Here is a 143071-nt window from a genome sequence, read left to right as displayed (position 1 = left end):
TCCCTAGTGTGCATTTGAAAGGTGCAGCAGCACACATACCTGTAACTCCAGAGAAGCAGGGACAGTTGGGGACACAACACACAGGGGAATCCCTAGGACTCACTTGCCAGAGAGCCTCGCCTGATCAGCAAGCTCCAGGCTCAGTGAGAGGCCTTGGATCAAAGACTAAGGTGGAGAGTGATGGAGGAAGACTCCCGACATCGGTCTGTGACCCTTGACCTGACACACACTCACTACACAAAAATTGCCAAGGTACAAACAGGTATTTACCTCTACCTTTCATTTAATGTGGAGTGGTAGCTTCCCCAGAATGGGAGAAAAATGTAAATATGAATTTTTTGGTTTTCCAAGCAATGGTGTGTTTAGAAACCTTCTAACAAAAGGGATAGCAAGGGCCTGGGAATAGAGTGGGGCTGTGCAGCTCCGGGAAGAGGGAAGAGGGTAGAGACGGTCAGTGTTCCCTTACTGGGCACTGAGTTACCGAATTATTCCCCACTAGGTAGGTTTCTTTAGGACTTTTCTCTAACTTTCTTAAGTGGAAGAGGTCAAGCAGTTTGGTGTCTGCCTCTCCTTAGTCACCTCCCTTTTCAGTGTGGCACATGGTGCCGTGGCTGAGTCACTGACCCACTTTTCTGGCTGGAAGACGATTTTTAAAGGCAGATAAAGACAGGATGAAGGGGGTGGTTTTTGTTATTCGTTTTTTTGTTTTGTTTTGTTTTTAGCGTTACCCTAAAGCTTAGCAGTTCTAGAGTGTGGCCATTGGGGGGAAAATGCTAAATACCATTTAGATGTCATTAAAGGAATTTCTGAGACCCCCATCCATTACCACACAGCGACATTTATATAATTCAGGGATATTTAATGACTAAGGGATATTTATTTGCTAAGAGCCTCAGTTATGGGCTGGAGATAGAGTTCAGTGATAGAACACTTGCATAGCACACGCCAGGCTCTAGGCTCTATTCCCATCACCTCAGGTCACCTGGATATGTTAATGAGAAATATTAATAAAGCCTCTCAATCTGCAGACATTAGAAATCATAACACGTGGGTCTAGAAAGCATGAACCCAAAAAATTGGAGAAAAGACCAGGCCTGGTTATTCGCCCGGAATTCTCCACTGTGCAAGAAGCAAGTGTCACGAGACACAAGCCCCATGTGCTCCTGCCATGTAGTGGTTGGTGTCCTGTGTCTCTCAGGTGGAATGGGTGGGTGATGGTGTGCCCAGTGGATCACTCCTCACCCAAGGGCTGCCTCTGTACTCATCGTTTCTCGGTGCTGGATATGGTGAACCATTGCACTGTGACTCAACCTTGTTCTTGGCCTGTGCCGCACGGCCAACCCCAATGACTGGAGACAGAGCAGGCCTGGCAGTGGGCCCTGTTTGAGTCTTTTTGACTCTCCGCATCCAGCACAGGCCAGGTGCTTGTTCTAGGTTGTGTTCTCTGCATTTTCATAGTTTATACTGTGGTGCTTTGTGTTCAAAGGATCTGTCTCACACAGACACACATGCACAGGCCATCTACTTTATCCTTTAGCTGTGGACCTCCACTTCTATCCAGGTTCTTCCCGTCTTTTTCCTTGCCTGTCCTGGAACTTTCTGTGTAGATCAGGCTGGTCTTGCACTCAGAGATCTGCCTGCCTCTGCCTCCCCAGTGCTGGGCAGTCTTATTACAGGCTGAGTTGAGGCCTGAGACAGTTACCCACAAATGCTGTAAAGCAAAGAAGCAGGACTAACAGACAGAACAGAGTCAAATTATTTCAGCAGCCTAGAATGGACAGGATGAGTCACCCAACACGAGCTATAGGAGAAACAGGATGTAGATTTTTCCTACATGGGAAGACGTCTCCAGGGCTGGGCTTGTAGCATGGCAGTACAGCACCTAGCTCAAATGCGCAAGGCCTGAGATTCAATTCTTAGCCCTACAAAACAAAAGTACAATAAGGAAAAAAAAGAATTACGATAAGGAGAGGGGAATTCCTTCAAGCTTGCTGAGTCAGAGCCCTGTGAAGTAACAGGTTGTGTCTTTGTTGACACATCCAAACATTTGTCCCCTGTCTCTGCAAATGCACTCAGAGGGACAATAGAAAACACAGTCTATAGCCTTATTACCCTGAACCAGCCCAGTCTCATCCAGGAAGCTAAGCAGGGTTCTGCCTGTTCAGGGCTTGAATGGGAAAACATTCTGTAGGGACTTAGCAGTTAAAAGATAGCTTAGCAGTTAAGCTCACTTGCTTAATTGCTCTTCTAGGGCACTCCAGTTTGGTTCTCAACACCCTCATTGGGGTGCTCACCACCACCTGTAACTCCAACTCCAAGAGATCCAATACCCTCTTCTGAGCTCAGACACTCACATGCACGTGGCTCTCTCTCTCTCCCTCCCTCCCTCTCTCTCTCTCTCTCTCTCTCTCTCTCTCTCTCTCTCTCTCTCTCTCTCACACACACACACACACACACACACACACACACACACACCACAAATATATATATTCATCCTAACAAGGTGTGGGCAGTGAGCATTGCAGTCATAAAGAGTGTGAAAACATATTAAGAAAAGCGTTGGTCAGTTATCCAGAAATGGGCTCAGTCTATATTCTAGGGTACCAAAAGACATCAAGAACAGGCTAAGGGCAAAAAAGGAAAGTCTTTTGTTTTGAAGTTTTTTCGTTGTTTTTTGTTTGTTTGTTTGGTTTGGTTTTGGTCTCCAGGACCATGAAGAGTACTGACCTCAGACCACAAGCACCTTCCCAGTCTTGGCTGCCATTGTTTTGGGTTGGGCCTCAGGAACACGGTCCCATAGGAGTGGCCTCCATGCCTAGCTTGTCTCCCAGATTCATTGTCAGATGTGAGCGGTCACTGGGGATGCCACCCACCCCAATTGTTTTATCTCTCCTCTTCGTGTCACTTGGCCTTAGCATTTCAAGACCCTACATTATCTTTGAGATGACTAAAATGTTGTGCCTTGAAAATAAAAGGAACCTCACCAACATGTGAGGAGCCAGAGAAAAAGTACAATAAACTAAAGTGTTTCTGCTATGAACTGCTACAGAAATCCCTCTGTCTCCTGCCCAGAGTCCCCCAGAATAATAGAAAATGGGGTTGGAGAGGTAGCTTAGTTGGTAAAGGGCTGCTATGCAAGCAAGAAAACCTAAATTTAATCCCCAGAACCCACATAAAAAGCTAGACGTGAGGCCAGGCGTGGGGGGAATATGACTTTAATCCTAGCACCTGGAAGGCAGAAGAAGATGGATCTATGTTAGTTCAAGGCCAGCCTGGTCTGGCTACATGGAAAGACTGTCTCAAGAAAGAAAAAAAGAAATCCAGATGTGGTGGTGCAAGTTTGTGATCTCGGAGCTCGTGAGGTGAGGCAGGAGGATCTCTAGGGTTCACTGGCCAGCCAGCCAGGCCAGATAGGTGATCGCCAGCTTCACTGAGAAGTGGACAGCACCTGAAGCACATCTGACAGTACCCTCTGTCCTGCACACACACATTCATATACATACGATGGAGGTTTACATGGAGTTTACAGCCGTGTGCAGCCTTGACTTTCTAAAGGTAAGAAACATACACCTCAGAGCACCAAAAATTCTCAGGAATGTCCAAAATGCAGCTCTCGGAATGGCCTATAGGTGACAGCAACGGCGTCTGTGCAGAAAGAGTAGCCACTGTGCCAATATTCTGAGAGGGTCCTTGCGGAAGCCTTCCTAGCAGCCAGTAGTGCAGGGCCCATGATCCAAGCCCTGTGCCGGGACAAGGAGGGTGGGCAGGAGCCAACGAGGGCCACTTCAGAGGAGGCAAAGGCAGCTATGGAGGAAGGGATTAGATGAAGGGGCTCTTTCTTGAGAAGTCATAAGATAGCCTTTAAAGCTAAGTACAGAGATACATACTCTAATCCCCGCACTAGGGATGCAGAGGCAGGAGGATTGCAAATCCAAGGCCAGCCAGAGCTCTACCTCAGGAACGTGTTAGAATTAAGAACAGCAGGAATCTGTGATTGACATGTCTAGTTTTCTACTGTACCATAGCTGTATAATGGTTTATTTATTAGCTTCAAGGGAGGAAACATTCCAAAATAAAAACCGCTCACTTCTTTGTGAGTTCCTGTGGCTGCCCAAACACATTAACTTCTGAACAATTGAGCCCTCATCCATTGATACCTTTCTGCCACACAGGCATTTTGCTGGTATAAACAAAGAAAGTGTTTAGTGTCTTATTAGAGATTAGGAATGTGGGTTAGGTGCTTATACACACACAACACCCTGGCCCCATCTCCAGCACTGTTTAAACAGGGCTCGGTCATTCATACCTGTAATCTCATCACACAGGTGGCAGAGGCAGGAGAATCAGAATTTCAGGGTCATTCTTGACCACATTGGAGGTTTAAGGTCAGAGTGAGTTAGAGACTCCTGTCACACACACACACACACACACACACACACACACACACACACACACAGAGAGAGAGAGAGAGAGAGAGAGAGAGAGAGAGAGAGAGAGAGTTAGATTTAAAAAAAAAAGCTGGAAGCTATTAAAGTCAATTTTGAAAACTAGAAAACCACAGATGGAAGTTTCTGGCAGTCCCAGCTGGCAGGAAGGGACAGGAGTCATTGATGTTATGTAGTTACCAATGATCTGAGCTGTATCCTATCAACCAGTTGGGCCATAAAATTTCAAATGAGGACTATTTGCCACTGATGGGAGGTTACTGGGCCCCAGAATACCAGCAAGAATAAAAAAAGGAGTAAATCTGGATTATGAACCACAGTTTTAGAAAGGTAAAGTAGGATGTTATGAGAAAAACATTTGGGATACATCTGGCCTTACTCTTTGCCTGTCCCCTGCAGAGGGAGCTAGTGTGGATTCTAGAAAGGCTGAATTCAGGAAGTGATGGGGATAGCTGAGGAGGCACAGGTGACTGTGGAAGGTGACAGAGCAGCCCCTGAGAGATCCCCAAGGGCTGCTGGTGAGGGGCAGAGCTCACTCCCAGTTCAGCCAAGTATCCCCAGCATATCCACCCACGTATGAAGAATAAGGAGACTTTGAATGAGAGTATGGGATGGGCAGGATGTCCCAGAGAGTAAGGGTACCAGTTGTCAGTCTGACAATCTAAACCCCACTCCTGGTGCCCACATGGTGGGAGGACCTACTGTCTCCTTCAGGCTGTCTTCTCACCTGCATACGTGTGCCACTGAGTGCACACACACACACACACACACACACACACACACACACACACACACACACACACACACACTGCAAATAAATAAATGACAAAGTATAAGGGTGGAAGGAAGGAAGGAAGGAAGGAAGGAAGGAAGGAAGGAAGGAAGGAAGGAAGGAAGGCTACATGGAAGAGAGCAGGAGCCTGGTAAGGAGGGAATGAAGTTGACAATAACGTGTAACACTAAAAATAGAAGAGGGAGACGCCCCAAGACCTGTAACCTGGAAGTGAACAAACACCTTTCATTCTACAGCTTTGTTGGGTTACCAGGGACAGGAAACTCTAAAACAAGAACAGGAATGCCAGTGCTAGAAAGCCAGTAAGCTGCCTTGCAAATAGAAGAGGAGGTAGCTGGGAGTGGGGCTTGTCCTTTTTAGGGGCCAAAGAGGCAAAGCTTGAGGACAGATGGACTAAAGAGACAATTGGGCCACTATTAACCCACTGTCAGGAGACTGCTTCAGGACTCTGAAAGCCAGCTGTGTGACTTGAAACTGTTTCCATGACTTGGTACAAACAGGCAAAAATATGTGGCCACTTCCTCCTCGGTTTTCTTCAGTAGATTCTAGACTGGATGCTTTCTTGGTGTTCTTTTTGCACCTTTGCTGGACCAACATTCTGCAAGTAAAGCACCTCCCTCACTTCAGGGGCCCAAGGCCATCCATGGCTATGCGACTGGCTTCATTTAGCAAATATAGGAGACCTGGGCTTTGATAAACCACATGTCCTAGTTAACATTAACTTGTCAGCACAGCCTATTATCACCCATAAAAAGAGACTCAATTGAATAATTGTCTTTAGCAGGTTGGTCTGTGAGGGATTGGCTTAAGCACCCAACCCACTGGGAATGGGCAGAACCATTCCCTAGGCAGACAAATGGTCCTGAGCTGTATAAGGACGCTAACTTTGTCATGAGCCTGAACAAGCCAGAGAGCAAACCAGAAAGCAGGGTTCCTCCATGGTTTCTGCCTTTAAGTTCCTGCTCTGACTTTCCTCAATGATAGATCACAGCCTGGAAGTGTAAGCCGAAAAAACCCTTTCCTCCTCTAAGCAGATTTTGGTCAGAGACTTTCTCGCCGTGACAGAATGAAACTAGAACATTGTCACTGAGTCGAGAGAAACTCTTACCTGGAGGTCTTGCTAGCTACCCCTGTGGTAGCAGAAACCAAGCAAAGGGAAACAGTCTCTGCCTTTGAGGAATTTTAAAGTCACTCGTAGGAGAAAAGATTCAACATACTAACAGTAATAACAGCCAGGAGAGGACATTAGCAAGAACAAGAAGGTGTGTGGGAAGGAGTATACAGGTTACTGAAGTCATTAGGGTCAAAGCCCAGGGCTTGGCAGCCATAGCCAGACAGGGTAATCCAGTTTCTCGTCGGGACAATTAAAGAGACACGTGACAACAAAAGGCAGAGAAGGGACATGTATTGTATGTGGCCACATTGGGAAGAGGGACGAGTAAAGGGGTCCCGGGCAAACCCCCACTTCCTGCAGACCAACTTTAGTCCTGACATGAGGTCCAGGGTAAAACACAGGGCAAGAGGCATGGGTGGCTAGGCAGTCCTCGTCAAGGCGTGGTCAATTCTATCATAATTGTCTTGGCTCTAGTCTGTTCTATGAGGGGGTCTGACAAGTTGTCAAAACTGGAAAGGCTCTTCCTGGGAAGTAAATCTGCATTTGGATGACAGTGATAGGGGCTTCAGACTTTGTCTTCCCCCAGTGTGAGACCCCTATGGAGATTTTAACTACTTGAGGTCCAATGCTCTGATAGTCTGAGAGCCTAAGGAAGGGACACCACTGGGACTGGGGTAGCTCCTCTCCAGCCTGGATGGTCACATGCCTACCGAGCAGACTCAGCTCTGTGGTTGTCAACCGTGGGTGAGAGGGCATGCTGTAAGTGAAGAGCCTGAACTAGAAAATGGAACAGTCAGATTGGAAGGAAGAGAGATGGAGCAGGGAATACAGGCAGCCCAAAGAGTGGTGTTTCTGTCAACAGTGGATCTCATGTTTGACGATGATCTCCTAAGGTTATTGTCTTGTGACATCTCAACCACCATGGTTTGTGTAGGTACAAGCATGCACCCTCTGAGATCTCACAATAGTCTAACTGCCCAGCAACACATTTCTCAGCGTTTACATCAATAAATGACTGGTTACTTACTACCTTCCTGGAGAGAAGTAATTGAGTGAGGCATTGTATGTCCCTGAAGTGAACTATGTGGAGGCTTAGTAAGAAATAAAATTCAAGGACTAGAGAGATAGCTCAGTGGTTAAGAGAACTTCTGCTCTTCCAAAGGACCTGAGTTCAATTCCCAGCACCCACATGGAGGCTCAACACTGCCAATATTGGAATTCCAGTTCCAGGGGTTCCTAGGCCTCTGGATTTCTGGCCTCATAGGGCATTGTATACATGAATGCATCCCCCTACATAGATAATACATATACACATAACTAAAAATAATCAAAGTAAATCTTTAAAAAATTAAAATAAAACACAATTCAAAAACTGGGCTGGGGAGATTGCTCAGTTGGGTAGTGTTTCCTATACAAGCATGGGACCTAAATTTGAGTCCTTGGCACCCATGAAAAAATGCATGCATGGCTGCATGTGTCTGTAAGTCAGCATGGCTGCATGTGTCTGTAAGTCACATTTCAAGAACAGAGCCAGGTGGATCTTTTGAGCATCCTGGCCAGCCAGGCTAACCAATAGGTGAAACGTGAGAAATCAGCCTTTGCACTCGGTGTATACTCACCCTGCCCCCATATCACACACAGACTCACAAGGAAACACAGGTCCAATTACCATTGAATGTTGACTTCCAGCCTTAAGAAATAACCAGGTGGGAGTTCTAGAGTCTACAGAGGTCAAAGGAGAAGAAAAGCAAGTCTGCAAGAGTGTGGCAAGTGTCTTGGAAATTCCTGGGTGGGCACCAGGCTGAACTGTCCAGTGCTTTGGTTTCCCAGTTCTTTTCAATCTCTTCAGTGCAAAGCTCTGCCCAGGGAGCTGTGAGTTTCTTGTGAGTCTCCCCATTTCATGAAGAAGGCTGACCATCAGTGCTTCCCGCTGCAACTGTACCAATAGGGCTGAGGAACATTCCAGATCACCGACCCTCATCCTGTGGCAAGACTGAAATGGTCAGAGCTGAGCCAATGACTTCCATTTATCTCAGAGATTTGGCTTAATGTCTTGTTTTCTTCGCACAAGGGTGCTGGTTGGCCCAGGGAAAGAATGAGAAGAGACTTGGAACACGAGGGGGCATTCAGAGGAAGAGAGATAGGAAGAAAGAACAGGGAAAAGATGTGGAAGTTGGGTTGGGCGGGAGAGAAGCAAGCCATGTTCCTGGCTGGGAAGAGAACAGGTGGAGCCATGGGCTGACAGAGGGGAGAGTTCTGGGGCGGGGATGACAACGACAACGACAAGAAGGGCTCTGCAGAGCTCCTGGAACAGAAGCTGATGGCGAGCTCAGAGAAGAAGTCCACAGGTCCACACTTGTCAAAACTCCTAGGTGGCCATACAAGCCGCGTTCTTCATTGACCAGTTCAGGGTACTAATCCCTATGGACCACGGTCAGGCCTAAGAGCTGAGCAGAAAGGAGCCCCAGGTTTCCTTAGCATACATGGTATCTGCTTTAGTCTTTCCCAGTCATGAGCAACAGGTTAAAACCCCCAGGACTTAGGACCAACACCTTCTGGGAGTGAAGACGTTCTGGACAGATCCTACAAGTCTCCCTTTAGCTGTCAGACTGGAACTTTCCAGGAATCCCATGCTGAGAGAAGGGAAAAGCTGAAGTCTGGTATTGGTCACTCTGTCTCCTGGGAATAGATTTCACACAGTGCTGGCATCTTGTCAGACCATCTTGCAGAACAGACTGGAGACTTCTGACAGCAGGAGCATACCTTGACCTCTTGCCCTCCACCTAAAGGTAAATCTCCAGGCGGGACTCTGAGATGGACTTGAGGAAGCACTGGATCTTTGTTCCTCATCTTGGTCTGCCCACATTGAATCAGTCTCCTCTTTCTGCCTTTTGCTGCTTTTGTTCATTTTGTGGGCTTGCTGAGGACCCATAGCCAAGCCAAGCTGTTGCTGGGGCCTAAGCTCTGACCCTGAAAGTGACGGGAATAATTCGAACATCAAGTAAACAATTACCCTCTCCTCGGAGAGACTGACCACCAAGCCACCTTGTGGTCTGACGCTAGAGTTGGTTCTCCACGGAAGAGCAGTCAGTCTCCCGCTGAAGATTCAACCAGCCACAGGTCGGAATGGTTTCAGAAATACATTGTGTCTGCTCTTAGCATGTAGACTTCTTGTTATTTTTTCCTTGTGATGGTTATTGTTGACTGTCTACTTGACAGGATATAGAATCGCCTAGAATATGAACCTCTGGGCACGTTTGTGAGGAAGTTTGAAGGTTGAGTTAGTTGAGGTTGGAAAACACACACTGAATATGGGCAACACCATCCCACCGGCTGGAGTCCTGGGATGAATAAAAAGGAGAAAAAGAGTTGAGAACGGCCCTCTCTCTGTTTGCTTTTATATTATACAGCCATCTCATGCTCCGGCTGCCATAAACTTTGTCATCTTTAAGGGCCCAAAGACAAACTGAAGTTCTCTCTGGAACCGATGAATTTATTGGGCTCACTTACAGAGTGTGGGTGAGAGGAGCTCACTGACAGGAGCATGGCCAGCCCCGGTGCAGCTCCAGTGGAAAATCTTCACCCATGGCACAGAGATGGTGCCCATCTCAACTTCCTGCAGCCTAGATTATGTATGTCAGCACCGTCTGAGACCGGTGGTTATGGGCAATTAGGGCAGAAGTGCATACACACAGCTGCAGGGAGTGGCTAGAGTCTCAGGAGAAGGTCCAATGACCTTCCCTACCCTCACCTTCTATGCTGGCATGCCAACAGTCAACAGACCAGATTGTGATGGACTCTTGCCAGCAGGCACAGCTGAAGTGATAGACGATGGCTATTTTGCTTGAAGGACCATGTGCTACAAACACATACCTTCCCCACCATGCTGGTCTGTACCCTTAAATTGTGAGCTAGGGAGACCCTTCCTTCCTGAAGTTGCTTTGGTCATGTTTTATCTTACAATGAGACAAAAACTGATACATTCCTTAAGCAATACAGCATTTAGCTTCTACAGCATCTTCATTACACAACTGCCATAGGAAGTCTAAAAACCACTGGTGACATATAAAAGTGACATGCAAATCCTGTGCTGTTTATATAAAGATGTGAGCATCTATGGATTTGAATTCCCTCGTGTGTCTTGGAACTGTCTCCATGGATACCAAGGAGCACCTGGAAAGGTCCTCACACTGTATCTCCCCATGAAAGAATGTCATTATCCTCCAGATACCCCAGCATTAACACACAGGCCACATCTGGTTCGTGAAGGTTGGGGGATGCTGACAAAGATATTCTTAGCCATCTACAAAGAAGAAGAAATATCACAAATTAGATTTGGCTTCTTTGATTTGGAGCTACTTTTATGTTTCTATGCCTCCTGTGGCATCCAAGATCACCTCTCCCTCACCCCAGAACAAAACTGAGACCATTATTTGTATAACTGAGGTGAAAGCAGTGAGTCTTTGGGGACTACAAATTAGTATGTTGTTAGAGAAATCAAGATAATTATCTGTGTTCCCCACTGCACTTGCCATGAACATGCAAAGTGGGACTAAACCTTGGGAAACGCACAGAAATCTCATCCTCTCCAGGAGGATGAAGTGTCTTAAGGCTTACTCTTGGCAGCGTGCGATGGTATAGACTGAGAAAAGTGCCATTCTTCCTGTTCATTGGGTTTGAAAGTAAATCAGCCTCAGGCCAGACTGTTCCACAAGGAAGCAAAGTATAATAGCTGGTTAAAGCAACAATCCAGCTGGGGGAGTGAGTGTCTAGGTGAGAGAGTGCTTGCTTAGCCATACAGTAGGCCCCAGCTTCCTCAAAATACAAGAGATGAAAAAGAAAAAGGAAACCAAAAGCAATGGACTGTAGCTAAGCAATGGACTGTAGCTAAGCAGGAGTGGCTGGGGTTACTCTGCTCATTGATCTTGTCAAGTTCTCTCTCACCAGAGTGGCCCCTGATTCCTCTCCAAGGTCATCCATCAGGCCGTTTCCTTTTTTTAAGGGTTTATTTTTATTAGTGTGTGTGTGTTTATGCATGTGTTTGCACACATGTCCGCAGTGCCCGAGGAGGCTATCCCCTTGTTTTGGAGTTGCCGGTGGATGGGAGCCCCTTGATATGGCACTGGGAGCTGAACTTGGATCGTTTGTAAGAACAGCAAATGCTCTTGACAACCACAGAGCCATCTTCCCAGCCAGCTGGTGTCCTTGACAGTCGAATCCCAAAGAGATATGTGGTGTCAGAGGAGGAAAGCAAGGCAATGTACCCATGTGCAGCGTGTGAGTGTGAGTGTGAGTTGAGTGAGTGTGTATGTGTGTGAGTGCATGAATGTGAGTATGTGTGTGTGAGTGAATGTAAGTGTGTGTGTGTGGGGGTGCATGAATGTAAGTGTGAGTGTGTGTGTGAGTGCATGAATGTAAGTGTGAGTGTGTGTGAGTATGAATGTAAGTGTGAGTGTGTATGTGAGTGCATGAATGTAAGTGTGAGTGTGTGTGAGTGTGAATGTGTGAGTGTGTGTGTGAGTGCATGAATGTAAGTGTGAGTGAGTGTGAATGTGTGAGTGTGTGTGTGAGTGCATGAATGTAAGTGTGAGTGAGTGTGAATGTGTGAGTGTGTGTGTGAGTGCATGAATGAGTGTGTGAGTGCATGAATGTAAGTGTGAGTATGTGAGTGTGAGTGCATGAATGAGTGTGAGTGCATGAATGTGAGTGTATGTGTGTGAGTGCATGAATGTAAGTGTGAGTATGTGTGAGTGCATGAATGTAAGTGTGAGTATGTGTGATAAGAATGACCACAGGCCTGTGAGATCTTCATCCGTAAGCTTCTATTCCCTCTGTAAAATCTGCTTCTTATTGGTGTCAGGCAAGTGGAGCTTGAGAAAGACACACATTCACCCCATGCTCTTAGGAGTCCTGGGGCCTGGAAGGTGGCTGGATTCTGGGATGCAGAGGAAGAGAATTAGAGGCAAGGATCAGTGCTCATTCTGAGATCACTGTGTTGAGTTTGAACTGCTGCTCCTCCAGCCTGAACCTCCCAAGTACTGAGACTGTAAGCGTGTTCCTCCATGCCTGGTTTACATGGTGCTGGAGATGGAACTCAGGACATCATGCATGCGAGGTCAGCACTCTACTGCCTGAGCTACAGCTCCAGACCCCTACTTTATGCTTTTCAAATGCTTATTTTAGCATCTCAGTTTTGGGTGCTTAGATGTTTTGGTATTTCAAAGACGAGCATCCATCTCTAGTTCTTCTACCTCCTGTCTCCTGGCAGAGCTGCACTGGAGTTTTGGAGCTTTGATTCCTCTGACTCTGGCACTAACTATACTTTGTAAGTAAGGTAGTTTGGACTTCAGAAGGTGCCGGAGTCCTGCCTGCTGTCTATAGGTGTGTAGGAAATCACACACCTGCTGGGGGGTTTCTTCTGTCACTACTGAAGTCATCTGTCTTAGTTACTGTTCTATTGCTGTGAAGAGACCAAAGTTTGGCCAAAGCAACTCTATACAGGAAAGAATTTAACAGGGGGCTGGCTTACAGTAACAGAGGGTTAGTCTATTATCATCATGGAAGGAAGCAGACAAGTATGGCACTGGTATAGTTTCTGAGAGCTTTGTATACCGATCCACAGGCAGCAGACTGAGAGAAACACTGGCCTTTTGAAATCTCAAAGCCCATCCCCAGTGACACACCTGCTCCAACAAGGCCACACCTTTTAATTCTTCCCAAACAGTTCCATTAACTGGGGACTTAGTATTCAAATATATGAGTCTACAGGAGCCATTCTTATTCAAACCATCACATCAGCTATGCACTAGGAAACTAAGTCGGACTGGGGTGTGGTCATCAGGGAACACTTATTCAAGGTACCCGATGGCCCCTCATAGAACAGAAGGCCAAAAAATAGGAGACCCCCTTGAGGAGTTAAAAATCCTCTTAAGGTTGTTCAAGTCACCTTGGGGAAAGTAATCCATCACCTACTACATTCTGGGGAGGTCTCTGAATTGAACCGACTCCAGCTGACCTCGGAGCAGAGAACTTGTTAATCTGACAACTGATCCAGCATCATTCCAGCAACCTTCACTGTATTTGCAGGATCCTAAAGCCACCGTCTGCTTTCATGATCTCTGTCTACCTCAGGCTTCTGATGTAATCAAAGTTATTAGTTGAAACAGTGCAGTCATGTTTGCTTTATTGAAACAGGGTCCCCTGAAGCCCTGGCTGGCCTCCAGTTTACCAGGTAACCAAGGATGACCTTGAATTTTTTCTTAAGTCTTACTTTCTAAAGATTTTGTCTTAGTTATATGTGTGTGCCTGTGATATGTGTGTTTATGAAGATTCCCCAGCAGGTCATCGGATTCCCTAGAACTGGAGTTACAGGTAGTTCTAAGATACCTAAACCAGTGCTAAGAACCCAACTTGGACATTTGGCAAAAAGTCAACCACAGAACCAGCTCTCCATCCAGCCCCTGACCTTAAACTTCAGATCCTCCTGTTTCTTTCCTCTAGTAGCACAGGCAGGTGCTCCTACATCTGCCGTTATGCTAGGGATGTAACCCCCAACCTTAGACATACTAAGGAAGTCGTCTGCCAACTCAACCGCATCCCCAGTCCCAGGTCACTCACTTGCAAGCCCCCTAATGCCTTGTACCACTCTTTACAAATTAATACTTATTAAGACGTGAGGCAATGTGTGTTCACTTGTTACACATTCTTCTACAACGAGAGCAGCCCCTGCACGCTGAATCTTCAATGGTAACACAATCGCTAAGAGCATCTGCCTGGCTGTTAACTTCAAATAAACCTCATGGGCAGCAATCTGTTCTCCACACACAGTCCTCAGCCACCCTTCCCGTCCCGGAGACGAGATGGCATCGAGCCAACCGCTGCTGGTTTGCTAACATTATTTTAAACCCAATTTACTTATCTATTTGCTGTAAATAGTCTGCTATTGAAGCACGTGACTTACTTCCACAAATCTCACTAAAATTCCAATTCTATTAAATAAAGACTAAGATCTGAACCAGGAAGAGACATACAGAGTAAAATTCAGAGGATGTCTACTTTGTGAAGTTTTGTGGTATTCTTTCCAATTGAGAAATTCCTGAAATTCCAGGGGGCCATGTTAAAAACATCTTCCACAACCACTGCCTCCCCCAGACTTACACTGGCAGGGCACTCATAGGACACTAATGCAAGGCGAGTCACTCCCAAGCAGCTGTGCACCTGGCTCCTGGGTCTAAGAACCCTCTTCTCTTCCTCCTCTTCTCCCTTCCGTCCACCTCTCTACTGTCCATGGTTACAGATACTCACACGGATTGGGAAATGGCTCGTGAGACCACCTGCCGTGAGATGCTGTCCACTTCCTTACTCCTTCTGTGTCTTGGTTTCTTCATTTGTAAAACAGGAAATCTCTCAGATGCTCTTCATTGCACTTGATTATTCTGAGGGTAGGAACCAAAGAATTGTGGAAAGTGTAGGAATACCAGTAATATCAGATTAGAACCCATCTGAGTAACCTCATTTTAAAAGCTGAAATGTTAGGACTGGAAAGATGGCTCAGTGGTTAAGAACACTAGCTGCTCTTGCAGAGGACCCAGGGTTTGGTTCCCAGCACCCACACGGCTCTGATAAATATCTACAGCTCTAGTTTCAGGAGATTCAATACATTCTTCTGGCTTCTGTGGGCTCTGTACACACATGGTATACATAAATACATGCAGGCAAACACTCATACATATAAAATAAAATAAATAAAAGTTGAAATGCCAAACAAATGGTATGAAGTAGTTGATCTTGACTTTTAAACACCCGGTTACAGTGGAGATGCCCTAGAATTAAGAAGCGGCTTAGGGGTCAAGTGGGCTAGTTTGAGGGTCTGAGTCTGAATCCCAAGAACCCAGGTAAATCTATCCTTGTGCCATGGGTGCCTATAATTGCAGCATTCCTATAAGGAGATGGTAGATAAAACCAGAGAAACCCCAGGAGCTCTCTGGCTAGCTAGCTAACAGTGGCTAACACCATGAGTTCCAGCCTGCAGCAAGAGGGAAGGAGAGGACCCTCACTAGAAGCTGCCCTCTGACCTCCACACACTCACTGTGGCACATTCATAACACACACACACACACACACACACACATACACACACACACTTTAAAAAAGAAGAGTGGAGCCTGGTGGTGGTGGCACACACCTTTAATCCCAACATTCAGGAGGCAGAGGCAGGTAGATCTCTGTGAGTGCAAGGCCAGCCTGGTCTGAAAAACCAGAAGAAGAAGAAGAAGAAGGAGAAGGAGGAGGAGGAGAGGAGGAGGAGGAGGAGGAGGAGGAGGAGGAGGAGGAGGAGGAGAAGAAGAAGAAGAAGAAGAAGAAGAAGAAGAAGAAGAAGAAGAAGAAGAAGAAGAAGAAGAAGAAGAAGAAAAGAAAAGAAGAATGGAGACATGCCAGAGACAGCAGGATGTGGCTATCTGGCTTTGTTTTCTGCCTATGGAAAAACCACAGCCTGGGCAGCTTAAACAGCAGATTTCTAGTTTCTTACAGTTTGGAGGTGGGAAATTCAGGTTTGAGTTGAACTGTGAGCAGGCATCTTCTCCTTGTGTCCACATACGACCTACCCTCTGTCTGTCTGTCTGTCTGTCTGTCTGTCTGTCTGTCTGTCTGTCTGTCTCCCCTCTCTCTGTATGTCTCATAATCTCCCATTCTTGTAATGGTACCAGTAATGTTGGATTAGAGCCCACCCTAGTGACCTCATTTTAACTGAATCATTTCTTTAAAGACTCTGCCTCCAAATATAGTCACACTCTCAAGTCTAGGAATGAGGATTTCAAGTTAGCAACTAGCGGTGTATGATTCAGTTCTATCAGTGCCTTATCTGGCTGTGCCTAGTGAGTATTTGGCAGACTGTATACAAACCTAGCATTCCTCCTATGTGGTCCAGCTCATACCCACAAGTCCATTCAGTTGCTAGGGATCCCAATTTTTTCTAACAATTGGTGTGATTTTGAATAGTTGACACCCATTATAGGCAACATTAGACTAAAACTTGACTCAAGTAGACAAAGAGGTGTCCACAATATATTTTTTTAATTTTTGGAGACAGGGTTTCTCTGTGTAACAGTCCTAGTTAGCTGTCCTGGAACTCACCGAGATCTACCTGCCTCTACCACCCAAGTGCTGGGATAAAAGGTGTACCCCCCCCATCGCCCAGCTCCACAGTGTTTTTAAGGTCATGGAATATGGAAGAAATATGATATAGAAATATAGAGAAACACTAACCTTCCTACAATGACCAATAGTCAACAATGTGTGTGTAAATTTCCACACTAAAGCTTATATATGTAGACCTCTTCTGAAACACATGTATACACCTTCCCACTCCTGCCACACTAGCCCACTTTTATGAACTAATTTCAGTGCAAAGTATGCATAATCAACACATTTTATGTGCAAGTGTGTAATAAGAAGTTTGCCTCCCATTTACTGGTAATAGCAGGAAGTACCAATGTATTCTGTCTCTGTCTGTCTGTCTGTCTGTCTGTCTGTCTGTCTCTCTCTCTCTCTCTCTCTCTGTGTGTGTGTGTGTGTGTGTGTGTGTGTGTGTGTGTGTGTGTGCATGTGTGTGCACTTGTATGTGTCTTCTTTCTTCCTTTTCAGATTGTATCATTTGGCCAATGTCTTGGCTAATTGTTTTGTGTCAACTTGAGTAGGCTGAGGGTTGACCAGATATCTATCTGATAAAGCATTATTTCCGAGTATGACTGAGAATGCTCTGAATCTGCAGATTCAGCCAGCCCTTCAGAGTTAATTGCATTAATGGAGGTTGGAATATCTGCCCACTCTGGCTGGTACCATCTGTCTGCCAAATGGCTTTGCCTTAGTTATTTTTCTTGTTGATGTGATAAAATCCTCTGACAAGGGTGCTGGAGAAGTGGCTCAGAGGTTGAGAGCACTAACTGCTCTTCTAGAGGACTGTGGTTTAATTCCCAGCACCTACATGGCAGCTCACAACTATCTGTAACGCTACGATCTGACTCCCCCACACAAACACTCGGGCACAACACCAATGTACATAAAATAAAAATAATGAACTATTTTTTAGAAAGAAATCTTCTGACAAAAGCAACTTAAGAGAGAAAGAGTTTTTTCTGGTGGGAAGTCAAGGTGGCATGAGCCTGAAGTATTTGCTCATGTTGCACCCACATCCTCAAAGCTGAGTGTGAGGAAGGCATAAAGGTTTCCAACTCCACTTACAGAGTCCAAGATCCCAGCCAAGGAATGGTGCCACCCACAATGGGCAGGTCTTTTTATCTTAATGTAATCAAGGCAGCTGCCTGCTCAGAGGCCTGTCTCCCAGGTGGTTCTACATTCTGTCAAGCTGGCAACTGATCCAAGCCATCACAGGCTTTGTGCACACACTGATCTCACTGCTTTCCTCTCCCTGCTATTCACCTGCCACACAAGGCTGCCTCTGACTGTGCTATATCCTAATGACAATGAAGGGCTACTGAAGAAGAGATGAATGGGCTACTGGAGAGATGAATGGGCTTAGAACTGTGTTTTCCCTTTGGTTTCCACATATAGGAGAGAATTCGTGATATTTGTCTGGGTTTGACTTGTTTCACTCAGCAAGATGATCTCTAATTCCAGTCATTTTCCTTCAAATGACATAGTTTCCTCTTGACAGCTAAATAAAACTCCATTGTGTATATACGTCACAATTTCTTTATCCATTCATCTGCTGCTGTACCCTAGGCTTGTCCTATTTCCTGGCTGTTGTGAATAAAGCAGCTATAATCAGGAATGTGCAATGTAATGTCTTAGTCAATGTTCTATTGCTGTGAAGAGACACTATGACCATGGCAACTCTATAAAGGAAAGCATTTAATTGGGGCGGGCTTACAGTTTCAGAGGGTCAGTCCATTATCAGCATGGTAGTAAGCATGGCTGCATGCAGGCAGACATAGTGCTGGGGAAGAATCCAAGAGTTCTACATCTGGATCCACCAGCAACAGGAAGAGAGGGAGCCTGGGACAGGCTTGTGCTTTTGAAATCCCAACGCCCATCCCCAGTGACACATTTTCTCCAACAAGCCATACCTACCCCAACAAGGCTGTATCTCCTAACGGCACATTCAATTCTATGGGCCTATGGAAGCCGTTTATTTGTTTATTTATTCATTCATTCATTTATTTATTCATTATTTATTTATTTATTTGTTTGTTTTTCGAGACAGGGTTTCTCTTTGAGACAGTCCTGGCTGTCCTGGAACTTGCTCTACAAACCAGGCTGACATCCAACTCACACAGAGACTGACCCGCCTCTGCTTCTGCCTTCCCAGTGCTGGGATTAAAGGCATGAGCCAACACTGCTCAGTGGTGCCATTCTTTTTAAAGAACCAAAGGAAGTCTCCATGGTTTGTTGAGTCCTTCAAGTGTATATTCAGGAGTGTTATATAGTCAGGTGGTGTCAAGTTCTAGTTTCAATTTTCTGAGGAGCCTCTACTTTGATTTTAATAGTGGTTGTACCACTTTACACTTCCACCTGCAGGAGATAGATAAGGGTTCTGGTTTCCCCATATCCTCACCAGCTACTGTTGCCATTTTTGTTTTGTTTTTGTATTTTCACGACACAGTGTCACTATGTAGCTCTAGCTGTCCTGGAACTCACTCTGTAGACCAATCTGGCCTCAAACTCACAGAGATCTGCCTGTCTCTGCTTCCCGAGTGCTGGGATTAAAGGCGTGCGCCACTATGCCTAGCTTTCTTTTTTGTTAATTTTTAAATGACTTTAAAATTTAATTATGAGTATATGCATATGTGTAGGCATGTACATGAGAGTGCATGCCCATGGAGGCCAACAAAGGTGTTGGGCCCACTGACCTGGAGTCACAAACTGTTGTGAGTGCTGCTGGGAAGCAAACATGGGTCCTCTGGAAGATCAATATGAGCTCTTAACCTGTGAGCCCTCTCTCAAGCTCTGTCTTCCCTCCCCCACTCCAAGGAGGTCCCTTGTAGCCTAGGCTGACCTTCAACTTGCTATGTAGCTGAGGGTGACTTTGAACTCATCATCATTCTGTCTCCACTTTTGAAGTACAGAGTGTGTGTGTGCGTTTGCGTGTGCGTGTGCGTGCGTGCGTGCGTGCGTGCGTGTGTGTGTGTGTGTGTGTGTGTGTGTGTGTGTCTCCACATCCATTTTATGCAGTATTAGAGCTCAAACCCAGAGCTGCAAGGAATGCTAGGCAAGCACCCTACCAGTGGGGCCAGAGACTCAGACCCCGTTTCTTTGAAAAGATCTCATGTTTTGTGGTGAAAGTTGCACTCAGATCTTCTCTCTGTGACCTGCTCTTGAAGGGGCAGGAGAACTGGTTGACCATGGCATGACATGTACACAAATAACGGGAGCAGCCCAGTGTCCTCTCTGCCCCGTGCTTCCCTGACGGCATGTGTACCGTGACACGGGCTGACCTGGTATCTGTGGCGGTGTTTTGTGACTTCAGCTTTGACAGTCGGTCATTAGTTACCATTCACACTGGTGGTCTGCAGAGTTCAGCAACGAATAACTGGTGCATGCCTAGCCCAAGTCTGGAGCTTGCTTAGCACATCTTCACCCTCATTCCTTCCTGATTCCCATGGCTCTGACCCACAGCTGTGTCAGGCTGGGTACCAATGTGTACATCTCCTTTATATCAAGTTTCTCAATCTCTTGAGTTCCCAATTGGTTTGCTTCTTGAGTCCCACCACACGGATGTGTCTGTGAACACAGATGGAACTCTCTTGTGGTCACCTGACCGACCTTGGCAGAGCAGGGCTGCTTGCTGCTTCTCACAGCCTTCCCTGTGCAGGAGCCACTCTGGAAAGGAAGAGCACCAGGCGGGCTGTGTCTGCCCTTGGAAATGTAGAAGCAGCAGCTGCCCCCTGTTATTAAAGACACAGCAATCAAGAAAAAGAAAATGCAATTATTGTGACGGGGTTTGTGCTGTATTATTCTGCTTGCTGATGATAAATGAGGTTTTGGACGGGTGCTTCTGCTTAATAATTCAGAGAGGATTAATCCAGAACAGCCCAAAGAGCTCCGGTTATTTGAAACAGCTTCTCATCTAGCATTACTCACTGTTTGCCCAAACAGACACTTTGGGTTCTTGGGGCCCTGAGGAAGAATCAAGCCAGTGGTTTCTGCTCACCAAACAATCCCACGCACACAGTGCAAATGTTCTCATGCTGCCCATGCTGGGACATGCAAAAGACCAGAAGTGCTGCTTGGAAAAATGGAGATGGCAAGCAGTTAAGGACAAAAAGCATCTTCTAAACAAACCTTCAAATGATCTTGTAAGTTACTGTGGAACACCTGATGGGGGCATCTGCATTGCTTTTAAAAATAGCTCATTGGATGTATGAGTTCTGTGTTTGAATGTGGGTTTGTTTGCATGTCTCCAGGTCTCCATGTGTTAAAATCTATTCCCCAAGACAAGAAGTTATGAGGATGAAAGCAATCCCACCATGTTTTTACAGGAGGACCCTTTTGAGGTAATATAGGATTGCATAAGGTCATCAGGTGGAGCCCTGTAATTGAATCTAAGTGGCTTTATAAGAGGGAGGAAAACCAGAGGAACCTTATGTGCATGCGTGCATGTGTGTAGAGTATGTGTAGAGTGTATAGATGCCCACTCCCTAACTTTACAAAATGAACCACTTTGGGTTTCAACCAACAAGATGGTTGAGTTGAGAAAAAAATTAATTTATTAAACTTAATTTTAACTAATTTCTTTTTAAGGCAGGGACTCATATAGTCCAGGAGGGCCTGAAAATCACTTTCTGGTAGAAGGTACCTTGAATGCCTGTTTCTCCTAAATCCTTAGTGCTGGGCTGACAGACATGTGCTCCACCATGCCTGGTTTATACAGTAAAGGAAGCCAAAGCAGGGGGAGTTCTGTGTGCTAGGCAACACTGGACCCACTGAGCCTCATCCTAGCTGTCTCTTTTCTTCTGAATGTTGACTGGGTACTACTTTGTCTTAAGCATACCCGAAAGTAGCTACATGCCTTTAATCCTAGCAATCAGGAGGCAGAGGCAGGCAGATCTCTGTAAGTTTGAGGCCAGTCTGGTCTACAAAGCGAGTTCTAGGACAAGCAGGGCTACACAGAGAAACCCTGCCTTAAAAAAAATAAAACCTCAATAAATATATAGATAAACAATCAAACAAACAAGCAAAAAAGAATACCCAAATGGCAGTTGTCTACCATGACAGGCACTATGCATCAGCTTCCAAGCAGCAGCCATTCAACCGTGGGACATGGGACAACTGTACAGGAAAGCAGGGGTTCTTGCCGCTCCCTGCTGTAGCTGGATGGAAACTCAAGTCTAGAAGAAGCTCCTGGTCTCCAGACTTCAGCCTAGTTTAATGGGTGTTCTAATTTACAGACAGCTAGGCAAGTGACTTCAGGGGATGGCATATGCACTTTGTTTCCACAGCCAAGAGACAGCGATGTTGATGATGGAAAGAAGGGCTGATTTGTTTCCCCCGAATCATTGATAAATTCTACTGCTTAGAATAAAACCAGGAGTTGCAGACAAAACCCTGCACAGAATCTACTGATCCCATAAAGGGGCTTGTAGTTGGTGCTGAGGTGGAGAGTAAACATGTCCTATTGGCCTTAGTTCAAGATAGGAATGTTTGTGTGCTGTGAAATTAAATGATTAATTAATGAGTTGAAGGTATTGTGGTTTGCAAGAAACAGACTTCATTTTGATTGGCAGCTTCATACTTGCCAGAAGCCAAAGGCCAATAGTATTTAGGGCTCAGATTCCTGACTTGCTTCCTAAATGACTTTAGGGCTGTCTTTCCAGAGGGGGTTGTTGTGTTAGAGTAGCAATAAAGTCCCACTAGGGAAAAAACTCATGGTCAAGAGAACAGAACCTCTGGCCTGGGTGGAGTCCTAACTTTCCAGTTGGGTGTGGTCAGCCTCTCTATTAACCAGTCTTAGGAAGGGGGCCTCACCTTAGGCCATACTAAAGAGTGAGGCAGAATAGTTCATCCTTTAATGAGATACTGAACTCTTTCTCCTCTGAATCCCTGAGTTTAGCAAAGTTGCTACCTGGGCTGAAGCCAGACAGCATGGTAAGTCTGCCTTCTTTTCTAAACAAGTCGGCAACTTCTCATTTTCTCCTTTCTAGTCTTTTGTAGCATGCTTTCCTGGACACTTCTGGCTTCCTCAACACTTTGGGCTTAGATTTTCTCTAAATCCCCCTTCCTAGTCAAGTGGCTGCTTGTCTGTTAATCCTATTGGTCGAGAATAAGACCACTGCCACAGTGTAAAGCCAATTTTGAAGCAAGCTTTAATTAAATACTGGCCAAGTGGATGGGCTCTGGCCAGGTCCATACCCAGGTTCCTGGAAATGGCTCAGAATCAAGTATGGCAAAAGCTTAAGAGGGAAAACCCATAACTCATTGCATTTCCCATTAGATCCAATCAAGGGCAAGCATACATCCTGACCTATTTCCTGCCTATGTACCTTCTGCCAACAAGTGATCAAGCACATTTGGTGCAGATGGGTCAAACAAACTTGTTTAGGGAAGTGAAAACATGTGATTTGTTGTCTCTCATGAACAGTAGCTTCCAACATTTCAGGAACTATCTGTCCTTGGGCAAGGGGCCTTGCAGACCAGAGATATTTTTGTTTCATCTCTTAGGGATAGAAAAAAATGTAAAGATATAATTGCAAAAACAGTATATACACATACTGTCCTAGTTAGCTTTAATTGTCAAAATGACACAGATCCAATTAGGGAACTGCCTAGACCAGATTGGCCCATGGGCACATCCATGGGGGATCACCTTGATTGTTAACTGATGTAGGAGGGCCCGGCCCACTGCGGGCAGCATCATTTGTTGGGCTGTGTAAGGAAGTTAGCTGAACATGAGCCATGGAGGGGTGCTGCTTACTAGCTTGTTCTTCATGACTTGCTTAGCCTGCTTTCTTATGGAATCCAGGACCACCATCCCAGAGATGGACCACCCACAATGGGCTGGGCCCTCCTTCATCAGTCACTAATTAAGAAAATGACCTACAGACTCGCCTACAGCCCATCTTAGGGAGGCATTTTCCCAACTGAGGCTCCTTCCTCTCTGATGGCTCTAGCTTGTGTCAGGTTGGCATAAAACTAGCCAGGACAGATCTAAAATGCCTGAAGGGAACAGGAAAACTCACCTGTACCCCTGACTCGACTTCCTTTTTTTGTTTGTTTTTTGTTTCTGGTTTTTCGAGACAGGGTTTCTCTGTATAGCTTTGGAGCCTATCCTGGCACTAGCTCTGGAGACCAGGCTGGCCTGGAACTCATAGAGATCCGCTTGCCTCTGCCTCTGCCTCTGCCTCCCGAGTGCTGGGATTAAAGGCGTGTGCCACCAACGCCCGGCCCTGACTCGAGTTTCTACGTGGCTTGATGTAAAGTCTTGTAGCCCCTGGATTCATTCCTTCTCAGTAGAAAAACTGTGTTTGTCTCCTGTTTGGTGCTTGAGAAGAATGGTTCGCATCAAATCAAACCTACAGCCTCTCAACGAGACAGGAAAACGGGCTACCCGAAGACTCTAGAGAGGAAATCCGACAGGATGGGAGTGGAGAGGACCCCACTCTCAGAGAAGTGCTCGCCATGAGTGAGTTCCCAGCTTTTCCCCCTTTCCAGATTCCCACTTGCTGTGGTTTGCACCCTATGCAGTGGTCAACACTCAAGCTACAGTCATGCTAGTTCAGGGATTGGAAGAAGAAATTTGATGACTACCGAATCTGGGAAATACGGGAGGGGGCGGAGTCTCGGAAAAGAGAGGCATAGAACAGGTGCTGCAGTGGCGAGGGGAGGTCTGGCAAAATCGCTGGCCAGCCTCCGGGCTCCCTTCCTGCGTGGAAGACTCAGTGAGACTTCAGAACTGCCCACTGTGCTCACGAAGAAGGTTACTCTCTGCCAAAGTAGCTGCTCAGGGAAACATGATTTCTCTGTAACATAGCATTGCGATGCCTGGAATGGAATCTAAATTATTAAGTGAACGTTTCCAGGCACACCTTTAGTGCTTGCACTTAGGAGGCAGAGGCAGGTGGATCTCTGTGAGCTCCTGGCTAGCCCATGAGCTTCTGGATGGTTCTCCGATGTCTACCTCCTATCACAAGGGTAGGCATGCTGCGATTGTAGGTGTGCATCGGCGAATCCCACCTTTTGTTTTTACAGAGGTTCCAAGGATACAAATGGGGTGATAGGATTTTAAGGGGCTGCAAGGCACATGGGAGCCCCCTTCTCTCTGGCCTGCCTGCCTTGCTGCTCCTGGCACGCTCTGGCTTGTGTTTGGCTGGTGTTTTTCTAATAAAGGGTATCTTTATCTCAAGCACCTTTTATTTCTTAATACTTAGATATTTGAGATGGGGGTCTCATGCAGCCTAGGGTGGACTCAAACTCAGTGTGAAGCTCAAGCGAACCTTAAGCTCCCTGGCTTGAGCTCCTGGTCCTGCTGAGTTTGCTGAGTTTGCTGAGTGCTGAATCACAGGTGTGCCTGGTAAGCAGGCTCTACTCTGCATGGATGGAAGCACTGCGGTAAAAGTGTCTCCACTATGAGAATACCATACCTAACGTGATGAAGACGGAACACGCATAAGCAGGTGTCCTAGGGCAAAGAGAGGCAGTAGCAGGGAGGTGGGGGATTATGAAGGAACTTTGCCTGATTTGCAATGGGCTCTGTAGCTTACAACAATGTGACTGTTGACAAAATGCTTCTTATGGTTAGGTGTGAGCATGTGAGACAGGGCACATGTGAGCCCACATGGTTCAGGCTGCTACAGACTTGGGGGTGGGAGCTAGTCAGGACACAGGGATAGGTCAGCAGGACCAGCTGCAGGTAACGGGGAGAGTCAGTCCTCTGTTGTGTAGTCTCTGTTGGTGTACATCTTGGCAGGCTGAGAATGATGGGGCTGGAGTTCTAGGCCAGCCTGACCTGTCATAAGACTTTATATAAATAATTTCTCATACAGAGTTACGACTCTCCCAAGGGCATGGAGTGAAATCCTCTGCCTTGCTATGTGAATATGAAGTAATTAAACCTGGGAGGCTCATCTGGGTGGAGCCTGACTATAACATTGCTTATTATTAAACTTGGGGGTTACAACCAGTGCCCCAAAGTTAGGTCTAGCTGCTTGTCTTCAAAAGAGACAAATAAGAGTGGAAAGTGGGGAGCTAGTAAGTGGTGGCACACACCTTTAATCCCAGCACTTGGGAGGCAGAGGCAGGAGGTTCTCTGTGAGTTCAAGGCTAGCCTGGTTTACAGAGAGGGTTCCAGGACAGCCACGGCTACACAAAGAAACCCTGTCTCAAAAAATCAAAACAAAAGAGAGAGAGAGAGAGAGAGAGAGAGAGAGAGAGAGAGAGAGAGAGAGAGAGGTGGTGGAAGAAAGGAGTTTCATTCAGAAGGGGAGCTAGGAGCAAAAAGAGCCTGGGAAGCCTCTGAAACATCAGGATGGACAAGGCTATGGATATCTAAACAGTCCTGTGAAGGTGTGGCCCTGCCATATTATCTGGGCTCCAGTCTCATCACTTAAAGGCGTCTAACCATTGTGGAGACTCTGTGAGATCTCTTTCCAGGAGTCAAGTTTCCTCCCTAGGTCAGTGCCCTTTCCTTCTCCCAGCATGAAACTCCTTGGGGAGAAATTCCCATTCTTTGGGTTCCGTTGTTTCAATAATTTCAAAGTCAGATTGAAAGACAAGAATCCTGGTCTCTGCCAGGCCTGCTCCAACAGGACTGCTGCCTTCTAAGCAGAGGAAGGGACACCAGGGACAGGCACATACAGTGGAGGAGTCATGTGCAAACGTAGTGGGAAGGTGACCATCTGCCATCCAAGAAGATAAGCCCTAGAAGAAAAGGACTCTGCCAACACTTTGACCTTGGATTGCAACCTCCACATCTATGAGGAAAGAAAATCTGTTGTTTAAGCCACCTGGTTTGTGGCAGCCAGAGCTGACTGGACACCCTGTCCTACCCCCTTTATAGCACAGGACAACAAAGGACTTAGAGGACAGAATACCGTTCTCCCCACCAGACAAGTGCGTAAGGCACAAGGGACAATGGATTCCAGGGCTACAGCAGGACAGGGGTCCAACCATAGATCTCTGGTTCTCTAGCCACAGAGAAGGACTCTTTCTATAGCTTTTAGGAGAAGCAGGGGAATGAATGACCTGGAAGGCATATTAAAATAAAAGGGTAAAGAGCAATAGGGTTGGTTTCTAGACAGAGCTTTGTGGCCAAATCCCACCCTTCATCTGTTCGGGTAAGTGGGGGAGATGACCATATTGTTCTCGAAATGTCCAGGTACCTGTTACCTTTCACTGAATCCCATCTCAATAGACACATCAGAAGCCGAAAATACCATCCTTCAAAACTCACTCACCACTTTTCAGGTGCTAAACATTCCAGCTTATCGACATGCTGCCCTGTTCGGTCTTACTTGGGTTGTCATGATCCCAGGCTGGAGTTGGGCCGTGGGGGTGGGTTGGGGTATGCTGCTGCCAGTCTTTGAAATGAGCCAAATTCAAAGTTGCTTGTTTATTTGTGCATGTGTGATTGCATGTGGAGGAGGCCAGAGGACCTTACTTGGCGTGCTATTTCACCTGGCTGACTATTTGTGCCCTTTGAAATGTTCTTTGTAATAACCTGTAGTGGATTTAAAGCCCTTTCCTTGGTTCAGTGAGCAACTCTGATAGAAGACTGTCCCTGGAGGAAGGATGATGGGAGCTTATGCAGAACTGGTTGGTCAGAAATGCGGTGGGGTGGGGGGCTTGGGAGCTCCAGCTGGAGGCCAACCTGGGCAGTATAGGATGACCTCATGTAAAAAGCCAACTAAATAAACAAATAGGGGCTGGGCGGCTTTCCCAACACAATGGAGTCTTGTAATTTTATGTTGCCTCTACATCTGTTTTAAAGATTAATTTAACTCTTTTGTTCCTGAGACAGGGCCCAATCACCCTTGATGCAGTTGGTTTCCAGTTCTGCCCCCCTTGCTCCACTCAGTTCTTAATTTGGTCCATTCAGATGTCAGATGTCTGTCTTACCTCCATATGGGACAATCCATGGCACTGTCCTCATCCTATGTTGATTGCCAGGTGTGCAGAGAAGAACCCTCTGACCACAGCAGGACTCAAACAGGGGCTTGCTTTAATTAGAACCCACCATGTCACCTGGCTCTCATCCTTAGTCAATCTCTTTCTCTCTCCCTCCTTCTCCCTCCCACTGGTTGGCCTCCTATCTGCCTAGAGACCTCCAAACAAATTTGGATAAACCATAAACTGTAACACTAACAATTTCAACACTTAGCGAAAGGAACATTGCTATCAGGAAAAGGATACAACTTAACTTATAAGAACAACTTCCTAAGTGGCACTTAACAAAACTCACAGTGGAGGCTGTCCCAAGGTCATGATCATAGCAGAGGCAAATACTTGCAATGCCACTGGCTCTTTTCCTTCTGGATACAAGCCCAGCAGGTGGAACATTGAGGGTGGCAAACATAATGTATTATATCAGAATTTCTATGGCCAGAGTATAATCTACTGGTCTGGAAGGACTGGGAGTACTCTAAAGTGACATGCTATTTCTCCCTTTAGCTTTAGACTGTTAAATGAGTCTCTCCTGGGAATCCCCCCTCCCACACACACACACTCATGCTGGGAGAAGGAAAAGACTGAAGCTAGGTATTTCTCACAGACAATGCTTGGTCAGTGATGGGAGGGACCACACATTAACCTGGACTGCCTGGCTATGCATGATTTTGTCTCTCTACTTACACTTAACTGAAGAAGGACTTGAAGCATCATTGGATCTGTTTGTCTCTCTTCCTAGTATGAACGTATTTGAATCAATCTCCCATTTCTGCTTTTCGCTATTCATTCTAGGGGTTTTAATTGGCTTACTGAGTACTTGTGGTGGTGGAGCCTGGTTTGTTGGGACTCTGAGGGTATAAGCGCCAACCCTTAAACTCTAGTAACAGTGGTATAATTTGAAGGCTTTCCCTGAGTGGAGAGCTGAAAAAAAAGCCAGATAGCAGGAACTTCTCAAACAAGGCGCTTTAACAAGTATCTTTACAGGACTGACCTGAGGTCTCAGGAGGAGCCCTAAGCTGGGAACTGCACCTGGGCCTGAGCTCTGGCTGAGCTTTCCTTGGGGTGGGCTCTTGTTGGAACACTGGCCTCCAGGAAGTTCCCATAGGTGGTTAAGAGGGCCCATTTAATGCTTTCTCTTTCACTTACAAGAGGTTTATCAGACACATCTAATGCCAAGCAGAGGTCCCATATTGAGCTGCCCCCTGTGTCAATCCAACCTAAGGGAATGGGACAATTTTGCTCACCCTTCTGCTCACTTAACACAATGACCTTGTGATGGGAGTCATTAGTATTGGAGCCTGAGGTCCTGGCGGTGCTGATAAACTAGATTCAGCCACCTGTCTTTAATAGGCCAATTAGAGATTAGCTCAATGTGTCCACATTGGGAGGAGGAACAAAGGGGTCCTATGATGTCCTTGTCCCCCAGTCCATCTGGAAGGTTGTGAAATGAGGTTTAGGTTTAAATAGAGGGCAAGGAGTATATCTAGCTAGGTAGTCCTGGTCAAGGCGAGGTTCTACCCATCACTGAGCCATCATTATGCCCAGTCTCTCCTGCAAGGTGGCCGGACAAATTGTCAGAACTGTGTGACACTTCTGTCTGGAGAGAAGTTCCTCCTCTGACCGGTCTCAAGGTTCCAAACTGCCCCGTCCCCACTTGCGATTCCGGAAGGAAATTCCATTTATTTGTGGATTTTTAACAGTCTGACATCCAAAGGGATGGGTATAAGGGTGTGTCTTTAGAGTATCTTTCTTCCCGCAGGGATGGTCAGTCACAACCCTAGACTGTGGCCCAAGGAGTACAGGGAGGTAAGCTCTTCTGGTACTTCAGAATGTGTCCTTTTTGCGTTTCCATAGCTTTAAAGATGCCTCTTCTCTGCGGTGGCAAGACACTAATGTTACCCTGGCAATGCAGACCTAGCTCTCGGAACCACCAGGGCAAAGAGGGCCTGGGCGGGGCCAGACGGCGGGGGGCGGGGCCCGAGCGCCAGACGCCCGTCGTGCGCGTGCGCGTTTTCAAGCGGGGGGCGGAGCATGGCCGCGGGCGCCGGCTGTAAACAGACAATATGGCGGCGGCGGCGGCGGTTCCGGGCGCTTTGGGCGCCCTGCGAACGGGTCGCGTCCGCCTGGTGGCCGCGTGCTGTGCGCGGCTCGGCCCAGTGGCCTGGGCTGGGGGTCCCGCCCCGAGGAGGGGCTACAGCTCTGAGGTGAAGACGGAGGACGAGCTGCGCGTGCGGTACCTGGAGGAGGAGAACCGAGGTGAGCCGAGGGCAGCGCGGGCGAGGCCGCGGAGGTGGGCCCGGCTGTCACGGCGGCCGGAGGCTACGGTGGCCCTCCGGGCCCAGCGCGCGCGGTGATGCTGTTGGCGCCCGGGGTCTCTCCAGCCAAGGTCAAGGCCGCGGGGTTTAGTACTGGGCCAGGCTTGCTTCTTGCTGTGTAATAGCTCCCTGCCACCTCGGGCGTCGGTGCGAGAGTTGCAGGAGCTGCGGCGGGGATGTCTTTTTATTATGCGAGAGAATCTTAAATTAGAAGCATTTTTTTTTTTTGCACATTTTATCTCGGAGAGTTAGTTTTGGGGGACTGTTGCACTCCACTTAAAGAATTTTGGGCACTTTTATTTATTTATTTTTTTCCTTGCTGAGCTCCGTGGGGGTAAATTACGGATGTTCATCTTGTCCTTGGGCTCCGTATTCTGCAGAGGGCGGGGAGCCGCGAAAAGGTAAGATGTAGAGGATGCTGAGGAAGTTGCTTTTAGTTGCAGTGTTGGCTTCACTATAGGGGTGGAGAAAGTGGGATATTGCCTGGGAAGGGAGAGAGGACCACTCATTGCATTTTGACATCGACTTAGAGATTGCCATTCTGTTAAGTAGAAGTGGAAAGTGAGTCAGGATGGCTGTCTTTTAAGAAGCTCTCCTGTCTGTGGAAGGTCAGATGATGCTTGCTGAGAGCCCTGCAGGCTGCGGGGTTTATGTCTCACCGTGTAACCTAGGCTGCCCTGAAACTGAAGATCCTCAGACTCAACAGCTCTGGGATCCCAGGGTTGAGCCACTGAGCTCACTCCACGGCATTCTCTAGGCAGGCAGTGGAAACTGGCGGTTCTGGAGCAGACTTTCCTGCTCTCCAACCACCGAATGTGTCAAGCAGAATGATGAGATGAGGTAGTTACTGTGCCCGATGAGTAGGTAGCCTGTGCGAGGCGCTCAGCAGTATGGGGGGGATCATTTAGTTCCTTGTTCATTTAAGCCGTCTGAGACAATGGAATGGTCAGAATGATGGAGATGCTTATTTGGGAAGCCGCAGAGACACGTCTGGTATGACAGAGTAGCAGGAAGCCCAGCTGGGAGCTTATATAGAATCATTAAAGCCTCCATTGCCAGTCCTTTGGGTAAGCTGAGTTGTGCTGGTTTTTCAGTTAAGTTGTATGCTGCCATGGTGGGTTACTTACGAAAGGGTTGGGAATATGGCTAGCTGTATGTACCAAATTCTGTGTGCTTTTGTGAGTGCATATTCAACGCAAATCCACACGGACTATCTGGGAAGTCTTTTAAGTTAGGATGTGTTCGGACTGCAGGGGAAGATAGCACATGAAGATGATTTGATAAATGGAAATATTTTCCATCTGTCTGAAATGTAAATATCGGAAGTTAGGAGATCCTGGCCTTAAGACTGACCCAGCATGCTTTGAGGCTTAGCAGAAATGACAGTGCAGGCTTTTTGCTTTGTTTTTACCACTGAGCTAACTGTAAGGAATGCAAAGGAAACTGTTAGGGCCAGTACCACAGGATGGAGTCTCTGAAGGATTGGTGACATAGGTTTGAGAGGGACACTGAGGCAGATTGTTAGTGTTTTAGAGTTACTAGAGTTTTGCCATGAACAGACGAACAACAAACAGCTTGGCAGGGACTCAGGAGAGTTCAGGTCCTGGCACCAGAGATACACAGTGTTGAGGAGGCTCTGAAGAGTGGAATCTGGACTTCTGAGCAGGAGTGCTGGTCTCCTGCAGATCTTAGAGGATGATGTGGTTTCATGGCAGGATCTTGTACCCAGGCTAGAAGATTCCCAGACAGGAGGTACGGGAAAGGGTGCGCTCAAACTGTGGCCACCAATACCCTCTTTGATGTAAACTCACTCCTTCTCCAGGTGAGCAACCCAGTGCTCTCAGTAGGGTGTCTGGTGGTATCCACGAGAGGGAAGGGGCTGCTGCAGTTACTGTGGCCTGAGAGATTCTAACATCACATCCTTAAGATCTCCTGGTGGTTTTGTCAGCCTTTCAGGAATATGAGAACCCTCTGGAACCAGAGAAGTACCAAGCTTCGTCCATTCGTAAGGTTTGGGCCAGTGGCAGAGCTAGGTATGTGCAGAATACTGCAGACTTGCAGCTGTCGTCAGGGCTCTGTTTGTGATTTGCAATGGGGGTCCTCAGAGAGTCACATCTATCTCCCTGGTGTTCATTCCACTCAGTTTTAGAGTAGCCTAGTGATCTTGGCTTGCAGTCCCATCCCGTCCTGCGCCCCCCCCCCCCACGTCTTCAGTCACCCTCTTTCCCAGCTTACTCTTCACACTGGTTTGCTGGGGATCTTCTGCTTGCGGCCTTCTCCCCCTTTGGGCCACCTCAGCTCTAACCCTGTGGCTGCTCCTGACCCTGCAGTTCTGCAGCCCTTTCTGCATAGACTTCTCCCTGCACCTAGGAACTTTCTTTTCTGTGGTGTGGTAAGCTTGGGCTATACTGTGCTCCATTCTAAAGATGTCTTTGTAGAACTGTTGGGACAGTTACCAGCAAATAGCACCAACACGCAAGTGAACAGAGAAATCATTCTTGATGTACCCTCTTCATCCTTTACTCTAGATGCCCAGATTTGATGAGAGATTTCTTTGAAACCTTCCATGGTCTTTATTTATGCCACTTTTGTCCATGATAGGCTGGTAGACACAGCAGAAGTCTGCTAGCACATCTTTCTTCATGTTCTAAAAGATATATTTCCATGTATTTTATGAATGTGTGGATTTTCTCTATAGTAAAGTTACAGAGTTTTGAATTACCGAGGTATGACTGATGGTCCATAATGTCCAACATGTACAGTGCATCTTCACAGCTGTGCTCTCAACACAATCCAAATGTAGACCAATTTTACCTTTGTTTTTAAAAAAGATTTGTTTGTGTGTGCATGCCTGCCCATTTGTGCTCACTGGAGCTGGAGTTACAGTGGTTTTGAGTCACTGATGTAGGTTCTGGGAACTGAACTCAGGTCCTCCTGTAAGAGCAGCAAGTGCTCTTGACCACTAAACCATCATTCCAGCTTCAATTTTAGATCATTTTCAAAAAATCAAACTCAGTAACCCCTCTAGTCATTGACAGGACACTCTCAAGACCCCCGCCCCCAGGAAATAAAAAGGAGACCATCTTTTTTTTTTTCTCTCTATAAGTGTGTCTACACTACTGGCTCCATTTCTGCTTCTTCTCTTGTCATGAAGGGAATTGTTTTGTTACTTTTATTTTCCAACTACTCATTGCTGATGTGTAGGAATCCTCTGGAGGGTTTTTTTTTTTTTTTCCATAGACATTATATTGTGTGCTTTGATAGCTTCTTTGTTCTAACACTTTCTGTATTTCCCATATATGACACATCTTTTGAAAACAGTGGCTTTGCTTTGTTCTGAACGTCTTCCTTTCTTTTTCTTGCTAATTCATATAGCTGGGTTTACTTCATCCACTGCTCTTGGTCAGTGGAGAACAGCATCCAGACTTTGCTCACTCAGTCTGAATCAGTTGAGGAAGCCTCTTGCATTTGTAGAGGGAATTTTTATCTTGTTGGATTTTGTCAGGCACTTTTTCTGGAGTAATCTTGGTTTTTCTTGCTTAGCTTGCTGGTGTGCTGAGTTACTTTAAAGGCTTTTCACTAATGACCCACACCTCTACCCTGGAGTAAATCCCATGTGGTTGTGGTAAGTAGTTCTTTTGTTGGATTTGATATGCTTGTATTTTATTTGCATCTATACTTAGGAGAAATATTGGTCTTTAGTTTTCTGTTTCTGTAATCTTTATCTGGTTTAATGCTAACCTTGTAGACGAGGTAGGACATAGTCTGTTTCTATTTTTCACAGAGCCTGTTGAGAATTGCTCAAGTTTCTTGAATAGAGAATCTTGAAATTTGCAGGAAAATGGATGGAACTCGAAGAAACCATTCTGAGCGAGGTAACCCAATCACAAAAAGACAGACATGATATGTACTCACTCACATGTGGACCTGCTTTATGATACACAGTAGTGACCATGCTTTATCAGAGCTGTTTTTAACGATGTTGCTCAGAATGGTTTCCTCCCAGATGATGACTGAGAAACTAATTTAAATGGTCCCAAGTACAAGAGTAACAGAACTGTGCTGTCGTCTGGGATTTTGTTTTTTACTTTTTGTTGTTGTTGTTGTTGTTTGTTTTTTGTTTTTGTTTGTTTTTTGTTTTTTTAAAAATGGAGTGTGCTGGATGTGTCTACAATTTTGTTCAAAGGACTACAGAACCTGGAAAAGCTGTTGCTGCTATTGATGCATAACATATTGCCATTATTGCTCTTTTTATATAAATATAAATATAAATATATACATATATATAAGCTAAAAATAAATAAAAAAATTTCAGTTGGCAAAAAAAAAAAACCAACAAAAAACAAAACACCCTTTTGGGTCCAGGGGGATGACTCTGGTGTTAAAGTGCTTACCATGCACGTGTGAAGACTGGAGTTTGGACCTTCAGAGCCACCCAGATGCCAGGTGGGCTTGGTGTGGTCAGTATTGTGATCCCAGTGTGTGCAGGTAGAGAGCTCAACTAGACAAAGCTGGCTGACTATGGGTTCAGTGGAGAGAGTGCCCCAATGTAGAGGATACCTGATGTCAGCCTTGGGTGCACACACAGACACACACACATACATGTGCTCACATACAGGTGTACACAGACACACATACACACACACACACACACACACACACACACACACACACCTTGTTTTGTTGAACTTTCTGTGCTGATTTTGTTTTCCCACTGTCGTTGATCTGCCATTGTTTCTGTTGGTTTTCATTTCTCCCTTCCTTTACATTTAATTTGTTGTCCTTGTTCCATTTTCTTTTCTTTCTTTTTAAAACATTTCTCTATTTTTTTTTTTAAATTCATGTACATTGGTGTTTTGTCTCTGTGAGTGTGTTGGATCCCCTGAAACTGTAGTTACAGACATTTGTTAGCTGCCATGTGGGTGCTGGGAATTGAACCTGAGCAGCCACTGCCCTTAACCTCTGAGCCATCTCTCCAGCCCCCATCTCTCCCTCCCTTCTCCTCCCCTCCCCTCCCCTCTCCTCCCCTCCCCTCTCCTCTCCTCCCCCTCCCCTCTCCCCCTCTCCCCTTCCCTCCCCCCTCCCCTTCTCTCCTCCCCTCCTCTCCTCCCTTCCTCTCCTCCCCCTTCCTCTCTCCCTCTCCTTTCCCCCTCCCCCTCTCCCTCTTTTTCTCCCTCTCCCCTCCCCTCCCCTTTCTCTTCTTTTCTCATAGCTTTGCTGAATAGTCCACACTGGCCTAGAATTGTGATCTTGCCTCAGCCTCCTGAGTACTGGGATTACAGGCGTGCATTACTGTGGGTTAAGGTGTTTTCACCCTCAGAGCAGTCTGTCTCACTGATGTTTCCTTGAGCTTGAGAAGAGTGTAAACTCTGCTGTGGCTGGGTAAAGCTTCTGCATTTGGTGAGTGGCAGGGTGAAGCTTTTGCAGTCAGCGAGCACAGCTGCAGCTGGACCTGTGTGGGGAGAAGTGAGTTACAGTCTGCACTTGTATGGGGTACGGGTTTATCTCTTCCCAAAGCTCTGTTGCTCCTCTGCGGGAACAAGCGCATTAAGGAGTATGATGTCCCGGAGGAGCAGGACCCCTGCATTAGGGAATGCCCCTTTCTTTCAGGAGGCTAGACCTTGCTTTGAAGTCAGCTCTCTGAAATTAATATACGAGCTCCAGCTTTCTTTGATTAGTGCCAGCATGGTTTACCTTAAAAACAATAACATGTGTCTGTAGGGCCAGCCACTGAGTCTTGCTTAGTATGCACTCTGATGAGTTTGTTTATCTATTTATTTTTAGGTGCTGGGCCAGATGCAGGGCTGAATTCATGCAGGGCAGGCTTTCCACCGGCTGAGCCCTTTCTTTCTGCAACCCCTGATGATCTCTGTAGGCCTTTCAAGCCTGAAGTTGCTATTGAGATGATTGGACTACTGTGTGTCAGTCTGTGCTTTCTGTTGTCTAGTTTCTTCACTAGAAGACAACTTAGGTGCTAAGTGTGTGCCTGTTTTGGCCTCAAGTAAAACACAAACAAATTAAATCTAACATTACAGAACAAGAACTATATACCACAACCGCGTGGGGTTTACCTGTGGATGCAAGTGTGAGCCATTATTGAAAAGCATTTTAAGTGATTCATCACACCAGCAAGCTCAGTAAGAATAACCACAATTATCCCAACACACTCAAAGCTGGGAATTTGACAAAATTCATCATGGTAAAAACTCGCTGTACAAATTGAAGGATGCTCCACTACCTATAAAGTGCAAAGCCTGGGCACCAGCAGCATCAGACCAAAGAATGGGGTGTAGAAGTCACCAGTCCTTCAGCTGCACCCCTTGGTCTTCTATACTTAGGTATAAAGGTGTGTCCTTTGCTTTTCCCATGAACACCTAGCCATACTTGCATGTCTGTGTACCTCTGCCCCACTGACTTACGCTGTTGTGTTCATGTTGCTCTTTGATACTACTTTGATGAGTAAAATGGTTTTTGTCTGTGCAGTGACATCCAAGCCAGTGCCTCACTGTACACGGCAGGCAGGCCCTCTGCCCTAACTCCTGTTTCACTGTTTGATGGCTACCCTTCCTCTTCCTCAGTCTGGTTGCTTTTTACTATTTTCTTGGTTCTTGCTACATTGCTGCTTTTCAGGAGGACCACTGTGCTCAGAATCAGCTGAGAGGGAACTGTTACAACTTACAGCTTACTGTATAAGGACATGTTTAATTTGGTTATTGTAACTCTTCTGGTTTTCAGAGTTGTAGGCAGTGTCTGCTGGTAGGATTTTCCCAGATCTTGCTAAGAGTATCAGTTGGTCATCCTTCCAGCCTCTCCTTTTTGGCGGTTTCTAAAAATGTGATGTCTTCTCCCAAACAGCTCTAACAACACCTCCTCTCTGCTCCCTTCCTACTAGGTTGTTTCTTACGACTGACTATTTGATTCCATCTTTTAAAGAATGGTTTTTATGGTAGTGATGTTTTTCATGTGTTTTTTTTAATTGTTTCTCTCTTATGCATTGTTAAGTTCTCTTAAATTGCCTGTTAGAAAAGTTGATACAGAGCTGGAGAGATGGCTCAGAGGTTAAGCGCCCTTCCTGCTCTCGCAAGGAGCAGGTTCTATTCCCAGCACCCACATGGAGGCTCACAATATTCCAGAGCTCCAGTTTTGGGGACATCCATGACACCAGGCATCCAAGTGCACAAATATACAAGCAGGGAAAACACCCATACACCTAAATAAGCAAATTTCAAATTGTTGCCTTTCCCGTGCACATCTCATAATGTTCACAATCACAGGAAATTGTGTGTTGGACTTGTGGATTGTGACTTCCTTTGGAGCATTTTCCAGGCTGTTGATTTTATTGTGGGTGTCAAACAGGTTCTGTTGGTAATTTTCAGTGGTTTAATTAACAAATTTTTTTTAGTAATAATGATTAAGTTGGAAAAAAATTTTTAAGTAAAAATATACATCTTTGTGATGAAAGCTTAAAAAATCATTGTAGAAGCATGCCACATTTTCAGGCACTGTCATCAAAATGTCTTTAACCCTGTCTTGAGCTCTGCTGTGACTCACAGCCTTTCTGGTTATGCTTTCTGAATTACTGTTCTTATTCTGAGACAAAATGGAACATCAAGCCCCCTTTTGTTTCACACCAAAGAAGTCCCATACTGTTTCTAAAGATTTAAAGTAGGGGGCTAGGAGGTAGCTCAGCTGGTGGAGTGTTTGCCTGGCATCCAGGGAGCCCTGGGTTCAGTCCTCATTGATTCAGAGCAGGGAATGGCGATGAGGCTGTTACCCCTACCCCACTCCCCAACTACATAGTGAGTTCAAGGCCAGTCTGAGCTACACGAGATCCAAGTTGTTTACTTATGGAGAGCTGTGTAGTTAGCTAATTCTGTCACCATGAGTTTTGTGGTGTATGATAAACTGAATAAACCTGGATGCCTTCAGTTTACCAATGGTGTAGTTAACAATGATGTAGCTTCCCGATGTCTTTTTCCATGAGTTAATCCTTTCTAGAGTGGTACCCACAGATATCTATCTGCCGGTGGATTTTGCTGATCTCTTAGGCAGTCTCCGTCCAGTTGACAGTTTAACCATCAGTGCATGGTCTACACTGAGCTCCTGTGCCGTTGTCCAAGTGAAACCCATTTGTCAGTTGTTCTGTCTCAGCACTGACTCCTCTGAAGGGTTATGCTCTGGGTTTCTGCCGAGACACCGAGGTTCTCTATGGTCTCGTCGGCCCTTAGTTCCCTGAGAGATTTAAAGACTGCTTGTTTTGCAGTTTCTTTAGTTTTTTAGTTCTTAGGACTGAGTGATGATTTCCAGTGCTGGGCTACAAAGTGGAGTTCTTGTTCTGTGGCTTGATGCTGTTACCAAATGGAGTTCTTTTCTAAATTTATTTTTAGATTATTCATTGTTAATGTATAAGATACAAGTGTTGCTGAATTCATTAATTAGCTCTGTAGTTTTTTTTGTGGGTTTTGTGGGATTTCCTTCATATATAATCATGCCTCTTGTGAGTGGGCAAAGTTTCTCTCTCTCTCTCTCTCTCTCTCTCTCTCTCTCTCTCTCTCTCTGTGTGTGTGTGTGTGTGTGTGTGTGTCTGTCTCTGTCTCTGTCTCTGTCTCTTTCTCTTTCCTCTCTCCTCCCCGCCCCCCACCCCAAGTTGCCTTGAGCTGAAGACAGGCTTTTTAACTTGGCATGCAAGGACATTCTCTGACCTGTACTGACTATTTTAGTTGACTGCTCCTCTCTCCCTGGCCATGCTCTCTCTGGCTGCTTTGTCCTTTCTCCTGGGCATCCTCTGCTCGGAATTCAGCCCTTGTGTTACTTTTTCTGTATGACAAAATATCTGAGAGTAATAGAGTGGAAACTAGGAAGGAGTTATTTTGGGCTGGTGGTTTCAGAAGGTTCATGCCTTGGTGTTTAGGGCCCATCATGCATTTGGGCAGAACACCATGATGGCAGGAATATATGGTGGAGGAAACTCTTCACTTCATGGAGGACGGTGAGCAGAGGGAAGGAGGGAGGGAAGATAGGAAGGGACCAGGGCAAGATACAGCTCCCACAGACACCACCATTTCCTCCAGCCAGGCCCACCTCCTACCTTTTGCTACTTTCCCGTAATGCTATCATGTAACGTGAATGTTTCTGCCTGGTCCCATCATCCTTCTCTGCCCCAAAGCAGCACACAGATGCTATATAGTTATAAAGCTGTTGGCCTTTGGCTAAGGTTTCTTATTCTTAATCATTCACCCATTTCTATAAATCTAAGTATCTCCATATGGTCTTATCTTTCTGGAGAAAGGTCCAGGGACCTCTTACTCCTCTGGTGTCCTACGTCTCAACTGTTCAGCATCTCCCCAGAGAAGAAGAGAGGAGAGCAATTTCCTGTTTGTCCCTGCTTATAGTCTCTTTCTGCCCAGTACATCACTTCCTGCCTGTCTGTACAGACCTCTACATCTCTATGGTCAGCTAGGCAGGTTCTGCCCGGCTAGGTCACTTCCTGGGATCACATGACGACTCCTCTCTACCTATAATTCCCAGAATCCTTCTTGTCTCCTAGTCTACCTATCATCCTGCCTGGCCAATCAGTGTTTTATTAATCAACCAATACGACAAACATATACAGAGAAGAACATTCCCCATCCACCATCATCATACTAAGACTCCATCACGGGATTATTAATTCCATGCAGCTGGTAGACCTAGAGGTGTGCTTTACTAGTTATAGGCATGTCTCAGTCCAGTCAAGCCTTCTTCCTGATGATTTCCAGTTTCCTTCCTGTGCATCCTGAGCTCTGACTCACCTCAGCAGTGTCTGGGGGAGCCTTTCCTTGGCTGTCTTTTGCCCCAGGCCATGTCAGTCTGATCAGAGTCGCCATGCACCATTCATGTTGGTGTGTGTTTAATGGGACAGCTGAGTACTATAATGTGTACTCAGTACATCTGGCCTGAGTGCCTGGAGTGTCTTCAGATGGGAACTGAGGCTTGAATGGATGTGGTGCAGTCATTTGGGTGTGGCGCTAGGTAGCCACCTGCTCGTTAATGGCTTGCTCAGATTTAACCTCTCGGCTACCTGTGGGGTTGCTGTAGGATTAGTGAGCTAGTGTACCCAGCCCTGTGGGCCCTGGGTGGCAGTCTTCAGTCAGTGCAGGTGTAGGCCTCTGAGCCTGTCACAGCCTCTGTCCCCTGCAAACTCTTCTCCCTGATAGTGTTTGGATGTGTGTAGTTTGCTTGATTTAAGTCAGGAACAGATAAGGCCCATACTCCGAGCTGGAGAAGGCATTTGAGACCCACAGTGAACGTCTGTGCTTAGGGGAAAGGTTTCGTGCAGGTTGTATAGAACTTCGGATCCACAGTTAAGGCCATTGAACTCAGGCGTTTGTAGCAAATGAAGGATTTGGCTCACGTGGTGAATTTTGTGCATGGGACTGGCTCTAGAAAGTTGGTCTGACAGTTGCTGCTGGGACGGAGAGCCTGGGCTCAGATGAGAGTTTGAGGAAACAGGGAGTGAGCAGGGAGAGCTTTTGTTTTAGGGGAAGGATAATGAACATTTTATTTTTTTGGGGGGGGGTTGAGTCCAGATTGCTTGTAGATGTGACTGGCAGTGTCGTTAAGTGTGCAGAGCAGAGGTCAGGAGGAAGCCTGGCATAGAAGTGCTAAGACTCTTCCAGCAGCAAGGAGCAGTGAGCCAGCTGCCTGTGGCTAGAGCAGCAGCAGGAAGAAGGTCAGAGGCCTGCATGCTCCAAGGCTGTTACTTGTGTATACCACTTACTGGATGATGATGAATGAAGTCGTGATTACCGGTCTCTACTGTACCCTCCTAGTCTTACTAGTGATTCAAACCTGTAAACCTGCAGATTCTTACTGTGTTGCTTTCAGGGAGAAAAGTTGAAGGGCCCATGACTCTCACTTTAAAATGAGCCGAGAATATTAAGCACCAATTGATTTGATACGTCTTTAGCTTCCATATTAAGAAAAAAAATGTACTTGCTTTGAAAAGAAAGCTATAACTGTAAAAATAAAGACCCAGCTTTGCAAGAAGCCTTGGTTAAGATGGCAGGTTGGTCATGTGCCAGGTTAGTCAGCTATACCCTACAGGCTCTCAGTGAACCTCACTAACCCAAGTGTGTGTACTTTTCTCCCCTCCTTAACTAGGAATTGTGGTGCTTGGAATAAACAGAGCTTATGGGAAAAATTCAATCAGTAAAAATCTTCTCAAAATGGTGAGTGTGAGATTAAGCTGTTTGCTTCTAATATTAAGATGCATTGCTGACACAATTTTGAAAATGATTTTTTTCCCCTTTTTCTTCTTCCCCCCTTCCTACTTTGGTTTAGTTTTCAAAAGCCGTGGATGCATTAAAATCAGATAAGAAAGTTCGGACCATTATAATCAGGAGTGAAGTCCCTGGGATATTCTGTGCTGGTAGGTAAAATAATCTTTTGTTGTTGTTGTTTTAGATTTCTTTTCTTTATGTGTATGTGTGGATCCATATGCTATGTGTGTGGGCACATGTGGAGGCTAGAAAGAGAAGCCTGGATCTGTTGGGGCTGGAGCTACAGGCATTTGATAGAAACTAAACTCCTTTGAAAGAGCAGCATGAGAGCTTAAGCACTGAGCCATCTTTCCAGCCTCCTGTAAGGGAATCTTACTGTCAAACTGTGGGCTGGTCGCACACTTCCTCTGCAGTGGTCCATTCTCCTTTAAGATGTTCTCTGGTTTGAACTATTGCCAAACATTCCTCTTTGTCTCCTTTTTACAGTTTCATAAGAAAAGAATATCCTTAGTCTGCTAGCATTGGAAAGACACTTTTGCAACATGTGGATTGTTTTAGAAGTTGAAAAAAAAATGCTTGGAGCCATTAAGATAATTATTTGTGGTAAATGAACAATCCTTGTGAAACTTAAGTGGGAGAAACCAGGTCTTAGGTCACAGTGTTCTGCTCTGCACATTTGAGTGTTCAGAAACACTTGGATGGCAGCATGTGCCTCATCACGGATTCCTGGGTGCAGACCTGAGCTCTGAAGGTTGATGTGTACAGTGTCTCCCACCCTGTGAGTGTGCCCGTGGCTCACAGTGTTTTCACATTAGTGGCACGGTTGTTCTGTCTGTCAGTGCCGTGTTTCCGTTTCCCCAGAATTGAAGATTACTATCTTGCAGCTCACTTGTTTAGTGCTTCTGAGGCACAGTGTGGAATGACTCTATTTCCCCTAGTAAACACCTGAGGCGATCATGACCAATAAGCAAGTGATAAAACTAATGTTTTCAGTAAAATATGAACGGGTGATTCCCCTAATCATTCAAGGGAACCACCTATTTCAGAGTTTCATTCATCGCACGGGTGTTTGTTTAGTAAGAAGTAACTGCTGTGCCTGGGCCAGCTCTGGGAACACGGGATAGTTACCGTTCTTTTGGAGTCGTGGTGACTGTGGCTCATGCCCTTCAGGGTACTCATCTTTACAAGCCTGGCTTCACCCCAAACTACTGTGGAATTTTATGGGATTTGGGCACATCCAGTGCAGATGAGTTATATTATGACTTCAGTAAGGTTTTACTACTTCCTTAAAATGCAGCATACCTAACACGGTAATGTTTTACTGAGTAACTCACAACGGTGGCTCCTGCCCTTCCATGTGGTGAATGGTGTTCCCATTTCAGGCTTCTGTTCTCTGTCTGCCTGGGAAGGTCGATGGGATGGCTGCCTCTAGGATCTTTCCCTGTGATCCCTGTTCTCCAGAATTCCGGTCTCTGTTCTCACAGACAACTGCGTAATGTCTACATGCAGCACCCCCTTCCATGTACTTTAAATCATTTCTGGATCCCAATGTAACAGCTGGGAAAATAGTGGCAATGTGTCATTTAGGGAATGTACACAATGAATTCAGGTGACATTTTCTCCACAAATGTTTCTGTCTTCTCGCTTAGTTGAATCGAGGTTGTGGAATTTGTGAATGCAGGAGACTTGCAGTGCGCAGGCCATGTCTGGTTCCTAGGAACTTAGACCCAGAGCGTTTGTTAGAATTCTTAGCCTGTGTCCTTCAGGACTAGCTGCAGTCTGGGGTGGAGGACTATGAGGGGCTGGCTCTGAGGCCTGCTGGGGCTGCAGGGCAGCTGGTTGGGAGTGTGGAGTGCCCTAGGGCTTTTAAGGCTCACTGTCATGAATTCTAGACTGGGGACAGTGACATTGCAAAGGTAGAGCACGTCAGGTAAGTGTGCCACACACTGGTACTGTCTACTGGGCCTCACAGGCCTCCTGATTGCCCCATGGTGATTATTCTAGCCATCCTTGGCTTCCCCTTTGTCTGGCATCTCTGAGCGATGCGATGCTGTCTGGATGAGATTTCGGTGTTCCGGTACAGTCTGCTATTTGTCCATTTCAGGCTATGCAAATGCAGTACCATGCACTGTTTGTCATGTTACGTCAGCCTGATTACTTTATTCAGCGTTAATCTACTATCTGGTTTATGTATGTTAAACGTTTTGCACAGAGTATTCACATTTTAATTCATAAATGGTTTTTGTTTAGTTTTGGCTTTTGTATTTCCTTCTGTGTTCTGTCAGATACTCAGTGTTTGTACTACAGACATTTTTGGGGCATTTTGTTTATTGTCCTAATCCACAGCTTTTCTCCAAAGGGCATCCTTTCCATAAACATATTTGAGATAGTCAGATGGCTCTGTTCGTGTGTGTTTGTGTGAAATACAATTCTGGGTCACAAAAGAAACCTAATTGAGTATTGTAAAGTCTTAATTTTGGTCAGCTGTGTTTGCTAGTTATTCAACATGCACCTTGTACCCCACCAAAGCCTTAGTTACCTATTCTGGAGTACTGGAGGCAATAAAACCCGGGATGTCTGCCCATCCAGATACCCTTTGAGAGCTCTTCATCCCCCCCCCCATGGTGTGGCAGGGGGCACTCATTCTCCCTGTCCACCTATTCTTTGCTGGTGTCTTGTTCATTTCTGAAGACGTAAAGCATCTGGAGTGGTCTTGCCTCTGGTTTCTGGAGCACAGGAAACTGTTGTCTTTGAAAATCCTGTTTTGTGGTCCCAGGACATAATTTGAAATGGGACTCAACATGTATTTGCCCCAGTCCATCCCTCCGACTGCATTCATTCACTGTGTTTTTAGGGGCTGTTGGCTTGTGCCTCAGACCATCTCCTGTTTACTGACAGTGTTTCCAGCTGTAGACATTGTTTGTTTTTCCCTCCTTTTGCCCTAAAATGCTGTGAAAGCAGGTAGTAGTTGTTGAATGCATTATGGAAAGGGCTCCTGCACAGCATTAGTGCTTGGGCAGGGTGGTCTTGACTTCCTTCCCCTTTAAACCTCTCCTGTAGAGTTGAAACTGTATTTTATTTACATTTCAAATCAAATTTTGAAAAAGCATACAAAGAGAAGTCTTGCTGCCTCGCCCTACATTCCATCCCTCCTCAAATAGGCATTTTACCATCTTTAATTCTTCTGTTGTATTACCTCACTAAGCGCACAAACGTCCGAGTGTCAGCATGCCAATTAGAAATGTTAAGTGCTGATGCTTAGGGTGAAGACTCTGCCACAGTGTGGGATGCTAATAGCAGAGAGGGTGCATGCAGATGTCCCCAGCGCTACTCCAGCTGCGTGGACTGGGGGAAATACTTTATCTTGAAACTTCGTGAAATGGCAAGTTCATGTCATGGTATTAAGCATATCTTTGAAGTAAAGTTACTCTAAATAAAATACAGAGTGTATAGTATGTTTTTCTGTTTTGATAACTGAAATTGTGGTGGTAACGGAGTTCCTGAATTATTGCTAAAACTGTTGAAGTGAAAGGTAGGGACAGAAGCAAGACTTTACGGAAAGTCAGATAAGCCATGTGAAGGGAAGGGCCTGCCTAAGAGTGGTGGCTGGTGACGAGTTCTCTTGACACTCCTGTGCTTCAGGTGGAGCTCAGAACTTCTCCTATGCTCAGGAGTCTGTAGCCCAGTGCTGTCCTTTCTGAGACCTTGATGGTTTTCTTTGGCTTGACTTCTTACCTAAGACCTCAGTGGAGCAAAGCCCTCTAAGCTCTCTGGAGTCTGAGTGCTTACCTGCTGTCTCAGTGGCTCTGCAGACCAGGCCTAGTGTGTGCTCCCTTGTAGGTTAGAGCCGAGCTTCTGGGCTCATGGCTGGCCTCTTTGGAATATCACTGGAAGATTTGAGTGTGTGTGTGTGTGTGTGTGTGTGTGTGTGTGTGTGTGTGTGTGTGAGAGAGAGAGAGAGAGAGAGAGAGAGAGAGAGAGAGAGAGAGAGAGAGTGTGTGTGTGTGTCGGGGATCAGCCCAGCAAGGACTTGTCTCCTGTGCTTTACAGGATCTGTATATTTGATTTTAAAGTTCATCTCCACCCCCCCTTAAACATGTATGCATGCTCTAATGTCTGTTATTTGAAGATGTTTAAGATCTGTTCAGTTTGTAGGAATATCACCTTTAATGAAATTATGGAAAAGTTCTTAAGGCCAGTCTGCAGGACACATAGAAGCTTCCAGAAGCTAGTCCCTGTTTGTCTTTGTGCCTCTGTCCTAACACCAACTAGTAAATGCCCAGATCTGTTTTTACCATAATGTTCAAAACGTAGCCAACCCTCGCCTTTGCCCCGTTGCAGTTTCTGAACAGGTGACACTCAGTTCTTGGTAGCGATTCCTCTGTGCAAGAGTCTAAATTGAGTGTTTCACTGAATGACACCAGTGTGGGTATTTTCCCCCAAAAGCCAGGGCTGTTTTGCTTCTGCTTTTGAATTCTAGTAAATTGTGTTATGACTAAGGACTCCTCACTAACACCGTCAGCACACGTTGTTAAATGCTGTGTGTTCAGATGTCATGACGGGAATAGAATGTGGGAGTCTGACTGATGAAGAAATCTATTTAAACAGTTGCTTCAGTCTTTGGCTGTTGCCCCGATTGTTATATAGTCAGGTCTGTAGGAGTGAAGGGGCACAGGGTTACTCTGCTGTTTTCTGTTACATGCAGGGTTTTACGTAAAACATTGCTGAACATTTCATTGAGGGTATGAATTATGTGTAATGACATTTACCACTTTTAAGTGTGTAATTGGTGCTTTAGCCATGAGGATACTCATGCTGTACTGAGTGTGTTCATTTGCATAGCTGTCTTCCCTATGTGACCCCCTTAAAAGGCTACTTTGTCTCCCCAGACAAAGGTGTTTGGAACACTGCAGGGGAGGTTGTGGGTTATTTGTGTCTGGCCTGTTTGCCTATGTGTTTCCGTGATTTATATTTTCCTGTTGAGCGTTGCTTCCTGAGCTGCTGGCTTTCTGCTCAGCACATGGTAGTTGCCTGAGGTTTTTACTTTTTAGTTTTCTGTGGACCACATTTTCACCAGTCACTGTTAAGTCACTGTAATGAAATAACGGAGATGATGAACTCTGAAGGAGGAAAGGGTAATTTCGGTTCAGAGTTTTGGAGTTTTCAGTTCTATGCTTCCGGGGCCTTTGGTTGGGCCTGTGGCAGCTCAGGGCATCATGACTGGGATGATGTGAAACATTTTGGAGAGATGTTCACATTTAAACTGCAGTGGTTTCTGGGACATTCAGACAAGTCTTTGTCAGTGTATGGTTTACCTCTGTTGGGTAAGCACTCACTCAGGAGTGGAGTTACCAGGTCTTTTGTAACTGTGCCAACCAAGCACAAGGTTCTGAGTTAGAGGCCAGATCACAAACAAAACAGGACCCCCCAAACTAAGAAGGGGTGTGTGTGTGTGTGTGTGTGTGTGTGTGTGTGTGTGTGTGTGTGTGTAAGAGAGAAAGAGAGACTGTGTCTGAAGTCTTCTCCTGCCCTGGGTCCTGCTGTGTATCCTACCACACATGTCTCTAAGAAGTCTGAGCATCTTGTCGTGTGCCTGTTTTTTGGCACAATGCCAATTCAGATATTTTCTGTGTTTGTCCCTCCCTTCTCCATCACTGCTTCCTCCTCTTTCTCATTCATCGTCTTCTACCCTGCCTCTCCCCACCTCCCTTCCTCTTCCTCATTCATCTTAATAGATGCGGTCTCCCTGTGTAGCTCAGGCTAGCATTGACCTCGTGATTCTCCTGCCTCAGCTTCCCCAGTGCTTGGATTGTGTAGGTATGTGCCACCATCCTTGGCTTCCATATTTTATAGAATGCCTCCTTACTGAGTAGAAGTTCCTTATTTATATTTGAAATAACTGTCTGTTCTTACCTAGCATACTTTACAAATGTTTTCCCCCACTCAGTGGCTTGCCTTTTCTTTTTTCTTTGCACTTTGTTTTCAGCTGAAGGCTGACATCCAGCATTGTTTAGTGATTTGCGCCTTTCTGGTGGCTGCTCTAGAGTTCCAGCTCCTTCCTCCTGATTCCTAGTGCTTTCTTTCCTTTAGGCCTAGGATGGATTCTGAGTTAGGTTTGTGTCTATATAGTGAAGTGTAGGGGTTGAAGTGTTAGGGTACAATAAAATTGTATGTAGTTTCACTTTGGTTCTGTGTAGAGCTCCTTGAGACCATGAAAATGTCTGTGTTTGGTCAAGAGGTAGCCTCTAAATGGATTAGAGGGCTTCATTGGTACCTATGCCTGTATATCCTAGCAAGTGGATAGGAGCCAGAAGTTGTGTTTAGTCATTGTGGGTGCCTGTGAAAGGGTCCTGCTTCAAGAGACTCCTCTATGTGGTGAGGGCTCAGCAGGGATGGATCTGCCCCCCTCGCTTCTGTGGCCTATGTTGATCTAATTCTGAAGGACACCTTATTTGTAATAGAGTTGGATATTGCTTGAGTTCCTTGGGCTGTTTTAGTGAATGAGTTTGGGCTGGGCTTTGAGGGAGACCCCATATTTGCATGCTGGTTGGTCAGAAAGTCTGAATTGCCCTTAAGATTTGTCTTGTGATTGGTATTTGAGTGAAGACAGTCTTGGGTTGATGCCTGTGTGTGCTAGCTTTGGGAGCTTGGATCAGAGTTTAATTGTTGGGTACTGGCTTGGCCAGAGAACTAGAGTATTGGTGTGGATCCCTTTGAGATGGCCTGGGGAACTAGTCTTCAGGCAGGCCTGTGCGGGATTATCTTGATGAGGTTAATTGAGGGCTCCTGCATTCATCCCTGTTCTGCTCCCAGCTGCCTCTAGCTGCTCTCAGTACTTCCCTGCTTTTGGAGCTTGTGCCCTCAGACTGAACCAGAAAAACCCTTTCTCCCTTAGATTGCTTTATCGAGTTATTTTGTCACAGCGACAGGAAAAGAAGCCAAGATGCCCCTTCTGCATCTGGAGTCAGAATTTAGTCTTGCTCACAGGAGCCAGAGTGTCACTTACCAAGGAAGGTCAAGTTGTTCAGGGTAGTGGGTCAGATGGGAGTGGGGGGAGAGTGTAGAGCCTCCACAGCTCCTTTGTCCCTGTCACTCTCCTGAGAAACCAGATGTCCTGACTAACAAGCCCTGGACTTAGTGGTGTTAGTGGGAATCTTAAGTCCTGGCCCACTGGTTGGGTGCTCACTTCACCCCATCACCCCTGCCCATCCTGAGGGGTGGGGTGGGGCCGAAAGCTCTTACCATCTAATCACTGCTTTAGTTTTCTGGTGACAAGTCTAATACTGAAGCTGTGCCCTGTCCCAGGAGAGTCACGTGATCGACATGCCCACCAGCTTGGTTGGGAAGGACTGCTTTGAATAACCAATGGCACCATGACTCCAGAGTTCAAAGTTTGGGGCTCTGTACCAGAAACTTGGAGTCAGGAACAGACATAGCCTTTATCATCCTACAGGTTGCTGCTTATTTATCTTTATTTGACTTACTTATTGCATACTCATGTCCAATTCTTCTAGCAGCTATTTGTTGAAACGGCTTTTTCTCCCCATTGAATTGTTGAGAGACTTCACTAAAAACATCAGATGCTATGTATTCGAGTCTTATCCATATCTCTTTGCTGCTCCATTAATGAGCTGTCTCAGTTACTGGGTTAGGATGTGGACATTGTATTAGTTTATTTTGTTGCTGTTACCAAACACCTGAGAGTGTATCATTTGAAAGGAAAAGAAGTTCACTTAGTTTTGAAAGCTGAAAATCAAAGTTCTGGCAGAACCATCAGGTGTGGTCTCTTGGTGAAGGTTTCCTTGCTGCAGTACTTTCTGGTGGATGATGTTATAGTAGCCCTGTCACTCGTATACTATATACGAGTGACAGGAAACCAGAGAGCTAGTAAGAGCCAGCAGGCTTGCTGTTTTATCCCATCTACTCTCTTGGAGACTAACTGGCTCTGTGAGAACTGTTTGTCTTTGGAGGTAGCACTCCTGCACCCCAGTGATCTGTGCCTTCTGGGCTCCTCTCACAAATGCCCAATACCACTTCTAACCATTCTAAACCATTATGTGGGGGACCCAGCTCCCCAAATATGAGCCCTGGGAGGAGGGTCAAAATTCCAAACCATGGTGGCCATTTGGTTGAATTTATTTTTACACATTGTGTGTGTTTGATGCTATCGTAGGCGGAGTTACTTTTTAATTTCATTTGGTTAGCTCCAGCCTGCTTACAGTTGATGATGTCAAAAAGATTTTTCTTGACCTGTTTCCTAGAGATTAAAGACAAAAACAAAATAAAAAAACCCTCATGGGCATGAATTGAATTTTGCCTGACTCTAGATGGTTGTGTTTTTGTTCATCCTGCTGGTGAAGTTACATTAGTGATTGAGCCCTGAATAAGGCCTCTTGGTCATGGTGCATTTGGGCAGCATGTAGAGTCATGATTCGCTAAAGTGAACGAGGAAGTCTGAAGTTAGCTCGCGTCCTCTCCTGTCCCGTTCCGACTGCCGGCGACGGCCGGGTATGGGCATCAGGACAGCTTCTCTCTTGAATGCCAGGGTAAAGCCAGGCTCAGAATGCTGCTTCTGGCTTTCTGGAATCTTTAGTACTTCTTAGCTGGTTGCTAAATTTACCGAAGAAGCTGCCTGGCCTCAGGTTTCCTTAGTGGGAAGATTTTAACTGTGAATTTGATGTCATTAGCAGACGTAGCGCAGTTCCAGTTACCTGTTTCTTTTGGGAGAACTTCATTGGTTTGTGTTTTTTTTTTTTGTTTTGTTTTGTTTTTCTTTTTTCTTAAGTACATTGTTGTCAGAGTTTTCAAATTTATTAGCGTCAAGCTGTTCCCTGTCCTCCTTGTGCTTTTAATGTCTGTGGAATCTGTAGTTCCTCCCTGTATTTTAGTGTGAGACAGGACCTGTAGCACAGTCCGGCCTTGACCTCACAGTTGTCCTGTGGCTCCTTTCTTAGCTGTAGGGCTGCAGGCATCACCACTGTGCTCCACCCTTTTCTCTTTCTGCTTGTTGGTTTTTTTGTTTGTTTGTTTGTTTGTTTGTTTTTTTTTTTTTTTTTTTTTTTTTTTTTTTTTTTTGCAACAGGGTCTTCTTCACCTGCAGATCTGTATGGCCTTCAACTTTGCATCCTTTTGCCTAAGCCTCCCGAGTGCTGAGATTACAGACATGTCCAGTGTTTTTTTCAATCTTGATAAATTTTGTCTTTTTTCCTCAAAATATTGGCAAATAGTTATTTCACCTATCCTTTTAAAAGCTAGTTTCGTTGATTTGTCTTTTTCTTTTCTGTTCTGTTGGCTTATTTCTCTGTGTGCTTTGGACTTAATCTTTCATTTCTCTTAAGATCTGGCATTTGAGGCCTCCTTTTATCGTGTGACCTTTCACTGTTAATGTGCCTTTCCTCTCTTCCTTTGAACACGCCAGGATTCCATTAACTCAGGACTCCTGTTGGTTCCAAGGAAGTAATTGATTGGCTGTCATTAACTTCTAACTCTGTTTCCATTTTCAGCAGATCTACTGAATCACTGTCCCAGATTTTGTACATACCGTTTTCTTAGCACATAGGAAATACCCATTAGTAATGACGTTGCTGGTTCATCTTGCCTTCCACACCTGTCCACTCAGCACTTTCCCCCACACAGCCCAAGTGATCTAAGCACTCTGCTCCTGCCCAGCAGCGCTGTCTGGGTGCAGGCTGAGGCCCTGACCTGCCCGTGCCCGACCTCTCCTCTTACATGCAAAGGGACCCCGCAGATGTAAATTGCAAATCTTTGTGATGGGAGACTTAACTGCTTCATCCCCTGGGTCCATGTAAGATCCAGTGTCCCCCAAAGATGGAGGCAGGGGAACTTCAACAACAAGAAATGATACTGGGAGCCTGAAGTCACAGTCACACAAGGAGGGGGCTCAAGCCCACAGAAAGCCTGTCTGGAGAAACTGGGAGGGGCGGACACTTAGCCTACCTACCCTGGTGTCTCCAGAATCGCAGGCCTGCCAGCCCACCTAAAGATACTGGGGGATGCCCCACCTAGAGATAATGGTGGATGCACCTCATCTGTGGTCACTTTCCTAGCAACAGCAGGGCAGCTCAGTGTTAGGTTTCACCTGCTCTGGCCACATACTCTTCTGCGTGGATTCCTGCCTTTCTCCTTCTCTGTCACCACCACCCCACAGCTCTTTTTCTCTGCCAGGCAAAGCTCATTTTCTTCCCTAACTCAGTGTACTGAGTGATTGGAAAGTGTTGGCCTGGGATCTTATAGCCTTAGCGAGGTTTCCTAACCACCTATTTTCTTTCCTTAAAAGTTTATTGATGCCATAGAATTGGCGGTGAAGTTAAGAGCACTTGCTGTAGGTGCAGAGCACCTGAGCTTGGTTCCCAGCACCCACATCAGCCTGTAGCCCCAGTGTGTGCACGCACTTCATGTGAGTTTACCTACACACACACACACACACACACACACACACACACGAAACAGTAAAAGTAAGTCCACCATGCTGTTTGAGGCAGGGTCTCTCACCGAAGCTGGACTCACTGATTCAGCTAAGGTGTTTGGGCACTGAGCTTCAGGGGCCCTTTGGTGCCCTCCCATTTTGGAAGTGTGCTTCCAACTCAGATCCTCCTGCTTGAGGGACCTTTCCACTCCACACCCTTCTGACCAGATCGTTAGGAGCTTGTTTGTAAGGTGTTGATGGTAGTGCGGAGAGTTCACCACCCTGGAATATACAGTCCTAAAAAGGCTGTTTTGAAAAGTATGCAAGTTATTTCCCCTTCAGTGTGGTTGTGTTGCAGTCTAAATTTAGGTTTCCTCATTTCATTTTCTTTTGAATATATAAATATTAACAAGGTTTCAGAAGTTAGATCTGCAAAGGTAGCATCTTAGAAATGTCTGTATTCTCACTGCTGCACCTTTCTTTTTCTTTTTTTTTTTATGTTTTAATTTTTTCCGAGAGACAGGGTTTCACTGTGTAGTTCTAGCTGTCCTGCAACTCACTCTGAAGACCAGGCTGGCCTCGAACTCAGAGGTCCTCCTGCTTCTGCCTCTGGAGTGCTGGGATTAAAGGCGTGCGCCACCAACGCCAGCCCTGCATGCTTACTTTTGCCAGTTAATAGTACATTCTAGACATCACTCCATGTTAGTTCCCAGAGCTGTGAAGATGACCCCTGTGAGAATGGGTGAGTGGGACTCTTTCCAGGAACCCTGGTCAGTGTGCATGTGTCGGGGTAATTCATCTTGTGAAGAAAGAAGCCCTGAAGTAGACAGAGGTTTGGGTGTCTGGTCAAAGCAGAAATCGAGAGCAGGGGCACACCCAGGAAACCTGAAGTGCTGTCCATCTGAGCCTTGAATCCGGTGAGTCCTGCACCACAGCTGCCCTTTGCTCCATCTGGGGCCTGCCTCAGGATTTTGTTAGGCAGTTTTGTTAAAGATGGAAACTCTCTGTTTAATTAGAGGCCAAGGAGTCTCTGTCCTGGAGGGGATCTAGGCAGCTCATTTGCATGTGTTGCTGGAGACCTGGTAGGCCACCAGGTCCTGCACCAGCTTGCGCCTTAGCTTCACCTGCTGCTCTCTCTCACTTCAGACTGTCTAGAAATTTCCTGTAATGACCGGTTTAGCTCTTGGGGCCCCTACTGGTCAAGGTCACCCCCCCAGATATTACAGTAGTTTATGTAGCAAAAAGTTCCATAGAAATGCATATGATGTGCTATGTGCTATCTCATAGTAAAACAGGCCCTTTGGGGGGTGGGGGCGGCCTGGACCTCTCTGCTGAAAAGCCAACCATTCCTAGGGTTCCAACACTTGCTTTTGCCTCCTGTGGCCACTGTCCCTGTGTTTTCTGTTGCCCATTAGTGCCATCTCCACACACCCACTGTTTACAAGGTTCATAAAGGGACCAGAGCCCCTCAGTGTTCTCGGACATTGTATACCAACATTTAATTTCAGTGGTAACTTCTTGTCTATAAATCCCTTCACCTTGGGAGGATGGACCTTGTTCATGACAGCTCCTGGGCAGACTTGGCATGGCTGTGAAGGAGGGGCAGCTATGAGCATAGGCTCTGTGGCTTAAGGTGACTTCCACAGAGTGGAGATAGCATTTCAACCAAGTTATCAATGTATAACTGGCTGACATCTGGTGGGTGATGAGCTCGCAACATCCTGCAACAGATAAAAACTCATAAATGACCCAGAAGTGTGGCCATCGGATGGATTCCCAGAAGCTAGTGACTCTGAGTTTGTCTGAAGGGCCTTCATGGCCACCGGAAGCTTCAGCAGCTCCAGGCCTCCCCCATGTGTGGCTTTGTTGATAGAGGATTTTTGCCCTAATACAGGGTAGAGCCTTCAGATGGCTGAATTAGCTAACCAGGGCCTACCCAGAGGGGCCTTGGGTTTGGGGGCTCTTCATATTCACATTCGGTAAAAGAACAGAGTTAAGCAAATGGGGGAGAAGGAGGAGAGGAGACGGGAAGGCAGTTGCTCACCTAAACTGTCTACTTGAGGGCCCAGTTTGAAGGCTGGGGCATGGCAGGCTTGGTGGAGCGCCTGTCTGCCATGTGCAAAGCTTTGCTTTCTTCCCATGGTGAATTCTCATAAGCCCAGCACTTGGTGGAGACAGGAGGTCACAAGTTCAAGATCATCCTTGGGGCTCAGCAAGTCTGAGATCAGCCTGTGCTTCATGAAACTCAAAGGGAAGCCTGGGCTGGGGTTGAAGCTCATGTAACATTGGGAAGGGGCCTGGCGATTCTTGTAAGTTTCCACTTTCTGAGTTTTGTAAATTTTATTTACTTCCTGAGTCTGAAGAGCCTTCTCCCCAGGAGGGGCTGCTTCAGCTCTGTTGCCAAGCAACAGGAAGGCATGGCTCCTGTGCATTCTTTCCCAAACTTCCCCAGCTTCTCAGTAGGTTACAGGGTTGAGCAGTAGGCTCTTTCTGAGTTGCCCTTCTTGTACAAAGGAAGTCAGTCCCAGTCTGCACTGTATTTTCCAGGGAGAGGAAAGAGCCTTTGAGTTACTGAGGGAGGCCTATACAAGTGCGACACTGAACACTCCCCTGGGGTCCTTATTCTGGTGATTTCCAGTCCTCCACTTTCAGCATCACTTACAGGCTGTTGAGTGTTGACATGGACTGTCAGATATTTCTTGATGGCTGTGTGATTATTTTCCCAAGCAGTCAGCTGAATGATCCTGCTGTAATAAAACTCCTTCCTGCGTACTGTGGAATATTTTTCTCAGCATGAGTCAAATTGAAAGTAAACCCTGCCCCGTTCTAGCAAGAAGTGGTTTCCATACAAAGAAAATGAAGTCTTGAGATGGTGGGAAGATGAGATAGTGAGAAGATGGGAGATGGTTCCCAACAAGATATACTTGAAAGCACATGATTTTACATTTAGTCTCTCAGTTACTAGGATTCTAGTTCATATACGATGTGCTCAGCTGTATTAATAGTATTGGTGATGGAATTCAATCAAGAAGAACTCTCATTTAAAGCTACAGGGAAATTAACAACACTTTAGTACACGCTTACTGGCAAAAAATATGATGGAGTTATGAGTAAAGATTTCCAAGCATGAAGCCCAGTTGTGTCAGCGTAGTTTTAAACTGCTGTGGTGTGACTGTGCTCTGTGGGGAATTCAGGCAGGTGGGGGTGCCACTGTGCTGGTGGTGGTGGCCTTTCTAGATTATTGTCTCAGGACAGGGGGTGCTTCTCTTCCAGAATGGGTTCATTCTGTAGTGCCGAGGGCATCTTTGCTGAGGGCGGGCTCTGCGCAGAGGGGCCCTGCCTCACCCTTGCACTTCCTGCGGGGACAGTGGGCACCGTGCTGCAGTCGTCTCTGTCACCGTTTCTCCCTTTCCCTCTGTTTCTTCATACAGGTAATTGATTGTACTATCAGTTGTGCTATTGACAGAGGGCTATTGAAAGTTGTCTGTGATGGAGCTTTGTCACTTTCTTCCTGACTGTTTCCCTGATATATTTTGGGGACTTTCTTGCTATGTGAGTCAACAACTTAGAGGGAGTGTGTGTGTGTGTGTGTGTGTGTGTGAGTGTATGTGTGTGTATGAGTGTGTGTGTGTGTGAGTATGAGTGTGTGTGTGAGTATGAGTGTGTGAGTATGAGTGTGTGTGTATGAGTGTGTGTGTGAGTGTGTGTATGTGTGTATGAGTGTGTGTATGAGTGTGTGTATGAGTGTGAGTGTGTGTGTGTGTGTGTGTGTGTGTGTGTGTGTGTGTGTGTGTGTGTGTGTGTGAAAACCGGCATGCATGTACCATACATGCCTGTGGAGGTTAGAGAACACTTGCAGAAGTTGGTTGTCTTCTTCCATTTGGGATCTAGGATTGAACTTGGGTCATCAGTCTTGCCTGGCAAGCACTTTACCCACAAAGTAGTAGATTATCTTACTTGTCACAGAACAGTGACCTTTGGCTTAGTGTGCTTTTTACCCTTTATTTTAGCTGTTCTTTGTTCCTATATTTTTTAAGCAATATAAAAAGTAAGATTGGGCATACTTGGGAACTAGAGATGAAGTTTGCTGTTGATGAAGACTTTGTGACATTGCTGACATGGCAACACAAGCAAGTTTCAGGACTTAGTTGTGAAGGCAGTGATTAGTATTTGAATCACTCACGAAAGATCATCACTCACATATGCAAAAGCAAGAGCATTTATTTCTTGAGAGAAAATTCCTGCATTCAGGAATGAGCTATACAACAAAATGGGAATGACCCTGAGAAGCTTGCAGGCTCCTTTTATACACAGCTAGGGGAATTCCAGGGACAGCTAGGTCATCTCCAGCAAACATGATTTGATAAGCAAGGAACAGTTACATTAATTTAAATTTGATTGGCTATGGCAGTTTTGGACATATCAGGTCAAGCCTGGACAAGTCCAGACATGTCTTTTTTGGGGGGGAGTTGCTGGCTCCAGTCCATGGTCCCTCCAAGAAATGCCAGCTCGGCCACAGGAAACACAGGAAACTGAAACCAAAGCCTAGTCTGCTGGCCTGTCACTCCAAGGTGGGTCATGGCGCCTGTCAAGCCATGCATGGGACAGCTCCTCAGCCATTCCAGGGCCAGGATAGGGTAGGCCACAGGGCTTGGGAGTGGCCAGTGAGGAGGCTGTGGTCCTGGTCTCACTGGAAAATGGCCAAGTGACAAACCAGAAGCAGAGCTGGGGGCCTGTGCCAAAGGCTGCGCCATGGCAAGAGGGAGCTGCTGGCTAGGGCCAGGCCCCAGGTTTGTGACTATCACTGCAGCTTAGTGCTGGCTCCGACAGGACCATTTGGGAACCCCTCCTGCTGTGGGTAAATGCTGTAAAGGGCCCCTGCAGGCAGGACTCAGTGAATGAGGTGAACTCCTTTCGGGGTGTCTTTAGGAAAGGAATAAAGTCAGGGCTATCACTACAAGCTGGGGGCCAGCCTGGTCTACACTCTAAGACCCTGTCTCTAAAAAGAAGCCCTGCCCGTGAGCAGCTTCCACTTGGATGAGTTCACAGCAATAGGTTCTCAGCAAGGTCCATAGGTGGAAGGAGTCTACCTTGCTGAAGGTTCAGGTGGTTATGAGCAGTCATCACCTAAGACAGGCATATGGAGATGCCCTGGGGTCCTGGAATCCTGGTTAGGAGCAGCAGTAGAATAAAGGACAGACACACTAGGGTAAAGCTAATGTCTGGTGGGGTTGCAGGAAAAGGGTTAGCTAGTATAGTTAGATAGGTCTCTGAAGATGAGTAGTCTCAGGCTGTAAGCACCCAGGAGGAAGAAGCTGCAATTGCTAGTCTTTGCTGCATTGGCCATTTGCTTTCATTCCTCATGAGTCTTGTAACAGAATGGCCAATTTCCCTTGGGTCCAAGGCGTTGGAGTCCAACATGGCCACATCCATTTCAACAGTGCACATTCACTGAGAACATCACTCACTTAGGGCTTCCTCTACTCCCTACATTGAGATGGGATGCCCTTGCTTCCTTATTAAACTATTGCAGAGCCCATAGCTTCTATATGCACCGGGAAATTAAAAACATCCATGCAGTCTGCTTTGTGTGAGAGTCAATCTCCTGTAGTGGTCTGACAAAGAACCCACAGTGTTGTTGAGGTGGAGTGGTGGCTGTTGTCTTTGCCAGCTTCTGTCACTGACAAATCCTGGAGATAGTCATTTATGAAGAGAGAGGGTTGTTCTGGCTGAGAATCATGGAAGTTTCCAATCCATGACTGGTTGGTTCGTTGGGCTGAGTGGATGGGCAGGCAGCAGGAGCAAATGGGCAGAGCAGTTACTCACTTCTCAGGAAGGAGAAGAGGTTCCTTCAAGGGTGTCCTCTCAATGACTTAAGACTTTCTGGGTGATGAAGCCTCGTCAGGGCATATCTTTGGAAAACTCCACAACCCCCTAAAACTCTTAACTCCCTAAACCACAGCTGTTAGGTAATGTCCATATTGATGGACTAGATTTAATAACCCATTCTGTAGTGTTTATGTACTTCAGAACATCATGTCATGTGTGATAAATATGTAAAATTTTACCAGGCTTAGATAAATTAGTTAAAACTACAAACAAGAATGTGGTTTAGGGATATAAAGCATTCAAAGTGGTTATGTGGGGTTGGTGGGTTCATTTGTAACACTGTACCATTAGGATGGGTGTGTGTTCCAGTCACATGGGGTTGGCACATTCATCTGTAACACTGTACTGTTAGGAGGGAGTGTGTTCCAGTCACGTGGGGTTGGTGGGTTCATCTGTAACACTGTACTGTTAGGATGGATGTGTGTTCCCATCAGGGCTGCTGTACTATTGTAGTACTTAGGGTTGGGCAGCATGTGCTCAGGGTTGGTCTTGAACCATTTTGGATGCCTGATAGATCTTCATAATTATTTTTTCCATGAAGAATTACAATGTATGCTGGGTGGTGGTGGCACACGCCTTTAAGCCCAGCACTCGGGGAGGCAGGAGGCAGAGGCAGGCGATCTCTATGAGTTCGAGACCAGCCTGGTCTACAAGAGCTAGTTCCTGGACAGCCTCCAAAGCCACAGAGAAACCCTGTCTCAAAAAACAAAAAACAAAAAACAACAACAACAAAAAAGAATTACAATGTAACGAGGAAGAAAGATTTTAGCAAGGTCTAAAGACAGTTAAAGTGATTCATACATTCTCTAAAGGAGGAATGGGTGACCCAGTTCAAATGTAAGGTGTTTCCTGGCTCTTTTTGCTGGTTTGTGATTTTTCAGTCGCTGGAGCTTTGCTCATTTCAGGTCTCTCTTATGTAGCTTCCTCAGCCTTCCCAGAACTGAAGAGAGTAGGGGCTGGCTGTGGTTTGTGACTTGGCCAAAGGGAATGCTGTGACTGCTTTGATCTTTATCCAGACCACTAGAACTTTGTGTGTTATGTGCAGTAAGGCATTTTGCTGTTTGGAGTCTGAAGTAACTCCTCCTTCGCACCTTGGACTAACTGATGCAGGAGGTCAGTTCTCCTTCTGTCTGGCATTCAGTATAGCTTTCCCACTAACCTTAATCATTTCTGAAAGCATTCATCTTTTAATTTATGAGTGCTTTACCTGCATGCATGTATGTGTACTGCAAGCATGCTTGCTGCCCACAGAGGCCAGAAGATGAGATTGAATTTCCTGGAACTGGAGTTGCAGGTGGTTGCGAGCCAGTATGTAAGTACTGGGACCTAAGTCAGGGTCCTCTACAGAGCATGGAGGGCTCTCAGCTGCTGAGCCATCTCTCTAGCCTGGCTTTTGTTTTGAAGTTGAGAGGTTTGTGTCTCATCTCTTCACCAGGACATGTAGAGCTATTAATTGGCCTCATTTCAAAATTGCATCTAGATAAGTTCTCTGTCTTACCTGAGCGTGATTCATGGTAACACGAAACAGTTATAATGGAAGCATCAAAGCTCACTACTTTTTAAATTTAATTTAGTGTATGTGCTCCACAAGTGTAAGGACTTAAGTTTGGATGCTTAGCACTCTTGTAAAAATCTAAGTGTAAAGATGCATGTGCAGTCCTAGTACTAGGGATGTGGAGACAGGAGGATCCCAAGTTTGTCACTGTCTTATTGAGGTCCCTTTTATAAGAGTGTGTCCCAGGTATGTTAACCCTCTGTTAGTGCAGTTTAGGCCTTTCCTTGTGCTGCACTGCACATGATTGCCTGTCTTTTGACTGTCTCTCTGAGATCCCAGTGGCCTGTGTTGAGCTGATTCCAGTTCTCCTCCCGTGAAGAAGGTTTGTGCAACTCCCCTGGGTACTATGCATAGTTGTAGTCTGTAGTGAATTAAGGAGAGTGAGCAGCCATGCCAGTGCTGTGTACTTTGTTTGTTTCAATGGAAGCTTTTGGTGAAACCCTGTCTTGTTGAACTCAGAGTGATTGACCCTCTAAGGAACTCTAGAGGTTTGTTTTTATCTGTTCTAAAGTTAGCATTTGTGCAATAAAGCCATAATTATGAAATCATCCCTTGACTTTAATCCAGCACTTCTCAGGTTGGGTTTACAGTCACCATGGTGACTTCATTGTACTTTGCCATTTCACTGCTTTGGCCATGAGTCCAGAGCAGAGGTGGGTAAAACTCCAGTATGTCTTCAAAGATGTAGGTGCCAGCACCAGTCTGAAGTCTTTTGTGACAGGGCCATTGTGTTTGTGACTTTTTAGTGAATAAATGAGTACTTGGAAGGCTTCTTAGCTTGAGTTTGTGTAGAGCAGCAGTGGTCAGTGGGTGTAACATGGTCATTCTCCGAGGACGAAGGGTGCCGAGAGCAGAAAGCTGAAGGATATTGCTGCAGGCCCTCTGATCAGCACGGAGAAATAGGCCTGCTTTCCTTGCAGTGCTCAGAGAAACTCAGGGGGCCTTCACATGGGTGGCATGAGTCCTGAGAAAATGTCTAATTTTTTGCTTCACAATTGTGCTTATGTGGTCATCTCATTTGTAACCACACTGTCTTACAGGTGCTGACCTTAAGGAAAGAGCCAAAATGCATTCCAGTGAAGTCGGCCCCTTTGTCTCCAAGATACGAGCAGTAATCAATGACATTGGTGAGCACAGTCACATCTCCATGGGCTTAACATGGGCTCCATGTCACATTGTTTTTCTGTGCTGCGGTCAAGTGCACTTAGATCATCATGAGCTTAACATGGGCTCCATGTCACATTGTTTTTCTGTGCTGCGGTCAAGTGCACTTAGATCATCATGAGCTGTGGCTGCTGGAGCACTTTATGTATTGCATTGAAAAGCTAATGTGAGATGTGAGGACTTGAGTTTGATCCCCAGGACACATGTGAAAAGCTGGGTGCCTCAGTGTGTGCCTGTGATCCCAGCACTGGGGAAGCAGGCAGATACTAACTCAGAAAGCATGTAGAGAGTGACGAGGGAAGACGTTTGTCATGACCTCTGCCCCCCTCCACCATGTACGCACGCACGCACACACACACACACACACACACACACACACACACACACACACACTCTTCCTCTTTTTTCTCTTCTTTAAATTTTTGACTTGTAGATTATTAACCAAGAGTTAGGCAAGTGATGCAAGCTTGTGGAGTGAACATTCAGGATCTGCATGAGGCAGAAGGATGCCAGCTGAGGTTACAGAGTGACAGCCCACCAAACCTCTTTCTCAGAAAAATAAAACAACAACAACAAAAAATAACTAATAACAGAAAGATAAAGAAGATTGTTAGTTATTGCTCTTAAAACTATTATCTCAACATACACATTGACAAATCTGGCAGTATTAGTAAAATTAGCATTGCTGATATTTTCATCACTTTGCTGTGAATTAAAAGGACCAAAACTGGTAAATAATTAAAAAAAAAAAAAGGGACCTAAACAACATGACTGGCAAATTTGATTTAATAGACTCAACCCTAAACCAGAGAGTGTATCATTTTCACAGAATCTTTGTAAAGCTGTGTAGAGCCAGAACTGAAAGTCAGAAAAATGATACATGGAGAGGTTCTTGGTTCACAGTACAGGTAAGTTAGAAACAAAATAAGCAGGTTTAAGACTCTTGTCCTTAGAAATGGAAGAGGAACTTGGGCTGAGTTGTGAGTCAGAGGAGAAGCTATGCGAGAACTCAGAGCCTGGATGGTTAGATTACTGTGTCTAAATTCATGAGACTTGGTGTAAAACGCTCCAGGGACATTCTCAACCTGAAGTGTGTGGTGACATATTGTTTATGAGCTAAGAAAGCCACTGGAGATGAGTTTTTAAAGTCAGATGCATTAGTCAGCTATAGAAACTCGGCAGTGGCGGCACACATCTTTAATCCCAGGAGACAGGCAGATGGATCTCTCTGAGTTCAAGGCCACCCTGCCCTACACAAGACTGAAGAGTAACAGAGCTCCTACCTTTGATCCTAGCACTTGGGATCCCATGTTTTTAATCCCAGAACTAGGGAGTTGGAGATGGGAGAATATGGCTAGGTAGAGAAAGGAATATAAGAAGGAGGAGACAGGAATTCAGAGCCTTTTGCTTCTCAGGATTCATGGAGACAGGATGGCCATTTCAGCTGGGTAGAGGTAAGAGCTACTGGCTTGGCTGCTTTGCTTTTCTGATCTTCAGCTTGAAACTTGAACCCCAGTATCTCTCTCTGGTTTTTTTTTATTTTTCGTGCTTACATTAAGTTCATGTCAGGGAGAGAAAACCCACTGATCATAAATAGCTAGGTGTTAGCAAAGGTGAAAAGGCAAGGCAGACGTTTTAGGAAAGCAGCAATGAAAGGGCCAGAAGTTAGTGACACACAGACAAAGAGTGACAGGCCAGGTCCAGCTGCTCCTGAGAGCATGGTGTTTAGTAACATTCTGACACAGAAACTGCAGAGAATGTGAAGTAATGAAAAACTATCATGGCAAAACTCAATGCCAATAGATGTGAAAGAAGAAATTGAGCCAGCTGTTAAGTTCTGAGACCCCTTTTCCCCAACCCCTCTCATCTCCTGCCATGCCACACCCACAGAAGGCTCAGCTTAAATGTCAGGAACTTCTATCTCAGATGTCATGGAGCTGTTAGAAGGAGTCTTTACATCCCTGTAGCCTTTCCACAGGACAGTACCACGGGAGTCGGGTAATGAACACACAACAGTGCAGTTTTTATGCTTAAACCCAACAGAAATTGTGGAAGCAAGCTGATGTCTGTGGGAATTTGGGTAAGACCTGCATATTGAGGGAAAAGACAAAGTTGGGTGTTCCTAGAAATGTGAGGGTGGTTTCCATTGGAAAAAGCTAAATTTAATTCATGACATTAGGCAATTAAAAACAATCATATGCTCACCTTAGTATAGTAAGAAAAGCATTTGAGAACTGTCAGCCTGTATTCATGGAAAAGCTTCGGAAATGGGAATAGATTTTTCTCAGCCTGAGTCAATACCTGTTTCTTCATGGTAAAATGTTCAAAGCTGTCCCCTGAACTGAGAAGCAAGCTGGGAGAGACTGTGGTGGCCTCTGTCAACACTGTTCCAAAGTCCTGCCTCTGGAGAAAGGAGGGAAACAACCAAAATAAAGACTGAGAAAGAAAAAAGCCAAACCCCAAAAGATGAAGCATTAAAAAGTAGAATATTGTGTCAAGCTGGCAGGGCGTGGGGCCTGTATGAAAAACAATCACTATGTCAGCAGCAGGCAAGAGCTGTCATTGTCGGTGCCCCAAAGGATGGCATTGACTCTACAAGTGACAGTGGGTCTAGAGCGCTTGAAGCCTGTGCAGTGACGAAACTGTCTTGTGAGGCAGAGGTGTGTGTGGGGTCCCACGTCCTCCCGCTTTCATTCTAGCTCTGATCTCTGTGAGGGACTTGAGCAGAGCCAGGGTTTAAGTCCCTAAACAGAAAGGACAAGGAGCCTTGCTGAAGTGACACTGCAGACTGCTTAGTATACACAAATCAGGGTGCTGTGCTGCTTGCTTTGGGCACACAGTGACCCGACCCCTCCTGGTGGGGCAGCAGATGGGACTTGCTGGGAATGGCAGACTGTTGATTTGCCCAGAGAGGAAACTAGAATTAAGATGGAGTGAGTGAGTTTCTTCAAAAAGGGAAGAAATGGTGAACCAGTTCTGTCAATATTAAATGTAAGAACGTCAGTTCATTAAAATGTACCGGGAGAAGTGCTTGAAAGAGCTGTCAGAAGATCTCTGTGTGTGTGTTGATTGATAGACAGCTTGGAAGCCTTCGAGAGGACACTCTGGGGAAGTGGATGCAAAGCCCCTTCCCTAACTAAGAAACCCTTTGCAGTTTATACCTTCCAGGAAAGGAAACATCAGTTTTCTATAGTGGAGAGTCGCTAGGTATGCCAGCCACACTCCGGGACAGCCGCATTCTCGGGAATAGTTGTCCAACACAAAATAAGCTCTATGCTCAGTTGATCAGTCAGTCAGTCTGTCTGTCTGTCTATCATTTGTGTGAATGGGTTTTTTTTTTTTTGGCATTTTTCTTTGTCTTACTGTTTTTTGTGGGGGGAATGGGAGAGTACGAGCATGAAATTGGGTAGGTAGGGAGGGGGGGAGGATCTAGGAGTTGAGGGAGAGGGAACACATAATCAAAATAAATTGTGTGAAAAAATTAATTTAAATAAAAAGTCGCTCGCACTCTGGGACAGTGGTTCTCCACCTTCCCAATGCTGTGACACTTTAGTGCAGATCCTCATGTGTGGTGACCCCGACCATAAAATTTATTTTTGTCGCTACGTCACAATTGTAATTCTGCTAGTGTTATGAATCCTAATGTAAACGTTGTGTTTTCTGATTGTCTTGGGCGACCCTGTGAAAGAGTCTCGACCCATGCTCCAGGGCCTTACTAACTGGGTTCAGCCTCACTAGTGGTCACAGATCTGTAGATTGCTCGATCTCAGTGGGGGGTTGGTGTATACCTCTGATCCCCCAGGCACTGAACCCTGAGGTGCATTATGACATTGCAGCCCTTCCTGACAAGATGGCACTGTGAGTGAAGGTCTGGAGTTCACTGTCTCAGACCCACACAGTGAAGAAGAGAATTTACTCTAGCAAGTTGTCCTCCAACCTACACACACACACACACACACACACACACACACACACACACACACACACACACACACCTTCCCTGCATGCGTGCACTCTCACGAACACTCTAAATAAGTAACTAAATGTAAGGAAAAACCCATTGTGTGCCTTTGCGTTTTGTGGATAAGTGTAGTGAGAGATCCACCCAGCTGCACCTGTGGCGCACCATTTGGGTGTGGTCACAGGTGTGTATGTGAGCATGTGGTATTTAGTCTGGGGTCCTGAACAGGTTCACTCTCTCTTGGTTCTGGTTGGGTCACAGGAGTAGCCTGGGTGTGTGGATCCTTGGAACTGGAACTTGAGGGTCATTGGTGACTTCTCCCAGAATAAAATTAACCTATAAATATAGGTTAATAACCTAATCCCATGTATCTTTTATCCTTTCTCTCCATTTTTTATTTAAATTAGAAACAAGATTATTTTACATGTCAATCCCAGTTCCCTCTGCCTCCCTTCCTCCCCTCCCCTCACCCTCAACTAACACCCTACCTATCCCATACCCTTTCTGCTCCCCAGAGAGGGTGAGGCCTTCCATAGGGGGTCATCAGAGTCTATCATAGCCTTTGGGATAGGTCTAGGCTCACCCCCTTGTGTCTAGGCTCAGGCAGTATCCCTCTCTGTGGAATGGGCTCTCAAAGTCTATTCCTATGCTAGGGATAAGTACTGATCTACTACAAAAGGCCCCATAGATTTCTGAGATCTCATTGAAAACCCATGTTCCTGGGTTCTGGATCAGTCCCATGCTGGTTTCCCAGCTATCAGTCTGGGAACCAAGAGCTCCCCCTTGTTCAGGTCAGCTGTTTCTGTGGGTTTCACCAGCCTGGTCTGGACCCCTTTGCTCATCACTCCTCTGCAACTGGATTCCAGTTCAGTTCAGTGTTTAGCTGTGGGTGTGTCTTAATCTGTGCCGCTACAGATAAGCTTTCCAAGAGGAAGTTTCCTTTCATAGACACCTCTGTGGAGTGTAGCACCGACTTACGATGATTTCCTTGTAGTCTCTGCCATGAGGGTCCTCAGTCTCTGGTGTGACGACCTAAGGCATGGGTAATGTGACTGAGTTTAAAGTGCTGTTTGTCATTTACGCACTTAACCATTATGTTCATCTTAACTGCATACAGTGTTAAACTAAGAATGTAGGCATAGCCTACAGGAGCTCTGCCTCCTACCCTAGTTCCTGCTGAGTAGCTTTGATTCTTGTCACCACTCACGGCCACTCAGCACTTGTAGTTGTCTAACTTTTGTCTCACTATATCAAAAACCTCTGCTGGATAACTATCCATAGTGGTCCTGGCATGTAGGCTGAGGTGGAATGCTCCCCAGGTGTCCATGGCATGCAGGCTGAGTGCTCCCCAGGTGTCCATGGCATGGATGCTGAGGCTGAGTGCTCCCCAGGTGTCCATGGCATGAATGCTGAGTGCTCCCCATGTATCCGTGGCATGCTGACTGAGACTGAGTGCTCCCCAAGTGTCCATGGCATGCAGGCTGAGCCTGAGTGTTCCCCAGGTGTTCATGGCATGCACACCGAGGCTCAGTGTTCTCCAGGTGTCCATCTTGGCCATGTGATAACTTGGCTTTTATTTAAATTGCGTGCTGAGAGTTACTTGGTGAAGAGAAGTTTTGAGTTTGCAGACTATTTTGCTCATTGTGTCTTCTGCCTGAGACTGAGGGCCAAGGAAGAATCATGGGAAGGAAGATTTTAGGAGTTATATAGCTTCTTTATGAGTTGCTAACATCCTGTCCTGTTGGGTGTGCTGGGTGCTATGCACATTGTGACTCTCAACTGTGAACACTTTGCTTTTTACTTTTAGTTTCATTTCTTGTGTCTGTCTGTCTATCTAATCTAATCTATTGACAGTGTTTCTCTGTGTATCTCCTGTTGTCCTGGAACTCACTCTGTAGACCAGGCTAGCCTCGAATTCACAGAGATCCACCTGCCTGCCTCCCAAGTGCTGGGATTAAAGGAGTGCACCATTACAGCCTGACTGCTTTGCTGCTTAAACGTGAGCCATGGGTTAAACTGTTAACTTCCGCTGTTCCAGAATATTACTCCAGAATTTGTCAAGACCAAAAAGGGGATTCACTTCAGTTTTCATGGATTTGTCTATACTTCTAATCCCATAAGAACACCTGAGGCTGTGTTGACTGTAGGCTTTGGTAGTTTCTCAGCAACTGCCATCCTTCCTGCATGGGTGCGGTCACTGGGGACGTGCTGATTTACTGTACACATCTTTAGACCTTTCTTTGACTCTTAGACAAAACACCTTCACTTTGTCCACACTGTCTTGTTAAGGTTCTAGAGGTTTTCCTCAGGGCTTGGCTGCAGTATCATACATGTGTTATGCTCCCCCTGTTGTGTGTCGTCATTCTGTGTTGAACACCCACCCACCCACCCCCCACACACACACACACATACACACACACATCTGACTCCTTCCTCTCTTCTGGCTCAGGTTTCTGTGTCCCATCTCTATACTCTCTAATTTTTGTGACTACATTTTTAAAGACATACTTTTATTTTGCAGGTGTGTGTGTGTGGGCGCGTGTGCACGAACATGCACACACACATGTCAGTGTAGGTACCCTGAGTCCAGAAGAGGGTTCTGGGTCCCATGGATCTGGAGTTCCAGGCAGTTGTAAGCTACCCAGTGTGAGTTCTGGGAATTGACCCGGGATGCTGTGCAGGAGCAGGATGTGCTGTTAACTGCTGAGCCATCTCTCCAGTCCTGTGACTTTATTTATTTTTTTAAAATAATTATACATGTCTTCAGTACTTTTCTGGTTTGTCCCATGCTGTGGTCCCACGAGTGGCCAGGACTCCCCGAGCCTGCCAGGTCTTTCCATGTCACCCTGCAGTGGCATCAGTCTCTCTCTCTTTGTCCTTTGTCTTATTTTGCCACATTCTTATGAGGTTTTCCCCTCCATCTTTCCAGGCTAAAACATCAGCTTACTCTCTTATTTTTATGTATAGACACAGCCTGGACACTGGGCTGTGTGGAGGGAGAGCTGGGCCCCTGCCAGGAGGTGTCTGTAAATAGATTGACTTCTCCACGAGGAGCATTGCTGCTGCTCCCTCCTCCGCCACAGCCTCCAGGGCCGTCTCACTTTCTTTGGATTTTAACCTAGTGTTAGCATTTAGGTGTCACAGTAGTTTGCCTGTGTCTCTAGGGCTAAGGTGGCCGAGACTTCCAGCCTTGGATCTGTTGTCTCCCACCTGAGGGTGGTGGCGCTCCCCTCTGCAGTGCCTGCTGGCATCCGGCTGCACTCTGCTTGGCAGTCCTGGGCCAGCTCCCAGCCCAGTCCAGCCTGCCAGCCTCCAGTAGAGCCGGGGTACCCAGCCTGTCATCTTTATTCAGGGACCGACCGCTTTGTTCTGTTCGTGGTTTCTTCAGAATTTGGAGGGAAGGTGATCTTAAGTCAACTGTAAAGTTTTAGCTGGATCTAGGAATAATTAGGAATTTATTTTGGTTTGTTAATAGAGATTTTATTTCTATTCTTGATTTTGGTATTCAGATTTTTCATCATACTGAGTATGGACCTTTCTGTTAAAGTAACTTTTCTGTTTTGAATAGCAGTACTAGATTTCTAGTTGTTTAAAATTACATCTTATTATTTATTTGTGTGAAAGTCAGGGTGTTAGTTCTCTGCTTCCACCACGTGGGTCCCAGGAGTGGAACTTGTACTGTCAGCTCTGGTCACAAGCGCTGAGCCAGTGAGCCATCTTGCTGACACAGAATACTAGTCTTTAAGCCAAACCAAGTTTAAAAGTCACCCAGCCAGCACTAACCTTCTCCTTGTAATCAGGTCATTTGCTTCTCCAGAGGCTTACAATTAACCTGTGCCTGAGGAGCAGACAGGAGCCTCACCACCTCCAGTCCTGCACTCACTCCAGCCTCACTGGACCAGGGTATGCTGCGGGCTCTGAGGTGCACCGCAGGGCCTGCCATGCTTTCCCTTCTCAAAATAGATCACCTCTTTAATTATTGCTTTAATTATATTTTTAGGAGCATTTCAAAGGATTATTATCTTCCTTGTCATACCTGGCTCACTTCCTGGAATGAAACTCAAAATAGTATCTGATCCCACTGTTGCGTAACACACTGAGTCATGGTTTCTCCTGGAGCTGTGGCCCTGGCATTTCATTTCCTGCCTCAAGTCCTTGGTAGGCATGCACAGCTGCCCTCTGGGTCTTCCTCAAGCCCCTGTGCTGATAGTCTGTCTGCCTTTCCAAGAGTGTGTAGCTTTAGAATTTAGAGTATTATAAAATATTGAATAGATTAAGCTATTCTAATTAAATAATATTTTAGTAGGGAACATTTTATAGCCAGCCTTCTCCCACACAAATTTATGTTACTTTTGAAAGTTTCAGGAGGGATGTGGGCACAGTTACTCTTTTCTGTATCCTTTTTGGATTTCAATTTATTGCCATTCTGTATTCTGTATTTCTTAAAAGTTGTGATGTTAAATTTATTGTATCCCCATTAGAAAATTTAATTCCTCAAATTTTAAATGTCAGATTTAAAACATTTTTTGTTGATTCTATAAAATGCACGATCATAATAGGAAAATGTTAATAGTTATACCTCCTGACTTAGATCCTGTGTCTAGGGCCAGTCTCTTCACTCTACCTCCAAGCCAGACTCCTGGCCAGCCTGTCACTGTGTCTTGCTGACATAATCAGCCTGTTACACCCGTTTTTTTCATTGTGTGGCTGGGGATAAACAACATCATGTCACATCTCTCTGTTGCTGTGTGAGATGGTCTGGCTGTACAGACAGGCTACCTTAGCCTGAGATCAGGGCTGGCAGCACCACATTGCCTGTAACCCCAGCTACAGGGGCCTCAGACACCCCTGGCCTCTGCTGGCATTTGTGCTCATGTGCCCATACCCACACACACACATAATAAAAATAAAGTTAAAAAAACATTGTATGCATGTATGAATGTCTCTGGTAAAAAAGAGAAAGAAAAACAAGTGTTTACTAGTAAAAGGTTTATTGGTTATAGTAGGACAGATTTCACTGTTAGTTTCTTAAAAAAAAAAAAAAAAAAAAGACTCCTTCCTAGAAATTGTATGAGAGAAAACATTTTCTGCAAACTGGGAAAGAGAAGTGAGGCTGGTTCCTTTACACAGAACAGAATGGAGTTGTAAAGGTCCCATCATCACCCCCATCCCCAGCACGGGCCCATTTCCTGGCTCTTGTAAAGTCTGCTTAGCTCTTGAAGGTCACCGAGTCCCACTCATTCCACTTGCTCTGCTGTCAGTCTCAAAGGGCTTGGGAGGAAGGGTTGTCACACAGGCTGTGCTTCCTGTGCACCGTGTGAGAACTGAGTGAGGGAAGGCTTGTGCTTGAAGGACAGGGCAGATTCACCCTTCTGTTTAGCACACTCTGTGGGGAATATCAGACAGACTTGCCATTGTCTTCAACAACAAATGGGTTAATAGTACTTAGTGTACCTAATGAATTTCACCTGAAAAAGAGAAAAATGTGATTACAGGGCAGGTTAAATTGAGCAGTTCCCACTGTCACCTAATGTTCTTCCAAGTGAAATAGGTGGTTGTGAGCCACCTAATGAGGGTGCTGGGAATCAAACTCAGGTCCTCAGGAAGAGCAGCAAGTGCTCTTAACTGTGGAGTCATCTCTGAAGCCACCATATAATGATCAAATTCACCCCTACTCCCTTCCTTCCAACTCCTCCCCTATTGCCTGCAACACAAAAACTAAAAGACCCAGATACAGATATTGGGCTTCAAGCTTCAAGCTGAAGATCAGAAGAGCAAAGCAGCCGGGCACTAGCTCTTACTCTACCTCAGACTGAAATGGCTGATCCACAGCTCTCCCAAACTTCAGACTGAAGCCTCTCCTCAGCATGGCTGGAGAATCCTGAGACTTAAATGTCTTCCTATCCTCAGTGTGGTTGGAGAATGAATGCCTGAGACTGACTACTGAAGACCCTGCTCCTATCTTTTATACCCCTCTAGTGCTGGGATTAAATGTATGCAATCCCAGGTGCTGAGATCATCTTTGTGTGAGCCGTTTCTCTTTAGTACTGGATCAATCTTGTGTAGATCTGGGTGGCCTTGGACTCTGTCTACCTCTTAATCCTGAGCCCTAGGATTAAAGCTGTGTGTCACCACCGACTAGCTTCTGGCTTCTGGGATTAAAGGTGTGTGCCTGGCTTCTATGCTTGTGGCTGACTTTGCTGTCTGAATCCTCAGGCAAGCTTTAATAAAGCATAAACAATATCTCACCACGATTCCCCTCCTTTTCTTCTCAGTTTCGTGTGTTCTCCCCACCCCTTCTTAGAGCTATCCCAATGTGCATGGGTGGGGCCACCTACTAGAACAGGCCTCTCAGTGATTATATCCCTAAAGAAAATGGACCCTCCCTCCACAGGCATTCGTAGAGGTGGGAACCCTTCCCTGTCCGTGCTTGGACTTTGGCTAACGGTGGGAGTTCTTCCCCAATCCTTGCTGGGATTTGGCTAGATGTTATGCAGTTCACGTGTGCAGTGGCCCTGTCCTGTCCAGAAACCCTGGCTTTTATAGTCTTCTGACACTTGTTCCACAAGGACTCCTGAGCTTTGGGGGTATGATACAGATGCTGTGTTTGAGTCTTACTCTCTACACAGTGACCAATTGGGGGTCTCTATTCGTCCTTATCTGCTGCAAAAAGAAGCTCCCCTGATGAAGCTGAGAGATTCACTGACCTTTGGGCATAAAGATAAGAGTGTAAGGGGCAATTTATTAACAAGGTAGCAGGGTTAGCTTCTCCCCATGGCCTGTCACCTAGCCCCCCATAAGTTTTGGACCCAGTTAGCAGTGCCTGGTGTACATTCTCTTGTCAAGAGGCTTCATCCAATCAGAGAACGTTATCTACTGCAGCAGCATTCATGCCACTATTACACCAGTGGGCGTGTCTTGCCAGGCCAGTTGTTATCGGAGCTCACAGATTCAGTCCTGGCTAAGATTGTTGATATGTGTGCTTGCTTCAGGATATCCATAGAAATCGACACACCAGGGAAAGGGCTTTGGGTGAGGATTTCAGGGGAAGGGGATAATGGAACTGGAAGAGTTAAATGGGTGGGGGTTGGGGGTAGCAGAGGAGGGATAACACAGCACCTTTGAAAATGCCATATGGAAACATGCTACTGTAGAAGCTTCCAGTAATACCTTCTTGTAGGTTCTGTGAATGCTGTCTCTTCCCATGTCTACTTCTGGTCAGGATCTCAGAGCCAGAGGGGACTGTGGATGGAGACTTTGTGCCACCCTTGCCTGGTGGTGTTACCTGGCCTGTACCCTTTGTGGCCAGCTGCCCTGTGTGCTTCTTTGAGCAGATGCCATGTCTCCAGGTGGCATTCTGTGCACCGAGCCCATCAAGGGTCAGGAGTTCCGAAGTCTGCTTCAGTTACCCCGACTTGAGTTTGTATGAACTAAACAACCTTGTGAAAGACTAGGTTCTCTGATTATGAAGTTACAGAATTCAGTAAAATCATCTTGAAGGTGATTCAGGAAATGGGATGGTTCAGAAGTGTTACCTGTTCATAGGTAGACTTGTCTACAATCATTATGTAAAGGGTTTTTTTGTTTGTTTGTTTGTTTGTTTTTTAGAGACAGGGTTTCTCTGTGTAGCTTTGGAGCCTATCCTGACACTCGCCCTGGAGACCAGGGTGGCCTCAAACTCACAGAGATCTGCCTGCCTCTGCCTCCCGAGTGCTGGGATTAAAGGCATGTGCCACCAACACTCGGCTATGTAAAGATTTTAAAGAATATTGGGAGTGCTTGTGTTTTATTGAAGACAATAGAAGCATAAAGTCTGCATATGATACCCTGCTTAAGAATATGTTCTGAGTGACCTGTGTTACAGCTGTGGCTTTGAGTGAAGGATACACTCTCTCTGTTTCAGCTAACCTCCCTGTGCCCACGATCGCAGCTATAGATGGACTTGCCTTAGGAGGTGGTCTGGAGCTGGCTTTAGCATGTGACATTCGTGTAGCAGGTGAGAATTTATCCTGTTAATGTAAGTTTTAATAGGAGCTCAGGTTAAAGAATTAATTATAAAGTGATATAATTTGCATGAAAATCAACGAATTTGGAGAGTCCCGTGTTTGTTGAAGTAAGCCTGACTCAGAAAGACGGTCGGTTTCTCTTACTTGTGGAACCTAGACAGAAACAAAAGGACATGAAAGGAGATTTTGGGATGAGGAACTGAGGTGGGGGATGAAGAAGAGTGGTGAGGGAGGAGCAGATAGGACCCCGGAGAGTCTTGTAAGGAGATCTATTGTTTTGTACGATGATGAATACGCTAATGAAGAAGCCTGGGGTCTGGGAGGACAAGCCCTGGGTTTGACCCTTGGTGCACACACATGGTGGCAGTGTGAGCAGTGCGTACCCCTCAGGCCCTGCTTCCTCTTCAGCAGGACATTAAAAAATCGCCCATGGAGCCTGATGTTTGCAACTCCTATGTAGGAAAACTGTCTTTTTTTCTAGCCTGGCATGCAAAACTCCTACTCTTTTGCCACCCTTTGTTCAGCCTTAGTGAAAAGAGACACCTGAATTTGCGACCCCAGGGCTTTCTCTTTGAAAAGACTGATTTCCTTCCATTTAAAATAGAGCTCGTGACTGCAGCTGTGCATCTGGCCCAGGGAGTCAGTGGACATGTTTGGTCCAGCACTTAATGACTTTATTGCAGTAGTGACAACTTATTCCCTTGAAGCTCCCTCTTTTTGCCCGATTCTGAGCATGTGCTGAGAGAATTGTGAAAAGAGCTGGTACTGGCCACTTGCTAGGTGCTGACTAGGGACCCTTGGCCTGGTTCACTCCCTCTCCTGCCTGGAAGTTGTGTAAGATTCTGTGGAGGATGCAGGCAGGAGCAGAGAGCCCTGAGGGAGTGAGGGAGCTGGGATCTGAGGCCCGTGCTTTTGTCTTGTTCCTAGCAGGTGTGTGCACTCTGCCCTGAGTTTGTTCTGGGCAGGAGAGGGTAGCCCAGTTCCACCCTGCTTCTTGCTGTCACCGCTGTTGTCACTTCATGCTGCCTGTAGGAATTTAGTTTGCCTTTTACTGGCTTCATGTGGCCATGCAGGTTTTGGGGCATGAGGTTGAGGTGTTATTCTGGGTCCCCAAGTTCTTGTGGTAATCTTTACTTGATTCTTTCCTGGTACTGGGGTCAGTTGAGAAGTCAAGGCCCGTGTAGCCCATTCTGAAAGGCAGCAAACTGGGAGCTAGGCTGTGAGAAATAGCCTGAGGGACAGTCAGGCTGTAGAACCTTTTGTCAGAAAGTAACTTGGCCTTGAGCTTTTTTTTTTTTTTTTTTTTTTTTTTTTTTTTTTTTTTTTTTTTCCTTATCTGATAGCAGATAGAGTTGTTTGGTCTGGGGATTGTCCCTGCAGCCAAGGAATCTGTACTTGTCAGGTGGTCTCTCCCTTGATCATGAATCATTAACGGGATTCGGGCCTTCATAAACTGGCAGCATCAGATCCAAAGATGGAGTTACCACTCTGGTCTTTGACCACTGGGACATAGCTCACTGCCAAGCAATTTTGAACAAAAAATATCATGTGTTCTCCTTGGGTAGGGTTGGGGTAGAGGGTGGTTTTGTATGATTATGGGTTTTCATAACAGAAAAAACCTTTTGAAGTAACCTTAAAAATTGTGGCATCAATTTAATCAATGAACAATATTTTCAGAAAATCTTATTTAACTTTTTCAAGTTGTCATATTAGATATGGATGACATGCCCTGCCACTTAATTCTCTTTATTTCTTTTTAGCTTCCTCTGCAAAAATGGGCCTGGTTGAAACAAAGTTGGCAATCATTCCTGGTGGAGGTATGCGTTGTCCATGCCCGTCCCTCTGTGTCCTTTCTTGTTCCCAGATGAGGGTGCAGTGGGTGAGGAGATGGAGGCGTGAGGCTGAGCTTTCAGCAGAGTCCCCGCTCAGCATCACCGTTTGGCCTGTGTGGATTGTGATCTGGGGATCAGCCTGCACTTGCTTGCTTTCTGTGTCATCTTACAGTCTATATGGGTATCACTGCTTGCGTCGTCTTACAGAATCACAGCTGGTTTGAAACTTCTCTGTGTGCATTTGAACATTCACCCCAGAGCATCATATACACAGCTAAATGGGAAATGGTGTTTTTTTTTTAAGATTTTATTTATTTATTATGTATACAACATTCTGCTTCCTTGTATATCTGCACACCAGAAGAGGACACCAGATCTCATAACAGATGGTTGTGAGCCACCATGTGGTTGCTGGGAATTGAACTCAGGACCTCTGGAAGAACAGTCAGTGATCTTAACCTCTGAGCCATCTCTCCAGCCCAGGGAAATGGTGTTTCTTTTACTCAGCTTTGTGTTGCTGTGACAAAACACTAGAGGTAAACAGTTTGTAGGGAGGAAAGGTTGGTTTGGTCTCACAGTTTCGGAGGATTCAGTTCACTTTCATTGTTCTGCCTTACCGGCCTGTGTTGGAGCTAAGCATTGAAGTCTGGAAGGCATGGCAACCAAAACTTACCTGGTGGTGAGAGAGAAAGGGGGTGGTGGAGGGGGAGGGACAAAGGGACCTGGGTCCCTTTCAGTACCCTATTTCTAGGTGGCCCCTCCTCCCACCTCCTCCTTGTAGTGCCTCTCTGGGGGCCAAGCTTCCTTGGGTGTTTTGGGACCCAAGGGTTTAAACTCCACTAGGTTTTTGAGCTCCTCCTGCATGTGCACAGCAGGACAACAGCTGGTGTTAGAGGGACAGAGCTGTGTGTGTCACTTCTCCACGTGTGTGGGGTGGTGTCCTTTCCTTTTTAAAGTCACTTAAAAGTGCACTTTGCCGACATTGATATTGAGACATGGTACCCTTCCTCCCCCCATGTCTGAATGCTTTGCTGTGGTGATTCAGAGAATTTGTAGACATTCCCATTTTATAATGTCATTGTTGAAGGAAGGTGTCATTTTGTTAGACCCCCGAAAACTCAAGTATCCGGGGTCCCAGGCCACGTTCTCGGTCACCCCAATCACCAGGCGGATTCGAGAGCTTGCTGCAAACTGCACGAGGCTTTATTGTAATTTAACGAGCAAACCCCATGTTAGCTCGGGTCTTTGATCCACCCACCATGGCGGATGGCTAGCAAAGACAGTTTGAAGCCGCTGTGCACAGATCTTTATAAGGCAGAGTAAGGGGAGTGTCTAGGGATACGCACAGGCTCACGATTGGTGTGCCTCCAGGCTTGGAGGGCTTGCCCTGTGTTGATTGGTCAACTGGTTGTTATGGCCCATAGGCCCTCCCAGGGTGGTTGCTATGCTCTCTACGTCATTGCTGTGTACTTGTCCGTAAAGCACACCCAGGGTCGTAAAGCATAGCGCCACCAGCTAACTTCTGATTGGTTCCTTGTCACAAGACAGGCATCTGACCTCTAAGTGACCAAGGCAGGTTTATGGCAAGCACGTGTTCGGCTGTTATGGCTTCTCCTTCCCCTCCCCACTCCCCTTCCGTTTCCCCTCCCCCTTTCTCTTCCCCTCTCCCTCCCCCTTCCCTTTCCATGTCACAGGTATTGTATATTTTGATTTATGTCTTGTCTTTCAGTGAGCTCTTTGTATCCCTGATAGGCTGGCCTTAAACTCTCCACAGCTTGCCTGCCTCAGCCTCCCAAGTGCTGGTTAAAGGTGTGAGCTTGGTACACATTTTATATTTCTATTTCAGAACTATGAGAGAACGCCTTTCTGTTTTTCAGCACTAAGTTTGTGGTAATTCATCCTACCAGTCCCAGGAGACTGGCAGTGACCCCCCCCCCCCAGGTAACATGTAAGGAACGTGTTTGATGGGTCAGTAGCTGGCAAACGGCACTGGTGGTGGGAGATGCTGATTTGGACATTGACTGTATCTTGAACATGAAGCCCTTTGTGAGCACAGTATGAGATGGAGTGGCTGTGTGAGAATCACTGCTTGTTAGCTGGCTAGACTGGCAGTTGACAGCCGAAGAGAGAGTGAGAACGCCTGTCGCCTCCTCATACTGCCTGCACTTAGCTGGAGACAGAAACATTAGACTCTCTCTAATACACTAAGTTCTTCTGGGGGCCTATCACAGTGGATCCATTGATCGGAATCTGCTTTTGTAGATTTCATTGAATTTGGACTGTTTTCTCAGGAATAGAATTAGTTTTCTAACTTTTTTGGCTTGTATTTTTGAGACAAGGTTTCTCTGTGTAACCCTGACTGTCCTGGAACTTCCTTTGTAGATCAGGCTGCCCTCAAACTTACAGAGCTTTGCTTGCTTCTGTCTCCCAAGTGTTGGGATTAAAGGCGTGTGCCACTACTTCCTGGCTCGTTTTCTAACTTTTACTGCGCACACTCGTAATGTAAAAGCCGGAGTGCACTGGCATTTTCCCCATCTCCCTGTGATAGGCGTAGGTCTGTTACCTTATTTTGTGAGTCTGAGGATTGTATTTCAGCGGCTCCTTTACCTTCGGAGCCTTCAGTTCATGACTCCATCTCCCAGCGTGGTACAAGGGTGTAGTTTCATATAGAGCATATAGAGCGGGCTTTGTTTCTTCTCGACTCACCAAGACCTTGTGCATGGCCCAGGTGCATTACTGTTTTGGTTCTTAAAATAAGCATTTTCTGGTTTAAGTTGCAGAACAGTTTATTTCAAATAAAATTTTGTCTTACTTAGAGGGTCTAGTGTGCAAGCTTGTGAGGGAATTGTCTTCTGCTGTCCTCCAGCCATCGTTTCTCTTCTCCTCTTTCTTTCTCATGGAGAGGTTTAAAAACATCCTGTGGCCTTTGGAGTGGTTCCTCCTGTAAAAGCCCTTGCCATGCAAGACTGACTCCTGAGCTGGGTCTCCGGATCCCACGATAGATCGAGAGAAGCAGCCCTGGGTGTGTGCGTTTCTAAAACTTCTGCTTCTAAATTGGCGAATTTTGCTACGTTTGAGAGGTTCTGAGATACCTGCTTTATGATCATTCTGTTAGCTGTTAAAACTATCTACATTTAATTTTTTCTTACTTCTTTGTGACTAAAAGGTTTCCCTGGCCTCCACAAACTGTATGCCCAGTGGGAGGGTCTCCCAGAGAGGCCTGGCGACAGTGTCTTTTCCAGGCAAGAGCTAAAAGAGACCGAAGGGACAGTCCATCAGTGTAAGTGGGAGTCTGGGGACATCACTGTGGGAAAAGTAAATGTCTCACTTTCCTTTTTAATGCTTTGGAGGAAGTGAGTGTCTTTGAGCAAAATATGTGAAGTGCATCTGGTCTGGAGAGTGCGTCTCGTAGGTGGGGGGACCCCCTCTTTGCAGTTCCTGCAGGCCCACAGCACTTGGAAGTTTGTCCAAGTGAAACTGCGCTTTCCATTTGGATTTTTGTATATTGGGTGGAGTCAGGAGAATTAGCTTCTGCTCTTGCTGCCATTTCTTCGCACTTGCCCTTCAGTGAACACTCATTCGCTTAGCACACATGGCTGATCACACTAGCATTTGGTTTTCTTTGAGGTTGAGCTTCAGCCTAAATAGCAGTATGATCATTTCTAACATTTTATAAATTAATAAGAGGTTCAACTATAAAGTGATTGTTTCTGAGAGACCACAATATTCCTAATGAACCACTCCTATCAAGTAATTTAGGTTAGAATTCTCAGGTGTAGTTTTTATTATGATTATTGTTTAAAGTTAAATTACTGCTAGAAGTATGTAGTCTATGGGAGGTGAAAAGAGACGCAGATGGATGCTAGAGTGAGTTGGGTCAGATGCAATCCACAGTAGAGCACACTGTCAGGCGCCCATGCTAGCCCTCCAGGAAGTTTGAAAGCTGGTGAGCTGCTCATCTCTGTCCCCTCTGACCATTCGACTCTCTCTTCCTCTGTCCAGCCTTTCAGAGAACATCTGGGAGTGTTGTCATGCTGTAGGCAAGCAGTGGTGGTCACCCATGCTGGCGCACTGTCACCTCCAGGGCTGTGGGTCTATTCTTGTGATGCCAGCTTCCTCACAAAAGCCCTTTCTCTGACCAGATAACAGAATTCTCCATTACATAGTTGCATAGACGGGATTAGCGGTCCTTTCCTGAGTGTCCTGGTGACCTTGGCCGTACCTGACAATGATCTTACAGGGTCTCTCAGTTCAGTTTGTGTGATGCTTACTCCTGAGTAAGTTGAGCTCTTTCAGCTTTGGTAAGAACAACTACACAGTGATGATGGGCTCTTCCTAAGGTGTCCAGGTGTCTGGTTATTGGCAGTGGTACTTTTTTTTGGTCATTTAGCATGGTCAATAAGATGTTTTCCTACTGTCTTAGTTAGGATTTCTATTGGAGTGATAAAGACTGTCCAAAAGCAGCTCAGGGAGGAAAGAGTTTAAGTCTGTCATAGAGAAATTAGGAACTGAAGCAGAAACCACAGAAGAACAATGCTTACTTACTGGCTTGCTCTGTGTGTTTTACTCCGCCTGCACCCAGGGCCACCTGTCCAAGGGCGACACCACTCAACATGGGCCAGGCCCTTCCACGTCAGTCATAAAACTCACCTTGGCTTGCTCCCAGGCCAGTGTGGTGGGAGTGTTTTCTCATCTGAGGTTCTCTTCCCAGATGACTCTAGCCTATCTTGTCGTTGTCTTTGTTGATTTTCCCGAAGACAGGCAGGTTTTCCCTGTGTCGCTGTGGATGTCCTAGAGTTTGTTCTGTCAGCTGGGCTAGCCTTGAACTCAGAGATCTCTGGCTGGCGGGATCAAAGGCTTGTCCACCACCACTCCATCTCCGTCTTAGGCTGATGTAAAACTCACCAGCCCTTTCTTTTGTGAGATTGTCACTTTACCTTAAAAACTGCACGTATTTATGGTCTATAATATGGGTGTTTTGATGCCTGCACACATGTTGTATGACTAAGAAAAGCTTGCAGCATTTACATCACCTTGCTGTCCTCTCTTTCCCCTTGTCCTCGTCCCATCTCTCTCCCCTCCCCCACACCCTCCCCCCCATGCCAACATTGAACTCTATCCCCCTGTCAATTTTTAAGGGTTTATGTGTTATTAATAGCGTTTATCTCCAGTGCCCACGGCAGGTTTCTAGTACCTTGCTGGTCCAGAACTTACTGTGTCGTTTGTACTGGCCTCAAACTCCTGATCTCCCCTCTTAGCCTCCCAGTGCTGGGGCTGAAGGGTGAGCTGACACAGCTGGCTCAGCTCACACGCTGGTTTCAGTTAGCCTTTCCACGTGCTTGGGTTTAGGTGGAAAAGCCTTGCTACAAGTCCTGAAAGGTGCTACCTTTGGAGAGCTTTGTCGCCTGGTTAAAGTATAGACTAACTGGGTGTTATTGGGCATTCTCTTAGCAAACTGATGGGGGTGAGGCTATACTGTAGTACTCAGATTCCATAGAGCCAGAAAAAGAGCCGCTCCCAGTTCTGTTCTTTCCGCTGTCCAGCATGATCGCTGGGGCCTCTGGGTAGCTGTGTACTTGGCACATTTTCCAGGAACTCTATGTTAAGGCGTGTCTATGAGGTAATGACTGACATTTAAATCCTGTGAGTGTGTTTTGTTGCTAACACAGTTCTGATTTTGGAAGCTCTGTTTATAAGCTTTGTTGAAATTCCCCTAGAATTTACATCAGAATCTGAGCTTATCTTAGAGTATCCTCAGCTGTGAGTCATCTTCATTCTGTGAGGCTGAGCTTGATTTTCATAAATAGCAAGAGGTCTGTCTGTGCCAAAGCCAATGGATAAGGTCATTCAGGAAGGAGAGCTGTGTAGCAGCAAAGACAGACCCGAGAGGCTGAGGAACAGCAGTGCTTTCCCGTGCTGAGAAGGGTGCGAGGCCTTGAGGGCCTCTCCTGTGTTACGAAGGGTGGGCAACCGTCTTAGTTAGGGTTTCTATTGCTATGAAGAGACACCATGACCACAACCACTCTTATGAGGAAAACATTAATGGAGGGACTTGCTTACAGTCTCAGGGGTTCAGTCCACTGTCATCCTGGTGGGCAGCATGGCGGCACCCAGGCAAATGTGCTTCGGAGGAATAGTTTAGAGTCCTACATTTTGCAGGCAGCAGGAAATTGACTGACTCACTTGGCGATAGATTGAGCATAGGAAACCTCAAAGCCCGCCCTCACAGTGATCCACTTCCTCCAACAAGGCCACACCCACTCCAACAAAGCCACATCTCCTAATAGTGCCACTTCCTATGAGATTATAGGGGCCACTTGCATTCAAATTACCACAGCCACCTTGCAGGCCTTTCCCATGTGGCGAAGGGTGGACAGTGTTGCAGACCTACTGCTAGTGTGCTGTGTGCTTGTGCCTTTCTGAAGACTCTAGTAGAGAGCTGTCTAAGTGCTTTCTGACACACCCTCGAGGGTCACTTCCTCAGTTCAGTCTCTACTGGGCCTGGGGGATGGAGGAGGGAAGAGGTGGGAAGGGGGCTGGTTCCTGACTTCCTGCTGTGTTCAGAGCTGCCTTGGAGGAAACACCTCTTCTATGGGACTCCTCTTGTTGCTTTGGCACGCCTGTCTGATACCAGGTAGGAGAGAGCACACATGTGCCCACATGTCTAACTGCCATATTGTGATAAAATTTGCCACCAAACAGAAAAGATGAAATTTAAAACCAGCAGTCCTGAGTTCAGTGAAAATAGTGTAGGTCCCTCCCATGGGGCTCCCTGAAGAGTCAGTTGGAGTTGACCAGACCAATATGGCTCCCTGGCCTCTTTACCTCATTTCACTCCTGCCCTGCTCCCCACATGCTAGGCATTTTTGTTCATTTCACTAACAGCTCTTGGGTCCTGCAGTCTTGGAGACAGTGGCTCTACTCTACCCATGAAGGAACAAGCTACAGAGTCACCATGTGAACCTTCCTTTCCAGCCCAGGAGCTGTTGGCATGGCACAGTGGGAGCCTGTCCCTGTAGAAAAAGCACTGAAGGGACAGGCTCTGGGGAAGGGTTGGAGCTTTGCAAAGAGGAGGCCAGCAGTGTCCTCAATGATAGGGTCCCACAGGAGTTAGGCTCAAAGCTTAAAAGATAGGAAGAAGAATGTTTTAGACAAAGACAGGTGCCCAGGAAGAAAGCTGAGGTGGAGAGTGCTTGCAGCCACAGCAGGAAGCACCACAGGGTGAGGTCACTGCAGGATTTGTCGAGGCATAAGGACTTCAGTTTCCAGCCCAATGAGAAGGGGCCACAGCAGGTGACTCAGCAGTTTAGAGACTTCTTGTCAGTGTGCTGAGAGTGGAGAACAGTGGCCAACGCTACAAGCAGCAATCCAGAGCCAGCTGTGGCATGGCCGTGGACTAGGGTGCTTTTGCTGAACTAGGACTGTGGTCAGATTCTGGGTGCATTTTAAAGACAAGTCTAGGAAAATGGCCTGGCAGGTTGCATGGGACTATAATCAAGAGAGGTGGGTTTCCAAGCCAGGGGGTTTGGAAAAAGAAATCGCCTTTTCCTGAGATATGGAATGCTAGCAAAAAATACTGTTCTGGATATTATTGTCTGGTTAAAATGGTTATTAAATATATAAATGCTGTCTTAATCAAATGTCTGGTTGGTTGCACAAATGCCAAGAATAGGGGCACAGTCTGGGCTGGAAATAAAAATAAGGGATTCATTGGTTTCTAGACCATCTACTAAAGGATCCTGAGCCCAGAAATGAATGTCCTCCTCCCCCAGGATGGAGAACTTGGTTACAGCTTGTCACAGAGCCACACACTATATGGCGGCACCAAGGACATGCAGGCTGTGGTAAGAAGCTGTCGAGGTTCTCCCAGAGCACATGCCTGGATTGTTGGAGTCACTCATGGGTTTCTTCCCAGTGGCTAAGTGAGGAAGAACTACCCCGGCCTCCTAAAGGAAGGGAGCGTGTTTGTCTCAGGCCTTGTTGTAGGAGAGAGTAGGCAGGACTTAGGGTTGGCCATGGGGCCCTTTGAGCGTCTTCAGCTCTGAGCTAGCCATCACACGAGACCTCAAGTTTGGGTCTTGTCCTGAATTTTGAACACAATGAAAATTCCCTGAGATGTAAAAAATCTTCAGAAAATAATGAAAGATGCAAAGTATCTGTTGAGTATCTCTTACCCAAAGTGGTGGGGTTGGGGTTGTTTGAGAGCCTGCTTTTCTGATTGTGGACTGTTAAATCAGACTCATCTGAAAATCTGAAATCCAAGATGCTCCCAAATCTCAAAGTCTGATGTTTGTTCACCAACGGGTAGGGTTTAGCATTGCTGTCAGCTTGTGCCAGCAAACAGAAATGTTAGGACTGAGAAAACTACAGCAAGCCTGTGGTATAGACTGAGGTGCAGGATGAGGCTAAAGGAGAGTCTGAGGTATAAATAGGTAGACAAGTCTGCAGATATTCACTCATTCTGAACAGCACAGGAAAAATACACAAGATAGAATTAAGAAAGTGAGTCACAGTGATACTGACAGTGTTAAAGTTTGTTTCCAAAAGTTCTGGAAGGAGAAAGAAAAAACAAGACATCATAACTGAAAACAGAAATTGAGCAAGAGCAGACAAAGCTAAGAGATTCGATAGAGCAGGTGTACATTTAAAGAGCCCCAGGGGATGCATCCATCCAGGTACATGCTTATAAGGAAGCGGTGATTAGAGTGGCTGGGCTGGCTCTTCATCAGAAACTAGTCCAGGCACCAATAGAGGCACTGTGAACTGCAAAAGAGGAGCCCTCATCCAGGGGTACACACCCAGAGAGGATGGCTGGGCCAGACCCAGTAGTCAAACCTGTTATCTCAGCACTCAGGATTCTGAGGCAGGAGAATTGGTATAAATTCCAGGCTGTTTCTCAACACCCCTTTTATTCCCCCCAGACGAATGAAGGTGAAATGAGGTAATTATCAGAACAGGAAAAATGAACAGAATGTGTATCTCAGACTCAGGGCTGTTACTAAGGATCTGTGATGGCTGACAAAGCTGTGGGAGAGCCTTCATGGGCATAGTTTAATTTTGGTAAAATTGGCAGCTATGTGCAAAAAAAAACCAATAATGAACTTTGATTTAATCTTGAAAACCTATGCAGTGAGCTCAAAATAGAACACAGCTGTAGAACTACATGGAGTTTTTAAATCCCCAGAAGTCACACACTTGTTTCCCAGTGTTGGAGACCAAGGGGCTTGGCCCCAAGAGCTCATGGGAAATCTTGAGTGTGTGGACTGCACTCCTGGAAGGCGGAGTGCCATTTGTTAGTGTCTACTGTCTTTGGTATTCTTTTCTTCTTGTTTTCAAGATCTAGTAACTTGCTGTTTTAAAAGCTGGTTATTTGGGCCAGCAAGATGGCTCAGAGGGTAAAAGTACTTGCTGCAAAACCCTGACTACCTGAGTTCAATCCCAGAAACCCATAAAAAGGTGGACAAAGAGAACCAACCCCACCAGGTTACTCACTGTGGTGCACAGGTATGTCTGCCTCTATGTACCACACACCTGAGAATAAGAAACATTGTGTGAGCAGCCTGTACCAGTCCTCTTGTCCAGCTGTGATCAGCAGCCTTATTTGCATATCCACACAGCCCAGTGTCTATGTATCAGGTTAATAAATGGACTTGAGTATTGTGAAGTACAGTAGAAAGCAGATGTGTGAAAACAAGCTTATTACAGTAGTCAGGTAAAATACTTTTATTAGAGACTGTTAGTAAAATACGGTTACATTAGTTCTGCCTGCAGCTGCCCCAACTCAGTGCCTCCTGTGTTAGGCAGGTGTTCTGTCAGGGAGCTAATCTCCCTACCTTTGGTAATGGGTCTTCTGATTCTCTGGTGCCTCTAATGTTGAAAACGGTGTGAGCCGGGCAAACTCAGCTCAGCCTTTTGTTGTGCCATGAGAATTGATGGTGAGAGCTCTGACTTGGATTGGGGGATGGGAATACATTGCTTTCATTCATAAAATCAGCTGTCACGTGCTTTACTGTCTGATGACTAGCCTGTAGCACAGGCTAGTGGTGACAAGAAGTAAGGTCCTGGCTGCCTGGTGTGCTGTTGCTGGTTTCCTGTGTTGTTTAGGGTGTTGACTAATCTGGCTTACATTTAGTCATCAGTCAATTTCTATACAAGGTATAAGGTGCATATACGCATGTGCATCACACATTGAAGACTCTCTCTTCTCTGTTTCTGCATCTCTAAGGTATCCATGTCTCCATGAATTAGGTCAGACTGGCATTCTGTCTTATGAATGTTTTTGTGTAGCTTGGTGCCAGTGCCATGTGGCGACTCTTGAAATCACCAAAACTGGTTTTTCAACTTTTTTTTTTTTCTTCTGCTAGTTGTTTTGTTGAATCTTGGTTTCCACATAAATTTTAGAATCAGTGTCAGTTTCTACAAGTTCCTCTAGCTGTGGTTTTTTTTTTTTTTTTTCTTTTTGAAAGGTGGAGCTCATTCTTTGGAGGTAACTAGGCAGTGCTAGGGATTAAACTGATTGCTTGTTACATGCCAGAGTCACCGGGCTACATTCTCCTGTCAAAGGACAGAGCAGACCTGCTGTTTCATGTGTGTTCAGTCTTGCCAAAGTACTCTCAGGGTTTACTGCCCTCCAAGGTTAAGTTAAGCTGTGGTGGTGACCTCTGGGAGTGCCCAACTGTGGTCAGGGACTGGCTTTCCTTTGAAGTGGACTTGCTGGCATCTGCAGTTGTCACTCAGAAGTGAGCACTGTCTGTCCGAATCGTGGGAGAAATGAACAGGAACCCTCAGTGCTTTGCACTGTGTATAAACGGTGTTCGTAAAGGAAACTTGACCGTTGCTGCTCGTAAGATCCATCTGGGGAGCTAGAACAGCCTCTCATATTCATATGCCTCATTTTCCCTTTTGTTCATTTTTTTCTTTTCACAAGAAAGTGACCTTGAATGTATTTTTGGGCCCTGTGGGTCACTAGACATGTCAGCCTATGGCAGCACAGCTGTGCGCAGCCTGCATAGGTCCTGTGTCTGTCTGTGTCGTCCTCTGTCCTCACCCACTTCTGTCTGCACTGCCGCTCCCCCAGCTGGGAGACCTTGAGTCAGGACCATAACCTTAGCTGAAAAGGACATGGTTATGATAAACTCGTTTGAGGTGCATTTATGAAGGAAAATATGAACCAACGCATGATAAGAAAAATAAAACAGCAGAGGGAGGTCATTATGGGAATTTCAAATTCTCATTTATATTTCAGTAAGTAAAGATTTTTTATTATCATTTTTTTTTGTTGTTGTTAAAGATATATTGTTTCTCTTCATTCCCTTTCCCAGTAAAGGATTTCCTAAAAGGATTTGCCTGTATTGGTTGATGCCATTTGATTTTGGTTCAGAGAATAGAGAAATGTTAGTTGCAATGAGTAAAGATTGTTAATAGTTTGATACTTAGATTTCATAGTTCTGAGCCGCAGCCCCGCTCTGTTAACACACAAGCATGTCTCTTATGTGTAACTCAAATACCGAGATGTATTTTACCATCAAAACCTTCCTGAGGTTTTCAGCCTCAGACACTCCTCTTCACTACGATAAGGAAGTGACATGACATTAACATTAAGAAATTTGATACTTGGGTTGCGTAGATAGGTTTTCTGAGACTGACAGCTCTGCTTTCCTGGGTGAACCCTACTTGATGACCCTGTGATTCTCTCTAGAGCTAAACTGGAACTCTGGATGTTCTGTGCTTATAGTTGAATCCATTTTTACAGATGAAACGAGCATTCTGGTTTTCATTTTATCTTGATGCCATCTTAAAAAGTATTTGGAAGAATTACTGCCTGGTCTCTAGAGTACTGAAATAACACTGGAATCACTAGTTTCTTGCAGTTTTCTATTAGGTTTTACTTGTGTCTTGCACTTTGACACTTTGGTGCCTCTTGGGAAGCAGTTTGTCCAGATTTTCAGATGTGTTAGCGTTGATGTATGGAGCACTTCCTGATATTCTTAGGCTCCTTCTGCTGTCCCTTCATAATTCTGTTTCACTTAGGCTTTTACCTCTTCATCAGTTACATTTTTATGCATAACCTCCTCCCCCCCAACAAAAACAAAGAGCTGTGACAGAGCTGAAACCACTAGTAGGTGGACTTTTCTATCCCAACAGCCAGCCCCAAATAACCACAGACAGACTAATTATAAATGCTCGGTCAATAGCTTAGGCTTGTTACTAACTAGCGGCTACAACTTAAATTAACCTGTATTTATTAATTTACGTGCTGCCATGTGGCTCATGGCTTGTTCCATCGTCTCCTACATGTCCCCTTTCCTCTGTGTCTGACCGGGCAACCCCGCCCTTCTTCTTACCAATGTTCTCTCAGTCTGCTTCTCCTGCTTAACCTCTTCCTGCCTAGGAATTAGGCAGTTATCTCTTTATTAAACCAATTCGAGCAACACATCTTCACAGTGCACAAAAGGATTATTCCACAGCAGTATCTTCTTTCAGAACTCATGTGCTCCTTTGCCTGAATAGTCATTTTCAGTGATAAAAAGTTTGCATTTTAAGCTGATTACTTGTCACTCATTTTAATATAACATTATTATTTTCAAATTATGTTTTAAAAATTCAATTTGTAGTCCCTTGTTTAACATAGTTTATTTATTTAAATGTTCAAGTTACCTTAGGTGGTTTTTAGTCACCATCTCCTGCAGCGTTATATATAAGCTGTTCAGGCAGAGCTGTTCCAGGCGCTGCCCTTAGCTCCCGGCCGTGGCTTCAGCTTTGGTGGTCAATGCTTTAATGCTTTGGCTCTTCATTGTAACTGTATTTCTGGGGCCTTGAAAAGAAGCTAGATATTATTAGTTATCCTTAGGTTCAGTTCATTGTAGGTAGAGTCTTTTCTCGGGACCTCTGGCTCCCCAAATAAACAATCAGAGACTTATTATTAATTATAAATGCTCAGCCAATAGCTTAGCCTTGTTACTAACTAGCTCTTACAACTTAACCCATTTCTTATTGATTTTCTGCTGCTATGAGGGTCGTGGCTTGTTACTTCATTTTGTACATGTACATGCTTCCTCTGCATCTGGTGGTGACTCTGCCCTCCTTCCAGTGTTCTCTCTGTGTGGCACTCCTGTGTAACCTCTTCTGCCTAGATAGTCCTGCCTGGCCAGTCGGCTCTTTATTAACAACAAGAGCAACACATCTTCACAGTGTGCAAAAGGATTATCCCATAGCAGTTCATCTCATTTATTTATTTATTTATTTACTTACTTACTTACTTACTTATTGTTAGGACAGGGTTTTTGTTTGTAGACCTGACTGTACTGGAGCTCACTCTGTATATCAGACTGGCCTCGAACTCAGAGATCAACCTGCTTCTGCCTCCTGAGTACTGGGATTAAAGGTGTGCACCACCACCTGGCTCACATCTCCTATATTTAGTTTGTGTCTTTGTGGTCTGTCCAGTTAAGAGAGGTGTGCTGAGGTGCTCATTATACCAACCCCTTGTTTCTTGTGAAGGTCTTATGCTATCTCACTGTGTTGAGGTGCTCATTATATCAGCCCCTTATTTCTTGTGAAGATCTTATGCCGTCTCACTGAAGTGCTTTTGTGTCTGCTGTGGTCCAGTCTTCTGCCATCACTGTTCAGCATTGATGAACCCTTGGTTCCCATGAAATGTTTTGACCTGTGTTCTCCCTACTGACCAACACTGTGACCTCTAACTCAAGTGACCATCTAATTATGATGCATCTTTACCTAGCCTTTTCTTTATTTTGTGGGTCTCTTTGAGACAGTCTTAACTTGTAGCCCAGGATGGCTTCCAATGCTGCCTTCCTGCCTCAGCCTCTTGAGTGAGGGTCATCATGTACAGCTGCCTAGCTATTATTTCCCACCTCTGAGCTGCAGAGGTGTGTGTCCTATGATGTGTTCAGAGCTTGCCTCTTTGTCTTGCTTGTTTGTCTTGTTTGTCTTGTCTTCTGACACTATTGGGTAGAGGCTTTTACAGATACTTTTATTTCTTATTTTGTGTGTGTGGTGGTGGGTGCGTGGCATGCCTGTGGAGGTCAGAAGACACCTTTGTGAAGTTGGTTCTTTCTTCTTGCTGGGGGTCCTGGGGATTGAACTCTTGTCAGGCCTGCATGGCAAGCACTTTGACCTTCTGAGCCATCCCTGCCCTGCCTTGGAGTCTTCAGTATGCACCTTGTTTGGATATATTGTTACTGTGAATGAGTTCTGTAGTCTTTCTTCATCCTTTTTCGTTGCAGTTGTGTTTCATTGTGGCATTTCTCTTTAGATGTGGCACTGGTAAAGATAGTCCACCCTTGATCTTGCTTGGGTTTGTCTTCCTCAATGGCTCTCCACCTTGTTTTTGTGACAGTGTCTCACTGAACCTTGAGCTCACTGATTGGTCAGGCTTAGCTGGTGAGTCAGCTCCAGGGATCTGCCTTGTCTCAGCATCCCCTAGTGTTGGTGACAGATGTCCCTCACCATGGCTAGCTTAAGTGGGTCTGGGGATTGGAACTCAGGCCCTTATGCTTATATGGCAGACACTTTACCCATTGAGCTGTCTGTCTTCCCAGCCCTTCTCTTGAGTTTTCTGAACACTTTTTTCAATCTTACCACCATTTTAAGGCTACACTGAGATTTATTTAGTGCAAGTTTATTCTAGGATTGTTCAGGGTAAGTTGAATGCTAGGTTTTACTTCATTGTCAATTTTCATAACCTCCGTGATAAAAGTTTTACTAATTCTTTCTTCTTCATGGCTTCCCTGCAGCTGTGAGGAATCCAGGGGAAAGAAAGCATCACATGATTGAGAAGGGCTCGGGTTCTTTCCGTTCACATGTGCCTGGAGCATGTCCTTTGACACTGAAGACAGAGCTCAGACATCCTGCTCCCCTAGAGAAGGCGTCACCTCTCTGCTTCTCTGAGGGGTCTGAGGAGTGTTCTAAGGCACTCACATAGAAACCAGGAGGGGTGGAGTGGTCAGCTTCTATGTCAGCAGTGCTTTAGTGCTCTTAAGTGTGAGCGCTTAGCACTGCTTGAAAAGAATCAAATGATTTCTCTGAATTTTGTATTTTCTAGGACCTTTAAGAGGCATTCCTAGGTATTCCCTCCATGTTGTTGGGATTTGTGTTGGAGATGTGTGTCCTGTGCATTGATGGAGATGTATGTCCCTTGCATTTATGCTCTCTGTCCACTGTTTTCCTCGTAGCTTGCTGCCCTACAGGACCCTGTGATTCGGATTCTGGGAACCTGAAGCACCTTTTCCCCTGCTGTGAGAAACATAGAAACAGAAGGCTGTTTCCTTCCTGCCTCAGTTGGTCCCTGCTTGCCAAGGGGAAAACGAACAGATTACGAGTGTCAAGCTCACCTGTACCTTTAGCACCTCTGAGGTGGGAGCAAAGAAAACATGAGTATTTGGGCTGAAGAGATGGCTAAGCACTGAAGAACACTTGCTGCTCTTCCAAGAGGATCCAGTTTGGTTTCCAGCAGCCAACACAAGGCAGCTAACAACCATCTGTAACTCCAGTAGGGGATCCTGGTCCATCTTTCAGTTTTTGAGGGCACCTGCACATATGTGGTGTGCGTGCACGAACACACACACACACACACACACACACACACACACACACACACACACACACTCAGAGAGAGAGAGAGAGAGACAGACAGACAGACAGACAGACAGACAGACAGACATTGACACATACAACTTCCTTTTTTAAAGATGAATATTCAGGATCTGTTTTAGTATTTGTGCCTGCCTAAATTTCAGGGTGGGGCTAAGAAGCATTAGTCAAAGGTGGCAAAGACTGTTTTAAAAAGCTGGCCGATGAATTTTTATAAGTCAGTGATTGCTCTGAATAAGTCGCCCCCCCCCATTCCCCCCAGTGCTTGTTATTTGGAGTGCTAATTACTTTTTTTTTTTTTGCTGATTTGCCTCATGAATGTGCACATATGTGCATTAATTTTGGTTCCATAAAACACATTTCAGTTACAGCCCTTTTTGTGTGTGACTTTAAGGTATCATTTCTATCTCCAGTTAAAACTGCAGAAAACTAACTTGCTGTTCACTTATGAGTTGTAGCTTTTCCAGACTGTTTTCAGCGGTTGTCACTTACTGTTCTAATTAACAGCCCACATCCAACACCTTGGTAAGAGCTAGTGGACAGTGTCCTTTTGTCCTGAAGCCCCAGGAGAGCCCTGTGTTATAGGAATGCAGGGCAGGGTCTTGCTGACACCCCGCTTCCTCTTTGAGTCTCTGGGCCTGCTGTGTAAGTTTGAGTAGCTGCCCACAGAGTTTTGTGACTTTGTCCCTATCTGGAACAGTGTCTGTGGCAAGGCTCTTCCTGCAGGAATGAGACACATTAGGGTACAGTCCTTCTCATGGAGTTTTGTGGCCTGTGACAAGATTCTTCAGCATTCTTTCTGGTGTTTGTGGAGGGTGCACAAAATCTTTTAAGTAAAATTTTTATGTCAATCATCCAGAATTGTTTTCCTTAGTGGCAGAGTAGCAGGGTAACTGACAGATGGCTGTGTGCCCTGTGTTCTGCCCTGGGTGATAAATTAGTGCATGGACAGTAATGTGTGCCCCCTTGTAGGAGTGTTCCCCAGGACAGCTGTGGCTGCAGCCCAACAGGAAATTGTAAATTTACTTAAGTCACTGTGGGGGTTTTGTGTGATTATTTTCCCCCTTGTAATTGAACAGTTCTGGAGCATGAACTTTGTAGACTTTGTGGATGTCAAAAGGTTGGTCACACCTGCTACAATGTTCTGTGCTGACTAACTCTTAGATTTCCCCTTGGTCCTTTGGCTGGTATGTCTGGGAGACAGGTGTATGTCTACTGAGTATTTTATTGAGTGCCACATGTATAACAACCTTTCCTACGTGGAAGGGCTAGAGACACAGACCTCAACAAGGAGGACGGAACTGCTTTGGTTGAGCCTGTACTCTAGGAGGCAGACACATACACAGAAGTGATTGGGGTGATTGGAAACGAGACTGGAGCACAGGAGCGTGAATGACGTACGCACTGTTGTGGTGTGTGTGCTGGAAGGAGCCAGAGGCGGTACAGAGTGCTGGGTTCTCTTCCCATCTCTGTTCCCATCAGGAGGCCCAGAGCCCTCCCGGCTTTGAGATACCCTTCCCCATGGCCTCCTGGGGGGTTGCTAGCAGAGTGTGGGAGCTGCGCAGCTTCACTTGAGCAGGTGCAGGTGGAATGGGGTTAAACTTGCAGCTGCTATAGAATAGAGGTGGGGTTTTTTGTTATTGTTTGTTTGTTTTGTTTTTTTGAGACAGGGTTTCTCTTTGTAACAGCATTGGCTGTCCTGGAACTTGCTCTATAGACCAGAGACCCTCAAACTCACAGAGATCTGCCTGTTACGGCCTCCCGAGTGCTGGGATTAAAGGCGTGCGCCACCACCACCTGTAGAATGGAGTTAAAGTAGCATGAATGAAGGATATATATATATATATGTATGTATATATATATGTATATTATATTTTACTATACAAGTTTAAGCACATGTACCATGAACTTTGCTAAATCCAGGCTGTATGCTATTTATTCTGATGTCTGCTTTAGCTAGTGCCCTATATACAAGTGTGTGTGGCAGCAGCAGGCTTTATTACAGTTGCCTCAGCAGCTGCTTCTGTGTTTCTTTATTTAGCACACAAAAGTATTTGACACCTGATACATACAAATGCTGATATAATATATGTAAGAAAGTCTAGGAATTGTAGAAAATTAACTGCATATTGGGGAGTGTGCATTTCTTTATGGAAGGGCTAATAGAATGCTATTATTCAGTAAACATATATGTTTACTAAAATCATTATCATGGGAAAAGTCCCATTAAATGCTTTCCTATGCTTTTGACTAAATGTCTGATGACTGTTTATTTTTGTCAGCGTGAATATTAAAGAAAAGCTATGCAGAAGCAATCTTAATATCTTGTTGATTACATTCCAGGAAAAAAAAAAAAAAAGACAGAACATTAAGCCTGAACACCATTTGCTGTAATTACTCTGAGTGAGATGTTACTGAAGCTGTCAGGCGGTGATTGAGACTTACTGATGGTTGACACCAGCTGCATGCATTAACTGTCTCTGCAGCAGGCACACGCCCCACAGTCACCATTTTCAGGCACACACTTTCCTGCTGCACCCAGATTTGCTTTCCCTTCCCTTCCAGCACACTGTCCTTGCAGCCCTGTAGATGTGGGCTCCAGGCTCTGTGCTGCTGGGCATCTGGGGCGGGGATTTGTGCTTATTTTAGAGAAACATTAGGCTCTCTCTCTCTCTCTCTCTCTCTCTCTCTCTCTCTCTCTCTAACTAGCTCTGACTGTCCTGGAACTCACTTTATAGATCAGACTGGCCTTGAACTCACAGAGATCTGCCTGCGTCTGCTTCTTGAGTGCTGGGATTAAAGTCATGTGCCACCACTGGCCATTGGAAGTCTGATTTTTACAAGGTTTCTCTAAGGGACTATGAGCATTTAACTCTTCCCATGTACATGAATTCTAATATATACATTAGTATTTTTAATGGGGCATCTATTTTCTTTTTCATCCAACTTCCAACTGGACTTTTCTGTAAATATTTAATTTTTGCAATTTGTAGGTAGACATTTTCAGAAGCATCGAGACACATCTTGTTTTGTCTGTGTCAAGTGACAAATCCCAGTTTGCAGGTTCATTTGGACACAGGTGTGTTTGTATTGGTGTGTCATTATGGTGTTTGATCAGTAGGTACCTCATATAGCAGTGGGCAGGTTGTGCCTACTGTCCAGTAAAACCCTTACTTAGACTTACCACAGTCTTACTTGAGCAAAGATTCTATGTATGTATGTATTTTGCCTAACATTGAATGTCTGTTTTTAAATCTTGTGAATGTGGTATTTATGTACCTGTGCTGGGTAGCATTTTTCAGTGCTGCTGGCTGCTGGCTGCTGGCTGCAAGGTTCTCTAGCTGTCTTTTGGCGTTCCACATCTGTTATTTCCTGAAAATGCAATTTTCCTGTAGCATAGGCCTGCTTTTATAGGGATGGAACCAGAGCCCATCTGAGTCTTCGCATGGCCAGGCAGCCTTACACTCCTCCATCCTGGCCCTTGGACCTTCCAGTGGGATGTGCTGTGGTGGCAGAGGTCTTGTGGGATGCTCTGGAGCTCCCCCAAGCTCTGACACTTCAGAAGCCCCCTCTTTGATTCTGTGGACCTTCCATAAATCCTCTTGTCCTTACACCTTTGCTCATACACCTTCCCAAGAATGTAATTGGTTTAAGAAATGTGTGCTTCCAAAGTCGGGGTGTGATGTGCATACCTACACTCCTGGTGCTTAGCCTGTACTACATAGTGAGTTCCAGGCTGACCTGAGCTACATAGTCAGACTTTTTTTTTTTTTACTTATTTCATTTTTGTTTGACATTTTTCAGGCTTGCATACATACAAACTGATAAAAATCTATCCCCATCCCCTCCTGTCTGATTTCTGCCCTGTCCCCCACCATTTCTTTTCCTCCCAACATCATGTAATTTTTTTAGAATAAAAATCCTATGGTGAGCGCTCCATGGTGTTGGTGTGTGCATGGGCATGGGAGCGTAATCCTCTGGAGTGTGGGCAGCTTTTCAAGGCACATGTCCCTGAAGAAAATGGCCTCTCCTCCCAGCAGCCATCAATTGCCAAATACTCCTCAGCTAGGGTGGGACATTCCGCTTCCATATTGGGAGCTGGCTTGGTCTTAAACACAAGAAGCCAACAAACATAGCCTTTCAGAGTCTAGTGCACAGTTTTAGTTTTATTACCCATGTCCTACTGCCAGACACAATGGTGCTGCCACAGTGATAAGTCTTCCACAGGCAGGTGTCTCCAGCCAGGCACTCCCCACTACTCCCTATAGCTTGGTGTTGGAGGTGTGGTTTGTGGGGTCTGGCTAGTGTTGCTTTCCGCTAGCCTGGCATGGGAAGCTGCAGCTGCTCACTGGATGCTGCCTGTGTTTTATAAACAGGTAGTCAAACTTGTCAAGCATGTCCAACACTGAATTTTTGTGTAGTGAAATTTTATTAAAAACAAACCCAGTTTCCTTTTCCCTCTTGCTGTTTTATTTAAGGTGACCCTGTCCAGGTGAGGAGAGTAGGACTATACTCAAAACATTACATTCTGAAATTCATTCAGAATAAAATACACAGTAACCTCTGAAGGCACGGGTTTTCTACTGAAAAGAACTGGAGCATGCTTGTTGGAGTATGAGTGTGAGCTAAAGTGGGAAGTGTTGGTTTACACGGAGGTCTCACTGTGTGGTGTTTGTTTTGAGTTACTGCCTGTCTTTGTCAGGTCTTCCTGCCGTGTATGAATTGTGTCAGCATCGAGCATATCTCTGAATTCATCCATCTTTTGTGAGGGAGTTCACTAGAAGACGTCTTCTCAGATGTGTAGCATCTAAATCATAGTGCCTCACGAGGCTGCATCCTAGTGTGTAGTTTTTTAGATCTGTCCTTACATGGTGCGTGAGGCATCGTGTCTTTGGATACATTTAAGAATGCCACAATAAAACATGCATGGCTTTCTTTAAAGCAGAGGCGTTGAAATAGCTGCAGTTAGCATACTGCCATTAAAACTGGGAGCCTTTAGGGATCTTTACACCATCTTGTCTCTCCCAGTGCGTGTCATATTTGCATATTCTCAGTGTTTACCAATGAATTGGGTTTTGTACCCTCCTGTAAGGATTGAGTTGTTTGTCCTTTTTAAAAGTGTCACACAGGAAGGGACACCCGTGGGGCAGTGCTTTGGCTAATGTAGCTCAGTGTTTCCGCAGTGAGCTTTCTGCTTCACATGTAAAGAGCTTGCAGAGGTAAACAGGACCCTGAATGTGAAGAGTGTAGTCCCTGCTGGCCCTTGTGAGAGGTGGCACCATCGTGGACATTGAGTCTTCCTCCCCCAGGCAGCCTCCTGGTCACTCAGAACTAACATCTGAAGCCTGGTGCAGCCCTGTAGTGAAGGCAGAAGTTAGTGAGTCAGAGGTGTGAGTATCAGGGTGGTCCTGGGCAGAATAGAGGGGTGGGAAGCCACAGGGCCACACTGCTATCTTTTTGACAAGAACTTGTAGTAGCTTTTGAGGGCAAAGGAAACCTCTCTGTGCTGCCTGCTGGGGACACTCAGAACAGCAGATCCCTGATCTTGGCTCCTGAAGCCATCAAGGAGCATTGTAGTGGGATGCTCTGACCTCCTCCATTGAGTTACCACTTCCACATGTCTTCTTGGGGGTGGCAGTAGATAGGACCTAAAGGAATCAAAATGCAGAGAACTAAAACACGAATCAGCAAATTTCAAATAAATCTACTTGGCTGGCTGTTAATGTAGGGGAAGGCACCAAGGTAAAGGGAGCGTGATAGCAAAGGGAAAGTGGCACTTGCTCTAGTTAGTGAAGGGTTAGAATTGCAGGCACTAGGTTAACACCATTGATTGATTGCGTGGCATGTTGTACTATGGCGATTATTTAGTTCTCTGAAAAGGAAGCCAGGTCTCACCATATACTGAGTCCTTTAAGTTTGAATGCATTTTCCCAACAGCTCCTGGTTCTGACAGCACCTTGGTTGCATGTGTTCTTTGCATATGTGCTAGGTATGCTCAGTGTGTAGCAGGCACCGCCCTAGGCTCCAGGCTGCTGTTGGTGTTGATGCTGCATTGTGGTACTGTGTGGACCTAAAGTCAGGAGATAGGGGCTCTCTTGTTGCTGCTCAGACATTGGCCTGACATTGGCCTGGAGCATACATGGTAAAGTGGGACAGACATGCACGGAGGATACAGGGTACTCAGTTTCTCTGTCACACAGCTGGGAGCAGCTCTCCTCTCAGATGAAGGTGTGCCCCATGATAGCACAGGTACCAGAAAGATTGACGGGGACCTTTTTAAACAGTAGAGACAGAAACAAACGATTATACCACAAGAAATACTTGCTAGTGCTTCCTTTAATTAAAAATAAGTAGGAATACTGGAAACCCTTTAAATGAAGTGCAAAGACTGTGTGTGTGTAAATGCATGGATGCAGATGTCTTAGAATTCAAATACAGGGTTCTGTGTTTGACTTAAAAGTTGGTGATAAGGAAAGAGAGGGAAGAAAATAGCATGATAGTGAGACAGTGTACTTCCCGGAGATGGCAATGACACCTTTTTAGTTATCGAAGAACCCAAGACTGATGCAGTCAATAGGAAGGAGAAGCCACTGAGAGAAGAAAAAGCAGGTTTCCCGTGTTCAAACCACCAAACTAGTACCATTGATGTCATCTGCAACACTGGGTCAGTGACCTAACTGGGAATGGTGTGGGTATTTGAAGCCTCTAAGTCCACCCCCAGTGACACACTTCCTCCAACAAAGCTGTACCTCTTAATTCTTCCTAAACAGTTGCACCAACTGTGGGGACCAAGCATTTAATATATGAGCCTACGGGGACATTCTCATTCGGAGCACAATAGCCATTTATGTTGAGCCAGGAGTACCAAAGACTCCTCAGGCCAGACTGGGCTGAGCTTGGGTTCCCAGGAAGAGGAGTTAGAGATCCCAGGCAACCTCCTCTTATGAGGAAGGGCTGTACTTTCAAGCAGTATGCAAGAAAAGTGTCTGTAAGCTAGAACCATTTTAACTTCCTAGAGAGGCCAGGAGATCCTGATGTTAGGTTTGTAACCCCCCATCCCCACCCCTGCTGGACCTTATGTAGTACTCGGATAGCTTAGTGGAGAGGCTAGTTGTTACACTGGCCTGCAATGTGGTTGTGGCTGCTGTTTCCTTCCAGTCATGCAGAGCAGGGTCTAGATGCTGTGCTAGCCCAGGCTCACTGTCAGCGGGGTCACCTTGGCCGACCTGAGAACTGAATTGTTTTCTATTTATTTGCAGTCACAGCTATTAAAATGCTTAAGATTGGGAGTGGTAGTGGTAGATTAGTTGTGAGAAATTAAAAATTGAGGAATAAATGGACATGTAAATGTAGTAAACCCAGAAGCCTCCATATGAGTGTTCTGTTTAGTGGCAGAAATAGTAATAAGTACCAGAACAGTGAACAGTGAGAATATCAGAAACGTGGTGGGAAGGAATTGTGGAAACAAAGAACTTCTAGTGCACATGTTACATTTAGCCCACATCATGTCTTTACACAGCAACACTTTTTATTTTATTTCCATTTGGAATGCTCGGGGTTCCATGTCTACCAGTGAACCCTAATCCTAGTTGAAAACATTTCTTTTCTAGTCCAGACTTGTAAGAAGTTTTAGTTAAGAGATATATCCTGATTGGTTTTTTTCAACCTGACTCAAGCTAGAATGATCGGGGAAGAGGCTCAGTTGAGAAAATGACTCCATCAGATTACCTAGAGGTGGGTCTGTAGGACATTTTCTTGATTGACAACTGATGGGAGGGCTCAGCTTACTGGTGAGCTGGATTCTATAAGAATGTAGACTGAACAGGCCATGAGGAGCAAGCCAGTAAGCAGCACTCTTTCCTGGCCTCTGCTTTAGTTCCTGCCTCCAGGTTCCTGCCCTGAGTTTTTACTCTGGGCAGGGTCAACGATCTAACTAGGAATGTGGGGACAGATGTGAACCAGAGTAAACCCTTTTGTCCTCAAGTTGCTTTTTCCTGGTATTTTACCAAAGCAGTAGAACACAAACTAAGAGAAGACCTAGCTGGAGTACTTGTCTCTTTGAATACATTCACGGTACCTTAGGAAATATAGTAAGATGGGACCTCCTCCTCCAGTCATGGTTCTTAATCTGAGCAATAACAAAAAGTCAAACAGTTATTTGTTGCATTGTTGAACCTAACACTCTGTATCTGGAAATAGTTGTGCTCTGCACTGGGATCTGGTCAGTCTGGTGTAGGCTTGAGCCAGGATTCGTCAACACTGTATTCCATGTAAGTGCTCTGAGGGCAAAGGCTTCCCCAGTGGAGGTGTTAGCTCTGAGCAGGAATGTTTCCCCAGTGCAAGTGTTACAGCTCTGAAGGGAAGGCTTGCCCAGTGGAGATGTTAGCTCTGAGCAGCAATGTTTCCCCAGTCCAAGTATTACAGCTCTGAAGAGAAGGGTGTCCTGGCATTCAGAAGCCAAGGAACACCACAGAGTCATACTACACAATAAACCTCATGGAAGAGATTTATTGGGAAAGACACAAGGGTGGTGGCCTCTGCTGGAGCAGAAACAGCAGGGCAAGCAGGAGGCAGGCTTATATAGGGTTTCTGGTGAGGATTGGTATAATTTCAAACCAAGCCCAGACATTGGTGGAATTTCAAGCTCAGGGATTGGTGCGTTTTAGGCTCAGGGGTTGGTGGGAAGTAGGCTCAGACCTTATACTCTACATTCCAAGCATGAGATAAACCTTATTGGTTACTTGGAGTTGACTCAGGAGCAATTGTCTTCCTACCCTGAGGCTGAGTTGGTAGAGGCCACAGCTAAGAACAGCACAAAGGACCCTGAGTCAGAAGCGCTGAACAGTGTTGGCTGCACCCGGGAAGGTTAGCTGTTGCCATGACACTTGTGAGTTTTATTTTTCAAGTAGTGGTGAATCTTGTCACCAGCCTCCAAACTTCTGTCATGTGACTGTGAACATAGGTTCTTCCCTCCTTCATCCAGGCTGAGACTCGCATTTGTGAAAACAGTTGGCTAGTTGCTGAGGACACAGAGTCTGGAACAAGTTAGCTCTCTCATTAATAATGCTTTATAGTCTAAGCTGCTATTCTGGGCTTCAGTGGAGAGAGTTTTGAAGGTTAGAGGAAGTGGAAAGTGTTCTGTGCTTGTGAGCAGTGCTGGCTTGGGCAGCTGCCCTTCAGTCTCACTGATTGGAACAGATACAAGGGCAGTTAGGTTGTTCCTGTGCGCTGATCCACCCTGGGGAACTAGTTTGGGGTCATATGCTCATCCATGGAAATAATGCTGTCCAGTGAGTGGGTATAAAGGGAAAAGGGAGGTCACAGTAGCTAAGCAGGGCTTTGCACCTCTCTAAATGCTTTTGCTACTTTCGGGTACTTCTTCATAATTAAGAATATAAATCTACATTGAAATATTAAATTAGAAAACATATTTGGCTAAAACTATCTCAGTTACAACTAATGTAAATCTCAGATGGGCAGATGGTTATTTAAACCACCCACTGAAGATGCTAAGTACTGATGTGTCTAGATGCAGCTCCTAAAGATTGTATGCTGAGAACTTGTTCCTGATTGATGAGTGTGAATGGAGTGGGTGGTAAACATGGGGTGCTCTTCTCTGTTTACTGCCTCAGCTGAGCCTTTTACTGAGTCCCCTGAGCTACTACTGACTGATGTAGTCATTTTCCATTCTTCATCAGAGAGAAACACCCCCTCATTCTAGTGCATTTTAGAACCCCAGTTTCGCTCTGTTCAGAACCACCCTTTCCTCTTGTTTAACCACATTGAATTAACAGACCAGACTTGCCTTATACCTTAAATGCCTAGGAAATTGGGCAAATTTATAAAACAGCTATTTTCAGGTACTAGAGGACAAATATTACAGGCCTGTGATCAATAGGAAGTCCTAGAATCCCTGCCCCTTTGTGCACACTGCCGGTATACGGCAGGTCAGGGTGCTTTAGGTGGCTCACAGGTAGTAGCCACACAGAAAAGCTCCAGAAATTTATGCAGGGGTAACCTTGAATTTGCTACTGGATTTAGGATGCGTTGCCATACGTCAAAGTGTACAAGTTCAGGAAAGTACAGTAAGGGAACTGCAGAATAATCTTAGTCCTCCAGCGTGAACCATTTCTGCAGTGGCTGAGGAAGTCTGGGTACAATGTACTGGATGACGTGGAGAGCCAGCGGGTCAAGGCAAGGGATTTCTAGATTTGTTCCACCAAACCCTAAAATCTGGAGGCTCCACATGCTCAGTAAAGAATTTAACTGCTTCTTTAACTGCTACACCATCCAAATTGCTCTCAGGAAACATAGTATAACCCAGCATATAACAAAATCATATACTGTCTGCCCCAGGTAGCTTTGCCCGTCATACTTGGCATAACCTAGAATCTGCTAGGGAGGAGTTGTAGTTGAGGTGTCACCCAGATCAGATTAGCCCATGAGCATGTCTTTGAGGGATTGTCGATTGTTAATCAGTGGAAGAGGACCCAGCCCGCTGTGGCGGTAACATTTTGTGGGCAATGCCGTTTCCCCGGGCAGGTGGTCATGGGAGCTAGATAAGCATGGCCTTTGAGAAAGCCAGCAAGCAACATTTGTCCCCGTGTGGTTTCTGCTTCAAACTCCTGCCCTTAATTTCCCTCAAAGAGGGACTGTGACCTGGAAGTTCAGGCCAAATAAATCCTTTCCTTTGCTACGTTGTTTTGTCATGTGACCTTTGATAAAGATAGAATCAACAGGGGGTGGGCTCAAAAACTCAAGGGTTTAAGAGCAAAAAGCGGGAGATAAAAGATAGAGGCACATGGAACACCCAGGGCTGAACAAGCAGCCTTTAAAAACAACACTTTCGGAAAAGAATTAAAAGCAGATTAGATACTGCAGAAGCAAAGCTTAGTGAATTTGAAAGCACAGAAATAGAGACTATCTGAAGCAAAGATAAGGAGAAAGCTGTAAAGAAACAACAGACAGAGCCTCTTAGCTGTGGATCATCTGATGGAGGGCCTTCAGAACTAGAGTCATAGCTGACAGTGAAAGGAGGGAATGCTGATCAGAATTTTCCAAAATGGGTGGAAACTGATGTTTTACTTTTTAAAGACTTACAATGTATTGTGGGTGGTGTCACTGGGAGATTTAAAATACGGACATACCATTTTCGGTCAGCTTTGTTTTTCCACAAAACCCACTGAGAAGGACATTGCAGATTGACTACTGAAAAGCAAAACAGCAACAACAAAAAAATCTCAGAGAACAAAACCAAAAAACAACAGCAAAATAAAACCATATCTTATAGCTGATAAGCAGTCAGCAAAGGCAGAACAGAATGGAAAGTGTGATGGACAGATGAAAATTAAAGATTGGAATGCATAAGCAAGACTGAGTTTCACTCACTGTAAATTTTCTATACAATGCAGTTAAAAGGAAGAGATCATCAGACTGAAGAAACAACTCAGTGATGTGCTGTTTGCAAGGGGTGCTTTCCTCCCAGTTAAAGCAGGACAGGCTACAGCTAAGAGAATGGAGAGTGTGTGCCATGCTGTTGATACAGAGGGAAGCTGTTGTGGCAGTGAAGGTGACATCCATAACAGCAGAGAACAAGGGTGCTCCCATGTCATAGCAACGGAGCATATCTGTCAGGAACACACAAGCCTGTGCTCAAGCAGCTGTAACAAAGTGAAAAAAAGGGTGTGCATAGGAGACTGTTTCAAAGACTAGAGAGAGGGAGAACACCCTACTTTAAAGTTGGTGACTTTGTAGTTGCTAAAGCAAGACACCTTTGAAGACATAGGAAACTTGGGCTGCCCTGTCTGGGCCTGGCTGCGTCACGGACACCTCACACAGAACCGGAACTCAGACACATGAGATAGTCATCTAAACCAAGTTTTAAATTGAAGTCATGCAGAATATCTACTCTGACTCTAACAGAATCATTGACAGAAAGCAATATGACACAGCCTTAGACTCCTAGAAATGAAAACACTTGTTAGTCACCTATGAGCCAGAGAAGAATTTCCAAGAGAAATGTAACAATATACTTTGAAGTGAATGAAATGAAAACATAGTAAACTGTTTTGGGTACAGCTAAAACTGCTTAAAGTGTTTTGCAAAGAACGCTTTGGTAGGAAAGAAGTCTGGTCTCGAATGAGAAAGGAAGAAACAACAAGAAATTTTAGCCCTACCAGTTAGCCCTGCCCTTGGGAGGGTGATAAATGGAACAAACTATGGAATGGTAGGAAAATTAATAACCCACAGCTGAGTCTATTAAAGTGGAGAAGGTTACCACGTTGGGGGAGAGAGACAGAGACTGCCAGTGTGAGGACAGAAAGGCAGCTTCCTCCTCATGTCTCCAGGGCGGAGGATGACTCTAGGGGAAGCAAAGCTTGAGGGGTGCAGGTACTGTGTTGTGCTGCTGGAGTTCAGGAACCAAGCCAGACTGAGAAGTAGAAAGCATAATGCCCTCACTTTTAAAATGAAACTTCAATTTATAGTTAAGGCTTTTCTCACCAAGAAGACCCCAGGCTGCAACAGCTTCACTGGTGAGGAGAGTCTTGAAGATGTGGATCTTCCCAGCACACCCTACAGGGTCTTCATTGCCTTCCTATCAAAAGCAAAGAAAGACGGATATAGACCATAACTCTGAAAAGGTGGAATTCTGGAAAGTTCAGAAATCATTAACACTTAACACTCAGCATATTAACCAGAAAGGACAAATGGTTCAATGATCCTAATATTTTCAGGAAAACAATAGATAGAATTCAGTATTCATTCATGATCAAAAAAAAAATCTTATAAGCAACAACTTTGGCTCACTAATGTTGTGGGATATTTGTTTAACTATGCAAAGATGTGTTGCCTTTGTTTATGTTGCAGAATGTTTGTTTAACTAAGGATGTGTTGTATTTATTTAATTAAGTTAATATGTGTTGCTGGTTTACCTTGCCTGCCTAAGGCACCTGTTGGGTCTATTAAAAAGCTGAATAGCCAGTACCGAGGGAGGAGGCATAGGCAGAACTTCTGGGCAGGGAGACTAAGTAGGAGGATGAATTTAGACTCAGAAGAGAAAGAGCGACAGAGACAGAGAGAGACACAACAGGGAGATGCTAGGGGTTAACCAGACAGACAGGAAATTAAGACATATAGAATGAAAGAAAGGTAAAAAGTCCCTAGGCAAAATGTACATTAATAGAAACAGGTTAAGTTAAATAAAAGAGCTAGTGAGGCAAGCCTAAGCCAAGGCCGAGCATTCATAATTAACAGTAAGTTTCCATGTCTTTATTTGGGAGCTGGTTGGCAGTCCAAAGAAAATGCTAACTCTACCACAAGCTGCCCAAGCTGCTCCTCAACTGCTGCTCTGCTGGGAGGGGATGTGAAGTGGGGTGTGGCCCTGCTGCAGCTCCTGCAGCTCCTGGGGCAGCACTGTGAGGCTGTGAGGTCAGAGCTCCCCCTCTTCTCTGTGGTGGGGGATCCCTGTCTCCCGAATGCTGTCTGCCTCAGCCCTGGCCCCTGTGGCAGAGGCTGCTGCTGTCCAGATCCTGGCTCTCCCTTCTTAGAGCAGCAGCACTGGAAAGTGCTCCTGGCATAGCCTGGGCCACTCCACCACACAACACAGTGCAAGCTTTCTCAGCCTTCCCACAGCATTGGGATGGCCCTGTGACACAAGTGGCCTGCATAGCTGCATGCCATGTGAACTTGATGGGGTAATGTTACCTTCAGTCCCACAAAGGAGTTCTAGTGTTGCTGGGAGCAGAACTACTAATAAGTAACTCCGAGTACCCCACAGCCAGTTCTGGGTAGAGGTGGTGTGGGGTGGGCTCACTGGTGCCTGACTGGGGTCTGGAGCACACTTTTGGGCTTCAGTAGGTGGGGCAGCCGTATTATCTGCTTGTCTTCTTACAGTCATCCAGGTGCTATTTTAGGACAGATTTCATGAAGCATCATTTATGTACTAAACAAACTATACTTGTGATTGCTGCAGTCTGGGCAGATGCACATTTGGTTTACAGCCTAAGCCTCACTGACTGATTTAATAGAGCAGCCGAAAGCAATTTCAAACACTTGCATGTACTACAAATGATCAATCTTTGTTGTTTATAAGACGAAACTGAAATAAGATGTTTATACAGTATTATTATATTTGATTAAATTCAATTCCTGTAAAACAGAAGATAAAATGCCAGCACTTAGAGCTGGTCCTCTGACAGCCACATCAGTGTGCTCCAGTTCCTGAGCAAGTGGCTGGTTTTCCATTGTGAGAAAGAAAATGACATTTTCCAAAGCTAATTTATATTATACTTGGTTTTAAATAAGAAAGGTCATTACTAAATGATAACTTTACTCTGTGCCAAGTTAGCATTTGATTAAAATAAAAATGTCATTTTTATGGCTTGATTAAACTCACAGGGGACATCTGAATATTCTGTGCTTTAAATGTATGTACATGCACAGCACGCACAGGCTTGCTTAATCAGAGAGACTGTGCGTCAGGACAGATGTAGGAATGTCCTCGGAACAGTTTCTGTCTTCTGTTTCAGATGTGTGTGTTCATTACTCTGTGTCTTTATCTTAATCAGCCCGTTCCATGAGCGCACGCTGCTCTCTTACCAGCAGCGTTTCTTGTACGGTGAAGCCCAGATTTCACATGTGGAGGCCAGCTGAGCTGCTGAGGGTGACACACATCACTGGTCCCTGCACATCCGGGGACGGCTCCCTGCACAGTTCCATGGCAGGTGCTAAAGTTTTAAAGTTGTGATCAAAGCTGCATTTGAAAGTGCAGCTCAGCATCTCAGGTGATTTTGAACACAGATCTTCTGTTTGCAAACTGCCTTCAGCCACACTGTGTATTGCTCCAGGGATAAAATACCTGTATGTAGTCTGCAGGTATGTATTGGCTGCTGACAGGGTGGCTGCCAGCGCTGTTACCTGGGGGGACACTGGACATGTACAGTCTGTATTCCCATGCTCTGGAGTAGGCCTCTGTGCTCAAGACAACACATTTACAACATTCTTTCTTCTGGTTTGTTAGTGGATGGGTCTTTATACTAGAAAGATCACTGGTTTATTACCATTTTAATTAGTTAGAAATGCCATTACCTTCCCTTTTTCTTAGCTTCTTATGTTAATTTCTTCTAACACATTTCTAGTTTGTCTACTTGAATCTTGCTGAATTCCCTACCATTATGATGTGATTGGTAGGGACTATAGTGATGGCTCAGCGGTTAAGAGCACTGATGAATCTTCCAGAGGATCTGGGTTTAATTCCCAGCACCCACATGGCAACTAACAACTATAACTCAAGTTCCAGTGGGTCCAGCTCCCTCACACATGCATGCAGGCCAAATACTAATGCACATTAAAAAAAAAAAAAGAATGTGAGATGTCTTTCCATTTAAAATAAAAACAGGCTGTGGTGGTAAATGCCTGGGAGGCAGAGGCAGGTGGATCTCTGAGTTTGAAGTCAGCCTGGTCCACATAATGAGTTCTAGGACAGCTAGGACTACACAGAGAAACCCTGTTTTGAAAAGAAAAAAAAACAAAAAAACAAAAAAACAAAAAAAAAAACCAAAACTGGTGTTTGTGGCAGAGGAGGGACAGTTCTGAACTCAGTATTCTGAGACCAATGGACACAGACTACCTACTGTGAGGTGATATGCTTAGGCCATCTTAATGTGCTAATCTGGAAGGTTTGGAGAGCTCCTTTACAAGGAGACACATGTGAGGGAGAAGCCTTTTCCTCAGCTTGTGAGGCTCCTGGCTGTAGTCTTCCTCAGGGCCTGGGATTCTGAGGGCCATGCAGACACTGAAGTGATCCCCCAGTGTGACCCTGGTCCCCTGAAATAATATCCTAAGCTTGTTATCTCTCCTTGAGGGGTTCGTTTATTTGTTTTAGATTTAAAAGATAGTGTGTATATCTGTGTGGCTATGTGAGTGTTTATGTATGCCACATGTGTGCAGGTGCCCATGGAGCCAGAAGAGGGGATTAGATCCTACTGGTGCTAGAGTTCCAGGTGTTTGCGAGCTGCCTTGTGTGAGGAGAGCTATGCGGGTCCTGTGCAGGAGCCCTGCATACTGCACGCTTCTCTCCAGCTGCTCAGGGCATCCTATTAAACACGAGACTGTGAACTGCCAAGTTAGTTTTGCCAGTTTCCCTTGAGTGGTGGCTCTTCTGAGATAGAAGTGTTTAATTAGGTACACATTTGCTAGCATGGCCCTTACTGAGAGAGTTACACAAGGGGCCAGGATGAAGGCTTTGTCATCAGAGTGCTTGCTCTACAGGCATGCCGCAGCACATACCTGTAATCTCAGCACTGGGCAGAGGCATGAGATCAGCCCAGCTGCTCTGGTGAGCTCCAGACTCAGTAAGGGACTCTTTCAACAAACAGGGTGCATAGTGACAGAGGAAGGTACCTGGTGTCAGCCTATGGGTGTGTGCACACCTACATGGACACTTACCACACTCACGTGAATAATACATGCTGGCCACACTCATATACAGAATAACAATTTTGAAAATTTGCATGATGAATTATTTTCTAAAACGTAATGGATCACATTATACCTTTTAACATTCATATGTTTGATCTATCTGATTGTCTGACTGCAGTGGCAGGATGGAATCCAGGGCTTTGTACATGCTAGGCAAGTGCTCTATCACTGAGCTGCAGCCAGAACCCCTACATTGGATTTAAAGGAAAAACAAAACAAAACAAAACAAAACAACAACAAAGAAAAGCCAGTAGCCAGGAAACAGTAGCAACAACTACAATGGAAGTAGAAAGCTTTGCTTATTCTAATTACATTCACCTGTGTGCCCCATGGGATCCCCGTCCAGGGGTGAAAATAGCAATTGAGATTGTTTTGATGCCCCAGTCTGAAAAGACCCCCCCCCCGCCCCCCAACACAGTCTGTGACACTGTTGTTTTGGTTTAGTCATCACTTGTGTTGAACCCACACCGGGTATTCAGTGGTGTGCTCTTTAGAGGGAATTCTACTTCTTGTATCCAGGGTGGTCCTTGGCTATCCACTTGTCCCCATTGTGTTCTCAGCCCTGTGGGTTAAAATCCTGCAGGACAGCTTCACATGAGGCAGAATGGTGGTGATGTGTGAGCCCTCAACTCCCCGTGCCTGCTGCCGGGCCCTGGAGTTGGTGTGGGTAATGGTTTGGTAGGCGTTGGGCATGTATGTAAGCACCTGATACAGGTAACTGGGCACTCAGCCTTCCCCATGGCCTCTTTTTCAAGGTGGTTATTTCTGTGCCTCTGTCCTCACTCATAGGTAAATACTGTTAAAAGTGACTCAAATACTCAAAGAAAGGAAAGAGAGCTGTTGGTAGGTGCGTAGATTTCCTCAACAGCTTTGGTAGCTTAAGTAGACATAAAGAACCATTCTACAACAGAGGATGCTGGAGGAACTGGGCCAGAAATGGGCTATCCGGTCACCATGCGTGACGGTTGCTCCCAGCATTTGCTAGAGGTTGCTTGCAGGACAGCCCTCTCCTGTGGAGACCACAACCTGAGGACCTCACAGTCCTTAGCAAAGAGCATATTTGCATGTAACCTGCCTGCACCCTTCCTGTCCTTTAAATCACCTCTAGTTTGCTGGTATGCACATTGTGCAAATGCCTGCTTGGCAGCATTATTTAGAGTGGGGAGCATCCATTTGTGTTCAGTAATATTTTCAGCCCACGGGTGCTTGAGTCTGCGGGTCAACCTATGGATGGATGTGGGGGTGTAACTACATACAGTCACAGACAGCACTTAGCAGGTAGTGGGGACCATCCATTGCTTGGTCAGTGTAAGAATTTGTCCCTGTCCTGAGTGGAATGCACGGAGGCCATAGGGTTACCAGGGAGCCAGTGAGCATGCTCAGGAGTAAATGCACAGTCCCTGTGTCCTGAGTGGATTGCACAGTGGCCACAGGATTGTCAGGGAGCCAGAAAGCAGGCTCGGGAGTCAGGCAAAGCAGAGAGCCCCGTCCTGGCATCTATTCCACACTTGGCTCCCTTTCCCTTTTTCTTTTACAGGCTCTTTGAGAAGCCACACCTCTTCTTTTGTAATGAATACTTGATCAGCCATGATTGACTTGTATTTACCACTCTCCAGTGGCTCCTCTCGGAAGCCCAGCTCCTCTGTAAGTAGTGCAGACCCCACAGGCGATTCCTTCCCGAGATCTCATGGAAAATACAAAGCAGAGGGCATTTTTGCCCAGGCAGCTTCTGCTTGGAGGAGAACAGGTGGGAACAAGCGGAGGTCCTTCGATGAGCAGGATGGGCTGCAAGTTAGGAAAACTTAGAAGAGCTTAACCCTGATTGTAGCAGGGCACTTCAGATGTTAGGGGGCACCTATGGAGGGGGCGGCAGAGCACTACTGCTGCATCTAGGGCACAGGCAAGGAGAGGGAGGGGCCCCACGTGTCTTCATGGAGCCCCACGCGTCTTCATGGAGCCCCACGCGTCTTCATGGAGCCCCACGCGTCTTCATGGAGCCCCACGCGTCTTCATGGAGCTGGCCCTTCTGCATCCACAGCAGCCAGAGAGATGCACCTTCTCTAGCACAGGGAGACAGGCCCTGTCTGTCAGAGTGAACAGCCCCTGGGTATTGGGGTCACAGATGTTATCATTTGCAGTCTGATAGGCTTGTCTTGGGAGTGACTGTCCATCTGCTGTCATAAGATGGAGAATATCACAATCAGGACATGGTGGCAGTGCTGGGATTCCTGGTTAATTCAGAAGCTAAGTTTAGAGCATTACTTGAGCCCAGGAGTTTGAGAGTAGCCTAGGCAACATAATGCTGACTTCGATTATAATAGGAAGGACAGGTGCAGTGGAGGACACTATGATCCTTGTCTTAGTAGGGTTACTATTGCTGTGATGAAACACCATGGCCAATGAAACTTGGGGAGGAAAGGGTTTATTTGGCTTACACTTCCATATGACTGTTCATCATCAAAGGAAGTCAGAATAGGAACTCAAGCAGGGCAGGATCTTGGAGGTAGGAGCTGATGTAAAAGCCATGGAGGGGAGCTGAGTACTGGCTTCCTCCTCATGGCTTGCTCAGCCTGTTTTCTTATAGAATCCAGGACCACCAGCCCAGGGCTGGCACCACCTACAATGGACTGGGCCCTCCCGCATCGGCCACTAATTAAGAAAATTCCTTCCTTATAGCTAGATCTTTTGAAGGATGCTTCTCAGTTGAGGTTCCTTCCTTTCTGATTACTCTAGTTTGTGTCAAGTTGACATAAAACTAGCCAGGACAGCTACATATTGGAAACCTGGAAATATCTCCTATCTAATAAGCTTGCAAACTTGGTGGCTGTTTTTCAAAGAGCAGAAAACAGTGTCTCCTTGGCTTCTTGCTGATTGTTCTCTAGTAGTTACTTTGGGGTGGAAAATGTGGACTTTTTTAGGGAGATTACATGCATTACCAGGTTGTTTCCATTTGCAGTAGTGGTCCATGCTACAACCAGACACTACCAAATAGAGGATGGGCGGTGGCTGGGAAATGGATCAGTAGTCTATTGTTGAAAGGAGATTTTCTGTCTGTCTCATTTCCACTGGACGGTTTTCCTCTGCCAACCAGGTCCCATGGCAGCTTAAAAAATAACCACTCTGAGACTTAATATATATTTATGATTGTTTGGCCATTGGCTTAGGCTGCTTACTGGCTAGCTCTCTCTTGATTATTAACCCATATCTATTAATCTGTGTATCTCCACATGGCCTTCACTTACCGGTGATGTCGGGGATCCTGCCTCACCAGCGGCTAAATAGCAACTCTTCTTTCTCTTCCTTTTCCTGCCTCTTTGTTTGGAATTCCTGCCTAGCTAAATTCTGCCTGTCCATTGGCTAAAACAGGTTTATTCATCAACCAATAGGAGAAGCATATTTGCAGCATACAGAAGGACAGCCCCATCATCTCCTTTGTTGTTGTTTAAATAAAAAGAAAGGTTTTAACTTTAACATAGTAAAATTATAAATAACAAGGCTGGATGGTGGTGGCGGCGGCAGCTCACGCCACTCGGAAGGCAGAGGCAGGTGGATCTCTGTGAGTTCCAGACCAGCCTGGTCTACAAGAGCTAGTTCCAGGACAGCCTCCAAAGCCACAGAGAAACCCTGCTTTGAAAACCTCCCCCCAAAATTATATATAACAAAACAGTTATCAAGCAAGAATTATAGTTATAATATTTAGTCAATTTACATTTGGTAAGATGTAAAGAAAATATTTTATTATCCATCCTGTCTTTGTGAGTCTAAAGTTTTATATGTAACTTATCTTTTACTATAAGTAAGGAAAACTATAACCATAACTGTCTGTCTTCAATTCCATCAAAGGCCGCAGAAGGATATGTTATAAACTCTAGAATTGACAAGAGACATCTCATTGCCTGGACAGTTACCCAAAGTTCCTCTATAATTGGGGCATCTATCTATCTTCAGCCTATAGGCCCAGAATGTCTGGAAGATTTTTGATGAAGCAGGAACCTTGAAGGACCATCCTGTCCCTTGGCAAGTTCAACAGTTACTTTTCTTTGTAACCTGCTTAATGTGGGTGGGTTAAGGAAATCCACAAATGCCCAAATAAAATAATAGTGTATTTATTTGGGGAACACTCACACAATGAAGGTAAATAGCTGCCATGGTTTTCTGCCCCTGAAGGCACAGGATGCTCAGACCACAGCCTAAGAGAGAGTGAAACCCTTCCTCTTCCTTATAAAGGATCATGTCTGTACGCTGAAGCCATACCATAAAGTGGGTACCTCAAACCTATTGGTGAAACAAGTTGTCACTACAGTTATAGTGTGCTTGCTATGCGTGTGTGAACACCCAAGTTCAGTTCCCAGATCCCATTTAAAAAAGCAGAGTGTGGTGGTGTGTGTTTGTCATCCCGGCACTGGGGAGACAGAAGCAGGAAGATTCCTTGGAGCTCTCTGAGTATCTGGAAATACCCTGTGTGTTGAAACTACAGGGTGAGTCTTTCAGGTGAGCACATCAGAACCCTGACTGCAATGCACAGTGGGCTTGCTGAGTGATGTAGCCAGTGGGTCCCTTGGCAGAATCGTTTAATGTGACTGCATGGTTAAAATAAATTTTCAGGGGAATCAGAAAGCATGCACACTTGCCTGCCAGTGGCAGTGAGGGTTGAGGTGAGTGTCTGCCTGGGGAGGGAGACCACATTCTGGGTGCTTCCATCTACAGACCTGCCCTCCCCCAAAAGCAAACCCAGGACAGTAGTCTAACCTGCATTTGACCAAGAGCAGTGATTCTCAACCTGTGGGTCACAGTCCCTTTGGGGATTGAATGACCCTTTCACAGAGATTGCTTAAGACCATTAGAAAACACAGATGCTCACATTACAGTTCATAACAGTAGCAATATTAAAGTTATGAAGCAGCAATAAAAATAATTTTATGGTTGGGGGTCACCATAACATGAGGAACTTGTTAAAGGGTCACAGCATTAGAAGTCTTTTAAAAACTTAAGATGAAGGGAGACAGTAGTTAATACGAGGGCATGACTATGGAGGACTTTGTGCCTGCCATATGTAAAGAACCCTTGAAGCTCAATAGAAGGAAAACTAAAGGAGTCAGTTGAAGAAAAAAAAAAAAAAAAAGAGCCAAGAGATCAGAGATTTCCTTGGAAACTAAAGAAACCAGTTGAAGAAAGAGTCAAGAGATTTGAGCAGATTCCCTAGGAAGTGGAGAGATACTGAACATCGGCAGTCCTGGGCATGCAGACCTAGCACAGCCAGGCCTGAGCTCCACACCCACAGCCAGGCTTGCAGCTTGGATACTCTGCATGTGAAATGATAGACACAATTTAGGAAACACCATGGAAGTTTAGGTTAAGCACCTGCCTACACCTGAGCAGTGTGGCCGCATCTGGTCTGTGATGGCATCGAGAGCGTCTGCTGCAGTTACTTTTACAGCTGCATGTACATCGTCCCAGTTTTCTTCTCTGCTGCTGCGTCCATCCACCCCGCTCCCTCTTGGTACCCATAGACTCGTTTTCCTTTCTTTGTTATTAAAGTAATATCACAAGGAAAGACTTCACATGCTGTGTCACAGTATGCCATTCAATAGGTTCCCACAACTGGAGTAGCCCTATAGGGAAGGTGTTCTGAGGCGCTGTGACAGTCCTCCTTGCCTCTTCCTCCTACCTCAGGTAGTTGCTGGTCTGTCACACGAGCAGGGCGTCATGAGTTTGTGTAGCTCAAACATCTCTTTCTTAGCCAAATTGGCATTTTAATGTCTGTTTGGGACCTTGCCCTCTTTACATTCTTAGTCTGCTTGTTTTGATTTCAGGAATTTCTAGTGTATGAGGAATCAGTTCCTTGTCTGTGAATATTTCTAGTTAGCAATGTTTTTCTTTTGTTTTTGCCAGTATCCCCCCTTTGTTTTCTTAGGCTTTTCAGAGTTTTTTAATGCACAAACATGTGTTACTGGTTCCAGTCACTTATAGGCAAGTGCTACAGGACAGGCCCACTCATACATTTGGTCTGGCTGGTGCAGGGACAGCTGGGTGATGCAGCCTTATTCCTGTGCCCTCCATCCTCCTGCAGGCTTGTGCTGAGATAGGGCCAGAAAGAACGCCTGCAGGGAGAGCCCACTCCCCACAGCCCATCCCGTGCTGGGTCTGAGGAAGGATGGGGACATTGATGGTCTACACACATGTGTTTTCAGGCTTGGCTGGAATGTCATACTGCCTCTGTGAACAGGAGCCAGAGTAGCCTGGCCAAGGAGGGCCATGACAGTCTCCACAGTGGGAGGTGGGTGGGAGTGCTGAGAGAGAAGCTGCCAGGACCCAGGCTTTGCTCCCTTAGGCTCATATGCTCTTGAGGTCTGAGCTGTGCGTGTTTCTTACCCAGCCACTAGCCTCAGGTGGGAGATTAGTGACTGAGGAGTTGACTCTTAATCCTATTGGCACGCATTCACTATGCATGATTGGGGTTTTGTTATGACACATGATCGGAGCTGATACACAAGCAGGGCGTCCTGAGTTTGTGTACCTCATACAACTCTTTCCTAGCCAAATCGACATTTTAATGTCTATTTAAGGCATTGCCCTCTTTACATTTTTAGCCTACTAGTTTTGCTTTCAGCAGTCTCTAGTGTGTTAGGAATGTGTGTTGTATGCTTTGATCTTATCCCTCCTTAGTCCCCGTCCCCATTTCTCCTAGTTCCCCCCCTTATGTCTTTCAGAGAGAGAGAGGGAGGGAGGGAGGCAGAGAGAGAGAGAGAGAGACAAAGAGAGAAAGCAAGCAACATTTGTCTTTGGGGGGCCAATATTAGTCTTAATTTCATTTGATGTGACATCTCTGGCTCCATCCACTTGGTGGCAGATACCACAATTTCAGCCTCCCTTGTGGCTGAAGACTACTCCAGTTTGTGTGTATTGCAGGCCTTCTTCCTGGTTCGTATGCTGAAGGGCACATAGGCTGACTCCATAGCCTGGCTGTCGTGACTGGCACTGCAGTGACAGAGATGTACAGGTGTCTCCTGTCTGTTCCTTGACTCCTGTGGGTATACCTAGGAGTGGTGTAGCTGGACCAGAGGGTGGATACAGTTTATTCCCTGCAGATGCTCCAAACTGATTTCTGTGCTGGCTGCACAGCAGTGTGCTCTCCAGCTTTTGATTTTGTTTTGATAGCAGCATTTCTGACAGGTGCATTTCCCTGATGGCTGAGACCATTTCTTTGTGCGTTTATTGGCCAGTTACACTTGGCTTTCTTCAGATATGCCTGTTCACTTCACTTGGCCCTTGTTGATTTGATTATTTGAGGTTTTTGTGTCTCAATTCATTTTTACATTCTGTATATACACCCACCAGATGTCTGGCTGAAGATTGTCTCCTGTTCATTCTTTTTCTTTGCTGTATAGAAGCTATTAAAATGCTATGTAACCCAGTTGTCAGTTCTTGCTCTTACTTCTAAGCTATCCAGTCCTTCTCAGAAAGTCCTTTCCTGCCTGGATCCTGAAGCTTCTAGTAGCTTTAAAATGTCAGCTTTAAAATTTTGAGCTGATTTTGGTTCAGTGTGAGAGGTGATCTAGTTTGATTCTCTACATTTGGATATACAGCTTTTCCAGCACTTGGTTGAGGCTCTTCTTCCCCCAGTTATAATTTTGGCACATTGTCAAAAGCCAGACGGCTCTGGATACATGGGCTTATTTCCGGGTCCATTATCATGCTGTTTTTGTCTCTGTGGCTCTCTAGAATACTTTGAGATCAGTTATTGTGATACCTCTGCCGTTTCTTTTTCTGCTCTGGATCGTTTGGACTGTTCTGGATCTCTTGTGCTTCTGTATGAGTTTCAGGGGTGTTTTTCTGTGAAGAGTGTCTTTGGGGTTTTGATGCTAATTACATCAACTCTGTAGATCGTTTTCAGGAGCATAGCCACTTTGACTACATTGATCTTGCTGATCTTCGAGCATGGGAAGTCTTTCCACCTACACTGTCTTCTTTCATTTCTTTCTTCTCTGTCTTCAAGTTTTTCTTAAAGAAGTCTTCCCTCTCAGTGGTTAGATTTATTTCTGTGTATTTTATTTGTGTGCTCATTCACTCACTCATTCATTCATTCATTCATTCATTCGCTCATTCATTCCTTTTGGAGCTATTGTCAATGGGATTGTTTTCCTGATCTGTTTCTCAGCTTGTTAATGGTATGCAGAGAGGCTGGCAATCCTTTTATGCCAGTTTTTCTTCCTGCCACTTCAGTGAAAGTGTTCACCAGATCCGAGGGTTCTCTGGTGTTCTTATGTCTTGGGGGTGTAAGATCATGTCATCCCAAGCGGGATACTGTGACTCCTCCTTTCCTACTCATGTCCCTTCTGTTTCTTTCTCTGGCTTATTGCTGTGGCCCACCAAGCATGTGGAAGTAATCGGAGAGAATGGTCACTTTTGTCCCATTCTCAGCTCTCTTTATAGTGTAGCACTGGCTCTAGGTTATACATAGGTTTTTTTTTTGTTTTGTTTTTGTTTTTTCTTATGGTGGGGGAGTGTTCCTTCATTTCCAGTTTTCTTCAAGGATTTTATCATGAAGGGAAGGTGAACTCTGTGGAAAGCCCCCTTTATCTTTTGAGATTATCATGTGACATTTCTTTTATTTTTGGACCAGGTAGTTTTAATATTTTCTGCTTTCCCTTTTGTTAGGTAAAAAGCAGAGTGCCCATCTCCACACTGGGAGACACCTGACAAGGAGGGGAGGGGCCGTGCTTTGGAATCCCAGCTTGCCATGTTCTGCCTTGAATGGCTGTCCTGTGCCTTCTCTGTTGTGTTGTGCCTCTTCCTCTTGAGTGCTGTCTGCCCACACACCACACCACTTCACTCCCCTCCACACCTTTGCCAACTAGTTTTTTCATAGGCTTTGAAGAGAGTACAGAGGGATTAGCTATTACGTCAGTTCACTGCAGGTATCTGCAGTTTACATTGTAAGTTTACAGTTAGTGTGAGTTTTATTTAAAATACTGGCAATGTGTTAACTGTATACAGTCTCCACACACCCTGAAGAATTTTTGCCCTCCCTCAGCTGTTATGTATCACAGTGGTGGCAGACACTCATGTTCTCACATGGAAGCAGTGACAGTGTCAGCCATGTCCCATCAGTCCCCTTAGTGTTCTCCTCCACCCTCCAGGGGTATAGAACTCTGGGGATATCGTCTGCTTTACTTCCTGCCTTGCAGGCTTGGCATCCATACACTCAGCAGTACAGTATAGTTAAGGAGCTGGTTGTGAGATGGGTAGAATGAAAGTGTGTCAGCATTTGACAGGTTAACTTCCAACTGTGTTTTGAGATGGTTTGACATATCAGAGTGCAAAACTGCGTAAAATCATGGGTATTAAAGCTCACTTATGTGTCTGTTTGTGAGCAGTCTCTGAGAAGGAAGTCTGTGGGTGGCCAGTGCTGTGGGGTTCCCCTACGTTTTATTATGACAGCTTTGACTAGTTGTACTGTAATGCTGTTGTTAATATACCTGCTGCTCCCATGGGAAGGGCTGTGCTCTAAAACACATGCCTAAAACATGCCCTGTGCATGCCTAAAACAACAGGTCAATCCCGTCCACTGCCTTCTCTCTAGGTGCATGCCCGTGGTGCATTGAATGTAGAATCCAGGGGTAGGTGGGCACTGACAGCAGCGTAAACTGTCCCCAGCTGCCGTGGAGCAGTAGTCTACACATCTCAAACACACCAAAGGAGAGGTCGCGTCCTAGGCAGGGCAGCGTGGAGCGGGAGATGTCACCAAGCTTTATCAGTGTAAATCTATGAATCACTTCTGAGTTTCTCACTAGACTGCAGACATCTTGGGGAACTGCGCCTTAGAAAGGGAAACTATGGTGGGGGTGGGGAATGGCCACGAGCAAGCATTGGTGGCTTCCTTTTAGCAGTGCAGCCTGAGCGGTGGGCACAGTAAGCTGACACGGGTTTCTGCTGTGGATGGTTTTTCTTGCTGGCTTGGATGAGGATTAAGGTGTTTTGTGATATATTTTGTTTATTGTTTGATTGAACTAGGGGAGTGTTACTTGTCTTGCTTTTTTGTTTTTCTTGAGATATGACTCAGAATTTGAAAAACTGACCAGTAGTAGTTGGATATGGTTTACAAAAATAGTTTTTTTTCCAGTAAGTTAGAGTTGCCTCATCTTGCTGGGCTTTGCCCCAGAGAGTGCTCATGCTTCCTTAATGTAAAGCAGCTGTGGCCTAGCTTCCCTAGGACTTTCCTGTGCTGGCATCCACAGGGTGCCTCTGGTTTCCCCAGTGACCAGTGATTCTAGCTGCTCAACTCTCAAGCATCGTCCTTGTTTAAATTTGCTCATTTTGCTGTTTGTTTTTCCGTCTTTAAAAAACCAAAAAAATAGTGGGCAATTCCACTTAGGACTGATCCCAGGCACATGACCTCAGAGTTCATGGTGATGGGGTAACAATGGCCAGGCCTTAAAACGACAGGCAGTGGGAGATGTACCTATGGCAGAGTGAGTGGAGGCACAGGCCAACCCCGCCCCCCAGAGGCACCGGCGACTCCCATCTTCCCTCCAGCAGCGCTGGCTGGCTGAGCTGAGCACTGCTCTTCTCTCAGAGCTTTCTGGCACTGTCACTGCTGTTCTCCAGGTGACAAGATGACATGGTCAATTTCATACTTTCATTATACTCACAGAGCCTTTGTCCATCAAAGACAACGTGGTGGGGAGTTGGGAGGCTCTGGCCCCTGCTAGTGAGGTAAAACAGGTGAGCTGGTCTGCCACCATCCACTCCTGTGTGTGTGTGAATGTGTGTGTGAGTGTGTGTGTGTGTGTGTGTGTGTGTGTGTGTGTGTGTGTGTGTGAGTATGAGTGTGTATGTGAGTGTGTGTGTGTGTGTGTGAGTGTGTGTGTGTGTGTGAGAGAGAGAGAGAGAGAGAGTGTGTATGTGTGTGAGTGTGTGTGTGTGGTTTGGTCACTGAAGTTCTGTGAAGTCCAGGTTTTCACTTTGATTTAACATGATGTGGCCCCCTGGGATTCTTGCAGACTAGTGTTACACTGTGTGGTGTGTAGACATCTCTCAGTAGATGCTAGTTGTGTGTTCATGACACTTCTGCTGTCCTAGAATCTTGTGGTTCTCACTGTGTGACCTACTTTTGTTAGGAAAACTAAAACTTTTCATGTCTTCATCTCTGAGTCACTGTTTGGTTGTATTTTGGAAACATTAAATGTTTTTCCCAGTTCTTTTTTTTTTTTTTCAATAATATTTTGCTGGCTGATGGTAACGGCTGACATTTGTGAGAAGAAAGTATGTGGCGGTTGGGTTTGAAACACAGCACACATCTGCTGCTAAGGGTGCTCCACTCTGTGGTAAGCCCTTAGGCCCCTCATTGAACCAAAGCCCCCAGCTCCAGTGCTCCTGGTTGTCATGGGCAGGCAGCGTGTGCATTCCCTGTGATGGGCTGTTCAGAAGCAGCGTTCTCATGTTGCTCTCGCCCCACCCCTTCGTTGTGTTTGAAGACGCTCTACATCCTTCTCCTCCTCAGCCTGAAGAGTTTCTAGAAAGAGAGCTGTAGAAAGGGATGCACAGTGTTCCTGTCCACTGGCCGCCACTGACGCCCCTCAGAAAGGTTAAGACTGTGGCCTCCCTCTCATGTCTTGCCTCTCTTGAATCACTCCGCTGAGTCATGCCATGTCGGGGGAGCCCTCTCACCTGCACTGTTGCAGGACATAGAATGTTAGCCAGGGGCAGACGACAGGCTGTGAGACAGAGCCATTGTTGGTGATTGGTGGAGTCCTTGGCAGTGCCCGCTAGCTGACTACCGCCCTGTCACCCTGTCATAGGGTGATGAAAGCTTTTCTTGGTAAAGAGCTTGGTAAAGACCCTGTTACCACCAAGCTGAGTTTGGAAATACTGTTGCATAATTAGTTTTCAACATTTACGATATAAGAAATGTGTGTGTGTGTGTGTGTGTGTGTGTGTGTGTGTGTGTGTGTGTGTGTGTGTGTTGGGAGTGGGCGGGGCTGGAGAGATGGCTCAGAGGTTAAGGGCACAAGCTTGCTGTTCTTGCAGAGGACCCAGGTTCAGTTTTCAGCACCAGGTGGTGGCTCACAGCCACTAACTCCAGCTCCAGGGGATTCTCTGGCCTCTGTATGTCCACTTACACACACATTTTTCTTTTTTAAGGTAAGAAAAACAGAACAAAGTGATAAGCAGAGCTCAGAGTATCCTGGCTGTGTGACATCTCATGCCAGGGGTCAGCTGATGGTCCTCACTGTCCGGCAAAGCCACTGTATCAGAGTGACTCTCTCAGTGGTTCTGTGTTCCTCCAGTTGTACAACTATGTCATGTTATATACACAGCACCTGTTCTATGAGGTAGAATAGGAGCTGGCACAGAAGGAGACCCAGCTTTGGGTGTTTGTGATAATCTATACCATGTTGTTTGTGTGGATAGGGACTGAAATGGAGAGTGCCTCACAGTAGACATGGTCACGAAGAGTCTGGTGCTTGAGTGAGCTAGCCGCTGCCATGCCGTGCTACAGGATTCGGTGGCTCCCTCTTCCTGGCAGCCTCTTCTCTGGCTGCCATTGCCGAGAGCAAGCTGACTTGGGATGGTGTGTTGATGGTGTAGGCCTGCTGGCACTGTCTCTGCTTACATGAGACTTGCAGAGTCCACTTGGCCTGTGTGGGAAGCGGCGATTGGGAGTGGTCAGTCATTTGGTCTCTGGATGCTCTGAAGACCCCCTTGGAGTTCAGCCTGCAGACTGCACCAGGTGCAGAGGGCGGCTGTGCTGCTGGTAGTGGCGCGAGGTGGTCAGAGTGCTCTTTGGCTGTCTTCCCATAGCTTTTTAAAAGGAAGACTGTTCATCTGCTCTGCAGTGATGTGCTTTTAAAATGTTAAGAGACACAGGGCTGATTATGACTAGGGCTGTAGCTCAGAGGCAGGGCTCTTACCACAGTTAACAAGGTCCTGGATTAGAGCACCAGAACTGCAGAAAGAGAAGTTAAGACATACAGTGATGTCTGAACAAATACTTTTTGTTACAGAAAAAAAAAGTCTATAGAAACATTTAAAAGGCATCATTTGTTTGCAGTGGGTGAAGCTTTAGCCTGTCTTTCACTAAAAGTGTGTAGGGTTCTAGTAGAAAAGGCTTCAGTAATTAATCCTAAAACTGTAAAGCTGTAGTAAGTGTTCTAATTTGTTGCCGGTTGCTTAATTGAGGTTGTGAAGATAATTGAGTGTCTAACCTGTGCCTTCCTGTCCATTCCTTAAACGTTCTAGCTTTTGCTAAGTGAGGCGGCAGTGAGAGCCAGGCAGAGCTCTCGCTTCGTGGTTCAGCCAGTTGATTTTTCTTCTCATATGTTCAGATCTTGGGCTCCCCACCCCCACTGCTTTACAACATGCATGGGGACACTCTAGATAGATATTCCTATTGTTTTTATGGGATTGTGACATGGAGTGTTCAGGGCCTGTCACCATACTGTAGAGGAGAGAAGGTCAGGCATGTGAGCACTGGGCCCTGGTCTACCGAGAAGTCTGGGCCCGGAGCCTCTCACTCAACTCTTTGCATGAAAGGGCATCCACTGCAGTTTGGGGCTCTCTGTTTAAGAGAAGGGATTTATAAGTAGTTCCTGGGGTCAAAGGTAACTGCTAATCCTTTCAAGCTTTCAACTTGAAGTCTGTGTGCCAGGCGTTCCCTTTTGTTAGTGTGGATTCTTTTTCCATGAAGTCAAAGGGGTGGAAAGATGAAAAACAAACAAACCAGACCAAGATTGGTGCTTTCTACAGTTTACGTTTCGTACTGGATGGCCCCAAATTATGTTCAGTTATTTACATATTATGCTGTAGTCAATTATGACTGTCAAAGCTTTCGTAAGGGAAGTTGTATCTGTCTGCTGTCTTCTGCACTTAGCTTTGTATTTCTCCTCTGTCAAAAGCTTGCTCTGCCTGAACCCCTGCCTGTTTTATGTCGCTTACCCTCAGAAGGCTATTATCTAAGATCTTCTGGTGCCGTCCATTAGGTTAAATAACAGAAAGTGCAAACCAGGTCTGACTTTTCAGTGTACTTTGGCCCTCTTCATACAACACACAAATGTGAGATGTAAGTGACGTCACTAAATCGGCTTTGCCCATTGCTTGTGACTGCTGATTGTCTACTGACTTCCACTCTCCTAGAAACAGAGGCCCAGTTTAGTTCCTCCTGCAGTGAGACACCCAGCAAGGAGAGTCCATCTCTGAGCCCCTGTAGCTTTATATGAACCAACCCTAGCCAGTGAAAAGTCACAAGTAGATGCTATTGGCCAGTGCTTAATTAAAGTCACCAACAAATGAACTATTTTTTGCCCCTCTCCCTGTCTTTCTGCCCACCACATGGTTTGCAGCCATGGTGGCAAGCCTTCAGCAGCAATTGTGGACCCCTGAGCTAACAGAGATACTGGAAGATACAGAGTGTGGATGATAGCAAAGGAGAAACATGGAGAGATTCTGGTTTCTGACCTTATGGAAGCTGTTTGTCATCTTTGTGCATCCTTGAGAAAATTAGTCCCTCAAATTTTTGTTTTTAACTGCCTGGGCTTCAAGAAACAGTTGCATCAAGGTGGTAAGATGTATGCCTTACTGAAGAGACTGCCTTTAGTAAAGTGGGCAGTGCGAATGTTGAAGATCTCCTGAGATCACCTGGAGCCCCCTCCTCTGGCTCTTTAGTCTGTGCCCACCCTAGGGGCGAAAGCCACAGCTCAGTGCAAAATATTTGAGAGAATATTCTGAACATGCGCGTGAAATTGTGGTTGCCCCACATCTTCAGCACCACAGAGCACAAGTGCATGAGCCCAGATGAGGACCTTATGGAGCCCACGGCTTCTCACCATCCCAGAGGGCCTGGCTGCAGCCTCACGAGGAAATTCTTAGTGTTGCCAGGTGTCCAGCAGGCTAAACTCTGCAAGTTAGGGGTGATTTTCAAGAATTAAAAAGTTGTTGGTTGGGGCTAGAGAGGTGGCTCAGTGTTAAGGGCCCTGGCTGCTCTAGTAGAAGACCTAGGCTTCCTTCCCAGCACTCATTTGGGCAGCTCCCGGAATCTGGTTCCTGTTCCCAGCCTTCCCCAAGAAGGTGCTGCAGTAGATTGGTGTAGGGATGGAGTGTGCTCGCCTCTGACCCATGTTCACTCCCAAATTGGGTAGTAGACCCACTGTGTGCCCTTGGAGGTGAAGAGTTGCTGAGGGACTAACTGACAGAACGAAGACCAAGTGTTTAGTCCTGACTCTGCAGAGCAGTCCTCCTCAGTAGAGGGAGCACATCTGAATGAGGAGGAGGTGAGCGAGCGAGTGAGTGAGAGAATGAGAGAATGAGTGAGAGTGAGTGAGAGTGAGTGAGTGAGAGAGTGAGTGAGAAAGAGTGAGAGAGTGAGTGAGAGTGAGTGAGAGAGTGAGTGAGAGAGTGAGAGAGAGTGAGAGAGTGAGTGAGAGTGAGTGAGAGTGAGTGAGAGAGTGAGTGAATGAGAGTGAGAGAGTGAGAGAGAGTGAGTGAGAGAGTGAGTGAGAGAGAGTGAGAGAGTGAGTGAGAGTGAGTGAGAGAGCGAGTGAGAGAGAGAGTGAGAGAGTGAGAGTGAGTGAGTGAGAGAGTGAGTGAGTGAGAGTGAGAGAGTGAGTGAGAATGAGAGAGAGAGTGAGTGAGAGAGTGAGTGAGAGAGAGTGAGAGAGTGAGTGAGAGGGTGAGAGAGAGTGAGAGAGTGAGTGAGAGAATGACTGAGTGAGAGAGTGAGAGTGAGTGAGAGTGAGAGTGAGTGAGAGAGTGAGTGAGAGAGATAGTGAGAGAGTGAGTGAGAGAGAGTGAGTGAGAGAGTGACTGAGTGAGAGAGTGAGAGTGAGTGAGAGAGTGAGTGAGAGAGTGAGTGAGTGAGAGAGTGAGAGTGAGTGAGAGAGAGTGAGTGAGAGAGTGAGTGAGAGAGAGAGTGAGTGAGAGAGTGAGTGAGTGAGAGTGAGAGAGTGAGTGAGTGAGAGTGAGAGAGTGAGTGAGAGAGTGAGAGTGAGAGAGTGAGAGAGAGTGAGTGAGAGAGTGACTGAGTGAGATAGTGAGAGTGAGTGAGTGAGAGAGTGAGTGAGTGAGTGAGAGAGTGAGAGTGAGTGAGAGAGAGAGTGAGTGAGAGTGAGAGTGAGAGAGAGAGTGAGTGAGAGAGAGAGTGAGTGAGAGTGAGTGAGAGAGTGAGTGAGAGTGAGTGAATGAGAGAGAGTGAGAGTGAGTGAGAGAGAGTGAATGAGAGTGAATGAGAGTGAATGAGAGAGTGAGAGAGTGAGTGAGTGAGTGAGAGTGAGTGAGTGAGAGAGAGTAAGAGAGAGAGTGAGAGAGTGAGTGAGAATGAGAGAGTGAGAGAGTGAGTGAGAATGAGAGAGTGAGTGAGAGAGAGAATGAGAGAGTGAGAGAGTGAGTGAGACAGAGTGTGAGAGTGAGAGAGAGAATGAGAGAATGAGAGAGAGAGAGAGAGAATGAGTGAGTGAGAGTGAGAGAGAGTGAGTGAGAGAGAATGAGAGAGAGTGAGTGAGTGAGCTAGTGAGAGCATATATAAGTGAGTTTGTGAATGAATAACTGAGTGAATAAGTGATTTGTGAATGAATAACTGACTGAATGAGCGAGTGAGCGAATGAATGCGTGTTTTGAGTAGAGTAGAGGAACTAGTCTGCAGGAACAGTGAACGGTGTAGGACAAAGCCAGTTTTCATCAGAGTTGCTTTCATCCCTGCTAAGTTAGCTTACAGTTCACACACCATCAAGGATTCTCAAAAGTTGGTGAACTGAACTTGCCAAAATTTAGTAAATTCTTCCTAGACTGGAATGTAAGCTCGATGGAACTGTTTCTGGTGGGTGGATTCATGGTAGCCCTGCTTGTCTGCTGCTGTCTGCTGGCATGGTATTGGCTTTTGCCAGTGACTGGGAAGAGGGCCTGTCCTTGCCAGACCTGCCTTGGCCTGAAGAAGATACCATCTGTGTCAAGGTGCCCAAACCAGTCCATGACATGACATTCTTACATCTTCTCTGTTATCTGTTGTGTAACTTAGGACACTGGAATCTTTCCTGAAGCACGCAAATGTCTCTGGCCCTGGTTTATTTTTAGGAAGGAATTATTTCAGACCATCACATGCTGTTCCTCTCTCTTCCACCTTTCAGGAGGGACACAGAGATTACCACGTGCCATCGGGATGTCCCTGGCCAAGGAACTCATCTTCTCCGCACGGGTTCTTGATGGCCAAGAAGCCAAAGCTGTGGGCTTGATCAGCCACGTGTTAGAACAGAACCAAGAAGGGGACGCTGCCTACAGGAAGGCACTGGACCTGGCCAGAGAGTTTCTACCTCAGGTACCTGTGAGCGTGCCTGTGTCCATCTGAGATCACTCCATAACGCTCTGGCACCCATCTCATGAGCTGAGGAGGCTCTGTCCTGCTTCTTGAGTATAGCAATTAAAATAAGATTTGAAGGTAATCTGAGGGTTGCACTGCATACAGACACACAGACAGAAAGACAGACAGACAGACAGACAGACAGACACACACACACACACACACACACACACACACACACACACACACACACACACACAGTGTAATTCCCCTGCAAGTTGTTTTAGCTTGTTTACTGACTTACAGTCTATTCATCTCGGTGGAGACAGGGTGGATGGGCTGCTAGCGCGCATGAGAGAGAGCATGTCGAATGACCCGGTCTCCCACTGAGTCAGGAGACTGCACATGCACACTCTGGTGGAGGCCAGGGCTTGCTGTTGGCGCCTTCCTCCATTGTTCTCCACCCTATATATTGAAGAGGGATCTCTTTCCTGGGCCCTGAGCTTTGTAGTTCAGCTCTTCTGCCCAGTCAGTGTGCTTTCTGCCTGTCTCCGCCTCCCCAAGTTCTGGGATTCCAGGCTGGCTGCCACAACAACCTGCCATTAGTGTGTGTTGGAGACCTGAACTCGCAGGAAGCACATGACCCACTCACTGAGCCCCCTCCTCGGCCCCACTATGTTGTGTGTTAATCTAAAAAGACCGTGTAATTCAAAATACAGCATCATAGTGATACTTACCTCCTGTAGATAGATGTAAACCAAGATCAAAGAGCTCAGTTGTGTCTGCAGAGTGTGGCCATCGCTAGGGTGGTGATACCAGCTGAGCTTCCACAGCATGTGAATGTTGCTGTCATTCTCAGAGAGGGCAGGCATCTAGTTCTTCCCTCCAGACACACCTGAGAGGACATACCTGGTCAGTCGCTGTCCCTGAGGTGGCTCTCCACGCTGCAGGAGAGGGGTAGCAAATACAGAAGTGACGGTGGCACAGAGCCCCACTTGACAGCCACAGTTCATCTCCAGCCCAAGCTTCAGCATTGCCACTGGTTAGTGTGGTGCTGAGCCAGGCGGATTCTGGTACTCTCCTCTGCTTCACTTGGAAAGACAGTCACTGAGGGGTGTAGGACATTAGAGGACACCCCCTTCCTGCTGCCATCAAGATCCAGTTTGATCACTGACAGCCACTTTGAAGTCCATAAAGCTCAGAAAATCAGTTTCCATCTAGTATCTTGGCTGAATATGTGGATTATACTGAGATATTCTGCATAATTTGTATAAGTTTAATTAAAACTTGTTTCTTTACTTTGGATTTCAGGGGCCTGTTGCAATGAGAGTGGCCAAACTAGCAATTAATCAAGGGATGGAGGTGAGTGTTTCGGGTACTGCAGAGGAAAAGAGGCTGATCCTCAGAGTCAGGCTTAGATGTTTGTATTATTTCCTAATGCTTTAGAATATAACTGCTTCTGTGTTGACTGAAGCTGCTGGGATTCCTTTCAGGGCCATCGCTGCAAAATTCCTATGTCCCTGAAGCTTATGGTAGCCTTGTTCTCCTTGATATGGTTTTAGTGGGGTCCTCAGCCAGTCCCTGGGGAAAGACTCCTTAGCCAGGTCACACTTGTGTTGGTAATTCAAGGAGGGCCACCCAGCACCATGCTTTCTAACTGGAGTCTCTCAGTGTGTGTGTGCAAGGAGAAGCACTGAACCCAGGCTGGTTTGAGCGTGTCTGTGTCACACTGGGAGCATGACTGCAACGGAGAAGGGTCCTGGCCTAGGGGAACAGTGATCAGTGCAGATTCGCATAAACTTTGGAACTCTAGTGTGTGCATGTGTGCGTGAGTGTGTGTGCATGCGCACACGTGTATGCATGTGTGCACGTCTTTATTTAACTGTCACTGCACCCATGATTTAGTTAGTGAGCACTGCAACTGGCACCTTGTGAGATGTGCCTCTGAAGCAGAGAGAAGTTACAGAGCTTTCCCAAGTTGCACAGCTCCAGATGGTGGAGTCAGGCTGTGACTTCAGGAGCCTGGGCACAAGTCTCCGGTTGCATGTGCTTCTGAGCAGCTGTGCTGTGTTGAAGGACTTGCTATTTTAGATCGGGGCTGTCCAGTTTGAATTTCCATGAAGTCTCCCTTATTCTGCTAAAATACGCTTTTATCCTCAGGTCGACTTAGTAACGGGGTTAGCCATAGAAGAAGCCTGCTATGCTCAGGTATGTAACATGGCCACAGATTCGGTGAGTGTGCACATTCCAAGTTACATTCATGCCATGGTAATTCCAAGGGATTCTGTGTCTGTGTGCATTCCCATCCTCAGCCGGGTGCATCTGGGTTGGGAGAAGTTGCTCCTGAGACTTTGCAGGCGTGCCCTACCACGTGCTGAGGGTATTTGTGGCCCATTGGCTATTCCTGGGATTCTGAGCCTTCTGTCTTCATTGAAGAAGAAAACTGTGTGATCATATTGATGCACCCCCCACACTCCCAAAAGCAAATTTTTTCATGACCTAGTACATATTCACCATCAAAACTCTCAATAAAGTGTGAGCAGAGCAGGCCTGTGCCAACATAGTCCTTACCCATAAGGGTCAAGGTGGCATCCTCTCACTGTCCCTTCAGCACTGGGTTAGGAGCCAAGCTAATGCAAAAAGACAAGAATGAAAAGGTAAAAGCGAAACTACTGACATAACTGAGGAAATTGGAAAAAAATCAGCAATGGAGACCCTCCTCAGAAGTTACAGCAAGATCACACTAATCCTGACTCCAGAAACAAGGGAAGTATATGGCTATTATCTTAGTAGTCAAAACATCTAAAAAGTATACACAAGCTCTAGAGGAGAAAGCTAGTAAACATGGTGGCAGAAACCACGATCTGTATCATTAAATGTCTGTGTTCGAGGGCGGGCGACTCAGTGTCATCAAGAAGTGAGTCCTTCAGGGTGTGGTGGTGCACACTTTGATGTCAGCACTCCTGAGGCAGAGGCTGAATTCGAGGTCAGCCAGGCCTACACAGTGGAACGGGACCTTGTTTCCAATCAAAGAGAAGACTTCTGTACATTTAATTGGAACACAACAAGCATCTTGACTCCTTACTTTATGGATAAAAGGTTGATTCGGAATTCAAAGATATGGCACAGATAGCTCTGTGGCCAGCAGATAGAGCCAGGAGACCACCAAGCGTCACCAGGTCAAGACTTTGCGATGATGCTGGAGAAAGAGCAGGGGTCCAGGGGCTGACTTGGGAGCCCCACAGAGTCCAGCCTTGGACACCTTGACAGAAGGACAACAGCCACTCAGTGGAGAGCAGATGGGCATGAAGCTAACAGCACAGAGCACCTGGGCATCCATATATATGCAACCTTTACCCTGTGCGTAAAGTGTGAAAAACTGAGTGTGAGCTGAGCAACTGTAGACTGTAGATGGGGTAGGGGGAAGTTTGGCCTTCGTTTTGGCAATGTCAAGCCCACAAGAGAGAAGAGGGGTGGTTTTGACACTGCTGAAAGGATGGAAAGGGGTGAGCTGGAAGAAGTTTTTCCAAAACATAAGCCTGATGAAGAATTCATTCAAGACACTTCAGGAACTGTAAAGGCTACACAGTAAGGTTGTGAAAACCCACTTTTAAGAATGGACAAGAGGAATTGGAGAGATGGCTCAGTGGTTAAGCACACTGCTTGCTCTTCCAGAGGTCCTGAGTTCAATTCCCAGCAAACCATGGTGGCTCACAACCATCTGTAATGAAATCTGATGCCTTCTTCTGGCATGTAGGCATACATGCAGACAGATCACTCACACCTAAAATAAGTAAACAAAGAAATAAATAAAAAAGAATGGACAGGAGATCTGAATAGCCACCTTGCCGCAGTAGATGGGCAGATGGCAGACAGCCATATGAGACTATGCTGGAAATACCTGTCATTCGGAAACTGAAGACTGGGCAGTGTGTGTTAAATGACCAAACCTCAGAACAGTGAACACCCACACTCACCATGGCTTTAGTAGTTCTTTGGCCCCAAGATAGATGACAGTTTGAGGTGAGCCTCAGTGCCCTCCACCATGTTGCCCAGCAGCTGTGTCCTTTGATATTTACCCAGATAAGGTGAAAACATGTCTGCCCAAAAATCTGTAGATAAACTTTATTCACAGTTACTAATTTAGAAACAGTCATGATGTCTGTCCTTCACACCTGATTAAAATCCAAGAGAGTTCAAGGCTGGTCTGCTGTACAGTAGGACTTGGAAGGTAGCCTCCACTGCATAATGAGACTTTTTCACAAGAATAAATAGATAAATAAAAAGATGTCCTTCAGTAGGTGAATGACCACCTGGCTCATCCATGAAGTGGAATATTACACAGTGATAAGAAGATGGGACCTGTCAAGCAAGAAAATGGTGTCAAGGAACCTTGAATTCGTGGTGCTCAGTCTGAAAGTACTGAGTGACTCCAGACAGTCCAGTGACACTCTGGAAGAGGTGATGGACAGATTGGAGAGGAGTATGTGGAGCACAAAGAATGTTTGGGGCAGCTAAGTGAAGGTGAGGATGTAATGATATCACTAAACCCAAGATAAATGATAAATGGGTGTTTATTAGGGACAGTTACACAGAAAAATACAAAGAAGCACTGGAGGTTTCCCTGCTCTTCCTACTGGATCTGCTGACCCACCATAAAGAGTGTGCAAAGGAAAACCATGCCTCAAACTCCTCTCTTTCCACTTCCATCCTCCTGAAACCACACCCAAAGGGGTGTGGCCGCTGTTAGAGGTCCACAGACCAGATGCCTACAGCTAAGCCATCCCGTGTGTACCCTGGTGAGGAGCAGATGACATTGTGCCTCTGTCAAAACTCACCAAACACACAAGTGCACTGACTCTTCAGGAGCTGTTGAAACTGGCGGACCAGAGGGAGCACCGGCATCTCCCCATGCTGAGCTTTTCCTTTGTTTAACCTCTGAAAATAAAGTGTCTCACTTTTTAAGCACGTTCAAAATGGCAAAAAATGTTTGGATAAAAATAGTTTGGCCACATACTTAGGAAATTTGTGCAAAGGACAAGTGGCCTTCCCAGTACTTGCTGATGGCTTTCATAGTTAATGCTTGATGCACTGTTGTGTTTGTAGACTTTAGTGTTTCATGTTTTGTCTTCCCTAGACCATCTCCACAAAAGACAGACTGGAAGGTCTTCTTGCTTTTAAGGAGAAAAGACCCCCTCGCTATAAAGGAGAATAGGAGGCAAAGCCTGCGACGCCCTGTAGTCCTGGAAAAGCCCGAGACGCCCTGTAGTGCTGGAAGCTCTTTCAGATCAGCTCTGTGTCTGGCACGGGGAATCTCAGTGACCAAAGTGGAGAGTGTGGGCTCTCACTACGCCTGGAGCAGGCCCATCTGTGCTCAAGCCACTGTGCGCCATGTTGTATTTATTCAGATTTATAAAGCTAGCAGTGTCTATGGTCAATACATTCAAATTAGGTGTATGTTTTTAATATTTCCCGCATATCAGGCTTTCTGTCATTAATTTTTTAATGTGAATAATTTATATTGCACACTCTAGGGAATAATTGATTGTATGTCTACTGTGCTGCATTAAGGAAATAAAACTATTTCTGTATACCAAAAATGTGAAGTTATACCAAATACAGTTGCTGAATAACTATGTACATACTGACAGACACATGTCCATCACCACCTGAGGACTGGGGTGGACATTCTGAGTGGAACTCCCCAGTGTCAATAAAGTCAATGGAAGATCATTTGAGAATCTGCCTCTTGCCCCTTGCCCAAGGCTTCAGAATGGATTGCTGTGTGTTGGATTTCAGAGGAAAGTTTCTATGCTGATTTTGTCAAGAAACCATGTGACATGGTCCCAGAACAGGGGTTGAAGGGTCAACCCATCAGGGGGCTCTGCTTGGCTTAGCCACAGTGCCTCCTGCAGGCGTATCCAGGGCTGAGCCTTGGTGTGCTGTGACAGAACTTGGTGCTTGCTGAAGACTGCAGTGCGCCTTCTGTCTTGCAGCATGCATGCACCCTGCATGCACCCTGCTATTCTCTCGAGCTTGCAGCTTTATCTTGAGGCTGCTCTGCTATTTGAGAGTGTACAGGTGTGATTCTTAAAATGCTCAAGAGAGACACAGTGGGCTGACCACCACCTGACCTACACTTGCTGCCTGTCCTGATTAGGGTGGCAGCCAAGATCTTCCCTGCATTCTCTGGGCCAGCGTCTCCCTTACTACCTCAGCCACTGAGGCTGCAGATCCACATAACTACCCGGTAGCCAGCTAGCCAGCTGAGGAGCTGGGCTCTCTGAGGCTCATGTCTACCGTGCACACCTGACTCTCTCGGGATCCTGTTTGGTGTCCATACAGGTTTACAGAGCAAGCTGCTGAGCTCTTCATCTCCAGCCTGAAACCTTGGCCGGTGGAGTGAGGGACCTTGCTTGTTTTCTGAGCCCTTCAGGGATGTCCTGTCCATAGCATGCTAACAATGTCACTTGTTATGCTCACTAGGTTGGAAATACTGTTTATGGGAAAGGATGTGGATTTGTAGGCCAAGCTGCACTTGCTGGTTGGTCACTGTTTGATTTCCTAATAAGTTTTAGGGCTGAAAGGAAAGTCCTGCAGTAACTCCAGATGGGAAAGGAGCAGGGTTATGGTCTGGTTCTTGATGGTTTTGCCTTGCCTGGGTTGTCTTTTGCTGATACTCCATTGTGGAGGGCTAGCTTATACTCATGGCCCTGGCTGCTCAACTCTGTGTGTATTAATGTGTCTGTGTATGTTAATGGTCACATCCATTCTTTTTGTTATATTCTCTATTTTGAGATAGCCTCAAACTTCTGATCATCCTGCCTCCTCCTCCCAAATGCTGGGATTGCAAGCATGCTTCACCCACCACATCTGGTTTCTGCAGTGCAGGGGGTGGGTCCCTGGGCTTCATGTATGCCAGGCAAGCATGTCACCAACCCAGCTACAGCCCCAGCACCTGGAGCAGCTGAACCTGGTGAGTCGGTCTGTATGTGGAGGTTAAAGAAGACATAGAAAGGGACTAAGGGCATCAGGCACAGTTGTCCTCCAAGAAACAAAAGCAATCAAGAGCATTTCACTTCATCTCAGTGTGATGAGACCTGCTGGTTCTGAGGGACTAGACCTGTAGAAGACAGGTCACCTAGTGACTGCTCCCTGAGTGTAGAGCATGCTTGAACTCCTAGTACTTGAGAAGTGGAGGCAGGAGAATCATGCTTTTGAGGCCAGCCTGTTCTCCACCATGAGACTGCTGCAAAAACAAACAAAAAGGTGTTAGGCGACAAGCAGAGCACTTGCTGTTCTTCCAGAAGATCTGAGTTTGGTTCCCAGAACTAACATTAGGTGGCTCACAACTGCCTTTAATTCCAGCTCCAGGGAATCCAGTGCCTCTTCTGGCCACTATGAGCACCTGCACAAACATTCACACAGACATATAACAGATATTTTTTGACAGGGTGTCACTGTGTAGCCCAGCTGCCCTAAATCCCCTATGTAGACCAGACTGCCCCCAAACTCAAGAGAGATTTGCCTGCCTCTGCCTCCCAACTGATATGTTTAAAGGCATGTATTATCATGTCAGGCCAAGATTTATTATTTCTGATTTTATGTGTGTGTGTATGAGTGCATGTGAGTGATGCCTGGTGAGGGGTATGTATAATGTCAGTACCTGTAGAGACCTTGGGTCTCCCTGAAGCTGGATCAGCAGGTTGATTGTGAGCCCCCCAGTGTGTGTGCCTACAATTGAATGCAGGCCCTCTGCAAGAGCAACAAGTGCACCTCGCCCCTGAGCTGTCTCCCACACAAAATAACACCCCCCTTTTTTTTTAAAAAAAAAAAAAAAAAGGTGTTTAACCCTAGCACTCAGGAGGCAGAGGCAGGCAGATTTTTGTGAGTTCAAGGCCAGCCTGGTCTACTGAGTGATATCTAGGACAGCCAGGGCTACACACAGAAATCCTGTCTTGAAAAACAAAAGATATGCTAGAAGCTCTGATTTTCTGTAGTTATCTCCTTGACTTCAAGGATCATCTCAGATTCTTGTTTTCTACAATGATAGGTCTGTTTTCTCCACTAATCAAGACTTACCCCTTTTATCAATCCAAATACACCTTAATAGGAAAGGTCATTTTCCCAGCAACACTGGGGATACTGCTTTCCAGTGATGGAGTGTACATTCTTGGGTACAGGACTTTGAGAAAACGAACCTTTTTGGATGGCTGTCTGTGGTCCTATCCCTCAGTTTGACCTTCATGTCCACTTTGGTGACATGCCCTCCATTGGCTCTTATTTGGAGTCCAAAGATCCTGACAGGCTGTCATTTTTAAATAATAAGTCCACTATTTGTCTACTGATCTAGTTAAATGTTAACTGACAAGTATGTTTGTGTTTATTGGGCTTTATCAAAAAACCAATTCAGATTATTTTCTCATAGTGTATTAAAAATAACTGTGTGGTAGATGTGTCATGACAGAAAATACTTGAAAGTTATTAGTTGATAATCTGAAAATTTAAGAGCTGTTTTACATTGATAAAGCACAGATTGTGATTGAGGGGCAAGAAGGAAGGTCATTTAAACCCTTTTCTCAAAATATTTGTGTTACAGGCCCCAAAATTCTCACAGATGCCTATCTTGGTGTTGTTACAGCCCCTCCTTTCTGGAAAGTTCAGAACTCACCCCCCCCCAACCCAGCTGGAGGACAGCACTTGAACTTCAGATAGCTGGTGTTTGATTATTTTCTAAATTTTCAGGGCAACAGGAAAACACTGTGGACCTGACGGGGAATATGGGGTAATCTAAAGACAGTACACCAAGATGCCATGGGGGTACCACCCTGTCTCTTGCCTGTCCACATTTAGAAGAGGTAGGTGGTAGGATGGCCCACCCTTGGTAAGTGATAGATCTCTGAGGACAAGTGATGGGGGATGTCCTTCTCTACATATGTTTCTCTGATTGGTTGATGAATAAAACATTGTTTCCCCCCCTCAAAAAAAAGGAGGCAGTGGCAGGAGGATCAGGAGTTCCAGGCCAGCCTGGGATCTTGTACTGCCGTGAGGAATGCATGATGGTGACCACATGTTCCACCTGGTCCTCCATGAGGTCTCCAGCCCTCTTGGTGAGGTCAGTGTCCGCTTTCCTCAATATCACATGAGCATAGACAACTGCTCACAGAAGCCAGCATGGCTGTTTGTGAAATCCTACCATAAAAACAGCATTGGGCAGATATGTGGCTAAGTGCTCGAGTGCACACTTTAACATACATGCAGCCGTGGGCTCAGCTCCCAGGACCACAAAATACAAGGTGCTTTATGTAGGTCTGTTGACATAATGTCATGGTAAAGACTGAATTAGGAACCTACCCAGTGCTTTTCAGGCTCTGTGTGACTCTCCATGACATTCCTTCAAGGACTCACCCCGTGGGCGGCTTGTGGTGCCTACAGGAGACCAGCACATTGAGGCAACAAGTCAGGGATGGAGCCCAGAACTGATGACTCAGCATTTTTGCACACTACGGCTGCGATAGGTGTGCTGTCTACACAGGGACACGTGTCCTTTGCCCTGATTGTTCAGTCATCTCATGACTTGGAGAGATAAAAGAGGTGTGTTTATCAAACAGTGACACAGGCAGGCAAGTGGCAGAGTTGACAGCTTCTTGGCATTACCTGCCCCCGACTAGTATTGTCGCCCTAGTGTTCCCAAAGACCTCTGAAAATGCACACTACCCAGTTTAGTTTAATGAGTGGGGTCACGAGCAGAAGCTGCGCTCTGTGTGTGTGTGTGTGTGTGTGTGTGTGTGTGTGTGTGTGTGTGTGTGTGTGCATGCGCGCGCGTGTGCATGCATGCAGGGCCCTAGCACTTAATGACAGGAGGTGTGGCGGATGCTAATGATCGCTTGGCCTCCGGCTGTGAAGCCCAGTGACCTGGCCTTACATCTATCTCACTGAGCTGTGCCCCTGGTCCATCCCAGACAGGTGTTAGAGCCTGAGAGCCACCCTGCTCAAGAGGACCCCTGTCTGGATCAGCCACCCTGGGCACTTTGTATAAAGGCTGACATGCCTCATTCCTCCACCTGGTCATGCTGGATGCTTGCCCAGGTCATCTTCTCTTCTTTTCTTCCTTCCTTTCATTCTTTCCTTTCTGAGACAGGATTTGATTATGTGGCTCTGTTGGGCTTTGAACTCTCACAGATGAGCTCACCTCTCCTCAAGTGCTGGCATTAAAGGTGTAATCACCACACCCACTCCTGTGTCCAGTTCTTAATGTCCTTGTTTTGGGGGTGATCCTGGAGTCAATGGTTTTTGGAGGGCACCCTGGAACTCTAGGGCAAGCTTTGGTGTACAGGTACCAACAGGAAGCCTTAGGCCTGGCATCTCCTTTTGGATGTGGGGACAGGCAGAGGTGGGGAGGGCGAGAGGGGGGTCACTAGTTGCTGCTCTTTGTAGAGTCCCAGTCACATTGCACCTGTCTTTATAGGTAGTATAGCTGTGTTGATGGTACTTGTATTTCATATTTCAGAGGAGACCAGCTGGGAGGTGAGCTTCACAACCATAGCCAGTTTGGGGACATGTCTAAGAACAGAGGCCCTGGTAGTAGTCACCACACTTCACCACACTTCTGTTCCCAGGGCCAGGCAGGACGAATTGGGATCTTCAGAGGCTGTAGGAGGAAGTCACTGCACTGCACAGCAGCCTCCCAGTTCCCAGGCAGGGCTCCTGGGCCAGGACTGCATTAGGTGAAAGTGGGGGGCAGCTCTTGTGCAGGGCCTTAGCACAGATAAGGACTGAGGTGTGAAACTCTGCCTTTGTGACAAATGCTGGCCTTGGGTGACAGGATTGGGAGGAGGTAGAGGGGAGTCAAGTCTTAGGAGTGAGAAAAGTCTGTTTGGCCCAGGAGGGGTCTGATTGGCCACTGTGCTCTATGGGGGAATCCATAGTGCAGGGAGTTTTGGCATAAGAATTGGCATTATTGTGGCCTCAATAGTCCAGTGGGTAAAGAGGACCTGAGTTCAAGTCCTGGAACCCACAGGGGAAAAAAAAGTATGTGGTGGCATGCTTCTAACCCCAGTGTTGGGGAGTCAGGGGTGGGAGAGTCCTTGGGTCTCACTGGCCAGCCATCCTGGCATTTTAGAACAAGATGGACAGACAGTGCCTGTGGGACAATGGTCAACATTGTCCTCTGGTCTCCACATGCATAGACATACCTGAACACAGACCTGCATACTCATGCATGCTCCTGTACACGCATGTACCCGAACAGCATGTTTACAGTGCCAATTTGGGGGGCTTGGGCATATGGGTTACCTTGGAGGAAGTACTGAATGGCTGCCCTACAGTTTCTTTTGTCTGGTGTGCCACCAGAGCAAGAGTCAGGATGGGCTGAGAGCATGCAGGTCTCCTGCCTAGGGATCCATCCACTCATGGATCTTGCTGCCAAGATGGCTTCAAGTGCTTCAGCCTCTGACATAACTGAACACCTCAAGGCTCTGCCTGCAGCAGTGGGAGCCCTTTCAGAGCAGGTGCCTGCACCTCCCACGAAAAGCAGCAGCCCCATGGCAGCAGGCGGCAGCTGATGACTGAAGGTGCCCGGTGGTGAAGTTCACTGAGAAGGTTCTAGAGACAGTTAAAAGTTGGCAGCTACAACCTCTTGACCCTTCTCAAAAGTAATGAGTCACTTTCACTTTCAGCCTCTGAACGGGTTGAATGAATCTCTTGTGCAGTCTGCAGAAAGAAAAGTGTTTGGGCAAGCAAGATAAGTCCGGTTCTGAGCAGCCTCTCCCTCATTGAGTAATATTTCTTTTTAAGTTGTCTGATAAAAATGCTTATTAAGAGGGCCATCGTTTGAATGCATTAAAACGTAACTATAAGATTTATGTGACATATTGTAAGAGACAGGCAATGACAGTGACATTTAACTTGACAGGAGGAAATTCTGGTGATAGGCAGCTGTGATACAGTGCTCTCATCTTGTTTGGGGGACAGGATCACATGTAGCCTGTGCTGTCCTTGAACATACTGTGTATTGGAGGGTAACCTTGACCTTCTTATCCTTTGCCTTCATCTCCCTGGTGCCGGAATTAACAAACTTTCACCAGCACTTTTGGTGTATGAGGTGCTGGGGCTCAAAGCAGGGCTCTGTGAATGCAAGGCGAGTACTTCACCAACTAAACCCCATTTCCAGACCAGCATGCTTATCCTCAGCACCCGCAGTGACTGGCTCTGTTTGTTTGACTCATCCAATACACGGAATTACTTGCTTTTTTTTTTTTTTTAATCTAGTCCTTTTGAAAATTCGGAGTGTGTGCCCTGGGATGTTAATCCGCTGTGGGGAAATGGTGAATGTGGAGCGTTTATCCTGGCCCATCAGTGACACCAGTGCTCCCAGGAACAGTTGTGATGAGATAACACACACCCTCTGCTCACATCACTCCCCATGACTGTGGTTTCTGTGTGCCCACGTGGGCATCCTGTACACAGACAGATGTATCTCTTGAATTTCCTGAAAAACACGAGCAAGTTTAGAACTTTAAATTGGGTTTGAAATTCTCCAGGCGTAAGGTGCTAAGAAAAAGCAGTCTTGGCCCTTCTCCAGCCCTGCTTGGGCAGCCTTGTGGTCTCCTACAGATGGAAGGTGGGTGCCACCGCTGTGCAGCACGGCTCTGTGTCTACTCACCAGACCTGTCACGGGGTGCCTGGGCCTGAGCCTGCTGCATTTGCACCCTCCACATGCCACTCCCACCTGCCACAGCATGGGTTCAAGGTGGAGGAAAACCCGTCTCAGTTGGGGGTTTCTCTTTTGACTAACTCACATTTGACAAAAGTCACCACCTAAGTGTACAGTTGAGTGTTTGTTTTAAATAGATTCAGAGTTTTATAATCGTGGTCATGACCCAATTCCAGGAAGTTTTCTTTGTGCCCCCAAAAAGGCTCTGACTAAGACGCCAGACATTGTATTGAGTAAGAGCAGAGATAGTGGGGTATGCTTGTCTTGTTCCTGATTTGAAAAGAATGTTCCAGTCACCTTGACTTTCAAGTTATGGCAGACTGAACCCTGAAACTGTGAGCCAGAATAAACCTTTCCCCCCTTTAGCTGCTTTTATCGTAGTGACAGGGAAAGGAATGATGGCAGCTCAGAAACTAACAAGAATAGACAACTAGGATTGGGTGGAATTAAAATCTTCCAAACAGACGAGGAGGCACTGACAGATGTGTGATGGGCAGCAGAATGGAGAATGTTGCTTGCACCTGGTGGATTAACAGGTGTAGCATAAAAGGAACCAAATAATCCATTCGGTGAAGGCCAATTGAAATGAGCGGGTTGCCTGTCATAAAACAGAGGGCACTGGTCAGTAAATTCCTGAGAAATGCTAAACACCCACAGTCCTTAGAGAAATGCAGGCCAAAACCACACTGAGATTCCACCGCCCCCGTGATGGCGGTCCTCAAACAGCAATGCCCCCGGGGATGTGGGGCAAAGGGGAGCGCACTGCTCATGAGAATGAGGTAGGAACTGGTATGGAAGGACGCCCCAAAACTAAAAATAGAGCTACCTTATCTAACTAGCACTCCTAGATAAACCCATGTACAACAGAGCGGCTGCACACCAATGTTTGCTGTAACACTATTCTCAGCAGCCACGTTATGGAGCCAGCCTCTGTCTGTCAACCAAAGGAAAGGGTACAGAAAGTGTGATAGCTATTGAAGACTGTTCACACACAAAATGACATTAGTCATTTCTAAGGCAGTGGATCAAATGGGAGATCACTTTACTAGTCTAAGCAATCCAGATTTGTAAAGACAAATTGTAGGGGACAGTAAGCCACGCCTGTTAGAGGCTGGCTACAGGTGTACCTCACCACGCCTGGCAAGGTGTGGTCAAGGTGAGGTCATGATAGGGTTTTAAGGGGCTGCAAGCACATGAGAGCCCTTGTCTCTGGCCTCCCTGCCTTGCTGCTCCTGGCACGCTCTGGCTTGCGTTTGGCTGGTGTTTGTCTGAATAAAGATATCTTAACCTTATGGACTACGGATCATCTTTGCTCATGTAATAACAAATATTGTGTGTTTCCCTTCGATATACTTCAAATTGTACACACACACACACACACACACACACACACACACACACACACACACACACACGCACACTGCCGCTGGAAGGGGAATTGCTTGGGAAAGGGAAGGGCACTAGTGGGAGCAGGGAAAAGGGACAGGGTGAGGTAATGGGTAAACAATGCCAAAGTACATGATACATTTGAACAAAATATTATAAACCTGCTTTGTACAACAATGCACGTGATTTTTAAACAATCCATATTTACTTTATACATATGAATGTCTTGCCTACATGTTTGTCTGTGGCCTGGTGCCCACATAGGCCAAAATAGTGCATTGGATCCCTGGCATTGGAGTTATAGAAGGCTGTGAGCTGCCATGTGTAAGCTAGGAAGTGAACCGGGGTCCTCTGGAAGAGCAGCCAGTGCTCTTACTCTGGAGCCATCTCTTCAGCACTTACACTATTTTTAAAGAATCAAAAAATGAAGGAAAATTTAAGGTATTCTAAGCAAAACAGTAACAGCATTTGTCAGAAGTGGGCCACTCTATTGACAAAAAAAACAAGCGAATTCTTTTAGGGTGGAATGAAAAGACAGATGCTAGAGACTAACTCACACTCACATGAAAGAAACGAGCGCCAGTTAAGGTGCAAAATGCATAAAAGACCATGTGAGCATATTCTTCATGTATAACTTTCTTTCCTCTAATTGGAACTAAAGGATGATGTCATAAAGCAGTCGTTATGCAGCTGTTCTGATGGCCTCGTGATGCACAAGGATTTATTTGTGTAACCGTGAAACACAGAGGGAAGGGAAGGGAGGGCTGTAAAGCTGCCTACAAGCATAACTTTTTATAGATGGTTGAAATTAAGTTGGCATCGATCCAAAATAGAATGTTATAACCTGAAATAGTAATTGTAATTTCCAGAGAGCTCGTTAACAAATCAAGTATGTATAGCAAAAGAAATGACAAAGGAATCAAATGGTGTATTAGGAAAACCCAGAATGCAGAAATGGAGACGAGAAGGAAGAGGGGGCAGAAGGAATACTGAGAAGAGGAGGGGGAGGAGAGAAAGGGAAAGAGAAAAGAAGGAGAAAGAAGGCAGAAGAGGAGGAGGAGGCAGTCGTCACTGCTGAGACATTTAGGTATGCAACAGCAAATGGCAGGAGTGAGTCCCATATTAATGGAGTGATGCAGACTGTCAGCTGTTGAGCTCCCATTCCAAAGGCAGAGTAGGTGGAGTGCTGTGAACATGTAGACATCTAAAAGCAAAGCCCTAACATACATGAAAAGATGGCTGACTGATGGGCAGGGCACGAGGCAACTATTAACTGTTGAGTTATAAATCTATTAAGAAGACTCCAGTACCTCACGTTCAAAAGCTGATGGTACTGGGCAGATTCACAAGGAAAAGATGAAGCAAGACTCCAAACAACTCAGCTCAATAGATGCCTACCGAGCAGTCCATCCAGTAACAACATGGGCATGCAGCCTCCCCCAGGATGGAACATGCATCAGCCAGCAAACAAGAATCCTTGAGAAAGACTGGAGTCCATGCAAAGGATGCTTGTCAACTATAATGAGATGAAATTTGAGAATTTTAAGAAAAGGAAAATTGAAAATTCACAAATACAGGATAAATTCAATCCTTAAAAAGTATAAAGGACATGCTTTGAAGATAAGAGAAGCAAAGCTACCTGAATTGGAGGCCCCCAAGATCACCTTTAGCTCTGGTCATCTTCTGGGGCCGTAATATGTGCTCACACTCATGGCAGTGATTCATTACCGATGAACGCTTTGCCCAGCAGCACTGGAGGGGGCACAGGACAAAGGTTAGGGGAGAAAGGCTGCATCCAAGACTCTTCTGTTGCAGAGGTCATGTGGGTTTCTATAAAACAGAGTGAAAAACTGCCAGCAACTTTGCTGGATGTTGAGAGCCCAGGAGTCTTGCTGGGAGCATCACACACACACACACACACACAGTCTGTGCAAGGAACACCACAGTCCAGCTTCCTAAAAAGAGAGGGTGGTATTAAACACATTATTTGTACAGTTAAGCATAGCCCCTCTTAGGATTTTTGAATGTTTTTTTCTGGTGTTTCAGCTACTTCCTAATCTATGGTTTCAGTTAACAAGGAGCTATGCCTGGACTTTGAAAATGTTATGCTGCTAGCTTGCTTTTTCTGTTTTGGTATCTGTGTCATACAGATCTGTGCATCTGTTGGGATGGATGCATCCTTGGTTTTCCATTTTCTTTCCCCTCCCTTTGTATGGGTCTTCTTAGGCGGTGGTCTCCAGTTGGGATCATGATCCCCATAGACAGCTATAAAAGGAACACTGATTGGACAGTAATCCTAGTAATAAAATGCAGAATGAGGCAAATGGGAACTTTAATGATACTACCATTGGTGTTAGGAAGCAAAGGAACTCAGGTTCTCATAGGATAAATGGAGTCGAGAGATTATTAAGCCTAAAGATAGGTATAATTAAGTAAAAAGAGGGGCTGGAGAGCTATCTTGGGGGTTAAGAGTGGTTAGTGCTCTTGTAGAGGACCTGAGTTTGGTCCCAGCACCCACACGGCAGCTCACAGCCACCTGCTACTCCAGTTCCAGGGGATCTGATGCCCTCTTTTGACCTCTGAGGACACTGCATGAATACGATGCACATACATAAATTCAGACATACACACACACACACACACACACACTAAATGAGTGGATAAATGGATGGATTTTTGTTTGGTTTTTGAGAAAGGTTGCTCCATGTAGCTTTGGTTGTCCTGGAACTTACTCTGTAGACCAGGTTGGCCTCAAACTCTGCCTCGAAAGTGCTGGGATTAAAGGTGTGTGCCACCACCGCCTGCAATGGATGTTTGTTTGTTTTGTTTTGTTTTGTTTTTTTAGGAAGTAAAAAAATAGGGAGTGGGAAAAGGGGAAAGGAAGAAACAAGGAATGAGGAGAGAAAAATAAGGTTAAAGGTATGACAGATAATGGAGGTAGCACTCATAAAACCGCATCAAGCAAGATAAAACTGAAAGCAATTAAAAACATAGCTGCAAATTTAAAATGAAAGTGAAAACAAACTAAAAATAAAATTACTAATGAAAATAACATTATTAATTTCTTGTGTTGGGATGAATGTAGGTTCCCCATCCTCCAAGTTGTCTTTTACTGCAAGCTCCGGGAGAACTTGTGTCTGAGTCTCTAGGTTCAGGATTCTCAGAACCAGTGGGCTGTGTGCAAGCTGTCTTCTTGTCTTGCCAAGGTAGGTTCCTGCCCAGGGATCGGAGAGGCTCCCAGCCCTTGACGTGGGAACTTGTGCGGGGAGGAATTTCATTACTCCTCAGCACAGTGCCCACCCTGACAGCTCTGGTCCTCTCTGTGCTCTGTGTTCACACTTTTCACCCGTGGGTTTCAGGGTTCTTAGTCACACTTTTCACCAGTGGGCTTCAGGGTTCTGGGCTCTCAGGAGCTGAATCTGCACTGGTTTCCTGTTCTTGTCTTAACAGGGTTCGGGCTGCTTTGTTGGTGGTGGCCCAGAACGTGCCTGGGGATATTGCAGTAATTTGTGTCAGGGTGAGCTTTCCTCTGGTGTCTGCAGTGTGGTTCCCAGGATTGTCATTGTGCTCCGTAGATGATTTGGTCTCTCCCTCCCTCCTCCTCTCTCTCTCTCTCTCTCTCTCTCTCTCTCTCTCTCTCTCTCTCTCTCTCTCTTTCTGTGTGTGTGTCTGTGTGTACCTATATTTCTCAGGGAGGGAGCGGAAGGAGGAGGGAGGGAATGAGGGAGGGAGGGAGGGAGGGAGGGAGGGAGGGAGAGAAACTCAGAGCTGGAACTCAAAGCCTCACAAGTACAGGCAGTACTCTATCATTGAGCTACTTTTTCAGCCCTCTTTTTACTTGGTGATAAAATCTCAAAACTTGCTCACAGTGGCCTTGAACTCCCTCTATAGTCTAGACACAACCTTCCTTAGCCATCCCCAAGTAGCTTGGAATGCTTTCCTGCCTGCATCCCATAGGCCTGCATGGCCCAGTTTCTCTCATCTGAGCTGTGAGTGTGCCAGCCCACTGCCTTCAGGCCAGTGGGTTTCTGTAGGAAAGGGGCTGTCTCTCTCTCTGGAACCCCTTGTGGGCAACCCTGCTACTCTGAAGGCCTCTGCACCTTCTGACACTTGCACTATAATGCATCTCAGTGTGACTTTCTGAGAGGAGCCTGCTTTTCAAGCTGCCTGGGTGTGGGTTTAAATCTGCTGTGAACCTGGGGACCACTTGGCCATTATCTTTCAAATGTGTTCCTAACCCACCCCCTCGGACTCCCATCACTCATGTTGGTACACTCAGGGAAACCCCATGGGTTTCCTGAGGTGTTTCTTTTCCTTTGAATTTTTTTTTTTTTTTTTTTTTTTTTTTTGTCTTTAGATTTGATTGCTGTCACCACGGTGCTGCTGGTGGTGGGGCCTCTTAGTGAGCTTTTCACTGCTGTGTTGTCCTTTTGATTTTAGGAACCTTCTTTGGTTCTTCCTCTTCCCCGGCTTCTCTGGGTTCATATTCCTTGTTTGGTCAGACATCATTCTCATACTTTGACCCCAGCTTTTTGCATATACTTAAAAACATTTTTAAAAACTGTGTGTGTGCCCACGCAGCACATGAGTACAGGTGCCCACAGAAAAGGGGGTATCAGATCCCCTGGTGCTGGAGTTATAGGTAGTTTCAAGCCACCCACCATGGGTACTGGGAGCAAAACTCAGGTCCTCTAAGAGCAGCAAGCCTTCTTAACCGGGGGCTGCCGCTCCAGCCTCTGCAGTTGATTTGAAATGCTTCAGCTCTCAGCCTTTCTCTGGTGTGGTTTCTTCTGAGTGTTAACAATTCTTACATGGATCATTCTTTCCATATTATGTATTTTTTTAATAAAGGATTTTAAAATAATACAATACAGCAACTGTGAAAATGGGATTCTGTTCCCTTGCTGTTTGCTTATTAACTTCCCTAGGTCTGCATTCGTCTCTTGATAGTCAGCTGGTGACTGGCATGCTGGTGTATATGGGCATGTGTGTGGAGTGTATTCGGGTCAGAGGTCAATCTTAGTGTCATCTATCAGGGGCTGTCCATCTTGTTTTTTGAGACAGAGCCTCTCCCAGGCTGAACTCACCAAGTAGGCTAGGATGGCCTATTGGTGACCCCCTGGATCTGTCTGTGTCTTGCTTCTTCAGCACTGGGATTACCAGTGTGCACCATCATGCCTGGGCTTTTACATCAGGCTGGGATTGAACTCAGGTCCTCATGGTGGCACAGCCAGCACTTTATTGACTGAGCTGTATTCCAGCTCCTGAGATGTCCTTAAATTCCTTAACTAGCAAGAACCCGACTCTTCTGGGAGTGGAGTGGGGGGCTCTATGGCATACTGAGGCTCTCTTTCAAGCCTTGGGCTGACAAAAACAGATCTGTTTTTGCCTCCATTTCTTCCTCTGCAGAGCCTCCGGGTCAGTGAGAGACTCTTTCTCTTTCATGAGCCTGTCTGTGGTCCTCAGATCCACAAGGGAGGCCTGGACTCCTCAGCACAGCATCTGATTTTCCAGTATCTTCTCTGAATTCTCTATCTCTTGACCTCAACTTTTCTTATGACCTCAGGTGGCTGATTACAGTGCCACCCACTGTACCATGCACTCTTCAAAAAATGTTTATTGTTACTGATTTTGTGTAGGGTATGTGCATATGAGTGCAGACTCACTGCAAGGCCAGAGGCCTCAGATCCCCCTGGATCTGGACTTATGGTTGG

At 45.9% G+C, this 143071-nt stretch overlaps 1 protein-coding gene across 3 annotated transcripts; it reads left to right on the top strand.

Annotated features, from left to right (window-relative positions):
• Positions 1 to 29500: 29500 nt before the first annotated feature.
• Positions 29501 to 128989, top strand: Auh (AU RNA binding methylglutaconyl-CoA hydratase). 3 transcript variants are annotated; one of them, XM_027409894.2, is made up of 10 exons: positions 29501 to 29725; positions 40927 to 40994; positions 41107 to 41194; positions 59956 to 60042; positions 71944 to 72036; positions 73807 to 73863; positions 123087 to 123274; positions 124568 to 124618; positions 125417 to 125464; positions 128394 to 128989. In XM_027409894.2, exons 1-10 carry the CDS (start codon positions 29533 to 29535, stop codon positions 128469 to 128471), a joined length of 951 nt encoding a protein of 316 aa, XP_027265695.1. In that variant the 5' UTR covers positions 29501 to 29532; the 3' UTR covers positions 128472 to 128989. The 3 variants fall into 3 exon arrangements, with proteins under 3 accessions (XP_027265695.1, XP_035298865.1, XP_027265696.1); XM_035442974.1 differs by lacking the exons at positions 124568 to 124618; positions 125417 to 125464; positions 128394 to 128989 and adding exons at positions 89073 to 89253; positions 107507 to 107613 and having other exon boundaries at positions 123087 to 123223; XM_027409895.2 differs by lacking the exons at positions 123087 to 123274; positions 124568 to 124618; positions 125417 to 125464; positions 128394 to 128989 and adding an exon at positions 89073 to 89860.
• Positions 128990 to 143071: the final 14082 nt, after the last annotated feature.

This window comes from Cricetulus griseus, chromosome 3 (genome assembly GCF_003668045.3).
Source record: "Cricetulus griseus strain 17A/GY chromosome 3, alternate assembly CriGri-PICRH-1.0, whole genome shotgun sequence".
Lineage (NCBI taxonomy): Eukaryota > Metazoa > Chordata > Mammalia > Rodentia > Cricetidae > Cricetulus > Cricetulus griseus.
Note: the sequence above shows the minus strand (reverse complement) of the source record. Positions and strands in the feature narration are given on the sequence as shown.

Coding starts and splice junctions, on each gene's coding strand:
- Auh (XM_027409894.2), top strand. CDS start 29,533: ATGGCGGCGGCGGCGGCGGTTCCGGGCGCTTTGGGCGCCCTGCGAACG. Junction 124,619..125,416: donor CAATTAATCAAGGGATGGAG/GTGAGTGTTTCG, acceptor TTTTATCCTCAG/GTCGACTTAGTAACGGGGTT. Junction 125,465..128,393: donor AAGAAGCCTGCTATGCTCAG/GTATGTAACATG, acceptor TGTCTTCCCTAG/ACCATCTCCACAAAAGACAG.